At 38.9% G+C, this 144,179-nt stretch overlaps 1 protein-coding gene, 1 long non-coding RNA gene and 2 other non-coding genes across 10 annotated transcripts; 2 read left to right on the top strand and 2 right to left on the bottom strand.

The window, feature by feature from the left end:
• The first annotated feature begins 7,490 nt into the window (after positions 1-7,490).
• On the top strand, positions 7,491-9,081 carry LOC142518583 (uncharacterized). Its single transcript, XR_012813587.1, has 3 exons — positions 7,491-7,822; positions 8,158-8,234; positions 8,780-9,081. It is a non-coding gene; the product is annotated as an uncharacterized LOC142518583 (long non-coding RNA).
• Positions 9,082-48,516: 39,435 nt separating this feature from the next.
• Positions 48,517-48,622, bottom strand: LOC142519979 (small nucleolar RNA R71). The gene has a single exon (XR_012813862.1). It is a non-coding gene; the product is annotated as a small nucleolar RNA R71 (small nucleolar RNA).
• Positions 48,623-53,894: 5,272 nt separating this feature from the next.
• LOC142519958 (small nucleolar RNA R71) lies at positions 53,895-54,000 on the bottom strand. Its single transcript, XR_012813842.1, has one exon. It is a non-coding gene; the product is annotated as a small nucleolar RNA R71 (small nucleolar RNA).
• A 15,122-nt stretch (positions 54,001-69,122) lies between these two features.
• Positions 69,123-109,871, top strand: LOC142518896 (regulator of nonsense transcripts 1 homolog). Of its 7 annotated transcripts, none has more exons than XM_075621748.1 (30): positions 69,123-69,831; positions 71,961-72,212; positions 72,285-72,455; positions 72,573-72,623; positions 72,835-72,927; positions 73,002-73,097; positions 73,307-73,357; positions 73,440-73,558; positions 74,248-74,356; positions 74,843-74,965; positions 75,053-75,124; positions 75,249-75,320; positions 75,443-75,509; positions 76,538-76,680; positions 76,793-76,864; positions 76,940-77,068; positions 92,812-92,967; positions 93,260-93,373; positions 93,465-93,563; positions 93,639-93,716; positions 93,989-94,123; positions 94,332-94,406; positions 94,507-94,621; positions 94,821-95,191; positions 95,313-95,375; positions 95,455-95,520; positions 95,693-95,824; positions 108,478-108,555; positions 108,674-108,778; positions 109,166-109,871. In XM_075621748.1, the coding sequence occupies exons 1-30, from the start codon at positions 69,286-69,288 to the stop codon at positions 109,202-109,204; spliced, it is 3,792 nt and encodes a 1,263-aa protein (XP_075477863.1). In that variant the 5' UTR covers positions 69,123-69,285; the 3' UTR covers positions 109,205-109,871. The 7 variants fall into 7 exon arrangements, with proteins under 7 accessions (XP_075477863.1, XP_075477862.1, XP_075477866.1 ...); XM_075621747.1 differs by having other exon boundaries at positions 109,112-109,871; XM_075621751.1 differs by lacking the exon at positions 108,478-108,555 and having other exon boundaries at positions 69,124-69,831.
• The last annotated feature ends 34,308 nt before the right edge of the window (positions 109,872-144,179 follow it).

Genomic DNA, 144,179 nt, shown 5'->3' with positions numbered 1-144,179 from the left:
CCAACCAGTTTAACTCTACAATCATCCGTAAAACCAAGAAATTCAAATAACATTTCTATATCCTCCAGCCAACTCTCACAATCGACTGGCGCCTCAATACCCCTCAGAATTGGCGGTTGAAATGACTGAAATCTCATCAACTGTGTTTTCATCCGAGTTTCTGACACATCCATCGGATCAGTCGAAGTACTACCTCGTTCTGGAATTCTTCTAGGAGGAATATCTGATAATCACAAGCATTAGTATTAACAGGAGACAAATCCGTCTCAATCCCAATCCTGATCAGCTTACCCCTGATCAAGAATTGGTTCTGATCCCGTTTCCAATAATACATATTACCAAATCAACTCAGATATTCAGGTAACATGTAACTTTCTAAACAGTAAATCATACTTAACATGCTAGCATACACAACGTAAGTCAACAGGATAATATATCACATGCTAGCAATCAAAAGCAGGAAAAGAAAACTCAATCTACCCCGCTCATTCTCTTCTATCTCAATCTCAAGAACCTATTGTGAGAGCCCAGCCCAAATACATTCCCCAAGCCCGGCCCAGTTTGATTAAGTAAATAAATATTATATAAATTAAACATCATCATCCTAAATCTTTCCTCGTAAGCCGCGCGTCTCTTCCCGTAACTTTCTGTGAAAAGCTTCAACCCATTTTTGCCACCTTTGACTGTCGATTGTGGCCGCACCGGTCACCGAAAAATTTAAGTAAATATACGGTTGGAAAGCTCTCGACGTAAGCTTTCCGTTGATACCACTTTAGATAGGAAAAATCGAGATTCTCAAAAACCCGTCCGAAACCCGTCGCCCCTTTCTCCGCTGAATCGTCACCGTACGTCGCCGGAGTTCGGAAATTGATTGAGGGCTTTTGTTCTCTGGGTCATAAGCTTCGTTTTGGTATATATATTGAAGTATAATTTATGATTCCAGAAATTGTTTAAGGGTGCTCCATTTTTGGTTAAATTTGATATCAATATTGATATTGATTATATTTTTGGATGTAGGTACAAATTTGAGTTGATTCAAGGTATTGAACAAATTTCAGAATATTTAATAAGGGATTTTTGAATTAATGAGATGAATAAATCGAGTATCAACTAGTTCGATGCTTTGCAACGATAAAATAGAAATGATTGATTTTAGGCATTTTAGTCGAATATTGAGATTTTAGAAATTTAAAATGCCTAAATTGTTGAAATTGGATTTTTAGTGAATTTAAATGGTTCTGGAATTTTTATATGATGATAAGACCATTTAAATTAATATTCAGGTGATTTGTCTGCGTTGGCATTTACCGGACTTTCTTGAGGATTTAAGATATTTTGTGGGAAATTAAAGTCAGTTGAGGTACGCATGAACTGTTTTATTATGACGTCTATATGATGTGAAATGACGTTAAGTACTTTGTAATGAGTTGTGGCGTGCCTTATGTGGTTCTGTGAATACGTGATTGCATTCATGCATTTATTTGAGTTGATAATATTAGTGCATAGCATTTCGAGCCTTGACTCCTTTGATTGCTATTGATATTGATCTATCGAGTTGTTGCGTCATCGATGGAGTGGGTGGGTAGGATTAGCACTCCTGATGACTTGCATGAGGACTGAGCGGGTCGCTCCCGTACCCTCGATGCTACGTGCATGGATGAGCGGCGGCATGATATTACATTGCTGCAGTCCTGGCACGGGTGGCCACTGTTACTGTTGCTGATGCGTTTCATTTGGACTCCGCTTTGGTATCCATTATTTTGTTGTTACCGACACGCATTGCATTGGATTTCATTGCATTTTACTTGATTTTATTTCATGTCAGTTATATTTGTCGTAATATTACTGGTTCGTCGTACTGGGGCCCGACCCCTCGTTTCTTTTTATGTTGTGGTTGTTTTTGATGCCATAGCAGGTTATCCAGGAGGATTTGACGCGTCTGGTGGAGCGTCAGGTAGTGGTGCCCAATCGTCGAGTCATGGTTGAGAGTTCCCAGATATATATATACTATACTATGGAGTTATACATTTACCGGGGAGATGCCCCGTGTAGCTGTACTGTTATTTTTACGATGTTTTGTATTGATAGTTGTGTGATCGAGCCTTGCCGGCTCTATATGTGTTTAGTCCTGGCCAGTGCGGCTATAGGATTGTGAATTGATGTTATGACTTTATTTCGAGTATATAAATGTTGTTTGTGTGGTTGGGAAATTTTTGGGATGTCCTACTTACGGGAAGGTCATGTCGAAATTTCTATTGGCCCAAAAGGAAAATTTTTAATCTCTTTCGCTGTTTACATTAGTAAATCCTGGTTGTTTTGTCATTAAAGATTAATCAGGAGCACGGGCCCCCACAGTTGGTATCAGAGCGTAACTGGGATATGCTCGAATTAGAGTCTAGGGCACTTGAGTCTAGACACAAATAACATGATTGTGCATGTGTTTGACTATTTGCTCTTATTTGAATTATTTGGTGTGATTTGCTTGAATTTACATGCGTTAGAACGACTAGCTGATTAGGCATGGTATGTAATTTCGAAATTGCCTATAACTTTCTTTTACCTGTTATCTGCATGTGGATTTAATCCTCGTGTCTTGCAGAATGGCACCTGGAGGAAGAGGTAGAAAAGGAAAAGAAATAGCGTAAGAATCTGAGGCACAAAATGTTCGAGGACTTGCAGATATCATTAGAGGTAGACGTGGTCGACCTCGAGGACAAGTCGCTCAAAATGTTGAAGAACCTCCTCGACCTGAAAGACCTGGAGCTAGACAGGTAGCGATAGAGCAAGAAGTGGAACAGCTGACACAGAAAGTTGGAGGAATGCAGTTAATAATTTCTCAGTTTCAAGAATTACGTCCTCCAAAATTCTTTGGCAATGAGAGCGGAGAAAAAGCAGCAGGCTGGCTGAAAAGTATAAATCATCTATTTAATTTGGAGTATTCCCAAGATATTAAATTGAAGCTTGCTATCTACCAACTTAAAGAGCGAGCACAACTCTGGCGGGAAGCCACAGAGGAAGCAATGAAGGACTCTGGTGAAATTATTACTTGGGATGCTTTTCGTGCTCACTTTACCCAAGAATATGCACCACCATCATATTATGCTGCTAAAGAAGAAGAGTTCAATCAGTTGGTGCAGGGCAACACATCAGTGGTGGAATATGCTTCACAGTTTTCTGCTCTTGTGCCCTATGTTCCACATGTTGCTAGGAATGATCAGGCTAAACTATCACGTTTTTTGCACGGGTTGCAGCAGACTGTTCATACTTTGGTAATGACTGGATCGCCTAATACGTATATTCAAGCAGTGGAAAAGGCGAAGAAAATTGAAGCAAGTTTGCTCAGAGGAGACCCACAGCCAGGTCCATCATCTGTTTCTAAGGGATCTGGGAGTAGTATGTCAATGCCAGTGGATTTACCTCCATATCAGCCTGTACAGTAATACCAACAACCCAAACAGCAGAGGTACAAAGTAAAAGGAAAGCAATTCAAGAAGAAGTCTCAATCCAGCTCTTCCAGTTCAGGCAGCGCACGAGGGGGAGGTTCTGTTGGGTCGTCTAGCACTGTGCATTGTGATCGATGTGGTGGTCGACATTTTAGTTCCCAATGTGTAGGAGTTCAGGGGACTTGTCATAATTGTGGTCAGGTTGGACATTACGCCAGGGTATGTCCTAATGCAGGGAGACAGCAGTTCCAGCCACAGCAGCTTGGTCAAGTTCCCCATGGACCAGTCTTTAGACCATATGCTCCTACTCCATCATTTCAGCAGTCCAGTTACCCACCTCCCAGAGGTCCTATTCAGCAGCCATTTCCAGGGCCACAACAAGCCCAAGTCCATGCTTTGACTCAGGACCAGGCTCAGGATGCACCAGGAGGAGTGATTGCAGGTATTTGTTATGTTTTTGATTATCCTGCACGCATATTGATAGACACAGGAGAATCTCATTCATTTTTATCTGCTGCATTTGTTGATGAGCATGAGATTGCTACTATTCCTTTGTTGGATACTGTGTCAGTTGCTACTCCTTCCGGTGTATATTTGATGTCCCGTGAGATAGTTTTGAACTGTGTGATTAGATTTGAGGGTAATATTATGATAACAAATCTAATCAAATTAGCCATGACTGATTTTGACTGTATTCTGGGTATGGATGTGTTGACGAATTATCGAGCCACTGTGGATTGTTTCCATGGAGTTGTCAGATTTAGACCATATTATGGCAGCAAATGGAATTTTTATGGTTATGATTCACAGTCTCGAATTCCATTAGTATCTGCAATGGAAATGTTCATGTTGTTGTCAATCGGCAATGAAGAATTTTTGATCTATGCTCTTGATGCAACACGGGAAGAACGATTGAAAGTTTCAGACATTCCCGTTGTCAAGGATTTTCCAGATGTATTTCCTGATGAGATTCCAGGCTTTCCGCCTCAAAGGGAAATAGATCTTAGCATTGAATTAACGCCAGGGACAAATCCTATTTCTAGAGCACCATATCGTTTAGCTCCAACAGAGTTTAAAGAACTCAAGGAACAGTTACAGGATTTACTGGAGAAAGGCTATATCAGACCCAGTATGTCGCCCTGGGGAGCTTCAGTATTGTTTGTAAAGAAGAAAGACGGAACGATGAGAATGTGCGTCGATTATCGGCAGTTAAACCAGGCTACTGTGAAGAATAAGTATCCTTTGCCGCGTATTGACGACTTGTTTGATCAGTTGCAGGGTAGTTCTGTGTATTCCAAGATTGATCTTCGTTCCGGATACCATCAGCTTAGAGTCCGAGAGGAAGATGTTCCTAAGACAGCATTTCGGACACGTTATGGACACTATGAATTCCTAGTCGTGCCGTTTGGTTTGACTAATGCTCCAGCGGTTTTTATGGATTTAATGAATCGTGTGTTCCGGGAATTCATAGATAAATTTGTTATCGTCTTTATTGATGACATCTTGATTTATTCCAGATCAAAGAAACAACACGAAGAACATTTGAAATTAGTTCTCCAAACACTCAGAGAAGCGCAATTGTATGCCAAATTTTCTAAGTGTGAGTTTTGGTTGGACAGAGTTTTATTTTTAGGCCATGTTATATCTGCACAAGGAGTATCTGTTGATCCTAGTAAAGTTGAAGCTGTTATCAATTGGCCTAAACCAACCAATGTGTCTGAGATTCGAAGCTTTTTGGGATTAGCTGGGTACTATAGGCATTTCATTGAAGGATTTTCTAGAATAGCTAGGCCTATGACCCAGTTGACACATAAAGATCGACGTTTTGTATGGACTGCAGAATGTGAGTCTAGTTTTCGGACTTTGAAAGAAAAGTTGACCACATCTCCAGTGTTAGCTTTGCCTTCAGGCTCAGGTGGATTTGTTGTCTGTACAGATGCTTCCCTAAATGGACTGGGTTGTGTTTTGATGCAAAATGGACGAGTGATTGCCTATGCATCTCGTCAGTTGAAGCCACATGAGACTCGATATCCAGTTCATGATTTGGAGTTAGCTGCCATTGTGTTTGCATTGAAGATATGGCGTCATTATCTGTACGGAGAACAGTTTGTGATTTATTCTGATCACAAGAGTCTGAAGTATCTTTTCACACAGTCCGACTTAAATATGAGACAGCGTCGATGGTTGGAATTACTTAAGGACTTTGATTGTGAGATTCAGTACCAACCAGGGCGAATGAATCAAGTTGCAGATGCTTTGAGCAGAAAGGTTCAGCCTAAAATGTTGGCATCTTTGACTATTTCAAAGGTTCATGAGCATTTGGGAACTTCAGGATGGACTTATCAGTTTAAGGGCGACTACTTTATAGTTTCATCTATACAAGTTGAACCACATATTGTTTCTAAAATCAAAGCAGCACAGAGAACTGATCCACATGTTCATAGATTGAAAGAATTGACTCAGACAGGTCAATCAGACAAGTTCAATGTTGCTTCTGATGGATGTCTACGCTATAATGGTAGACTTGTGGTTCCAAATTTGATAGACTTAAAAGAAGCTATACTTCGAGAAGCTCATTGTAGTCGACACAGTGTTCATCCTGGAATCAGAAAGATGTATCATATCTTGAAATCCCATTACTGGTGGGAAGGTATGAAGAGAGAGATTTCTGACTTTGTGGCTAGATGTTTGACATGCCAACAGGTTAAAGCTGAGAGAATGAGACCTGGTGGTATGTTACATAGTCTTGAAGTGCCACAATGGAATTGGGAGCACATTGCTATGGATTTTGTGACACACCTACCTCGTTCTAATCGTGGTTGTGATGCGATTTGAGTGATTTTTGATAGATTGTCAAAATCAGCTTATTTTAATCCTTATGATCGTACTTGTACTTATAAGAAAATGGCAAAAATGTACATCGATCATGTGGTGAGATTGCATGGGGTGCCTGTAACCATAGTATCAGATCGTGATCCCAGGTTTTCTTCGAAGTTTTGGGGTAGTTTGCAATCAGCATTGGGTTCAAAGTTGGCGATGAGTACTGCATATCACCCACAGACAGATGGTCAGTCTGAGAGGACCATTCAGACAATCGAGGACATGTTGCGAGCAGTCGTGATGGATTTCAGGGGTGGTTGGCAGGAATCATTGTCACTTGTTGAGTTCTCTTACAATAACAGCTTCCAAGCAACCATCGGAATGGCACCATTTGAAGCCTTGTACGGTAGAAAATGTAGATCTCCGATATGCTGGGAAGATGTAGGAGAAAGACAGATGTCAATGCCAGAATTTATACAAGAAATGAAAGAGAAGGTTGAAATGATTAGAAAAAGAATGAAAGCAGCACAGGATCGTCAAGCCAGCTATGCTAATAAAAGGCGTAGGCCTTTAGAATTTCAGGTTGGCGATCAGGTTTTCTTGAAAGTATCACCGTTTCATGGTACTATGAGATTTGGGCGCAAAGGGAAGCTAGCTCCGCGTTATATTGGTCCATATGCGATTGTTGAGAGGATTGGCACTTTGGCTTATCGTTTGGACTTACCACAGAGTTTGTCTGTGATACATGATGTGTTTCATGTATCTATGTTAAGAAAGTACAAGCCGGATCCTTCTCATGTCTTGGGGACTGATGAGGTGGAGTTGGATAGTTCCCTTAGCTATGTTGAGCATCCAGTGCAAATTCTTGATCGTAAAGAAAAGCAACTTAGAATAAGACGATTCCACTGGTTATGGTGCAGTGGAGTAGACATGGGAGAGAAGAAGCTACATGGGAATTAGAGGCTAAGATGCGTCAGGAATGGCCTCATTTGTTTGAAGATGTAATAAATTATTCCATGTATTCTGATTTCCCTATGTACTATCAGTGGTAAATGTTTATAAACCAATTTTGTATAAATATTGTGTATGGTAGATTTCGAGGACGAAATCTTTCATTAATAGGGGAGAATGTGAGAGCCCAGCCCAAATACATTCCCCAAGCCCGGCCCAGTTTGATTAAGTAAATAAATATTATATAAATTAAACATCATCATCCTAAATCTTTCCTCGTAAGCCGCGCGTCTCTTCCCGTAACTTTCTGTGAAAAGCTTCAACCCATTTTTGCCACCTTTGACTGTCGATTGTGGCCGCACCGGTCACCGAAAAATTTAAGTAAATATACGATTGGAAAGCTCTCGACGTAAGCTTTCCGTTGATACCACTTTAGATAGGAAAAATCGAGATTCTCAAAAACCCATCCGAAACCCGTCGCCCCTTTCTCCGCTGAATCGTCACCGTACGTCGCCGGAGTTCGGAAATTGATTGAGGGCTTTTGTTCTCTGGGTCATAAGCTTCGTTTTGGTATATATATTGAAGTATAATTTATGATTCCAGAAATTGTTTAAGGGTGCTCCATTTTTGGTTAAATTTGATATCAATATTGATATTGATTATATTTTTGGATGTAGGTACAAATTTGAGTTGATTCAAGGTATTGAACAAATTTCAGAATATTTAATAAGGGATTTTTGAATTAATGAGATGAATAAATCGAGTATCAACTAGTTCGATGCTTTGCAACGATAAAATAGAAATGATTGATTTTAGGCATTTTAGTCGAATATTGAGATTTTAGAAATTTAAAATGCCTAAATTGTTGAAATTGGATTTTTAGTGAATTTAAATGGTTCTGGAATTTTTATATGATGATAAGACCATTTAAATTAATATTCAGGTGATTTGTCTGAGTTGGCATTTACCGGACTTTCTTGAGGATTTAAGATATTTTGTGGTAAATTAAAGTCAGTTGAGGTACGCATGAACTATTTTATTATGACGTCTATATGATGTGAAATGACGTTAAGTACTTTGTAATGAGTTGTGGCGTGCCTTATGTGCTTCTGTGAATACGTGATTGCATTCATGCATTTATTTGAGTTGATAATATTAGTGCATAGCATTTCGAGCCTTGACTCCTTTGATTGCTATTGATATTGATCTATCGAGTTGTTGCGTCATCGATGGAGTGGGTGGGTAGGATTAGCACTCCTGATGACTTGCATGAGGACTGAGCGGGTCGCTCCCGTACCCTCGATGCTACGTGCATGGATGAGCGGCGGCATGATATTACGTTGCTGCAGTCCTGGCACGGGTGGCCACTGTTACTGTTGCTGATGCGTTTCATTTGGACTCCGCTTTGTTATCCATTATTTTGTTGTTACCGACACGCATTGCATTGCATTTTACTTGATTTTATTTCATGTCAGTTATATTTGTCGTAATATTACTGGTTCGTCGTACTGGGGCCCGACCCCTCGTTTCTTTTTATGTTGTGGTTGTTTTTGATGCCATAGCAGGTTATCCAGGAGGATTTGACGCGTCTGGTGGAGCGTCAGGTAGTGGTGCCCAATCGTCGAGTCATGGTTGAGAGTTCCCAGATATATATATACTATATTATGGAGTTATACATTTACCGGGGAGATGCCCCGTGTAGCTGTACTGTTATTTTTACGATGTTTTGTATTGATAGTTGTGTGATCGAGCCTTGCCGGCTCTATATGTGTTTAGTCCTGGCCAGTGCGGCTATAGGGTTGTGAATTGATGTTATGACTTTATTTCGAGTATATAAATGTTGTTTGTGTGGTTGGGAAATTTTTGGGATGTCCTATTTACGGGAAGGTCATGTCGAAATTTCTATTGGCCCAAAAGGAAAATTTGTAATCGCTTTCGCTGTTTACATTAGTAAATCCTGGTTGTTTTGTCATTAAAGATTAATCAGGAGCCCGGGCCCCCACACCTACAGTTCTAGAACCTACTGTTCTGGAACCTAATGCTCTGATACCACCTGTTGTGGGGACCCGGACGCTAATTCATTCCTTAATCGTCTTTAGGAATAATTCAACCAATTATAATAAACAGGGTCTAAATTTTTTTTTTTAAAATAAAAAGCGAAAACGTAATGTAATTCAATTCAGATTACATACTAAACATAAACATACAAATCTTGTATTATCTACAAGAATTCAACTAGGTTCAACTATATATCAGTGCTGAATCCCTAGTTGCTTCGAAGCCCGGATCTCCACGCCATCTAGTCCAGCCTCGTTCTCTTCTTGACCCTGATCCTATCCCACCTGTTGCCATGCACACATACAAACAAGACAACAGCCGGATAACTCCGGTGAGAATTACATTCTCAGTATAAATCATGTATACATGCAATCATAAAAACAATGTAACAGCATATATCTAACATGTATTCAAATCAGAATATAAATCCATATCAAGAATAAATCATATTCTAAACATGTACCATCATCAGGAACCTAATTCATCATGTACCATATTCAGGAACATAATTAACGTAACTCAATATAAACTGTCAATTAGACTCATGACTCCACATTTAAGACTAGACTCAATCCTAGTCAGGGATCCCGGTTTCCAGATGTGGTATTCCTATATCGACCAACAGTAATAGAAAAGACTCCAGTTCTATCCACGTCGATATAACCAAAACACCCAGATGTAAAGATGTCGGTATTCCTATATCGACCAACAGTAATAGAAAAGACTCCAGTTCTATCCAAGTCGATATAACCAAACATCTAGTGTCCTGACCTAACCGTCATGGATTGTGGTCCTATCGCCAATACACTATCTTGTGACATCGTGCAATGTGCCCGTGGCGATCCCACCACTATCAGGCACTTCTGTCACAAGATTACTCGTCTAATACATGCTGTCTATAAATCAAGAGAACAAGTACGTCAATCAAATCAATACAATAAGGTAAAGTATGTGATTTAGGGAAACTCGAGTCAAACCTCACTCGAGTTGTGCAATCCCAACTCAACATTAATTTATACCTTTATCTTCTCGGTCCGACAAAGATGAAGTATCGAAGTCAACTCTGTCCATACCCAATCTGATAATTACAATCGAATAGATACAATATAAGTACATAACTCAGTTCAAAACCTATTTTGATCAATACTCAAATCAAAACATAATCGGATCAATGCCAATCGACATACGATACCACAATACCATTTCAACCAATACCGAATCTGATCAATATCAATTTACGGATGTTTCGACGGTATAACAATACAGTTTCGATAACCCCGTCAGTTCCAACACCACAGATATAATACCAGAACTCGTAATCAATATCGGTAGAAATCATAATTTCAATAACAATATAAATCTGATATCGAATCTCAAGTAATCAATTCCAAAAATCATAACAATTACATAACCAGTCTGTTCTTTAATCTGACTTCGATTATACGATGTCCACTGTATTAGAAACACCATATATGATTCATATTCAATTCTAACAACATCATAATTTCAAACCGTATCTAAACGTAACAAAACTTACGTCCAGTTGTAGCATGCGTTGATAAGAACACAGTACTAAAGTCGGATTACAATTCAGACGGGCGGTTCGCTCATAAATCAATTTCAAAAATCACGGACGAAGCCTTTTCCCCGAAGCTTCCTCGGATAATTGAATGTAACTTTCGTCCATTTACATATATATATATATACACACATGCATGAATCAAGAAACGTGGCGACTCCTCAATTTGCATGTCACGCGCATATGCGCGACTCCAAATGGCGCATATGCGCGAGACCTACTAGTCTCGATGCTCGGCTTCGCAACTACTGGCGCATATGCGCGCCTCAATCCGGCGCATATGCGCCAAAGCTTCTGTTTCAACACATTGGCTACTGGACTGCTCGCGCATATGCGCGCACATAAGTCGCGCATATGCGCGAGACCTACTGTCTAGGCATTTCAATACTCGCGCATATGCGCGCCTTCCGCCGCGCATGTGCGCCGAACTCTCTGGACGTTCCGCGCATGTGCGCGCATTCAAGCCGCGCATGTGCGCGCATGGTTCTGCCTTCCTCGCGCATGTGCGCCCATACACGTCGCGCATATGCGCCGAACTCTTCTTGCACAAAATGTCAAATCTTCTTTCGGCTCTCCCGGTCTGATCCGTTTCATCCATAATCATCTCAATTAATAATTAAATCATTTCAGATTAATCTCGGATTACGGTAATAAAATCTCGGGCCTTACAATTATTGCCTAAAAAGTTCATTAAGATGATCAAATTGTGCAAATATCAAAAGGATGACAAATTTACTTTTACTATGACCAGCATATAGTAAAAAAATCATAACTATTTTAATATTTAACCAAATGAGGTGAACCAAGTGGCCAAATTCATCTACAGACAATTCCCCACATGTTTTCCGTTTTGAGCAGAGTCAAATTCGGTGATTAAAGTCATGGAACAAAGCATTGAAAGAAGGGACATGGAATTGAACTTGGAGGAGACAAAGAATACTATTGCAACTACATGACAATAATAAAAATTTTGACCCTTTCTCTCATTTGGCCTATAAATAGAGGCCTTGTGCTAGCTTGAGAATCATTCTATCTCATTGTAAAATATAGTGTGAGTGTGTATCAAAGTTCTAAGTTCCAATATATTTTCTTTCATGTTCTCAACTATGAGTGATATTTTAGTGTTGATCAAAAGTAAGCTTATGGCAAGCTAAATCTATTATGTCAAGGTGAAGAGGATGCATTCTTGGTGAAGTAAGATTGTTTATATTTTGTATATTCTTTCTTTATTTCTTTTGATTTAGCTAACTTATTTTTATTGTAGGTATAAAAATGAATTATTTGTTGTTATCAATTTACATCAAATGCTTCATACCATTAAAGTAGTTATCTTGATTTGTTTTTTAATTTTGATACAATAAATATTTCATCACTTATTATTATTATATATATATATATATATATATTTATATAATAATATCATAATATTTCATTTAGAGGATAGCGTGGCTCTGCCGGTTGTTCTAAATGAAATAATATGATTTAATACTAACATCTAACAATCTAACATTTACTTTATCGCAACTAACTTTTATTTTTCGCATTTAACTTTTACTTTCTCGCAACTAACATTTACTTTTCCGCAACTAACATTTACTTTATCGCAACTAACTTTTACTTTACCGCAACTAACTTATTAAATCAATATATTTCATTTAGGCAATAGCGTGGCTCTGCCGGTTGTTCTAAATGAAATATAATGATTTAATTTAACATTTACTTTATGCAATTATTTATTTATATAGTTATAATTATAATCATAGGTACCATATATAAAATATCGGTTAATTCGGTATTTTCTATAGTGGGAACTATATTATATTATGTGTGTGTTTAATTTTCTTGGAATCATTATTTATGGTGGTTTCTTTTGTTTTACTTTTAGTTAAACAATATTACATAAATCAAGAATAAATCCTCAAGCCTTGACAAAATTTATAATTTGTAAACTTCATTCTTGCATTTGGTAATCTATAAATTAATAAATTTAAACTCAAAATAACCTCTCCGTGGATCGATCTCGTACTTACGAAATATATTACTTGCAGACAACCTACACTTGGGTGAATTATTATTTAAGTAGTAGCAGTGGGGACCAGTGAGCTGGCTTGCACTGAGCGGGAGGCTAAACCCGAGGACCGCCCATGTTTTTAAGATTTTTATGCACGTCTCAAATACTCTGATTTCACGTTTTGTTTTACGATGTTTAAACAAGTACTTTTTGTTAGCAAACTTTATTGGTGATCTCTTTTATTGAAAATACTTTTGGATGGACAGTTTATGTACGATCACAAATTGAGAGTTTTTTGGTATTTAAGAAAATTTTTATTTTTCGCAAATTTTAAAATAGTTTAAAGTTATGGTACGTTACACTTACCCTCAGCCAGACAATCAGGAGCCCGGAGTTGTGCCACCCGAGGACGACGAGGATGAGCAATGATCAGGAGAGTTTTCGTGTTTCCCTTTCTTTGTATGCGTTTTATTGTTTTCAGTTTGATTACATTCTGTTTAACATCCATGTTAGTTTCTTACGTTTGTTTGTGTACATGTTTTCGTGGTTTTGTGCAATGGGGACATTGCACGATTTTTATTTGGGGGTGGGTGTTTTATGTTTTGTTTGTTTGGTCTTGTCGTCTTTGCATCGTGTTATATGTATGTCATAGGAGAAGTGGTAGATAGTTGGTGCTAGATTGGTACATGATAGCCAATGATGATGTTGAATAGGTCACACATACGCATGTCCATTTTTGTCACGGCGCTAGTTTAAGAACACACGAGTGGTTGATGCATCATAATCTTGATTGGATAATGAAATTTTCGGCACGAATGTTGGAAACAGAAAAATGCATGACATAGTAAACTTGGAAATTGTTTTTGGGAAATTTGAGATGCACTAGGTGAATTGAACTTGAACACGTTCCTTGACACAAACACTACCCATCAGGACAAGGATGAGTTAGGCACAGTTCTGCTAAGACCAATGCATTGGACCGAGCATACCGATAATAATTGTGTTGCGATACTTGTACCTGTATATCTAGCCTTGTCCAACCTTATTCATGCACCCTTGAGATTGGACCAAAACCACACGACCATATCTCTTGTTCCAATCTGAGAGAGGACAAAAAATAAGAAAAGTATGCTGCACAAAAAAAAAAGAAGATATAAGGTGTGGGGAGTCAAATACAGGAATGAAATTCTATTCCTAGGCTAAAAGAATGGAGATATATGGAGTTGAAGGAAATCAGATGCAAAAATCTGAACGTGCACAAATGATACACCACTGTACCTCCCTCATTTCCCCTTTCAGCCTAGTCGAGATACCCAAATCCTGTGATGGTTTATGCCTGACTAGTTCTAACTATCTGTGCTGCGAATCGGTAACTAGTGAAGAGGGATGTGAGAGAGGGATTGTGTACACTGACGTGTTGATTGAAGTCTCTTACAGTGTTGAAAATTTTATTGTGAAAATGCGTGATGCTTGAGCCAACATAGAGCACACACACATTTTTAAATCCATGAAATATTGTAGTGCTGAAACTTCGTGGTGAAATGCGAAAATAGTGTCTTGCATTAGTGGATAAAATATGTGATGAAATTCATTGAGGCAGACCAGAACCACGAATGCACGAACATGCTACTTCTTGTGTTGTTGTGTCCTGCAACCTATTTTGCTCGAAGGCGAGAAAATGGTTAGTGTGGGGGGGTTGATAGAGGTCATATTTACGTATTTTAGTGCATCGTGTGAGTCTTAGTTTACATCGTTTTTGTTGCATGAAGTCTGCATTTTGTTCATTTCATCTTAAGTTATAGAATATGTCACCGCTCACTGAGTTGTAAGAATGTGTAGGCAAAACGACGGAAAAGGAGAAAATTCAATCGGAAGTGAATCTGAGGACAGACCACTTGGCGCTGGGGCGGTAATTCTTGTTTGCCCCAACGCATGCAGAAGCCAAGGAGTTGGGCAGAAAGCTTCGCGCTAGGGCGGTAATTCTTGACCGCTCCAGCGCGAGCACAACAAAAATAGGATGTCCGGACATAACATGTGGGGCCCTTAGCTCCTAATCGTTATTACAACAGAATCTGATTAGGGTTAATTAATTACAGCGAAAAACGAGTTTAAATTTTCTTTACAATGAGCCCGAAATATTTCTTCTATAATTTGAATACTAAAAATAATATTTTATCTCATATCATAAAACTCGCCCACACATAATCAAAACCAATCATATACAAACAACTCATACCCTCGGAACATGCCCCGGTATATAGATACATATATATATACTGGGAACAAAACATAAAACCTCAGCCCAAACTGTGACTCCCTCCAGAAGTACCCTTTCCGGCCTCGTGATAACAGGGAGTACCTGCCATTGTCCACACACAAAGACAACAACAGCCCCCCTTGGGGGTGAGCAAAGCTCCGTATGGAACAACCATCATATATACCACAAGTATTTAAACAATGATATATGGTATGCAATGCATGTATGTCGTGGAGGTATCAGGTCAAATGCCCATCCACTGACACATGTCAGAATCAAACGAATCGCTATCAAATCAATGCTCGAGCTGGCACACCGGCCTCAATAAGGGATACTCGTATGACAGCGTCGACAAAGCGCCATCAAATCCCAAATCTCAATCAATCATCGGGGCCACAAATGTCTATGCTTTAAGGGTCATGTAATACCCAACATAGTATTGTGTTCACAAACCCCAGAATCCAATCAAATCATATCAGGGTATCTAAGGATCATAGCTCAACGTGCATGTCATGTATCGATGTATGCATCAAACGATGTGTGTTAACAAAACATTTATTTTATACATCGATATTCAAATCACAATGTCATGTATGCCACATAACTCAACAAATAAGGCATGTAGACATGTATTCTCATTCCAATCAATCAAACCAATCCAACATATATCATATAATACCAATACCTGTCGTATGTTACCCAGTCGCAACATACCTCAATTCTTCGTTCCAGTTGATGTAGCTTGAAGATATCAGTATAATAATCTATCTACATCAATAACATATTCATTTCAATCAATAACATGATCCAAAATCAATAATATGAGTTTCAAATATCTTTTGAAACTTTGAAAATTCATATCAAATCCAATTCATAACATAATTCAATTCCGACTTCCAATATGAGTTTATTGTCGGTTATTCTACTACATATAAGAATCTCGACTTCAAATACATGCTATTCCAGCACTTTGATATTTAGAGCTGCTGAAACTAGAAGAAATTTACCTCAACGAGAAGCTCTCAATGCGAAGATTCCGAATCTATAATTTGTTTCGCGTTTAGACAGCGTTTCGAAGTCGATTCGGACGAAAGAAATCAATTTCCTACTGACCCCTCGAAGTTGCTGAATGAGAAATGAAGAAGAAATGAATCAAAAGACTCATTCTTATCTCCACCGCTCTCGCGCTCGGGCGGTAGAATTCTCGCGCCCGAGCGCGAGACATTCTGTCCCCGAGTGACTTACACCGAGCTCGAGCGGTAGAATTCTCGCGCCCGAGCGCGAGATGTTCTGCCCCCGAGTGCACTTGCACCGCGCTCGGGCGGTCAAAAACTACCGCTCGGGCGCGGAGTGTTCTGTCTGAGCACATTCTTATTCTACAATGGCGCTCGGGCGGTCATTTTCTACCGCTCGGGCGCCACACGTTCTGTACAGGATGTTAGTTTTGTATTGTATTGGCGTCCGGCTTCTCCACTCGAGTTATTACAACTACAATTCTGTTAATTAATCAATATTTAGTACGATATTTCATTATTAACACTTATTTTCTCATTTTCCATTGTCATGATATACCTCATATACATAATCACATGACAATTTCATAAATTATCGATAATCAACATAGGATTTACGATAATATGATACACGGTCCTTACATTTCTCCCCCACTTAAAAGATTTCGTCTTCGAAATCTCAAACATCTCTATATACATAACATTGGCAAACATATAATATGTCACCAGTTATAGTACATATCAAAACTAAAATCAGTAAATTGATCACTATACATTGAATACAATGGAACATGTGGAATAGAATCGAATAAGTGTAGATATGATTCTCGCATCTTACTCTCCAATTCCCACGTTGACTCTTCCACACCATGTCGTGTCCATTGCACTCGAACTAAAGGGATCGATTTGTTACGCAATATCTTCTCCTTTCGATCCATAATGCGAATAGGTTGTTCAACATAGGAAAGAGAAAGATCAAGTTCAACCTCATCAGGTGCAAGTACATGTGATGGATCTGGTTCATATTTCCTCAGTAGAGAAACATGAAATACATCGTGAATGGCAGATAGAGCTGGTGGCAATGCCAATCGATAAGTAAGATCACCAACACGATCAAAGATCTCATATGAACCAACATATCGAGGAGATAATTTCCCTCGCATGCCGAATCGAACAGTGCCTCTAAAGGGAGATATTTTCAAAAACACTTTGTCACCTTTCTGGAATTCCAAGGGTCGTCTTCGTTTGTTCGCATAACTCGTTTGACGATCCTGAGCAGCTTTCATTCGATGTCGAATCAACTGAACCTTATCATTCATTTCTTGTATCATTTCAGGTCCAGTCAATTGTCTCTCACCAATTTCATCCCAGAATAATGGTGATCTACATCGTCTCCCATATAGAGCTTCGAACGGTGCCATACCAATACTCGTTTGAAAACTATTATTATAAAAAAATTCAACCAATGGTAAGGCATCTTGCCATCCCATTCTGAAATCCATCACAATAGCACGTAACATATCTTCCAACGTTTGAATTGTACGCTCAGTCTGGCCATCGGTTTGAGGATGATAAGCAGTACTCATAGCCAAACGCGTACCCATCGCTTCTTGGAAACTACCCCAGAATTTAGAAGCAAATCTGGGATCATGATCAGATACAATCGAGACTGGCACACCGTGCAGTCTCAAAATACTCGCGATGTATAAACGGGTCATTCTCTTATAACGATAAGTCCGCTCATACGGAATGAAATGTGCAGATTCGAAAGTCGATCAATAATAACCCAAATAGCATCACAGCCCTTGGGCGAACGAGGTAAATGAGTCACAAAATTCATAGCAATATGTTCCCAATTCCATTTCGGGATTTCAAGACTATGGAGCAATCCTCCAGGTTTCATTCTCTCGGCTTTCACTTGCTAGCAGACAAGACATTTTGAAATAAACTCAGCAATGTCCTTCTTCATACGTTTCCACCAGAATTGAGGTCTCAATGTCAAATACATTTTTCGACCTCCAGGGTGAATAATGTATTTGCTACAATGTGCTTCTCGAAGAAGGGTAGATTTCAAATCAGAATCATTAAGGACTACCAGCCGACCATTAAGTCGTAAAGAACCATCAGAAGAAATCTGGAATCCAGACTGATGTCCTGCAGATACAAGTTCTTTCGACTTTTAGATCTGAGCATCGCTTCGTTGGGCCTTTCGTATTTTCGATATCAAGTTCGGCTCAATTTGCAATGCTGAGACAGTGACAGAATTCCAATTCGAGTGAAAAGTCCAGCCAGAAGTACATATATCCTGATGTACCTTGGCGACACAAACAGAAGCTAGAACAGAATCATAAACTTTCCGACTAAGGGCGTCCGTAGTAACATTCACCGATCCAGGGTGATATTGAATCTCACAATCAAAATCCTTCAGGAGATCCATCCACCTGCGTTGCCTCATATTCAAATAAGATTGAGAAAAGAGATATTTCAGACTCTTATAATCTGAATATATAACAAACTTTTCTCCGTACAAATAATGGCGCCAGATCTTCAAAGCAAACACAATGGCAGCCAATTCAAGGTCGTGAACAGGATAACGTGTTTCATGAGATTTCAATTGACGAGACGCATAAGCAACCACTTTGCCATGTTGCATCAGAACAAAGCCCAAACCTTTACCAGATGCATCTGTGCACACAACAAATCCTCCGGTACCTGAGGGAATAGTAAGCACAGGTGTTGTGGTCAATCTCGTCTTCAATTCAAGAAAACTAGCTTCACATTCATCTGACCAAATGAATCGCTGATTCTTCTGTGTCAGTTGAGTAATAGGTTTAGCTATCTTCGAAAACCCTTCAATAAAACGACAATAATTAAAATTGCCTCATTCATAAATGAACTGATAAATAAAGTTTGATGTTCAAAATGACAGCGAAAGAAATTAACATTTTCGAAATAACAGTAAAAGTTTATCCAACGATAATTAAAATGTTTGAGCAATCAAATAATAATAAATGCTGAACTGAGGTCCTCGGGTCCTACTACTGCCGACTCGAGCTGGCTCACTGGTCCCCGCCCTCGATCCCGACATCATCAGCACCTACAACAATCAAGTCTAGTGAGTCTAAAGACTCAACATGCATATATCATAAATAACAAGTAAATAAATAGTAAAATTGCATGCAAGTGAAAATATCATGTCATGAGGCATATCGTAAAAATGTCGTGTCATGATTAATTATAATACGTGCATAACTGAACTGGGAAATCATAAATGAAAATGGTTGCTCCTTGGAGCCCTGTCATGAAATAACTTGTAATAATTTTCTGGTGAGATCATGGTCTACGCAAGTGGTCCATGAACTGAACTGAACTGAGCTGACCGTTAAACTGGCGACCGGACTGGTAACTGGCGACCGGGTTTAATAATGTTTGTCTAATCAGGCTAATGCCACAATATACTGGGTGGTACAACTGAACTGACTGGTAACTGGCGACCGGGTGAAGTACTGATAGTAAAGTGACCACAAGCAATATCGCATAAATCTCAAAATGAATATTTTTGCACGTAATATAATTAATTAACATAATTAAGTATCCTGTAATAATTTTACTGATTCGATTTGATCGCTCCCAGGCTAGCTGCAACCTAAATATGCCATGAAAAATATGCAATAGCTTTTACTTGACCAACTATGCAATTAAATCCGAAAACTGAGACAATTGCGCCTAACGACTTCATATTTAATCATGACTCCGTGCCAACCCGAACCAACATCGAACCATCCAGTAGTCATGATTAAAATACGCCTAAAATGATGAAATAATGCTCCTAAAATAGTGAGGGCCGAAATCTAGGTGAATGGAGGCCAAAACATGAAACGCTCTTTCGAGAGTCAATTTGGCACATCGCACCGTAAATTCTCGTACGACATCAAAAATGATCCGAATCACAAACGGCCAAAAACATGACCTTCCTAACTCGATGAGGCACTATCCAGTCCACGGCCATAGGCTAAAAGCCAACCGAGAATTTGAACGAGCCACTGAACCAACGCATCACTTGCTGTCCACAAAATACAGCAGCATGCTTGCGTTTCTTTATGTCTTTTTCGAGACTACCTGCCATTAGGGCTTGAACCACCGACCAGAGGCTCTTACCAACATCCCAAGAAATGATTTGAACCATGGCTAAGGGCTCTAGACCAGCCACCATTCGCACCATTCCAGAAGTAACCCGAAAGTTCCAACCGAGAACACCCTTGCATGCGTGTGTGGTGTTGTGCTTCGTTTGCTGTCTCGTGTTGTTCCAGTGGCCATTTGATTGACCATGGCACAATCTAGACATCTAGGGATATGGTATGAACCGTAGCTAAGGGCCATAGTCCAACCAAGATTCACACCATTCCACAAAATCGAAACAACACATGCTGTCAAAATGAGAAGCCGAAGGGGTGATGGGGCTGTTCTTGCGTTTTTAAATAAAAACCGATTCACCATGGACCAAGCCTCCAAAAGGGCGACTTAGTCACGTCTTAGACATGCTACGGAGATGTTCTAACCATGGCTATATCCCTCATGGCAGCCAAGATCAGATCCATTCCCTTGTTGACAGCAAAACAGAAACTTTCGAAAACTCAAGTGGCCAAAATGGGGTGTTGCTGTCATTCCTTGATTTCAGCTAGCATGGGACTCGAACCAATGGACAAATATGTCCCTAACATGTCCTAGTACATGCCTAGGAGCAGCCTTGGGGAGCCTGGAATCGAACCAATACCTGGTTCGTTTTGAAAGAAAAACGAATGAATAAGACGACTCGGCGCGGAGGAGATGGAGCGCTTTTGCTACCTTGCTTCTACTCGATTTTTCCCTCTTGTTTCTAGCTATGAAACTCACAATTTCCTACTCTGAAATGGCTCTCAGATTTTGGTGGAGAGGGGGGAGAAATGGTGGTTAGGGGAGTGAGGGAAAGGTTGCAATATAAGGGGAAACATGCAAGACCAAGTCTCCTATTTGAAATTTGAATTTTGGTTTGATATCAAATATGATTTGTTGGGGTGTTTGTTGGGTGAATATGGCCGATTCCTACATGTATACAAGGCTAGGATGTTGGTTATTAATTAATTAATTAAGGTTGATAAGATTATCATGTTAAGGAGTGACAAAGAATGGGTCAAAGGGTGAGTTGGCATAGAAATGTTGCTTAATCATCTAAGGGCCAAAAATTAGCAATAAAATGAAGGGAAAAATGTTGTTTATTTAGTAAATTTTTAAACCTTTAAAGCCTTACCTATCCTTTAAATAATTTAGTGCATTAACCCCTTAATTATGGAACTTAAATGAACTTATTTCCTACTCACCTCAAGTTGTTTAAATAATTCCTTAAACCTCCTTTTAACTTAAATTAACTTACTTGCTAGCTAAAATAAATTCTGAAAATGTTTTTCGAATCTTAAATTTTATCTCAAAACTCCAACTCCAGTCCGGCCTCACAGAATTAACTGAAATGCTAAAAATTTAAACTGCTACGGAAAATAATTAAATTTAAATACTCATGCAATAAAATCATTTTAATTTAAATACTAGAATTATGCATGGCTTATACGTAGTCTAAGTTACGGGTTCTACAATCCTTCCCCCCTTAAAAGAAATTTCGTCCTCGAAATTAAAACTCACCGAATAACTCGGGGTACCGACTCCTCATCTCTGGCTCAGACTCCCACGTAGCTTCCTCCTCTGAATGGTTAAGCCATTGGACTTTAAATCGCTTAACCAGCTTGTTCCGAAGCTTCTTCTCCTGTCTGTCTAAGATCTGTACTGTTCTCTCTTCATAAGACAAGTTCGGAGTGAGCTGCAATGGCTCAAAATTCAGCACATGTGAAGGATTTGCCATATACTTCCTCAGCATAGAGACGTGGAACACATTGTGTACTCCGGCCAGATTCGGCGGAAGAGCAACACGATAAGCTAGCGTCCCAACTCTGTCGAGGATCTCAAATGGTCCAATGAATCTCGGACTGAGCTTTCCTTTCTTTCCAAATCTCATGACACCCTTCATAGGTGCCACCTTCACAAAGACATGGTCGCCGACAGCAAACTCTAAATCTCTCCTCCTCTGATCTGCATAACTCTTCTGTCGACTCTGAGCAGTCCTCATCCTATCACGGATCTTGACTACTACATCGGCAGTCTGCTGAATAATCTCTGGACCCAACTCTGCTCTCCTTCCTACTTCATCCCAATGAACAGGAGATATGCACTTGCGACCATACAAAGCTTCATACGGAGCCATTCCTATAGACGACTGAAAGCTGTTGTTATAGATGAACTCAACCAATGGCAAGTTCGACTCCCAACTCCCTGAGAAATCAATGATGCAAGCACGGAGAAGATCCTCCAAAATCTGAATGACTCGCTCTGACTGCCCATCTATCTGCGGATGGAAAGCTGTGCTAAACAGCAACTTCGTCCCCATAGTCGAATGCAAACTCTTCCAAAACGAGGAAGTAAATCTGGGATCTCTGTCAGATACGATAGAAACTTGAATACCATGAAGTCGGACTATCTCCCGAATGTACAACTCTGCATACTGAACCATGGTGAAAGTCGTCTTAATAGGCAAGAAGTGCGCTGATTTGGTAAGACGATCTACAATCACCCAAATAGCATTCGATCCTCTGACTGATTTCGGCAAACCGGTCACAAAGTCCATGGTAACATTCTCCCACTTCCACTCGGGAATAGGAAGAGGCTTGAGCAAACCTGCTGGTCTCTGATGCTCTGCCTTCATTAAGTGACAAGTCAGACACTCGGATACAAACCGTCTGATGTCTTTCTTCATACCAGGCCACCAATACAATAGCTGTAGGTCTTTGTACATCTTCGTACTCCCTAGATGAATAGAGTACGGCGACATATGGGCTTCTGATAAGATATCTGCTCGGATAGAATCACTGCTAGGGACCCATATCCTGTCTCGGTATCTCACAATACCATCGCTGACTGAATACAAGACACTGCCATTGGCCTCATCTCTCTGCTTCCACTTGGCCAACTGCTCATCTGCTGACTGACTACTGCGAATACGGTCCAGAAGGGAAGACTGAATGGTCAAGGTAGATAGACAGGAAACTCTACCTCGAGGATAAGTCTCAAGATCAAACCTCTGCATCTCAAACTGAAGAGGTTTCGAAACTGTCAAATGGGCCATCGCTGCAACTTTCCTGCTCAATGCATCCGCAACTATATTAGCTTTACCTGGGTGGTAGCTAATGTCACAATCATAGTCCTTCACAAGCTCCAACCAACGTCTCTGACGCATATTCAGCTCCTTCTACGTAAAGAAATACTTGAGGCTCTTGTGGTCGGTAAAGATCTGGCACTTCTCTCCATACAGATAGTGCCTCCAAATCTTCAAGGCAAAAACTACTGCGGCCAACTCTAGATCATGAATAGGGTAGTTCTTCTCATGGGTTTTCAACTGTCGAGAAGCATACGCTATCACCTTCCCATGCTACATCAATACTGCGCCCAAACCGAGCTTCGAAACATCGGTATATAGAACAAACTCACCGGGCCCTGACGGCATGGCCAAAACTGGTGCTGCGATAAGAGCTTGCTTCAAAGTATCGAAGCTCTTCTGACACTCCTCGCTCCAAACAAATTTCACATTTTTCTTTGTCAGTGCTGTGAGTGGAACTGCAATCGAGGAGAATCCCTTAATGAACTTCCGATAATATCCTGCTAAGCTAAGAAAACTGCGGATCTCTGATGCATTCTGCGGCACAACCCAATCTCTGACTGCTGCAACTTTCGCTGGGTTTACCTCAATGCCACTGCTGGAAACAATGTGGCCTAAGAACGCCACCTTCTCTAACCAGAATTCGCATTTACTGAACTTTGAAAATAATTTGTGCTTCTGCAATGTCTGCAACACTGTGGTCAGATGCCTGCTGTGATCCTCCCGATTCTTGGAGTAGACGAGAATGTCGTCTATGAACACTATCACAAACTGGTCGAGGTACGGCTGAAATACGCGATTCATGAGATCCATGAAGATCGCTGGCGCATTCGTCAAACCGAACGGCATCACAAGGAACTCGTAGTGACCATAACGAGTCCTGAAAGCTGTCTTCGAAACATCGGCGTCTCTCACCCTCAACTGGTGATAACCTGAACGCAGATAAATCTTAGAGAAAATCGAAGCTCCCTGCAACTGGTCAAACAGATCCTCAATCCTCGGAAGTGGGTATTTATTCTTCACTGTAACCCTGTTCAACTCCCGATAGTCGATACAAAGCCTCATCGTGCCATCTTTCGTCTTAACAAACAAGACTGGCGCGCCCCAAGGTGAGAAACTAGGGCGAATGAATTCCTTGTCAAGAAGTTCCTGAATCTGCTTCTTAAGCTCTGCCATCTCTGTCGGTGCAAGTCGGTACGGTGCTTTTGAGATCGGAGCCGTACCTGGCATAAGCTCGATAGAAAACTCCACCTCTCTCTCAGGTGGCATACCAGAGACGTCCTCAGGAAAAACGTCTAAGAAGTCTCTAACAATCGGAACATCTGAAGCTGACTGACTGGGTGCCTCGGGGATAGATATAAAAGTTGTTAAAAATGCCCGACACCCTCTATGCATGAGCTTCCTAGCCTGGACATAAGGAATAATGCGCGGTAAAGGAAAGTACATGTCCGGCTCTAATAAGAACTGCGTCATTCCAGGCGGTCGGACTAGAATAGATCTCTGCTGAAAGTCGATCAAAACTCTGTTCCGCAATATTCAGTCCATCCCCAGAATGATGTCAAACTCTGGCATCGGCAATAAGATAAGATCGGCATAAACAAGATTTCCATGCAGCTCAAGGTCTATGTCTCGGATCACATTGGTGGCTGTTATCTCCTCTCCAGAAGGCAATGATACTGAATAGGCTACATCTAACCCCATGGTCTTAACATTGAGAAAATTCGCAAAGACCTCTGAAATAAATGAGTGGGTAGCCCCTGAATCTATCAGGGCTTTGGTAGCTGAGCCAGCTATGAAAATTCTCCCTGAAAGTTCGGAACACTAAGCTGAACCCAAATAATCACAAGAGCTAAGCTTATAGACATGCAAAGGTCACAGTTCTCCTAACTAAATCCCGAAAATAATACTGAGTAGAGCATGCAATCCTATCGCCATTCTAAGTTCAAAATCTTAATCCCGATTCCCAAAACATTGGAATGCAAATGTAAACTTAAAGCTGTAAGGTACCTGTCATCAGCATAGTATCGGGATTCGTCTCCACAGCATGGAGAGCAAAAACTCTGCCTTGGGTAGGCAGATTCTTCCGGGGGCACTGCTGCAGCACGTGGTCTGTGCTGCCACACTTATAACATTTCCCTGAGCCATACATGCATGCTCCAGGATGACGGCGTGAGCACTTGGGACAGACTGGGTGCTCAAAGATCCTCGGGACGGCACGTCCCTGCTGATGCTGCTGCTGCTGAGGTCCTCCTCTGTTTCTGGGTGGGCCGTGATGCGGCCTCTTATGCTGATGCTGATGCTGCTGAGGAGGAGGAGGATGGTGTGGTACCTGAACTAGTCGCTTTCCCAAGCGATCCCTCCCTATATCAATCAGATCTTGCTCTGCAGCCAGAGCACTAGAAACAGGCAACCTCAAAGGTAGCAGGGCCAGCAACCCTAACATCGCGACATAAGATCGGCCGCAGACCATCCAGAAAGTGCCTCAGCTTGGCACTGGCATCGTTCGCAATCAAGGGCACAAAGTGACAGCCCCTCTCAAATTTACGGATGAACTCCGCAACAGTCAGCTCCATTTGCCTCAGGGTCATGAACTCCCTGGTCAAACACGAACGCACCTCATCCGTAAAGTACTTGGAGTAAAACACCTCCGTGAAGCGCACCCAAGACAGTGTAGCCAAGTTAAGGGCTACTGAAGCTCCTTCCCACCATAAGCGGGCATCTCCTCCGAATAGATAAGAGGCACAACGAACTCGTTCTGAATCCCCAAGCTCCATAAACTCGAAGATAACCTCGAGGGACTTGATCCAGCCCTCGGCAATCATGGGGTCCGACGTCCCTGAAAACTCCTTCGGACGCATCTTCATAAATCCCTCATATACAGCCTCGGGCCCTGTCGGCCTGGTCGCCACGGCATTGTTCCCCGCAAACTGTGCGAAAAACTGTGTCATCCCAGCTAGCATCAGGGCATTCATGTCAGGTCCTCCCGGCCCTCCTGGCGAGGCTCGTCAACTCTCGAACGCTCAAGGATGCGTCTAGGGGCCATACTGTTCCATACATAACCCATACGTAACTAACATGCATAATTCCATCATTTATTTAAATTTAAATACTGAGCAATAAAAATCTGGGCGTAACATATCTCATGAAATCATGCTGTTGAAAATAATTCATGCTTTAAATAAAATGCGTAAATGTAAAACTTACAGACCGAAGACGTGACTTCGTGAGCTTCTCGAGATCAGTAGTAATACAACCCTATACAGAACCATTGCTCTGATACCAGCTGTAGAGGCCTAAGAAATCCGTGTTTGAAAATTTGCGGAAAATTTAAAATTTTCTCTTTAAAAGAATTAAAATTGCCTCATTCATAAATGAACTGATAAATAAAGTTTGATATTCAAAATGGCAGCGAAAGAAATTAACATTTTCGAAATAACAGTAAAAGTTTATCCAACGATAATTAAAATGTTTGAGCAATCAAATAATAATAAATGCTGAACTGAGGTCCTCGGGTCCTACTACTGCTGACTCGAGCTGGCTCACTGGTCCCCGCCCTCGATCCCGACATCATCAGCACCTACAACAATCAAGTCTAGTGAGTCTAAAGACTCAACATGCATATATCGTAAATAACAAGTAAATAAATAGTAAAATTGCATGCAAGTGAAAATATCATGTCATGAGACATATCGTAAAAATGTCGTGTCATGATTAATTATAATACGTGCATCACTGAACTGAGAAATCATAAATGAAAATGGTTGCTCCTTGGAGCCCTGTCATGAAATAACTTGTAATAATTTTCTGGTGAGATTATGGTCTACGCAAGTGGTCCCTGAACTGACCGGTAACTGGCGATCGGACCGGTAACTGGCGACCGGGTTTAATAATGTTTGTCTAATCAGGCTAATGCCACAATATACTGGGTGGTACAACTGAACTGACCGGTAACTGGCGATCGGAACCGGTAACTGGCGATCGGATAAGTACTGATAGTAAAGTGGCCACAAGCAATATCGCATAAATCTCAAAATGAATATTTTTGCACGTAATATAATTAATTAACATAATTAAATATCCTGTAATAATTTTACTGATTGGATTGGATCGCTCCCAGGCTCGCTGTAACCTAAATATGCCATGAAAAATATGCAATAGCTTTTACTTGACCAACTATGCAATTAAATCCGAAAACTGAGACAATTGCGCCTAACGACTTCGTATATAATCATGACTCCGTGCCAACCCGAACCAACATCGAACCATCAAGTAGTCATGATTAAAATACGCTTAAAATGATGAAATAATGCTCCTAAAATAGTGAGGGCCGAAATCTATGTGAATGGAGGCCAAAACATGAAACGCTCTTTCGAGAGTCAATTTGGCACATCGCATCGTAAATTCTCATACGACCTCAAAAATGATCCGAATCACAAACAGCCAAAAACATGACCTTCCTAACTCAATGAGGCATTGTCCAGTCCAAGGCCATAGGCTAAAAGCCAACCGAGAACTTGAACGAGCCACTGAACCAACGCATCACTTGCTGTCCACAAAATACAGCAGCATGCTTGCATTTCCTTATGTCGTTTTCGAGACTACAGGCCATTGGGGCTTGAACCACCAATCAGAGGCTCTTACCAAAATCCCAAGGAAAGATTTGAACAATGGCTAAGGGCCCTATACCAGCAACCATTTGCACCATTCCAGAAGTAACCCGAAAGTTCCAACCGAGAACACCATTGCATGCGTGTGTGGTGTTGTGCTTCGTTTGCTGTCTCGTGTCGTTCCAGTGGCAATTTGATTGACCATGGCACAATCTAGACATCTATGGGTATGGTATGAACCGTGGCTAAGGGCCATAGGCCAACCAAGATTCACACCATTCCACAAAATCGAAACAACACATGCTGTCAAAATGAGAAGCCGAAGGGGTGATGGGGTTGTTCTTGCGTTTTTAATTAAGAACCGATTCACCATGGACCAAGCCTCCAAAAGGGAGACTTAGTCACGTCTTAGACATGCTACGAAGATGTTCTAACCATGGCTATAGCCCTCATGGCAGCCAAGATCAGATCCATTCCCTTGTTGACAGCAAAACAGAAACTTTCGAAAACTCAAGTGGCCAAAATGGGGTGTTGCTGTCATTCCTTGATTTCGGCTAGCATGGGACTCGAACCAATGGACAAATATGTCCCTAACATGTCCTAGTACATGCCTAGGAGCAGCCTTGGGGAGCCTGGAATCGAACCAATACCTGGTTCGTTTTTAAAGAAAAACGAATGAATAAGACGACTCGGCGCGGAGGAGATGGAGCGCTTTTGCTACCTTGCTTCTACTCGATTTTTCCCTCTTGTTTCTAGCTATGAAACTCACAATTTCCTACTCTGAAATGGCTCTCAGATTTTGGTGGAGAGGGGGGAGAAATGGTGGTTAGGGGAGTGAGGGAAAGGTTGCAATATAAGGGGAAACATGCAAGACCAAGTCTCCTATTTGAAATTTGAATTTTGGTTTGATATCAAATATGATTTTTTGGGGTGTTTTTTGGGTGAAGATGGCCGATTGCTACATGTATACAAGGCTAGGATGTTGGTTATTAATTAATTAATTAAGGTTGATAAGATTATCATGTTAAGGAGTGACAAGGAATTGGTCAAAGGGTGAGTTGGCATAGAAATGTTGCTTAATCATCTAAGGGCCGGAAATTAGCAATAAAATGAAGGGGAAAATGTTGTTTATTTAGTAAATTTTTAAACCTTTTAAGCCTTACCTATCCTTTAAATAATTTAGTGCATTAACCCCTTAATTATGGAACTTAAATGAACTTATTTCCTACTCACCTCAAGTTGCTTAAATAATTCCTTGAACCTCCTTTTAACTTAAATTAACTTACTTGCTAGCTAAAATAAATTCTGGAAATGTTTTCTGAATCTTAAATTTTATCTCAAAACTCCAACACCAGTCCGGCCTCACTGAATTAACTGAAATGCTAAAAATTTAAACTGCTACGGAAAATAATTAAATTTAAATACTCATGCAATAAAATCATTTTAATTTAAATACTAGAATTATGCATGGCTTATACGTAGTCTAAGTTACGGGTTCTACATGATGATACCCATAACGAAGATCAATCTTAGAGTAAACAGAAGTACCCTGAAGCTGATCAAATAAGTCATCAATACGGGGAAGTGGGTACTTGTTTTTCACAGTAGCCCAATTCAATTGCCTATAATCGATACACATTCGCATAGTATCATATTTCTTTCGAACAAATAAAACTGGAGCTCCCCAAGGTGATACACTCGGTCGAATATATCCCTTATCGAGAAGATCATGTAATTGTTCTTTCAATTCTTTCAATTCCAATGGTGCCATGCGATAGGGAGCTTTAGAAATTGGCGCAGTTCTCGGTACAAGATCAATACTAAAATCAACTTCTCGATGAGGAGGAAAATCAGGAATCTCATCGGGAAATATATCTAGAAACTCTTTTGCAACAGGAATCTCAGATAAAGAAGGCTCCTTCTTAGAGACATCAATAGCGTAGATAAGATAACCCTCATCTCCGCTAGTCAAAAGTCGAGACATTTCCAAAGAGGATACCAATGGAATTTTGGCTTGAGAACCCTTGCCATAAAAATTCCACTTGGGTCCATCAATCGGTCGAAATCGAACCACTCCATGAAAACAATCAACAGTAGCTCGATTTGTCGTCAAGATATCCATGCTAACAATACAATCAAAGTTGTGCATTGGAAGGACAATCAAATTCAAGAATATCACATTATCCTCATATATCAATACAAAATTATGCACAACTTACTCAGACAAAATAATATTTCCTGCTGGCGTGGCTATCGATAATGTATCATACAATGGGGTACACTCAATACCGTTAGATGCAACAAATGCATGAGATATGAATGAATGAGATGCTCCTGTATCAAATAAAATACGTGCAGGATAATCGCAAAGCATGCAAATACCTGCAATCACACCACCAGGAGCTTCCTTCGCCTGATCCTCCATCATAGCATACACTCTTACTTGAGGAGGAACTTGAGCAGTCTGACCACCTGGTCCTCGATATCGTGGGACACTCGACTGCTGAAAAGATGGAACAGGAACAGCAAGTCTCACCATGCTGGGGTCAGTTCTAAATCCTGGCTGGGGTTGAGAAGATGTCGTACCCCTGTTCGGACATACTCGAGAGAAATGGACTTCCTGCCCACACTGATAACAAGTGCCAAACATACCTCGACACTGCTCGATAGTATGTTTACCCCCGCAATGACTACAATAAGGAGCAATCATAGGACTCCCTCTCTGGGATCCACTCGAACTCGAAGAAGACGAAGAAACAGTACCAGTTTTCTTGAACTTTTTACCTCTCGGGCGCAATGTAGGCTGCTGAACTGACACTGGTGGTGGAGGAGTATACTGTGGACCTCCTCGCCTGAGTCCAGCCTCGGCTGCCTTGGCTCGTTCAACCGCCTCTGCGTAGTTGGTAGGCAATCTAGAAACAACAAAAGTATATAAAGCAGGATGCAATACATGAGGTGCATATTTCAGCAAAGTAGAAACTTCGAAGCATACTCTGCAACAGTCATCGTTCCCTGCTGCAGACTATTAAATTCATTTCTCCCGAGCAGTATAATAGGAAGGAGGGGAATACTGCTCCAAAAACTGGGCCTTGAAGACATCACATGTGACTTCAATCCCGGCTTCTTTCAATCCAATCTCAGCGGCTTCCCACCAAGATTTTGCTAGGTCTTTCAACTTATAGAGAGCAAGTTTCAGTCTCCGAGCCTTGGAATATTCAACAATATTAAACAAATGCTCGATATCCTTTAACCAAACCTCTGCTCTTTCTGCACTCTCAGTGCCAAAGAACCTCGGTGGTTTCAGATCCTGGAATCGAGCCATCACTATATCATGGACAATCCTTCAAATTGCCCAACTATCCTCTCAGTACTGCTACTCGCAGTTTCATTTGTGTGATCCATCTACAAATCAAGGGATGAATATCACAAATCAATATCAATTCCACATCATCATCTCATATCATCAATCTCATCAATAACTTACTCAAACTAAATCAAGTAGGAGCAAGTAATACAAATAAATCAAACACATATGCACAATTCATTTGTGCCTATTCACGTGTACACAAGACTCAATTGAGCATTCCCAGCTATGCTCTGATACCACTCTGTGTGGGGCCCTTAGCTCTTAATCGTTATTACAACACAATCTGATTAGGGTTAATTAATTACAGCGAAAAACGAGTTTAAATTTTCTTTACAATGAGCCCGAAATATTTCTTCTATAATTTGAATACTAAAAATAGTATTTTATCTCATATCATAAAACTCGCCCACACATAATCAAAACCAATCATATACAAATAACTCATATCCTCGGAACATGCCCCAGTATATAGATACATATATATACTGGGAACAAAACATAAAACCTCAGCCCAAACTGTGACTCCCTCTAGAAGTACCCTCTCCGGCCTCCTGATATCCTGGAGTACCTGCCATTGTCCACACACAAATACAACAACAGCCCCCTTGGGGGTGAACAAAGCTCCGTATGTTACAACCATCATATATACCATAAGTATATAAACAATAATATATGGTATGCAATGCATGTATGTCGTGGAGGTATCAGGTCAAATGCCCATCCACTGAGCACATGTCAGAATTAAACGAATCGCTATCAAATCAATGCTCGAGCTGGCACACCGGCCTCAATAAGGGATACTCGTATGATAGCGTCGACAAAGCGCCATCAAATTCCAAATCTCAATCAATCATCGGGGCCACTAATGTCTATGCTTTAAGGGTCATGTAATACCAAACATAGCATTGTGTTCACAAACCCCAGAATCAAATCAAATCATATCAGGGTATCTAAGGATCATAGCTCAACGTGCATGTCATGTATCGATGTATGCATCAAACGATGTGTGTTAACAAAATATTTATTTTATACATCGATATTAAAATCACAATGTCATGTATGCCACATAACTCAACAAATAAGGCATGTAGACATGTATTCTCATTCCAATCAATCAAACCAATCCAACATATATCATATAATACAGATACATGTCGTATGTTACCCGGTCGCAACATACCTCAATTCTTCGTTCCAGTTGATGGAGCTTGAAGATATCAGTATAATAATCTATCTACATCAATAACATATTCATTTCAATCAATAACATGATCCAAAATCAATAATATGAGTTTCAAATATATTTTGAAACTTTGAATATTCATATCAAATCCAATTCATAACATAATACAATTCCGACTTCGAATATGAGTTTATTGTCGGTTATTCTACTACATATAAGAATCTCGACTTCAAATACATGCTATTCCAGCACTTTGATATTTAGAGCTGCTGAAACTAGAAGAAATTTACCTCAACAGGAAGCTCTCAACGCGAAGATTCCGAATCAATAATATGTTTCGCGTTTAGACAGCGTTTCGAAATCGATTCGGACGAAAGAAATCAATTTCCCACTGACCCCTCGAAGTTGCTGAATGAGAAATGAAGAAGAAATGAATCAAAAGACTCATTCTTATCTCCACCGCTCTCGCGCTCGGGCGGTAGAATTCTCGCGCCCGAGCGCGAGACATTCTGTCCCCGAGTGACTTACACCGCACTCGGGCGGTAGAATTCTCGCGCCCGAGCGCGAGATGTTCTGCCCCTGAGTGCACTTGCACCGTGCTCAGGCGGTCAAAAACTACCGCTCGGGTGCGGAGAGTTCTGTCCGAGCACATTTTTATTCTACACTGGCGCTCGGGCGGTCATTTTCTACCGCTCGGGCGCCACACATTCAGTACAGAATGTTAGTTTTGTATTGTATTGGCGTCCGGCTTCCCCACTCGAGTTCTTACAACTACAATTCTGTTAATTAATCTATATCTAGTACGATATTTCATTATTAACACTTATATTCTCATTTTCCATTGTCATGATATACCTCATATACATAATCACACGACAATTTCATAAATTATCGATAATCAACATAGGATTTACGATAATACGATACACGGTTCTTACAGAACACCTCGCGCTAGGGCGGTATTTATTAATCGCCCCAGCGCGAGAGGCTGAAGAAGCACGGGCTCAACAAAAGACCTCGTGCTAGGGCGGTAAATCTTGACCGCCCCAGCGCGAGATACATGAGAAGAAATTATGTGGGGACCCGGACGCTAACTCCATCTTTTCAATCATCATTGGGATTAAATGGATCAATTAAATAACTAGGTCGAAATTTTTTTTAACTGTTGAACACTTGATACACAAATGTTCAAAATACGACAACAATTTATGTTCCATCTTATTCAATTTACAAGATCAAGTTCAATATCTACAACATGATCAAAGATACAAAACTTGTTCAAAATAAAGTCATAACAAACTAGTGTTTATCAACTACATTTCATGTGTTGAACAACGGCTCTACTTCTAAGCCCGGATCACCATTCTAATCTCGATCTATCTTGTTCTTCTCGACCCTGATCCTGTCCCACCTTTTGTCATGCACACATACAAACACAACAACAGCCGGATAACTCCAATGAGAAACATATTTCCAGTATAAACAATGTATACATGCATTTCATACAAGCATATACAAAAGCATATAACATTTGTAACACAATATTCATCGTAATCTGCGAAAACATAAATCGATACAAAGCTGTAAATCAAACTCTTTAACTCTTACTCTTTGAATCGACTCTTATCTAGGGATCTCGGTGTGAATAAGAACGTAACAAGTCTCCCATCTACTCCTCCCTTCTAGATGGTGATACGTTCTTATTCCCGGACTTCGGTACACTATATCGAATCTCTACAATAGGAGTCGATCTTCTCCTAAGCACATCGATATAAACCAAACGTCCAGTGACTTGGCACATCTGCCAAAGACTCATAATACATGATTTGCTATAACTCAATAGACTAAGCATATCAATCTCAAGAATTGCAAACACATCAAAGCAATAACAATATATTATGTGGTTTTGGGAAACTCAAGTTATCTCTTACTCGAGTTATCTCTCCCGGTTTAACATTGATTTATACCTTTATTTTCGTAGTTCTTGGTTGACGAAATCAAATATAAATCTGGCTTTGTTCGTTCTTCGAAGCCTTCAATACCAAATCTGGAATGACATTTTTGGGAAGTACAATATCAACATTCCACTCAAAACAATAAATAGTATGATCAGTACTCAATCTAGTCAAACTTCGACGGCATAACTGCGCAATCAATATATCCGGCAACTCAAACCTCAACAGATACAAATCACAACTCATAGTCAATAACAATTTCAACCCACCATTCAAAATATGTACAATCTCATTCAAATATAGGCTGGAAAATGATAACAATTGCATACACTGTCCATTCTTCAGTCTAATTTCGATTATAGGCTTACCATAATCTCAAGAACACATAATATCAATCAAATTATGATTTCTCTAACACCATATTTTTGAACCATGCAGGAAAGTAATAAAACTTACATCCTTTTGAAGCTCTTGACAAGAGAAGCACTGAACTAAACTCGGATTGAAAATCGGACTGCCGGATCTTGCACCATCAAATTCTAAAATGAAGAACTTGAGAATTTCTATGGAGGCTTCTCGGTTTCCTTGGCTGCAAGTGCTGAAGGAAATGAAGAATTTGTTTATCCCTTAACATGCATGGCAATACATATGGCTCATTTTTCATTCAGCACGTCTCGCGCATATGCGCGTCCAATGCTCGCGCATATGCGCGAGATCTACTGTCTCAGCGCTTGTAGACTCATCGGCTCGCGCATATGCGCGCCTCGTCTCGCGCATATGCGCGTGATTCTCTGTCTCGGCACTCGGACATTTCACATGCTCGCGCATATGCGCGCCTCGAATCGCGCATATGCACGAAGTCTTCTGCCTCGGCATTTGCTGCTCGCGCATATGCGCGCCTCATCTCCGCACATGTGCGCGAGGTCTGCTGGACTCCACACACACAATCATATGTTTTTCACAAGTCTTTCTAGGAGTTGTCCTTTCATAATAACATCGATTCATCAGTCATTAATCTCGGATTAAAAGGATATAATCTCGGGCATTACAATTCTCCCCCTCTAAGACATGATTTTGTCCTCGAAATCGCAGGCAATCAAATCACATAAGATAAGAATATATAACATAAGCTGAATAAGAAACTCACATTAGTGAAACAACTCTGGATATTTCTGTCTCATGTCTGATTCAGTCTCCCAGGTAGCTTCTTCAATGACATGACGACTCCACTGAACTTTCACTAGTGGAATAGTCTTCGTTCTGAGCTACTTTTCTTTACGATCTAGAATCTGAATTGGTTTCTCAAAATAAATCAGAGTTTCATCGAGTTCGGCCTCATCAGGCTGAAGAACATGAGAAGCATTGGGAAGATATTTTCGCAGCATAGACAAATGAAAGACGTCATGTATCCCAGATAGAGAAGGAGAAATAACGAGTCGATAGGCACAATCACCTATCTTCTCAAGAATCTCATAAGCACCAATATAATGTGGAGACAACTTCCCTCGTTTGCCAAATCTGACAATGCCTATGAAAGGAGAAATCTTCAAAAATACTCTGTCTCCTTGCTCAAACTCTAGAGGTCGACGTCGAATATTTGCATATTTGGCATGTCTATCCTGAGATGTCTTCATTCTCTGCCGGATCAGCTTTACTTTCTCAGTCATATCTCGAATCATATCAGGTTCAAGTTCAGGTACCTCGGATATCTCATCCCAATAGAGAGGGGATCTAAACTTCCTGCCGTACAACGTTTCAAACGGAGCCATCTCTATACTCGTCTGATAGCTGTTGTTGTATGAAAATTCACAAAGTGGTAAGGAATCTTGCCAACTAGTGCCAAAATCTAGCACTACAGCTCTAAGCATATCCTCCAATGTCTGGATAGTCCTTTCTGATTGTCCGTCTGTCTGAGGATGATATGCAGTACTCAAATGTAATTTCGTACCTAGAGCTTGTTGCAAACTGTGCCAAAAGTGTGAAGTAAATCGAGGATCAAGATCTAATACAATGGACTTTGGCACGCCATGCAATCTGACCACTTCTCTGACATAAATTTCCGCCATCTGGTCGTGTCTGTACGTCATTCTGTAAGGAATAAAACACGCTGAATTGGTCAATCTGTCAATAACAACCCAAATCGCATCACAACCTTGGGAGGATCGTGATAGTTTCGTAACAAAATCCATGGAAATGTGATCCCATTTCCATTCTGGAATAGATAAGCTATGCAACAGACCTCTTGGTTTCTTCCTTTCTGCTTTCACTTGTTGGCAATTCAAACATCTGGATACAAAATCTGCAATATCTGATTTCATCTGTTTCCACCAAAACTGTTTCTTCATATCATTGTACATTTTTTTGCCACTAGGATGAATACTAAAATGACTACAGTGAGCTTCTATCAAAATCTGTTGTCTCAAGTCTGAAACATCTGGCACAACAAGTCGATTATTCACATATAACACATTATCACGAATCTGATATTCTGATTGATGCCCTGATCTGACCATCATAATCGAATTCTGATATTCTGATCGATTTTCTGTGTTTCTTTGATTCTTAAAATCAGCTCTGGTTCAACTTGAATGGTACACAGTCTCAGAGGTTGATAATCTGTCTCAAATACTAGTCCAGAAAGACAACAATCTTCAATCAAATTCGAAGCACCAATCATCGATAGGGATAAAGAACATACCTTTCGAATCAGTGCATCAGCTGCTGCATTTGATTTCCCTGGATAGTATTTGATTTCACAATCAAAATCTTTCAATAAATCAAGCCATCTATGTTGCCTCATATTCAGTTCTGACTGTGAAAATTGATATTTCAAACTCTTATGATCAGAATAGATTTCAAACTTCTCACCATATAGATAGTGTCGCCAGATCTTCAATGCAAATACGAGGGCTGACAATTCAAGATCATGAATCCGGTAGCGAGTCTCATGTGGTTTTAATTGTCTGAAGGCATAAGCAATAACATATCCTCGCTGCATCAAAACAAAACCTAGTCCTCTGTGAGAAGCATCACAATAAACAACAAAATCACCAGTACCTGACGGAATAGTCAACATCGGAGCACTGGTTAGTCTTTTTTTCAACTCCAGAAAACTGGATTCACACGCCTCTGACCAAACAAAATGGGCATTTTTCTGGGTCAGCTAAGTAATCGGCTTAGCAATACTGGAGAAATATTTAATGAATCGACGATAGTAGCATGCCAAACCCATAAAACTGCGTATCTCTGGCACAGATGTCGGTCTAGGCCAACTGATCACAGCCTCAACTTTGCTAGGATTAACAGAAATACCATATCCAAATATAATGTGTCCCAGAAATACGACTTGTTTCAGCCAAAACTCACATTTCGATAGCTTTGCATATAGTTTCTCAGCTCTCAGAGTTCTCAATACAATTCTAAAATGCTCAGCATGATCAATCAGATTCTTTGAATAAATCAAAATATCATCAATAAATACAATCACAAAGTCATCAAGATATTTTTGAAATATACGGTTCATCAAACCCATAAATACAGTTGGAGCATTTGTTAAACCAAACGGCATGACTATAAATTCATAGTGGCCATACCTGGTTCTGAAAGCTGTTTTCAATATATCAGAATCTCTGACTCTCAACTGATGATATCCAGATCTCAGATCGATCTTGGGATAAACAGAAGAGCCCTGCAATTGATCAAATAGATCATTAATACGAGGCAAAGGATATTTATTCTTTATCGTAGCCTTGTTCAATTGCCGATAATCAATGCAGAGTCTCATTAAATCGTCTTTCTTTCTGACAAACAGTACTGGAGCGCCCCAAGGAGAAACACTCGGTCTAATGTAACCCTTGGCTAGTAAATCCTCTAGCTGATCTTTCAATTCTTTCAATTCAATTGATGCCATTCTGTATGGAGTTTTAGAAATAGGTACTGTACCAGGTATCAATTCAATGCTAAAGTCTATTTCTCGGACTGGAGGCAAACCCGGAATTTCATCTGGAAAGACGTCAACAAACTCACATACCACTGGCAAATCTGCCAATGAAGGGATCGATTTCAGTACATCTACTGAATACACAAGGAATTCCTCTGCTCTTTTCTGTAATAATCGAGTCATAGACAACACATATATCAAAGGAATTCGAGCTCTGGAACCCTTACCGTAAAATTTCCATTCATCAGCCATCTCAGGTCTGAATCTTACAATTTTCTGGAAACAATCTACGGTAGCTCTGTACTTGGTCAGCATATCAATACCAATAATGCAGTCAAAATCAGACAAACTGAGTGCAATACAATCTAATTCTATCTCATTACCATCATACTGCAGCATACAATGTCTAACAGACTTTACTGATATAAGACCTCTTCCCAAAGGTGAAGAGACAGATACTACAGCAGATAATGACTCGACAGGAAAATCATGTATCAATGCAAATCCCTCAGAGATAAAAGTATAAGATGCACCTGTATCTATCAACACATAAGTACAGTAACCACAAAGAGAACAGTTACCTGCAACCACATCATTAGGTGCTTCCTGGGCCTGTTCCTCAGTCAATGCAAACACTCTGGCCCGCTGTCTCGGAGTCTGGCTAACAGTCTGGCTTCCTCCTGGCCTCGGCTGTGACTGAGTAGTGGGTGGCTGGAAAGAGTGAACAGCAGATGATCATCTATCAGCCTGAGCCACTGATCCAGATGATTTTTCTACCTGGGATTGTTGAGAACCTCGCTGTGGACAGACTCTGGCAAAATGTCCCAGCTGTCGATAGATATTGCAACAATTAATCACTCCTTGGCATTGCTCTGTTAGGTGTCTTCCTCCACATGTTCTACAATAGACCCCTGTATAACTCTGGCCAGAACCGGTCTGTCATGGGCCACTGGAGCTAGATGAACTACTACCAGACTTCTTAAACTGTTTCCCTTGGGCTTTCAGATTATCTTTCTTCCCACTACTACTACCACCACTATTAAATCTGGGAGGTGGTTGGTGGAATTGGGCTGAAGTTTGTTGCTGTTTCTATGTTGGAGCGACATACGAAGTTCCTAGCTGCCGTAATAAGCCCGCTTCAGTTCCTTTTGCTCTGTTCAAGGCATGATCAAAATTATTTGGTCACCCTGTATTTATGATTGTAAAAATATCTGGATTCAATCCATTGATGAACTGATCAGCCATGGCTTCATCATTATCAACAATATGAGGAGCAAATAGTAGCAAGGTAGAGAATTTAGCCAAGTATTCTTCAATATTCATATGACCCTATTTCAAGTTGGCAAACTCTGCACCATTGTCCTTTCTGTACGATACTGGGAAGAATCGTTGATAAAATTTAGCTTTAAAGATCTTCCAAGTAATAATCGTACCTCGATGCTCCAAAGCTCTCTTGGTTGTGAGCCACCAGCTTTTTGCAACCTCGTGTAACTGATGCCCAATCAGTCTGACTCTATGCTTGCATAGTCAAGTGATTCAAATAACATCTCAATATCATCAAGCCAGCTCTCGCAATCGATAGAATTCTCAGTGTCTTTCAAAGTCGACGGTTTGAATGACTGAAATCTCTTCAATAATGTTTCCATGGGTGTCGCTATAACATCCATTGGATTATTTGAAGTACTATCCTGTTCTGGGACTCTTCGAGTAGTCATATCTGATTATCAAAATGATTAGTAATCAAATCTACCAAATCTGTCTCAGTCCTCTTCTGATCATCATATCTCTGATCAAGAATCGGTTCTGATTCATTCTTCAATAATACACGTTTCCAATCAAATCAGATAATCAGGTAAACATGTATTTTCTAAAACAGTAAAACATGCTAGCACCACAAAAAAACGAAATAAAAACTCAATGTACCCAGCTCACTCTCTTCTATCTCAGTCTAAGGAACGTATAGCTCTAATACCACCTGGTGCAGGGACCCGGACGCTAACTCCATCTTTTCAATCATCATTGGGATTAAATGGATCAATTAAATAAACTAGGTCGAAATTTTTTTTAACTGTTGAACACTAAATACACAAATGTTCAAAATACGAAAACAAGTTATGTTCCATCTTATTCAATTTACAAGATCAAGTTCAATATCTACAACATGATCAAAGATACACAACTTGTTCAAAATAAAGTCATAACAAACTGGTGTTTATCAACTACATTTCATGTGTTGAACAACGGCTCTACTTCTAAGCCCGGATCACCATTCTAATCTCGATCTATCGTGTTCTTCTCGACCCTGATCCTGTCCCACCTTTTGTCATGCACACATACAAACACAACAATAGCCGGATAACTCCGGTGAGAAACATATTTCCAGTATAAACAATGTATACATGCATTTCATACAAGCATATACAAAAGCATATAACATTTGTAACACAATATGCATCGTAATCTGCGAAAACATAAATCGATACAAAGCTGTAAATCAAACTCTTTAACTCTTACTCTTTGAATCGACTCTTATCTAGGGATCCCAGTGTGAATAAGAACGTAACAAGTCTCTCATCTACTCCTCCCTTCTAGATGGTGATATGTGCTTATTCCCGGACTTCGGTACACTATATTTGATCTCTACAATAGGAGTCGATCTTCTCCTAAGCACATCGATATAAACCAAACGTCCAGTGACTTGGCACATCTGCCAAAGACTCATAATACATGCTTTGCTATAACTCAATAGACTAAGCATATCAATCTCAAGAATTGCAAACACATCAAAGCAATAACAATATATTATGTGGTTTTGGGAAACTCAAGTTATCTCTTACTCGAGTTATCTCTCCCGGTTTAACATTGATTTATACCTTTATTTTCGTAGTTCTTGGTTGACGAAATCAAATATAAATCTGGCTTTGTTCGTTCTTCGAAGCCTTCAATACCAAATTTGGAATGACATTTTTGGGAAGTACAATATCAACATACAACTCAAAACAATAAATAGTATGATCAGTACTCAATCTAGTCAAAATTCGACGGTATAACTGCGCAATCAATATATCCGGCAACTCAAACCTCAACAGATACAAATCACTACTCATAGTCAATAACAATTTCAACCCACCATTCAAAATCTGTACAATCTCATTCAAATATAGGCTGAAAAATGATAACAATTGCATACAATGTCCATTCTTCGGTCTGATTTCGATTATAGGCTTACCATAATCTCAAGAACACATAATATCAATCAAATTATGATTTCTCTAACACCAGATTTTCGAACCATGCAGGAAAGTAATAAAACTTACATACTTTTGAAGCTCTTGACAAGAGAAGCACGAAACTAAACTCGGATTGAAAATTGGACGGTCGGATCTTACACCATCAAATTCTAAATGAAGAACTTGAGAATTTCTATGGAGGCTTCTCGGTTTCCTTGGCTGCAAGTTCTGAAGGAAATGAAGAATTTTTTTATCCCTTAACATGCATGGCAAGACATGTGGCTCATTTTTCATTCAGCACGTCTCGCGCATATGCGCGTCCAATGCTCGCGCATATGCGCGAGACCTACTGTCTCAGCGCTTGGAGACTCATCGGCTCGCGCATATGCGCGATACTCTCTGTCTTGGCACTCGGACATTTCACATGCTCGCGCATATGCGCGCCTCGTCTCGCGCATATGCGCGAGGTCTTCTGCCTCGGCATTTGCTGCTCGCGCATATGCGCGCCTCATCTCCGCGCATGTGCATGAGGTCTGCTGGACTCCACACACACAATCATATGTTTTTCCCAAGTCTTTCTAGGAGTTGTCCTTTCATAATCACATCGATTCATCAATCACTAATCTCGGATTAAAAGGATATAATATCGGGCATTACAAATTACAGAAGACCTCGCGCTAGGGCGGTAATTCTTCACCGCCCCAATGCGAGATACATGAGAAGAAATTACAAAAGACCTCGCGCTAGGGCAGTAATTCTTGACCGCCCCAGCGCTAGCAAACAAGGAAATTTTCCTTATTGGATTGTATTCAACTTGGATGTTGGGTGGCTGCAAAAGGAACCCTAGGGACAAAAATTCAGACTTTTTCAGCAACCACAAAGTGGGGAAGAGAGAAAAGGCTTGGAGAAAGCTTGTAGTTGAAGATTTCAAGATTTTCGAGCAACGTTCTTTGCGTTTTCGTCACGTCTAGTATCTCTAATTTAATTTCTCTTGTTTAAATATTGTTTTTCTTAGTTTGAACATGACTTCAGTAGCTAACTTTCATTATTTGTTGGGATTTAAGGGGATCTTACCCCGAAACCGGGTTTAGTTAATACATCTATCAACTTTTGATTTATTCTTGATTGTGTTATTATTTTTATTGCGTTGTTGAAGTGTAGCTAACTTTAATAACGATTTCATATGGTGAGTAAGTTCGAGAGAATAGCCCGTGATAGGAACGAGTAGCATAATCCATGGATTTACAATTTACATAGAAATATGAAGTCGGATACACGTCGATAGTCATAGTCCAGTAGGTCGAAAGCTAGGGGATTTCATAGAACGACATGCAATTCACCTTTGATAAATAATTAAAGAAATTTAATTACTTCACTGCGTTTAATTAGTTTGGCATAGCTCAAGAGGGCGTGTTCAATTGGATATGAAATCCTATCAAAAGCGTAGATTATTGTCGAACGAATTAAGTAGATTAGCGAGGGGTAGGTGAACCGCGATTCCCAACAAATTCAATTCTCATTGAATCTTTAATCAACCATTTTAGTTTGTTTATTTCATCATTTAATTTGTGAATATTTTTGTTGAGTTTTTATTTAATCATCATAGTAGTAAACATTCATCCAAATTATCGTTGCTAAAGGTTTAATAATTGAGAATAACAATTGCGAAATACAGTCTCTAGAAGAACGATACTCGTACTCTTGTATACTATATTATTACTTGACATCTTGTACTTGCGATTATTTCGAGCTTGAATATTATTAATTTTTATTAAGAGTTTTACAGTGCAAGTTTTGTTCGATCAGCACGCTTACCCGAGGACCTTATTTTCCGCACATCAAGTTTATGAATCAAGAGAGATCATGGATATTTTCATACTCTGCCATTTTTTTTTGTGGGTGGTTCGACAGGAGTTTTGGAATATTTTTAACTACATTATTTTTTTTCCAGTATTGGAATCCTCTTATTTTAAATCGTGTGTTTTACAGCAGTACTACATGTGTAAGGTCCTGGAAATTTAAGTTACGTAACCTAAATGCATGCAATCTAGGGTTTATTTGAAATACATTGAAGGATCGAGTGTGCTAGTGCCTTTGAAGACATTTCAAACACTATATTTTCCAATGAGCTGCAATAGCTCGTGTTTTAAGAATATTAAAATCCATGAATTAAATCGAGTTTGGTTTAAAACCAAGCGGAAGAGACTCGAATTAATCCTTCGTGAAAAAGACTGTTATATTAGAAAACATTTTAACTCATGTAAACTGAATAACTGAAAAAAGGTAGATTAGTTTTTGCATTCATCAATTCAGTTATGGTGACAACTGAACCGACGAATACTCTAACTGATCCAAACAGTTTGAAAACAGCAGTTAAACAGTTAAATACACAAGATATGTTTATGGATGTTCGGAGACTTCAACTACTCCTATGTCACCCCTTCTACCTCCACGGGTATGATCCACTAGAAGACTTTGATTTATACAAACACTTGTACAAACCCACTCAGCTAGAAGTTACACTACTTCCTAAACTGAACTCCTAGCTACGACTGAAGGCAGCACCTTCCAGCCAACACTTCTTTAACGTCTATGTGTCAAAGACTACATACATAAGTTTAACGTCTTTGTGCAAGACCGTATTTGAGTGGTAGTGAGAGTGTGCGTGTGTGTGTGTGAGAACTGAACAAAGGATGTTCTCACAAACTGAGGGAAAATAGCTTCTAAACTAAGCTGATATATCTTTGGTATCCCTCTGGGCTGATTGCTTCTTGAAAGCTGATGAGCAACTAAGCGTGGCCTTTATTTTATCACACTCTCTCTGTTGTCTGTGTCTCTATTGAGTCTTCAGTTATCCTCTTATTTATAGGAGGAAGGTTTGATCGTACAGAGAAATACATAAATATATCTGTTGCATTTGAATCGGCTCCTTGGACTTTGTGTCTCGACTTTTCGACTGCCCTTCTGGAGCGTTTTGTCTTTAATGCTCTGATGCAACGTCCATTATTGTCCTTTCACTGAACAATGGCTTTGTACCTTCACGCACAGCTGGAATCCACTTGAATAAGCTAGTCTTGATCTGCAACTGAATGATTCTGTCTGATGCTTCGAACTGATCAGCTTGACTGATCTTCAGTTGGGCTAGTGAAATCAGTTGACTCGTCAGTTGAACTGATTTCACTCCTTCAGTTGAAATGGTCAGCTGGGCTCTTCGTTAGTTGGAATATCATCGGCTGGCCAGGCTTCTGAGGTTCTCCTGCTGAATCACCTATCAGCTGGACAGTAAACTGAACTGCTTGTTGATTATCAAGTTTGATTTATTCAGTTTCAGCGATCAGTTGGTTCAATCAGTTGGCATCTCCATTAGCTTCAGTTGTGGCTTCGTAAACTAATTATTTCAATTTTAGCTGTCTGAACTAAGGTAGATTATAAGTAACAAAATAACAAGTTTTGTTAACATCAAAATCAAGATTGCGAACTTGAAAAGTTCCAACATACATGTTTAATTATTTTTATGCATTTAATACATAATGATTGCATGACAGGGATTTAGTTCATGATATTTTAAAAGTTCATGCATTAGGATTTCTATATGAATTTCGGTCTCGAACGAGGAAAGGAGACCGAAGATTTATCAGAAAAAATTATTTTATGAAGGGATTAATTTTTATTAATCAATATAGAGTATTTTTAAGTGTATTTTTCAAAAAATGGCTTTATTGGATATTTTTACCTGCAGGGTTTTATTTTTATCCGGTACGCAAATTTTATCGAATCGGGAGACTTTTCGAGGGTACGGGCGATATTTTCAAAAACTTACCAAAACGATATATTTTTTGGGAGTGTTTTTGGGCTTGATGGGCTTTTTAAGCTTAGTGGACTCAAGACCTTTTTTTAAACTTTTTAAAATATAGTTAGGGCCCATTAGCATTTTTGATTATTAATTAATTAACACACTAATCTAACCTAAACCTAACCCTACACGAGCAGCCATCCACCCCTCCTTTTAGCAGCCATTATTTCTCCATTTTCTTTCAAGCAAGATCGTTTTTCCGCTCTCCGGTGCCTCTCCGACGCGCATTTCTTCGAGTCTTCGAGCATCTACAAGTCAAGGCACACAATGTATCTTCTTTTCTCATCATTCACGCCACTTTTATGTTGTCATATGTGTGTTTGCACGAGCATTCATCAGAACTATCATGTACTAACATTTTGCGAATAGTTTGACATGAAAACTCGATCTTTCTGTGCATGATTCTCATGATTTTCATGTTGATCTTCAAGGCGGCTGTCGTTTTCTGGTGCTAAGGTCCGAAACATGTCATGGTATAGAGGAAATAAGGCTGGATTCGGTGTTGGTTGAAGCATGATGTAGATCGAGAGTGGTGTCCAATTTTTGGCTCGCTTTTGGGGAGATTACGTGCAAGGGTCAGACCAGCATTGCAAGTACTCATCCGTGCCATGGACTGGATCTTGGTGGGTCTGAGACAGGGCCTGGAGGGGCTCGACACCTGCTGGAACAAACCCCCAAGCGCGATCGATTGGTGAGTGAAGAATTGGTTGCGGTAGTGCTCCTTTGGTGTCTAGCGGTCATAGGCTTAGTGCAGCTTGCATGGGGCTATGGCCGTGAGTCTAGCGGGTCCAGTAGGGTTGTAGGGTCATCAAGGGGAGGTTGGTTTGTGGCCGGACCCCCTGGTTGAAGGCAAGGAGTGTAATTATGGAAAGTATGCGATTAGGGTTCGAAGGGGAGCTGCTGGAAAATTCCAGCAGCTCTTGCGGCTGTTTTTGTGGGTCTTTGATGGAAGGAATGAGTGGTTTAAGGACTGGTAGGCGGTGTTTTAAGTACGTGAGGTATTTTTTTACGTGTTTTACTGCATTAGTTTTGTGTGTGTTTGCATTGTGCGTGCGTACATTTCATTTACATTTTGTTCGTTTTAGAGTAAGCATATGCATGTGATCATGTCTCAATTGGGCATGGTGAATTTGTAGGAAAAATGACCGGAAAACTGAAATCGGAGCAGAATGTGCAAGAATGGGCAGAAAGACTGGCACCCGAGCGGTAGAATTTTACTATTCGGGCGCGAGAGATGATGTGAGTAGCTGAATTCCAGAGAACATGGCGCTCGGGCGGTAATACTTTACCGCCCGGGCGCGAGAAGTACCCTCCGAAGAGTAACATACAGAAGGTTCGGCGCTGGCGTGGTAAAATTCTACCGCCTGAGCGCGACTGTCGCATTTTTTCAAAGCAAAATTACAGAATGTGTGGCGCTCGAGTGGTAATATTCGACTGCCCGAGTGCCACCTATTTTTGGAAAGATTTCTTGGCCGATTCCTTACCTTATTTGCTGGAGGTGGGTGACATGGAAGGGGATTTTGGACGTTTTTTCGATTATTCAGACATAATTCATCAGCCACCACAAGCCATGGAGAGGAGTTTGCGCTTGGAGTTGGAGATTCGAAGATTTTCCGGGCGTCGTTCCTCACACTTTCGTCACGAATAGTATTTCTGATCTAGTTTTTATCATTTAAATATTGTTGTGTTTATTTCTACCATGAATTCTAGTAGCTAAACCAAAATACTTGTTGGGATTTAAGGGGAGCCTAAACCAAACTTTGATTTAATTAATTTATATTTCGATTGTTGCTTTGTTCTTGAATGTGCTACTGTTTTTCATTAAGTTGTTAGAGCGTAGCTAACTTTAACAACGTTTTTATATTGCGAGTGAGTTCGAGAGAATAGCTTGTGATAGGAACGAGTAGCATAGTTTGTGGATCTACAATTTACATAGCTATATGAAATTGGATACGCGCCGATAGTCATTGAATAGAAAATCCTGTCGGAAGCATACAATCACTATCGAACGAATTAATTAAGTAACGAGTGATAGGTGAACCGAAATTCCCAACAAATTCATTTCTCATTGAATTTTAAATCAACCATCCTAGATATCATATCTCATTATTTAATTCCCGAATCTATTTAATTGCATATTTATTTAATGTTAGTAGTAATAAAACAATCATTCAAATTTCGTTGCTAAAAATTTGATAACTAAAAATAAAAATTGTCAACTACAATCTTCAGTGGAACGATACTCGTACTCACGTACATTATACTATTACTTGACATCGTGCACTTGCGATTAATTTTTGAGCATACAAAACCATATTTTTATTAAGGATTCCACAGTGCAAGTTTTGCTCTATCAAGTTTTTGGCGTCGTTGCCGGGGACTGTTAATTCATAATTTTATTTCTAGTTATTTTCTTTAGCATTGTTTCATTTTTTTTAAATTAACACTCCATATTCTATTACAGAGATCTCTTCCAGTGCATGCCAAAGTCACTTGACGTGGAGTTTGAGCAGTTCGACCCTGAAATTGAAAGAACTTTCCGCAGGAGAAGACAGCAACAGAGACTGAAGGAAGTGATGGAGAGACACGAGCACGAGCATGAGGAGGAACATCATGAAGATAGACATGTTGAGATGCCACGCCGCATACCAATGCTAGAGTATGCCCAACCTTCTTTGGATGGTGCACGCCCCAGCATTGTGAGGCCTATTGTGCGAGCAAATCACTTCCAAATCAAGCCAGCTATAATTCAGATGATTCAGAATACAGTCCAGTTTGGAGGATCTGCAGTAGATGACCAAAACATGCACATCGCAGATTTTCTTGAAATTTGCGATACTTCTAAATTTAATGGAGTTTCTGATGATGCTATTAGATTTCGTTTATTTCCTTTCTCCTTACATGATAAAGCTAAAGCATGGTTAAATTGTTTGCTTGTAGGTTCGATCACCACATGGGAAGATATGGCTAAGGCGTTTCTCATCAAATACTTTCCTCCATCTAAGACCATGAAGCTACGGGCAGACATCACCACATTGGCTCAATTCGAGCAGGAGTCTTTATATGAGGCATGGGAGCGCTTCAAAGATCTATTACGAAGATGTCCTCATCATGAATTGCCACTTAGGTTAGTCGCTTAAATCTTTTATTATGGCTTGCTTACTCCTAATCGTACTATGATAGATGCTACTGCTTGTGGGAACCTGTTGCGAAAAACTGCTGAGGAAGGATATGAGTTGTTGGAAGAGATGGCTGCTAGCAGCTATCATACTCAATCTGAAAGAAACAACCAGTGGAGAAGTGCAGGAGTCCACTAGGTAACTGACCTGTCTGCTATCACAACACAGCTTGATGTTTTGAACCGGAAGTTGGACGGGTTGAATATGGGTGGCACGGCTGTGCGTCTTCAAGAGATATTTTGTGAAAAATGCAGAGGAGAACACTATGTTAAGGGCTGTCAAGATGGAAATCCCTTTTATGTGCAAGAAGGGGCACCAGTGAATCAAGTGGGAGTCCAAAATCGTCTAAGGAATTACCCTTATTCGAACACATACAATCCTGGATGGAGGCAACATCCCAACTCCTCATGGGGTGGTCAAAACAGTCAGAATCGACCACAAGGAGGACAACAATATGGAAAACAACCGATGTATTGATCTGACCCTCCTAGAGAAGAAAATTCCAATTTGGAGCAGATGATGTCTAAGTTCATCTCATCTACCGAAACTAGACTCCAAAACAAAGATGCATCAATAAAGGGGCTAGAGAATCAGATTGGATTGTTAGCAAAGATGATAGCAAGTAGAGAGCCGGGCACCTTGCCAAGTAACACAGAGACCAATCCAAAAGAGCAAGTGAAGGCCATTGAGTTGAAGAGTGGAAAGATCTTAGATGCTAGAGAGACAGAAAAAACTCAAGCACAGGATGAACAGACTGAGTGATCAAAAGGTAAGTCTTCCAACTCAACACCAGCACCCACTGGACAATCTAAAATTTTTATCCCTCCACCTTTACCTGCAGCATTAAAAAAGGCAAAATTAGATGCACAATTCGGTAAGTTTGTTGAGGTATGCTTTGACACAAATGCCTAGTTACGCCAAATTTCTGAAGGACATCTTAGCTAACAAAAGAAAATTGGAGGATCACATGACGTTAATCTGACTGAGAACTGCTCTGCATTGATACAAAACAAGATCCCATCGAAACTGAAGGACCCATGGAGTTTTTCTATTCCTTGCGTGATTGGTGACATTGTATTTCATAAAGCTTTGTGTGATCTTGGTGCGAGTATAAATCTTATGCCGTTATCTGTATTCAGGAAACTCGGATTAGGAGAACCTAAGCCAACAAGGATGTCCTTGCAACTAGCAGACAGATCTTTCAAATACCCGCGAGAAGTCATAGAGGACGTCTTGGTAAAGGTGGACAAATTCATATTTCCTGTAGATTTTGTGGTACTTGACATGGAGGAAGATGTGGAGATGCCCTTAATTCTGGGGAGACCATTCCTTGTGACTGGCAAGGCCCTGAATAATGTTCAAGAAGGGAAGTTGAGATTGCGAGTGGGCGAGGAAGAAATTACTTTTGATGTCTTTAATGCTCTCAAGCATACACTGCACACTAATAACTGTTTTAGAATTGATGCTGTGGATTCCTAGTGTGTAATTTTGTGCAGGCTGCCATGAAAGACCCAATGGAAGCCACTCTCACAACTGAATTGAAGGAGGAAGACTTGGACGAAGACAAAGCTTTAGTGGCATACTTTAATGTCAACCATCCATGGAGAAAGCCAATGAGAATGAGACTAGAGGATTTAGGAGAGCGAAGAGATTTGACTCCTCCAAAGTCAAGCATCGAGGAACCGCCGACGCTTGAGCTCAAGCCATTGCCTCCACACCTAAAGTACATATATCCAGGTGAGAATAACACATTACCTGTCATTATTTCTGCAGCTTTGACAGATGCTATGGAGGAAAAATTGTTGCACGTTCTCAAAGCGCACAAAAAGGCATTTGCCTGGAAGGTGGCGGACATCAAGGGAATAAGTCCATCAATCTGCATGCACAAAATCTTGATGGAAGAAAATATTCACCCCTTGTGCAACCTCAAAGATGACTCAATCCGAAGTTGCGTTATGTTTATTTCTTCCTGTTGTTTCAGTCTAGCTTTTATTTTGCACTTTTTCTGTGTCTGCATTCGTGTTTATGTGTTATTTGGTCTTTTGTGCAATGGGGACATTGCACACACTTAGTATGAGGGGGTCGTTTCGTTTGTGTCGTGCATGTGTGTCAGTTGATGGTGAAACAAGTAAATTGGTAGCCAATGATGATTTTGGTCTAAATGCACTGCATGTTGCTTAGTCTTATCACTTGTTATGAATCCCCCGGTGAATTGTAAGTTTTTGCACATATAATGGATTTTGGTAGTGGTGTGAATGACAGTTAAGTTCAAAATAATCTGTGAGGGAAACTGGAAAAACATGAGATGCAAGTAGAACTTGAATGAATTTCTGTTGAAATAAGTGACTGACCAGTTGTATCAAAAGTATACCTCAAATATCCTTCATCTCAATCGTGCATAGGACCTAAAAATTCATCTCTATGCCATATAAATAAACATACCCTTTATTCCAATCGTAGGGAGTACGCACGAGAAAACTATGCACTTAAAAAATGGGTGAGAAAAAAGGGGATATAAGGTGTGGGAGAGTCCTATCCCAAAGCTAAAAAGATGGAGATATAAGGCGTTGAGGAATGTCAGATAAAATTTCTGACAAGCGTATAGTGAAAATGATCTACGTACTCCCAATCTTTCCGAACCACTTGAGCACTTATGGCTATTGACTCCATAAATTTTGTTGTTCAACTATGAAACTCTTACCACTTTATGTGTTTACTGGTTGGTCCCGATAGAAACAAAACTCAGGAGAGAGAAAATTGCGTTGAATTGTTGATTCGGCGACCCACATGATTTGCAAAGAAAACTATCTGAAGCACAAGTTAGAAAAATCCACGACACACACACACGACCACACCTTTTGGCAAAATAAAAATGTGTTGGGGTGTTTTGAAAGGGGTGTTAATAAGTGTTGTGATGGACTAATTGGATGTAGTTCAAAAACCAGCTGAGGCATGAAATGTCAGTTTGCTGTTTCGCCATTAGTTTAATTGTTTTAATACTTTCACTTTGTGTTTGTTTCTTGTCTTGGATGTGGTATGTAACCTATTTTGCTTAAGGGCAAGCAAAATGTTAGTATGAGGGGGTTGATAGGTATGGTTTTTACGTGTTTTACTGCATTAGTTTTGTGTGTGTTTGCATTGTGCATGCGTACATTTCATTTACATTTTGTTCGTTTTAGAGTAAGCATATGCATGTGATCATGTCTCAATTGGGCGTGGTGAATTTGCAGGAAAAATGACCGGAAAACTGAAATTGGAGCAGAATGTGCAAGAATGGGCAGAAAGACTGGCGCCTGAGCGGTAGAATTTTACCGCTCGGGTGCAAGAGATGATGTGAGTAGCTGAATTCCAGAGAACATGGCCGCCCGGGCGCGAGAAGCACCCTCGGAAGAGTAACATACAAAAGGTTCGGCGCTCGGGCGGTGAAATTCTACCGCCCGAGCACGACTGCCGCATTCCCCAAAGCAAAATTACAGAATGTGTGGCGCTCGAGCGGTAATATTCGACCGCCCGAGCGCCACCTATTTTTGGAATGATTTCTTGGCCGATTCCTTACCTTATTTGCTGGAGGTGGGTGATATGGAAGGGGATTTTGGACGTTTTTGAGATTATTCAGACATAATTCATCAGCCACCACAAGCCTTGGAGAGGAGTTTGCGCTTGGAATTGGAGATTCGAAGATTTTCCGGGCGTCGTTCCTCGCACTTTCGTCACGAATAGTATTTCTGATCTAGTTTTTATCATTTAAACATTGTTGTGTTTATTTCTACCATGATTCTAGTAGCTAAACCAAAATATTTGTTGGGATTTAAGGGGATCCTACCCCAAACTTTGATTTAATTAATTTATATTTCGATTGTTGCCTTGTTCTTGAATGTGCTACTGTTTTTCATTGTATTGTTAGAGCGTAGCTAACTTTAACAACATTTTTATATTGCGAGTGAGTTCGAGAGAATAGCTTGTGATAGGAACAAGTAGCATAGTCCGTGGATCTACAATTTACATAGATATATGAAATTGGATACGCGCCGATAGTCATAGTCCGGTAGGGCGAAAACTAGGGGATTTCAGAGATCGACATGCGATTCACTCTTGATAAATAATTAAAGACATTTAATTATTTCACTGAGTAGAATTAGTTTGACATAGCTCGAGAGAGTTTGTTCAATTGAATAGGAAATCCTGTCGGAAGCATACAATCACTATCGAACGAATTAATTAAGTAACGAGGGGTAGGTGAACTGAAATTCCCAACAAATTCATTTCTCATTGAATTTTAAATCAACCATCCTAGATATCATATCTCATTATTTAATTCCTGAATCTTTTTAATTGCATATTTATTTAATATTAGTAGTAATAAAACAATCATTCAAATTTCGTTGCTAAAGATTTGATAACTAGAAATAAAAATTGTCAAATACAGTCTTCAGTGGAACGATACTCGTACTCACGTACATTATACTATTACTTGACATCGTACACTTGCGATTAATTTTTTAGCATACAAAACCATATTTTTTTAAGGATTCCACAGTGCAAATTTTGCTCGATCAAGTTTTTGGCACCGTTGCCGGAGACTGTTAATTCACAATTTTATTTTAGTTATTTTTTTTAGCATTGTTTCATTTTTTTTAAATTAACACTCCATATTCTATTACAGAGATCTCTTCCAGTGCATGCCAAAGTCACTTGACGTGGAGCTTGAGTAGTTCGACCCTGAAATTGAAAGAACTTTCCGCAGGAGAAGACAGCAGCAGAGACTGAAAGAACTGATGGAGAGACACGAGCACGAGCATGAGGAGAAACATCATGAAGATAAACATGTTGAGATGCCACGCCGCATACCAATGCTAGAGTATGCCCAGCCTTCTTTGGATGGTGCATGCCCCAGCATTCTGAGGCCTATTGTGCGAGCAAATCACTTCGAAATCAAGCCAGCTATAATTTAAATGATTTAGAATACAGTCCAGTTTAGAGGATCTTCTGTAGATGACCCAAACACGCACATCGCAGATTTTCTTGAAAGTTTCGATACTTTTAAATTTAATTGAGTTTCTGATGATGCTGTTAAATTGCATTTATTTCCTTTCTCCTTACGTGATAAAGCTAAAGCATGGTTAAATTGTTTGCCTGTAGGTTCGATCACCACATGGGAGGATATGGCGAAGGCGTTTCTCATCAAATACTTTCCTCCATCTAAGACCATGAAGCTACGGGCAGACATCACCACATTTGCTCAATTCGAGCAGGAGTCTTTATATGAGGCATGGGAGCGCTTCAAAGATCTATTACGAAGATGTCCTCATCACGAACTGCCACTTGGGTTAGTCTTTCAAACCTTTTATTATGGCTTGCTTACTCCTAATTGTACTATGATAAATGCTGCTGCTTGTGGGAACCTGTTGCGAAAAACTACTGAGGAAGGATATGAGTTATTGGAGAAGATGGCTGCTAGCAGCTATCATCCTCAATCTGAAAGGAACAACCAGCGGAGAAGTGCTAGAGTCCACCAGGAATTCCGGTCCAAGTTTTAAAACGATTCAATTAAGTTTTGGAACGGGCTCGATTTTACGTCTAAGAAATAATTTTAAATATTTTTTGGTATGTTTTGAGGAGTTTTGTAAACTTCGGGTCAAAATTTAGAGGTCCAGGGGTAAAATGGTCATTTTGGGTTTCGAGGGGCAAAATGGTACCCGGGGTGAGATTTAGTCTTGGAAGCGCCCTCAGCACAATATTATCATGTTTTTAACTATTTATGCATCATGTTTACGATTTTACGAAAATATGATAAATACGTTGGATGCTTGGTTTGAAGAAAAAATTATGTATATGCATGCTTTTATTTAAGTGATGAATATGATGACACATTTTTGAAGGATGGGAGTTGGTTGTGACTAACACGATGACATGATGACACGAAAGGTTGGGGCTCAGTGGACGAGTAATGCCGTTGCTGATGCCTCTGCCGCTGGGTACGTCGGTTACACGTAGATGGATCCATCGAATGACATGATAAGAAGAAAGGGTCCTGTATAAGGTTGTGCCACCGCCAGTTTCTGCAGCTCAATCTTCAAGCCTCAAATCTGTAAGCTTTTATGTTTTAAATGATTTGCTGCTATCACATGCATGTTGACATGGTATACGTTTTACGATGATTTTCAGTGCATGATTAATTGCTTTTATGCTTTAAGGACTTTTTATTTTGAAAAAAACTAGATTAAATTACATGATGGGTTACGTTTAAAATTTGGACTGTATTCAGATATCATGCTTCCCAGATGTGCTCCTAGTACAGATCGTCAGGATAACGTTCTTGGTGGCGGCAGTGGCCCTACTCCAACCCGAAGGAGTTCGGGGGTACCACTGACCCATTCTTGGCAGAGGGATGGGTTAGATCGCTGGAGCTACACTTTGACTACCTGCAGATGAGAGATTGTGACCGGGTCAAGTGCGCCATTTATATCCTGAGGGATGATGCGTCCCTATGGTGGGAGGGAGCCGCCAATGCAAACGACTTGACTAATCTCACTTGGGACATGTTCAAGGAAATGTTTTATGGCAAGTTCTTCCTAGCTGATGTCAGGGGCCGCCTGACAAGGGAGTTTATGAGTCTCCGCCAGGGGGACTCGTCTGTGGCAAAATTCATCCGGAAATTTGATAGGGGCTGCCATTTCATGCCCATTATCGCCAGGGATGCCGCCCAGAAGCTGAGTCATTTTATGGATGGACTGAGACCCATCCTTCGCCGGGATGTTATCCTGATGAGGCCGGCGGGTTATGATGAGGCCATCGCCTGCGCTTTTCAGGAGGAGCAGGCTCTGCGGGACATAGACTTCGAGATGCAGAGGAAGCGGCATCAGGCCCAGTCCAGTTCTCAGCCGCAGAAGAATCAGTATACGGGGCCACCGAGACAACAGGGTCAGCAGAAGCCCCAGGGACAGTATAGTGGGGCCAAGACAGGAGCGGCCACCTCAGGCACCAGGAGCTCCCAAGCCGGAGGGAGGACCGCCATGCAAGCATTGCAACAAATATCATTATAGCTAATGCATGTGGGGCACCTTCAAATGCTTCGTATGCAAACAAGAGGGGCACAAGGTGGCAGAACAAGGGTCCCACTACAGGCAGGGCATATGTGATGCATATCAAGGAGGCTGAGGCGGAGCCAGATTCTACTTTGATCAGCGGTAATCTTTACACTTAAGTTTTTATGTTTACCGCTTTGATTGCACTGGATGATTTGATTATTATGAGAATTAATTTATGGGATTGAAAACATAGAAGAATTAGGATGCATGCTCTAACTAGTTGGAATTAAGGATTAAATTGCATGAATTGAGATTATAGGGGCTAGCCGAAATTTTTTGAAGGACCGAAGTGTGATTTTCGAAACCTTTGGGGGAGCTAAAATGTAAATTTCAAGATTTTTGGGACATCCATCGGATTAGTAGAAGTACTACCCTGTTCTGGGATTCTTCAAGAAGGCATATCTGATGATCAAAATGGTTAGTAACCAAATATAACAAATTTGTTTCGGTCCTCCTCTGATCATCTTACTACTGATCAAGAATCGGTTCTGATTCATTCTCAAGTCATACATGTTTCCAATCAAATCAGATAATCAGGTAAACATGTATTTTCAAAACAATAAAACATGCTGTCATCACAAAAGCAAGGAAAGAAAACTCAATCTACCCCGCTCACTCTCTTCTAAGTCAGTCTAAGGAACCTACTGCTCTGATACCACCTGTTGTGGGGACCCGGACGCTAATTCATTCTTTTCAATCATCATTAGGATCAATTAATTAGATTGGATCATAATTTTTTTTTTTTAATTGTTGAACAACTTATAAACAAGTGTACAATTTTCTATAACAAAATAGGTCTCATCTTATTCAAATCACAAGATCAAGTTAAATATTTACAACATGATCCAAAGTACAAGTCTTGTAAAAAAGTAAATCATAACAAACTAATGTTCAACAACTACATGTCAAGTGATGAAAATCAACTCTACTTCTGAGTCCGAATCTCCAATCTAAACTCAATCTCTCATCCTCTTTTCGACCCTGATCCTGTCCCACCTGTTGTCATGCACACATACAAACACAACAACAGTCGGATAACTCCGGTGAGAAATATATTCCCAGTATAAACAACGTATACATGCATTTCATATAACATATATAAAAGCATAGAACAATTATCAATAACATGTATCATAATCTGAAAAACATGAATCGATATAAAACTGTAAATCAAACTTTTTGACTTTTAATCTCTGACCCGACTCTTATCTAGGGATCCCGGTCGAATAAGAACGCAACAGTCTCCCACCTACTCTTCCCAGCTAGATGATCGTACGTTCTTATTCCCAGACATTGGCCCTCTATATTGAATCTCTACAATAGGAGTCGATCTGCTCCTAAGAAACATCGATATAAACCGAATGTCCAGTGACTTGACACCTCTGCCAAAGACATGGCACATCTGCCAAAAACTATATCTCATGCTTTGCTATAAATCAATAGACTAGCATATCAATCTCAGGAATTGCAATCATCAAAGCAATTAAAATAAAGTATGTGATTTTGGGAAACTCAAGCTATCTCTGACTCGAGTCGTATCTTCCCGGTTTAACATTGATTTATACATTTCTTTTGTCGATCTGACGAAGTCGAAGTCTTGAATTCGAAGCTGTCAATACTCAATCTGGCAATGACATTCGAAATATACAGTATCAATATACAAATCAATCAATACTGGATATGATCATAACTCAATTTAATTTTGTTTTGACGGCATAACGGCACAATCTCGATATACCCAGCAATATAATATCAACAGATACAAATCTCAACTCATAATCAATCAATAAACACAATTCCAATACCAAATATGTATATTCTCAATCAAATTCAATCTGAAAATGATAACAATTTCATACGGTATCCGTTCTTCGATCCGATTTCGATTATATGATTATCACAAACTCCGGAACACATAATATAGGTCAAACTCTGATTCCTTTAATATCAAATTTTCGAATCATATCAAAAAGTAGTAAAACTTACGTCCTTTTGGAGTTCTTGTCGATAGAAGCACAATACTAAACTCGGATTGAAATTCTGACGGTCGGATCTCGAAAAATTACAATTCTAGAATTTGAAGAAAACTTGAAGCTTCTCTGGAGCTTTCCTCGTTTCTCTTCCTTCTGAAAGTCGAATTCTCAAGGAATGAAAATTATTTACATATCACTTGAATGGTAAGGACATGTGGCTCATTCCATGTACAGAACCTCTCGCGCATATGCGCGACCATCATCGGCGCATATGTGTGAGACTCTCTGTCTCGGCAAATACTGAATTCATCAGCTCGCGCATATGCACGCCCTATCCCCGCGCATATGCGTGAGACCTACTGTCTTGGCACTTCTTCTCTTCACATGCTCGCGCATATGCACGCCCTCTTCCCGCTCATATGCGCGAGGTCTTCTGCCTTGCTCGCGCATATGCGCCGCTCGTGTCGCGCATATGTGCGAGACCTTCTGTCCTCGCACAACTCAATATCACATGCATTACTGCTCGCGTATATGCGCCGCTCGTGTCGCGCATATGCGCGATACCTTCTGTCCTCGCACAACTCAATATCACCTGCTTTACCAAATCTGGTCTCGGAGTGGTCCTTCTATAATTACATCAATTCATAATCAACAATCTCAGATTAACAGAATAATATCTGGGGCATTACATGTATGTTATGTAAAAGTTTGAGCAAAAATGGTTGGATCGATTTTGAAACGTTTTTGGATCTCAAAACTCGACGTTTGCTGTCATTTTAAATACAGCTACTTTTTGGTCGACTCTTTGGAAAAACTTTCAACATATAAAACGTAGAACTTTTTGATACCTTCGATTTGAAAGTAAATTCGAATTATTTGGATAAGAAATGAGTGATTTATGACCGTTTTCGTGGGACTGCTCAAACTGTTTTTTCTAGAAAAAAATATGTTCTTGAAGTTTTATTGTTGCAGGATTCGTTGGGGATTTACAGGTGATCGCTGTTGCGTTTAGGTATATCGAGAATGATGATGGGATGATTGTTGGTGTTTCGTTTTGTGTCGTTAGGAACTTGGTTGAATTAAAAGTCGTAGGAATTGTTTTGGGGTCAAAGGTCGTGTTCACGGATTGGGTTGCATTGTTTGTGATGCGTAGTTGTTTTGGGGTTTTTGTTTGAGTTTGAATAAGTGTCATAGCATCCTAGGATGGGTCTCGAGGCATTGTTTCATTGTCCGTATGATCGAGTTAGGAGGAATAAGCCTTAAGTATAGTGTTTCTTCGTTGGTTCGCGATTCTAGCACCTACACGGACCTGTAGACGGACCCTGGCACGGGGTCCGTGCACTTTTTCCTCAAAAATTCGATTTTCCAGTACCTACAGGGACCCCGACAAGGACCCGTACACGGGGTCCATGTCCTTTATAAAAAAAAAATCCTTTCTTTTAGTGATTGTTTTGGGGTTTGATGTTATGATTTAGTACGATGATTAAATGAGGTCGAGTCCCGAGAGATTTAGAATGTCATAAGGAAATTTGTCATTTTTGGGTGTGAGCATGACTATATGTCTAAGCTATGCAAGATAAGTATCGAAACTCAAGTTAGTATGTGCAGCAGTGGCCCCAAGCGAGATCCAATGAATCCCTCAACGCCAAGTAAGTATGTTCGACGTGCAAATGAAAAAATGTTTTATTTTTGAGGTATGCTAAATGTCATGTGACCAATTTATGAATGGGTTTGGAAGTTGATGAACGTGGCCGAGGACCTCTCCACCCCGTTAAAGCATGAACGGGTTTAGATCAGGATTGAAAAGCGGTAAAGCATGACCAGGGACCAATCCACTCGTTAAAGCATGAATGAGGATCTCATGTATGTGGCAGTGGATCTTCTCTGTCAGTCCAGTAATGTTGTTTAGTCTGATCAGGCGTATTTATGTATGGGTCACTTGTTTTGAAATATGCCTCTACGCAAAATGATGAAGTTTATGTATGTTAATGTATGGACAAGTATGCAAGCATGTTTAAGAAAAGTTTCATGTTATGGCACGTCTATGTTATGTATGTAAGTTCAAGCTTTTATACGCATGTTAAAGTTCCAGTATGTTTGATCAATTTTAAAGTCGCATGTGATTTTATTACGTATTATTTGCTACTTCCAGTTTATACGTGTTGAGTCTTTAGACTCACTAGACTTGATCGATGCATGTGAGGATGCATTAGAGGAGACGAGAGGTGGGGACCAAGGAGCTGGTTTGGACTGAGTAGGAGGCTAGACCCGAGGACCGCCCAGTTTTTTTAAGAGTTTATGAAATGTTCAAAATATTCTGATTTATGTTACTGATTATGAGATTTTAAATAAGTACTTTTGGCAAACTTTATTTTGAGATCTTTGGTTGCAACTATGTTGAGGTGAACAGTTGTTTTCTCGAATTTTGAAGGTTCACGATTTATTTTAAAGAAAAATTTTAATTTTTTCGCAAATTTTAAGTAGTTAAAAGTACGGTGCGTTACAGAAATAGGAACCTGGGGTCCTCTTGGGGGGCTTCGCTACGGTATATGGCTGCTACCCCAGTTCTCGGCCAACCATGGTCCTGGCCCTATGCATGGCTTGGTTTAGAGGCTAGGAGGAGTCCATGGAAAGCTGGACTCGTGGCTCGGTGATGATAGGCGATGCGCAAGCCCTAGGAAAAACCTAGGGTGCGAGCACGGCTCGACGGGAAAAAAAGAAAGGGCGCACGCTATGGGACTGGTTTGGGTGGTTCAAGGTGGTCCTAGGCCGGGGGCAGGGGTCTGGTCTGGGCGGCTGGGTCCTGGTCGTTCGTGGCTAAGAGGGGCATGTGTGCGATGTGGATTCTAGGAACGCGGCAGGCTGCGGTGGTCGGGCTAGGCTGGTCATGGCGAGTCCAAGGAGGTCCAGGAGGGTAGGCTGGTTGTCTGGGCATGGTCTGGTCCAAGGTGGTTCGAGAGATTTGGTGCGACGGCTCGATTTAGGGTTTAGGGTTCGAAAATGGCTAGGGAAAGAGATGGGGCTTCAACAGTGGTTCACGGGGTTTGGTTCGTGGTTCACAGGGGTAGTTTAGGGATGAAAAGCTTATTTTTAAAGTTTGGGAACAAAATATTTAGTTTTGAATTAATTCGGGTTTAAAATGCTTCACGGTTTAGCTATTAAGTCATTAAATTGAAAGGCTCGGGTTTTACGTCTAAAAAAATTTAAAGTCAAATTTAAGCTTATATGATGGTTTGGGATAGGCTCGTACCAAGAAAATTAAGAAAAAGTAAAACACGAAAAGTTCAGGGTCTAGGGGTAAAATGGTCAATTTACGTCCCGGGTAGTTGAAAAGGTCTGGAAGTGTCCCGAAGAATTATAATACATGCTAAATGATATTTTAAAATATTTATGATGAAAACATGATATTTTTATGATATATGCGAAGGCTGCACGATTTTCCCGAAATGTTATTTTTATGATATTTGAAGGACACGGTAGTTTATAAAAAAATGAAAGGAAAAATATTTTGAAGGATGTTAATTGACTGTGACACGGAGGATATGTGGTGGATCCATTTTAAAAAGGAACAATGAATTTAAAATGGGAATATCGTGAGGAAAAATGCCCCGGCTGAGCCCAACGATCGTATTTTCATATTTGACAACGGCTCAGTGATGATAGTTGCTAACTCCCCGGCCTCAGGTACTTGGTGTATATAGACTGATCAATCGATCAGGGGATGAATGATAAAGGATAGTCACTTTCAAGGATCAAACTTCACCCAAAATGATAGACGATAATGAAAGGCTTTATGATTTAATGATTTAGTTACGCTTACAAGTTTTATGCCAGCTTATTTTAAATAAAAGTATGTTTTTTAAATGCATGTGCTTGTATATGTATTATTTGGTATGTCTGGTTAGAACGTGCTGAGTCATTAGACTCATTAGGTCTGAATAGATGCAGGTGAGGATTATTTTGAGGGAGGCGCTGACGCTTGAGTAGATCAAGTCCGACAGTACACTCGCGAGGGACTTTTATTTCCCGCACTACTAGATTTAATTTTAAAGTTTTTAAATAAAGTTTGAGGATTTATGCTATAAAGATTTTATGCATTGGTTTGAAGATTGGAGATTGAGTCTCTTTAAAATTGACGTACGATTTTATGGTTGACGATTTATGGATTTTTATGCATTTAAGATTTTTAAATATTAGCTTATTTATGTTGGATGGTTTTGAAGTTTAGAGAAAAAATGTTAAATAAAAAATTCCTTGTATTTATTTAAATTTTAAAGTAAAAGTAAATGTTGTTTCAGGAAGATTCAGATGAATGTTAACGGCCACACTATGGTCGTGGATGAAGAATTTTTCAGAACTCTATTTCAACTCCCAACTGAAGGCTTCTTTAGTTTCTCAGAGGTTTTTGCTGCTGATATCGAAGAAATGCAGACCCTTCTATCAGAAACTGGACAAATGATCAAAGTGTCTGATCCGAAGATGAACTAAAGCCAGAGTACCCGCAACTGGTAGATATTGTTGCAAAGGGTCTTCTTGCAAAAGTAGGCTCATTTGCTGCTCTCACTCTTGAAAAATTCCAGACTATGACTGCAATTGTCAAGAAAATCAAAACAAACTGGTCATCTATCATCTTCACAATTTTGAAGAATATGGTGCAAACTTCGAAGTAGTCAAAAGGCTTCGCACTTCAGCTGACCGAGCTAGTTGAGGATTCAGTGATACTTCTAGTATCTTCCTCTTCAGTTATCAAGTTAAAAATCTACAAAGCCGCCAAAGTTTAGCCGAAGAAATCAGGTGTTGACAAGCTAGATGCTGAGGCCAAGAAAACTGACAAGGTAAAACAAGCTGCTGCTCCCAAATCCAAAAGGAAACTGGTCCTGACTACCAGTGATTCGGAGAAGACCCCTTCTCATGAACTGCTGAAGAAGCCAAGGTATCAGAATATCAGGCCAGCTGCCACTCCTGGAGCTCTTCCTGAGCTTAGACTACTGCCATCAGGAGCTGAACAACTTCTTCCAGCCGTTCCAATTTAGTCGGTTCAGCCAGCTGCCACACTGAAACCAAATACTATAGCTGACCACCTCTCAACCATCATTTCCGAGTTTGGAGAGAAGCTGAAACTGACCGTGATTCCAGCTCCTCTCACAACAGTTGTCTGCCCCACAAATCTACCACCAGCACACCCAAAAGGTGTGATCATCAGAGAGGTGGTGGATACAACTGGTTCAACTCTGGATTTTCCTCATGCCCTAACTGATTCGAAGGGCAAGGGAAAGCTGATTGAAAAATCACGACCCAACAATGCCATTCAGACTCAATTTGACCTCATTATGGAAGCCATTAATGAGCACGCGGAGCTGAAGATAGAGCATTATGATGAATGGGTGAACTTCAGAACAGTCACACTGGCAAAGAAAATGAAAAAGAAGAAAGTTCTAATGAAACGTCCTGCTCTTTTTATTGCTTTAAAAATACTAGAAATTTTTTTTTATAAACACTCGATTTTCGGCCATGACATATAACACATGAAAATATTTTTATAAAATATTTTTCCCTTTTTAAAATAAAACATCACCCAACTAGTATTTAAAAATCAAGTGAAATAGTCATAAAACTGAAATCGTCAACTGATTTACCAACCTAAAAAGCAATAATTTGAAAAGAATATCCCATACTATACCTCTCAAAAATCTCTCAAAAGCATAAATAAATAATCTTAAAAATCTTTAACATAAATCATGAGTCATAAATCTTAATGCGGAGAAAGTAGAAGCGCTGGTCCTCGGGTTGTGTACACCCTCAGTCCAGTCAAATCACCCGTCAAGTACTCCCTCAAAATCACCTGCATCCATCACACCTAGTAAGTCTAAAGACTCAACACACCATCATCTTTATAGCAAGTAATACGTAATACAGTCAACATATAACGGTGAAAAATATTTGTACTTAAAATATCGTTTTCATGAAGATGCATAAACTTCAAACATGACCATTTTCATAAATATTTTCATGATGCATAAACTTAAGCATAAACATTTTCATGACATGCATTTCACAAACCTCAACCTTTTTCCTTTTTCCTCAACATGACATGACATAAAACATTTTTCATGATCATAAACATTTTTCCTTTTCCTTTTCTTTTTCATTTGTTGAATTCAGATCGTTAATTGTGACTTTCCTGATCATGATATGAAGGTTGATGGATCCATCTACATATAACCACAGTACTGGGTGGCGGGGGACACCAGCAACACTCTCACCGGTCAACTGGGCCCTGGCCTATCATTATTCGAATAGAAATACGATCGTCGGGGCTCCCTCTAGGGCCTTTTCCCATAAATGGGCTCCCTCTGGGGCCTTTTTCCCTCACGATATTCCCATTCTTCCGTTACCACAAAACCGTTACCACATATTCGTAATGATGGAAACACGATCGTCGGGCTCCCACTGGGACCATAACCCTCACGACGTCGCCAACATTAACGAATTAGTCACAATCACTTCACTTCCTTCAACATTTACATTCTCATCACTTTATAAAAATCATGCATAACATAACATTTTGTTTTTGAAACCAAGCATGCAACATATCTTTTAAATGTCTTCCTTAAATCATAAAAATCTCTTAGACATTTAAAAATCATAATTTTATCATGAACATTTCAAAAACATTTAAAAATAATCATAATATCATAAAAATAGCATTTAGGGCACTGTCATGACGTTTACTAATTTCTATGTGTAAAAAGACCGTTTTACTCCTAAACGTAAAATTCCTCGAATTTGACTTTTTCTTGAATTCATTGACTCTAACATGTCCCAAATAATTATTTAAGCCTGCATGAATTTTCCCATATTTTTATTTAGCATAAAACGAGGACTATTAAATTAATCTTTACATAAGACGTATTACTGCGTTTTAAATCCCGAATTAAACCAAACTTCAATATAAAATTCCCAAATTAAAAACTTAGACTTATAATAATTATTTAAGCTTAAATATAATTTTTCATAATTTTATGAAGTTTAAAACTAGACTTTTCAATTAACTTGTTAATTAGCAATTCGTGCAGCGATTCAATCCCGAATAAATCCAAAACTCATGATTTTGATCCCAAATTTTAAACATAACCTTTTTATGATTTATTCTACCCTTCCAAGTCTTGAGCCACCCCCGTGAACCCTTGGATTCGTTTTTAGTTCTTTAATTTCGAAATATGACACCTAAGCGAACCACCCGAGCCATCTCCCAAAATACTCGAGCCGCGCCCGAGCCACCTTGAACCAAAACCTAGCCAACCCATCTAGGGATCCTACTGTGAAAGCCCAGCCCCAAATCATGACCCTAACCCGTTCAAAAAGCCTACTGAACTCTGCCCCAAATCTGCCCGTGTATGTGTGTGTAACTCCTAAGCACATAAGGACTCCTAGCCAAACTAGGACACTTCCAGCCGAGCCACCACCTAGCCCACACCACCCTAACCTTTCCTGGACCGCGCCCAGTCCCTACCTAGACCAGCCCAACCATTTGAACTAGCGCACAAACCACCTGAAGAGAACAGCAGCCTGTGTGCTTCTTTTGTTCACTCACGGTTCCACCTTCTCCTTCGAGCCAGCTGCGACCCAACCGCACCAGCCCTTAGCCCGACCATAGACCACCTCCCTTAGACCCCGTATGACCCACTTGGCTCGCACCCAGGCCATCCGTGAGCCACCTTCATCAGCAAATTCAGAAACCTGCTCTCGCGCGAAGGAGTCCTTTCTACATGGGACTCCTCCCCAGCTGCGCTCCAGGGGTCCTAGCCATGCTAGGACCTTTCCTGACCCTGACCCACATCCAGCACGAGCCCCCCCTCGAGACCTAGTCGAACCCTTAAGCCCCATGCACAACCAACTGGATTCATGAAGATCACAAGCACCTCGGCCCTACCCAATTAACCACCCATGTTTCCTAGCTTGTTCTTTTAAATTTGCAATTTTTTGGTGGGTTTAGGACTCTTGAAATCATGCAAAAACATCCCTCAAACATATCATAATCATGGCAGCCCCTTTAGATAATATTAAACATGATTTTGGATGAAATTACAAGCTTTAAAATTAACATATGCCACAAAAACGAATTTGTATTATGATGCACTTGTTTTTCATGCAAAAACACAATTAAATAAAATACTATGGTGCGAAAGATGAGAAAGAAAGAAATATGGCGTGCCTTTGCGTTTTAAACGCACGATTATTCGTTGACGACGTCGAAGAACGGGGCAAGACCTTTGGCTTGAATCTTCCTTGGCAAATTCTCGATTTTTCCTCTTGAATTGTTGTGTGTCCCGTGTCAATGAGTTGGGGAGAATTTCAGAATTTGTGAAGTGTGTGGCCGTGTGGTTGGATGCAAAGTGTAGGGTTTAGGTGCTTTAATATATTAAATACACTAATTAAATAGTTAATTAGGCTTTAGGCCTATTAAGGGGTTTAATTAGGCCCATTAGTCTTAATTAAAATATTAAAAATAATTTTGGTAAAATAAATTTGTGAATTTAATAGCCGGGTTGTCAAGAAGTTCGTATTTTTGTTGAAAAACCAACACCGATAAAATTTACGTCCCGGCGTATAAAATCACCTCAAAACCCCTTATTTTCAAAAATACTAAAAAGTAACAACCATATTTTAAATAATTAAAAACAATTATTTAATAAAAACATTTTCTATTTTTCAGCCATCGGTCTCCGTTTCTCGATAGCAACTTGAATAACCTTTAAAAATACATTTTAATGCAACAATGTAGAATATATATTTTTAACATACAATTATGCATAACATAATTAATTCATGCAACTAAAACATTTAATTAAAATACAGGAGAATTTAATAATTTATATGCATGTGGTTCGCGTGGACCTTTAAATTTCGGGACGTTACATCTAAAGTCGTTCATCTCTCTTGAATCAGCTGTCAAAGCCACCACAGTCGCCCAAGCTATGGAAAGAAGGTCAAACTTTTTCAATCTTATGAGAATCAAGAGGCTGTTAGAGGTGACAGCAGAACTGAAGACGAATTATGATCCAGCTGGTCTACTGCATATGAAGATAAGCAGTTTTTCAACAACTGGACCAGATCTAGTCATAAAAATCGTAAACATCAAACCAAACCTAAAACTAGCATTTTTCAAAAGTATCATAAACATCATAAATCCTCTCAAAAACCACTCTTACTTCCAAAAGTCATGAAAATCTTTAAAGTACTGTAAAATCCTAATTGTGCGGAAAAACTATCAAAAGTCCTCGGGTTAGTGCACCATCCGCCCATCCAGTTCAGTCATCCAACCCTCCAGTCTCAACAGTAAAATCCTCACCTGTATCATTCACACCTTGTGAGTCTATTGAATCAGCAAGCCTTAAGAATAGCAACAAGTAATACGTATACATCCACATGCAATAGTGAAAATACTTTTAATAAAAATAGCTTTATCAAGACATGCATAAACTTAAACCTTTTCTTTCATCATATAATTTTCCTTTCATCATAAACTTTTCATTTCATCATAAACATATACATATACATTTTCTTTTGGGGTGAAATCCGTTCGTTAATTGTGACCATCCTTTCATCCTTCGGTCGAATTATCAATATCATCTGTAACCATGGTACAAAGCGGCGAGGCAACAGTAACCACTTTTTCGTTCTGCCACTTGGCCTATAGTTCACGGGGACACCAGAACCACTTTTCCATTACTGGGCCTTGGCCTATGGAAATCCGGTATTGGGTTCCCATGGGGCTTAGTCCCGTAAACGGGTTCCACTGGGCTTATTCCCTCACGAATCTCCATTTTCTTTCCGTCACAATTAAGTCACTTCATCCAAAACATTTCAGCATTTCCATCACTATAATAATACATGCATAGGCATGCAACACATATTTTAGCATTTATCATTTTCCATCATAAAATTCCATATCATTTCAAAATAAAACATTTTAACATTCATTACAGCATTAAGGACACTGCGGTGTAAAATGATTGTTTTGCACCTGAAATCCTAACTTCCCCATTTTACCCCTGGACCTCAAAACTTCGACCCGAATCCATCCAAACTTACCATAAAACCTTAAAACACTCACATGAACATTCCTTAGATGTAAACTTAAGCCATTGACTAAATTTCATAATTCGTTTTAAAGCTTGAATCGAAGTCTCGATTTTAACCCGAATCAACCTGAAAAATAACCAAACTTTCACCATAGCTTATTAACACCTAACCAACCCCTTTTCAACCCAAATCAATCCATTTAGAACCCTCGGAAATGCCTAGCAAGCTTCTCAATTTTTCTGCACATTCGAACCAAACCTTAGCTCAACCAATTCTCATGTTCTTCGATCCTAGCTCTTAACCAATGAGACCAGACCCTAACCAACCATCCTAGGACCTAGAGAGCCATACACGAGGACGTGCATCGTTCTCCTTGTTCACGCACGCCCTATCGTCGCGCGGCCCCAACCGTGCCACTACCTCCATAACCCTTGCACCAGCCACTCCTCACCCATCTAAGACCACCCTACAGCCCTCTTAGATCACTTGGATGCAGCCCAACCCTTGCACACGCATGCACCCTTCAAGAATCAAAGAAGCCGAAACCCTAGCCCAATGGAAAGCCCTAGGTTCAAGCAACCCCTTGCCCTTCTTTTCCAGCCCTTAACTGTGCATCTTAGGTTCCCTAAACCTCCTGTAAATTGATCTTCTAACTTCCCTAACCTGGAAGCCCCTTCCCTTTGACAAGAACTATCAAAAATCATGCAAGAAAATCAAGTTTACATTGTATAAACTAGGGATGACAACTTTCCCCACGGGTTTGGGGCCCCGCGGGGAAAACCCGAAATGGGGATGAGGATCTCCGATTTTTTCGGGTCTGGGTTCGGGTTCGGGTTCGGGGATTTTTTTAAATCCCCGATGTAATTCGGCCCGAAATCCCCTAACCCACCCCGAAAATAATATCAATAATAGTTTTATTAATATTAATAATATAAATATTATCTCTAATAATAATAGAAAATAATAAGTTTTGGTTTGAGAAAATCTCTGAATTCGTCATCGACTTGCCATATTAATATTTTTGAAATGGGGATGGGGGCGGGGATGGGAAGTTTATCCCCGAAGTTTCGGGTTTGGGGATTCCCTGAACCCGAAAAAACGGGGATTGGGACGGGGATGGGGTGGGGATGAAATTCGGGGATGGGGATGGGAATGGCAAACCCACCCCGGTCCCGGCCCATTGCCATCCCTACTTGGCCTAATTTCGACTTGACTTTTGAGTCAGCCTGAAGCTTGATTTGGCCCGTATAACTTTTAGGCAAGGGACCAGGCCCATTTACATCGACAGCTTTCAAGCACGACAATCTTTCCTCCAAGGACCCCTACTTTCCACAGTCGTCCTCTCTTAACCCTAACCCTAAATTTGCTATGTAAATTACGCTAATCTACCCACAAATTCGTAATCTTCACCTCTAATAATCGTACATATATTGTTTCCGGTTAGCGCAATCGGTCATGGATTCGCAGGCGAACAATCTTTACGAGACTGCGTCGCAGCCGGATGAGGGGAACGATGCGTATACATTCTTGGAATTCCACACGCAAGGCGAGGAAGAATTTGTTTACCCTGAATTTCAGGAGTTCTCGCAGCCTATTCGATCGTCTTCCTCTCTGTGGCCTGCACCTTCTGATTCTATTGCTGCTGCTGATACTGCTTTCTCCACTGAGTCATCTCCGAAGAGTAAACTCCGCGGTGGAATTAGCAACAGCAACAACAACAACAATAATAGCGCTGCCAGCGGTAGTGGGAGTAGTGGTAATAATGGTAGTAAGGAGGGAGTGGTGGAAGCATTGGCGGCAGGGATGAACGGTCTGAACTTTGAAGAGACGGGTGATGACGATGTTTTTTATCATGGGAAGGGGGACTTCGCTGAGCATGCTTGCAAGTACTGTGGGATCACCAACCCTGCTTGTGTTGCAAGGTGCAACGTCCCTTCTTGTAGGAAATGGTTCTGTAATTCACGAGGGAATACATCTGGTTCTCACATTGTAAATCATCTGGTGAGTTGAAAAAAATTCACGTTGATTACCTTTTGTGTCTCAGTGTTTTCTTATACAAGACCAGATAATATTTGGTCTCTGGTGTCATCTTTTATTGAGATATCATGTGATAAGCTGTCCGTGGATGAAATATTGCGGGATTGGTGCAGTTAGTGGTTTCGTAAATGAAGTTATTATGGTTTGAATGGCGATTACGAAAGAAATTATACTTTTGAATGAGTATTAGCATGAATTGATGGAATTGTATCAACTGAATTGCTGCATTCAGTTTTTTAAGTTTTCCATTTGCAGCTAAGACTGAATTGACTGTGCTGCCTTATCTTATTGTGGTATTATCTTGTAATTTGTGTGTTTGGGTGGTGATGATTGAGAAACATAAATCTATTGGGATTGATTCTTTGAAGGTGTTAGTTGCATATTCTTGTTTTGTTACTTGATGTTGGATGATACTCCGCGATACCTGCTTTATATTTGAAAGCCTTAAATTAGGTGATTCTATTTGCTTTAATTGACTGTAACCACACTGGCGTCCATATCTGAGTCCAGGTATAAAAAATAGGTTAATTGTCGCTTAATTTCCAGGAAATTTTAATGGTGCCCTGGCTAGTTGATGATACACGTGTAGAAACAAAAATAGAATCATAATCAATATTTATTTTGTTTATGCAGTGATATTTATTTTACTGGTTCTGTTATTTGTCGGCGTTTGCTGGAGAAACAATTTTTTTTATTTTTTTGCTAAACAATACATATGCTTCCCAGTTTGTTGGAGGGTTAAATATGATTTTTTAGCACAAATAGAAGCAATTAACCACTATCAACTTCGGAGGAGCATTTAGAAACAAAATGCTATCTTTGTAACGATTGCAAAATATCAGTAGTGCGAAGTATTTATTTTTTGCATGCATAGTTGTCAAAGGCAAGCGCCTCTCGCCTCGTCACCAGGTGAGGACTCTGCGCCTGGGACCACAGGCACAACGATTCATTAGGCTAGCTCAGGCACTTGCCTGGACTAGCCTTGGAAGTAAGCGCGCCTGAACGTTTTTTTTAATTCCTCGTTTAAACAAAAAGCTCAAACCCAAACCCTAGCAACCCAACGCCCCAATGCCAGAATCAAAAGAAGAGAGCTCTGAACAGGAGAATGATGTGTGGACATCTACATCTAAAACAACCAAAAAAATACCGATTTCGCATCTTTTGGATGAAGATGAAGAATAAATTGATGTTGATCAAGAAAATGATGAAGACCAATAAGAATACAAGTCCAAAAGTTCCGGGGAGTCTGATAATTCGATGTAAGAAGATGAATTTGATTTGGATTATTGAAGAATTTTAATAATGTTACTAATTACTATGAACTTATTAGTTATTTTTTTTTTGTGTGACATTGTGACCTATTATTTCATATTTAATATATTTATTCTAAGATAAATTTACATTTTTAAAAATTTAAAAATGTGCGCCTTGCTTTGGTAAGGCGCACCTCGCCTCGCGCCTCTGGCTTCATGGCCCTCGGCGCGCCTTGTGCCCTTGACAACTATGTTTGCATGTATAAATTATTTAGTGTAATGAAATAATCAATACATATATTTAAGCAATAAAACTTATATTCATAAGCTTTACTTGGAATAGTGTACAAAAGTAATAAAAAAAATAGAATCAATATTAGCCGTAAATATTATAAAAATCACGCGGAAATAAATATTTCTTGCACGCTTTAGCATGAAAAATAACTTTGATGATATAGATCATAAATTAATTAAAAATTTATATTTGTAATAAATGTTTAATTAACGGATGTACACTGAAAGGTGGAAAAATGGTGGAATCTTGGTAAGATGTGATTGGTAAAAAAGATGTACTGCTGACTATCAATTGACAAGAAACACCCAAACAACAGAAATTGGAAGAACTTGTTTCTGTTTTGGGGTGCTTTTGTTTATTATCTATATAGAAATATGTGCTACAAAATACGATTGTGTCTAATATTTATAGAGAATATGAAAATGAATACAATTTGTTTCTAATTGTTCTAATCAAACAATTTATGTAGCCAGGATTTTGAATTTTGTGTTTTGGTTGTCTGGAAATAATTGGTCCTTTGGCTTGTTTTCCTTCGGTTGTCTTAGGTGAGAGCAAAGCACAAGGAAGTGTGTCTTCATAAAGATAGTCCTTTGGGAGAAACAATTCTTGAGTGTTACAACTGTGGATGCCGGAATGTCTTCCTTCTTGGATTCATATCTGCAAAGACAGAGAGTGTGGTTGTTCTTCTTTGTAGAGAACCTTGCCTTAGTTCTAACGCTTTGAAGGACATGAATTGGGATCTCAGTCAGTGGTGCCCTCTTATTGATGACAGATGTTTCTTGCAATGGCTGTTGAAGGCAGGACACATATTTATTAGTTGTGCTACTGGTTATAACATAAAATAAACTGTCCAATTGTTTGTAAAACAGGTCCCATCTGAACAAGAGCAGTTGAGGGCACGACAAATAAGTGCCCAACAGATAAATAAAATTGAAGAGCTTTGGAAGACGAATCCTGATGCTACCTTGGATGATCTCGAGAAACCTGGTGTGGATGAGGAACCTCAGCCTGTAGTGCTCAAGTACGAGGATGCATACCAGGTGCTCTTAAGTAGATTGACTATTTAATCAGCTGATATGGATGTTACTTGCTGTTGATGAAATGCCATATAATTTTTTTGTCTCCACCTAACTTAAGTCTATAATTTTTTTGTCCAGTATCAAAATGTTTTTGCACCACTCATAAAGCTCGAAGCGGACTATGACAAGGTATTATTATGCATTTAATTGTTTCCCTTTTTTAGCTACCAACGAGCAATCTAACCAAGTATGCAATTGATTTTTTTTGTCACCTGGCAAATATGGTTTAATTTTTTTAACACCACTATTCCATGTTTTCTTTTAATAACTAAGGAAACATTTCGTGTTGTATGTTTTCATAAGTGGAACGAAAATGTTACTTACTGTTAGTTGATGGCAGATGATGAAAGAGTCTCAAAGCAAAGATAACATCACAGTTCGATGGGATATTGGCCTGAATAAGAAGCGTATTGCTTACTTTGTTTTTCCAAAGGTAACTTTTTTGTCAAAATATTTATTAACTATTTTATTATAATATTTATGTGAAGAACACATAATTTTCTGTAGGAAGACAATGAGTTACGGCTAGTACCTGGTGATGAATTAAGGCTGCGTTATCCAGGAGATACATCTCATCCCTCGTGGCAGTCTGTGGGTCATGTGGTACGCCATTTTTCTCTACCTTTCTTCTTTATAACCTTTTCTTCCCGGATCTGTTTAAATGATTCGCATAAGATGCTATGCTGATAATCTGCTTTTCTGTGTGGTTCTCGTTTTATTCTGTGAATCAGTGGTATGACTTGTTGATTGAAGCACCCATTGGCATTCACAGATGTGTTTTCTTCATTTTGTTGAAACTTTCATCTTTTTAGATAAAATTAACTTCACAAGAGGAGGTTGCTCTTGAGCTTCGTGTTAGTCAGGTATTTGTTGGATGTGATCATAATTTTTTTATTTTCACTATTCAATTCTTCTGCAAGAGTTTGATTTAATTTTCTCTAGCAGGGTGTTTCTGTTGATGTGAACCATGGTTTTAATGTCGACTTTATTTGGAAAAGCACTAGTTTTGATCGAATGCAAGGGGCCATGAAAACGTTTGCGCTGGATGAAATAAGTGTCAGTGGGTAAGTGAACACCATTCATCTGCTTGATAAGCTCCTTTGGGTGTATGCATGTATAAGATATTATTTAAAAGGTGGAGTTAAATTCTATTATTGTCTAATGCATAGACTGCCTAATAGGGCAAAGTTGAGACTTTATTTCGTTAATGTGCCGGGGTAAACTAAGAGGTGAATGGGTATCAGTCCCTTCTGGTAAGAGCCATCCTTTTTGATGTTGAAAATTGGACTAAAGTGCAGCAATAAATATCAAGTATCAGGAATTTATTGTATTCTTTAAACTATTAATTGTACCTATTAAGTGTCAAGTTAGCTGGACTATGTTTCTCTGTGTAGGAACTTGATTAACAAAGTGAGTCAAGAATGTATTTTTTCTATCTATTAAAGCTGCGACAATATGCTTCCGAGTGTGATCTGCTCTGAGTTTATGCAAAATAATCATATATATATTGTCATTTTCAAGTGGCCAACTTGACATTAGCTTTATTCGCTTTAATTTTTCCTACTTATTTCACTTTTCTATTGTTGATTTTTTTTCAAGAAGGTTGATTTTAGCCTGATCGGAGATAGGTTGTCCATGAACTTAACTTTGATGAGACTTTCTTGAGATAAATTGGTGTTTCAGTTCTACATAGTTGATCCACTTCTTTTTTGTAGTCTCTAATTAGTTATCTGAACTACTGCACACCATGCAGGTACATTTATCATCATTTACTGGGCCATGAAGTTGATATGCAGATAGTTCGAAATACGATGCCTCGTCGATTTGGTGCACCGGGTCTTCCAGAACTTAATGCATCTCAAGTATTGTCTCGTTGTTGCTCATCTATCTTTATCTTTATCTTTATCTTTTTATATATATGTGTATGTAATGTTTTGCCCTATTTGAATTTTTGTTTTGTTTTGGATTTTCTTTGTATTCTTGGTTTTGGGTTGCTTGATTGCTGATGCCTATTATATCAGAGAATGGAATGTGAAAGAACCACGTTAGACATGATGATAAAAAAAACAAAAAAAAGGAACATATAAACAAAACATTAAGAAACAAAAGAATGATGTACATCTTTAACTAGTAGAATTCAGTTTATGATAGAATCTGTTTATCATAGTGTGATAGGAGAAAGACCTTTAACCAGTAAGGCTTTGTTGAAGACTTATTCAAATCATATGGAGTTATGGACTTACTCGGTTTATGTGTTAATGGTTTTATTGTGTATCTTTTTTCCTTTCTTTTCTTTTCATTCTGTTGTCTTCTAATTTTACGTTGTCCTTACCTGTCAATTCACACAGGTTTTTGCTGTGAAGAGTGTTTTACAAAAACCTATAAGTCTCATACAAGGTCCTCCTGGAACTGGTAAAACTGTCACCTCTGCTGCAATTGTATATCATATGGCAAGACAAGGGCAGGGACAGGTAATGTAATAGAGTTTTTAGAAAACTCGAAGATTTTTTTAATCGGTTTTTTACCTTTCTAGACTCGTCTATAGTTTTCCATGGCAGGTTCTGGTATGTGCTCCAAGTAATGTGGCTGTCGATCAGCTAGCTGAAAAGATAAGTGCCACTGGTTTGAAGGTCTGGACCTCGATATTGCTGCCTTTTGGTCTAGAAATTATTTTATATAGTGCACATAAATCGAATTAACATACTTCGATGTTTGATTATGACATGTCCTTGTTCTTATATTTTTAATGACAAGGTTGTCAGAATTTGTGCAAAGTCGAGGGAAGCTGTTAGTTCCCCTGTTGAGCATTTAACCTTGCATTATCAGGTTCGTTAATCTAGGAACTGGATGTTGGCATTTGAGCTCTTTTTTCTAATTTGTTTCCACATTTATCCATAGTATGTTCATGACTTTCAGACATATAATATACATGTTATAATTTTTCGCAGGTTAGACATCTCGACACTTCTGAAAAGAGTGAACTTCACAAGTTACAGCAGCTGAAAGATGAACAAGGTGTGGTTTTTTTTTCTTCCTTTTGTTCCCCTCACATTCTTTATCTTCTCACCCACCTTTTTGGTTGACATGTGTTTAGCAGTTGGCTTTGCCAGCTCTCTACGTCTAGTCATTTATATATTTTTTTTGCAGAAAAAAAAAGTGACTAGTATTTTGTTTTAGTTTGTGTTTCTTAAGATTCTTTCAAGCGGTTTTGTGAGGTGTGTGTTCAATGTCAATATGTGAGTGAATTGGCTACTTCTGTTGAACGATGGTGACATTTGAAAAAACTTGTTATGGTTGTAATGCAAATTGGGCGTATATGCGTGTTCACTAAAAAATAAAGATTTATGATTTGATGTTATGTTAGCTGTGAAGGAAGACGTGTAGAATTCACTTCCTTTTCGAAATACAGTTGTCATGGATTTAAAAAGAAGAAACTTTTTTAGCGCAGTAATGGAATTTTATGATGTGGACATGTGGTGCATATGAGAGAAACAAGAAACTTAAGTGATTTTGAGTAAATTTCAGAAAAGGATAATTTAGTTTTATTTTTCTGCTCAAGTTTGTCTTCCACCTTCTGCTGTAAGAACATCAATGACACGAAAGGAAATCTTTGTTTAGCGCTTATTGAGGTACATCTGTTTTATGCAATGAAACCTGGAACCTTTGTGTAATCTCACATTTGGGCTTTAGCCAAGTGACAATATGCTATTTTATGAGTCTATTTGAGCCAAGAAAAATTGTCTCTTTAGCCAAGTGACAATATGCTATTTTATGAGTCTATTTGAGCCAAGAAAAATTGTGTGTTTTGGGTAAACTTAATATGAGGCCACATAAATTGTTTTCATTGGTGGACATCCTGCATGATTTTGAGTTCCTATCTCTGTCCTTGCTGCAAATATGAACAAGGATATTAATTTTTGGGTTCATGTTTGTGCTTCTTGTTTCTATTATTTGCCAGATTAATATCGTCTCAAAGCCCATATACGGTCACTATATAGAATGTTCAATGCTGAGGTTTTACTCATGTTTTGTATATGTTCCAGGGGAATTGTCCAGCAGCGATGAGAAAAAGTATAAAGCTCTCAAACGAGCTACTGAAAGGGAGATATCTCAGAGTGCTGATGTTATCTGTTGTACATGTGTTGGAGCTGGAGATCCTCGCTTGGCAAACTTCAGATTTCGCCAGGTAACTTGGGCAATGGAAACTGGGCTACTTTCTTTGCATATTGCCCAGGGAAAGCTTAATTTTATTATATTGGGCCTTGATCATGTGGTTTTAATGCTGACTGCATTTTTAGGTGCTTATCGACGAGTCTACCCAAGCAACAGAGCCCGAGTGTCTTATTCCTTTGGTTCTTGGAGTGAAACAGGTATTTGAAGTTAGCGACATAACCTTACTTGATAGTCGATTATATCAAATAACTTTTATAAGAAGTCTATTATAGGTTGTTCTTGTTGGAGACCATTGCCAACTTGGTCCGGTCATTATGTGTAAGAAAGCTGCTCGAGCGGGTCTTGCCCAGTCATTATTTGAACGGCTTGTGATGCTTGGGGTGAAACCTATTAGGTTGCAGGTGATTGTCATGCTGATATTTGTTTTTTCCTACTGTCCATTTCATGGAATCTTGTATGAACTCTGCCCTATTGTGTACTATTAATCTGGGAAAAAAGTTAATTAACACTCAAAAAAATGGAATGAACTAACCTTCCCAGCTTTCGTCTTCACAATGCTACCTCCACCAGTTCCCGACCCAACCCCGTACCTCCCAGCCTACGCCTCCGAACAACGTTGCTCGTCACCGACTTTTTTCCCATAGCCGCTCTTTGGCGTTTTGATGTCGTTCTTTAGCTAGCGTGTGGTCCTTTTTTAGTTGTATTTCTCCTGCAACCGCCGGAGAGTTTCTTCTTCTGATTCCTAGATACTTTCCGGCTTATCTTTTCTCTCTTCTTCATGTTTTGCGTTTTCTTTCTACCTTGCCTTTTCCATCCTTTGCCAGTTTCCTCAGTTTCTCTGTTATACCGGCCAGTGTCTTCTCAGACGTTCGGCGTCACTTCTTCCTTCTGTTTTGTTGTTTTTCCTTTGTCTTTTTTGCTTCTCAGAGTTCCCAGTTATCTCTTGGTCTAGCCCCAGCCCTCTTGTCTTTTCTATCCTTTAGTAATTCTGTTTTGGTATACACTCAGGTGGGCACTTTAAATAATTTTTCAACATGCGTCAATGGGGTTCTCGCAGCTCTGATCAAGGTGAGCAATCCGTCTTCGAGGGGGTTTTGTGATCTTTTTGCTGTTCGTCTGGATGGAGAGTTTAAGGTTGAACATAAATTGTTTTTAATTAGAATGGGTAGTGGGGTGACTTCAATTTATCTGACAGAAAACTAGGAATCGAGTTATTTGTTGGAAACAGATTTTGTAAGTATTCAATGGTTGTGTTCGAAGCTGTAGTATTAAATTAATAATTCTATATCATGTTCGGCTTTTAACTGATTCAGGGGCAACAATGCAGTGTTTTCTATTCAAAGGTTTGTTAATAATAGAGGAAGCTTTTTGGAAGTGGAAACGTTTGGCTAATCATTTGTCAAAATTCCTGCATGGGAAGAAAGAGATGTTGGTGCATCCATGTGTTGGTCAAGAGAGAATCATTTATATTAAAAAGATGTTCATGCAAGGAGTAAACCGGTGTCTACCACTTTTGAGGATAAGGTCAAACTTTTTTGAGTTTAAGGATAAGGATTGGGGTGAAAGTGTGAAACACTTATTTTTCACTAGGGAGGAGGTCAACATGGACAAGGATTGGTGTGAAACACTTATTTTTTTACTAGGGAGGTTGTCAACATCTATCATTAGTAAATTCGGGGTGTTCTTGGTAAGGTGGTTAAGCGGCACATTGAAATTAAGAGAGTTGGCGGATAGGAGATTTACTGCAAGCTTGTGGAAGTCTAGGTTTGTTGAATGGATATTATTATCTGCTATAGCTAGATCAAGGAATATCTTGGTAATATGGGACCCGTGATTGGTTTCGGTTGCGGATAATTTGAATAGGGAATTCTCATTCTCAATACAAATTGGAAAGAATAATGGTACCAGGTGGTGGTTCTCAACCGTGTACGGACCTTGTAAGCTGGGGGAGATAGAACTTTTGTGATGAATTGGCAGGGTTGAGAGTAATTTGTGGGGATAATTAGTGCTTAGGCGGGATTTTAATGTTGTCAGATCGTTATGTGAGAAAATGAATAGTATATCCTGAACTACGAGCATGAAGTATTTTGATTCATTGATCAAGGAATTGGAGTTGTATGATCCACATTTGTTGAATGCAAAGTTTACTTGGTCAAATTTGAGGGCGTATCCTATTTGTTGTAGGTTATATAGATTCTTGTTTTTAGGGGGTTGGGTGGGTATTTTCCGCTATACAGACAAATACTCTTATCCAGAGTCCCAGACTAACTTCAGACCATTTTCCAATAATCCTAGATACTTCAAAGGCAAAGTGGGGTCCGTAACCATCAATGTTGTAAATGGCGGGAGGCGGACTGACCGCCTACCGCCTCGGAGTCCTAGGCGGTTGAATTTTTAAGTAATTTTTTTTATAGATAATCATATATAATCATGCGCTTTTTATGGGTTAGTTTGTTCAGTGTGAGCCCTAGAGAGAGAATTTTTTAAAAAATGCTCTCCCCTCTTTTCCGCTCCAGCGGTTCTTTCCCGTTTCCCTCTATGCTTCTCGGTTGCTGAGGAAACGCGTCGCTGCCTTCTACAGTCACCGGCGCCGGCCTTCATCGCCGGCGGCGAAATCGGGTTTCACTTTCTTTTGATTTCTTCTTCCGTTTTTCTATCCCTTTTCTTTCGGTTCTCTTCGGAATAATCTCTCGTGCGGGAATCTTTCTCTTTCGAAGGATTTCTGTGCTTCCAGTATTCAGTTTCCTTCTTACACAAAAAACGGGTGGTTATTTTCACTTTCCAGTAGGCACCTTTGGTTTTCGTCGGCAAAAATATGAACAACAGGTTAAACGCAAGAGCGCCAGCTGTTTTAAGGAAAAACACAACGAACGGAGTCTTCATTGAACATAAGATTTTCAACCTGAGATCGGGTAATGGGGGCTTGTCTATTTGGTGGTCTGAAAAAACGAGGAACGCAACATATTTTCTGGATTTGGACTGAGAAGCAGCTAGCTGGCTATGTCTAAGGTTCAAGGATTTCATCTTAATCCTGTCTCGGGCAAGGATTTCCATCGGTTTAGGGGCAGGAATGCGGTGTTTACTATTCAAAGATTTTCAAACAAGCGTGGCAGATTCTTAGAGATTACTAAGTTCAGTTTCAGAGGTCGAAAACAGATCACGATCGTTCCTAGCGGCTATAAAGCAGGGGGCTGGAATAAAATCCTGAATACACTGATAAGGTTGCTATCGGGGTTGTCTGACAGGAATGTGCTTCAACCTACCTTAATATACGGTCCAGCTAACACAAGATGGAATACAGCAATCCCAGTTAACGGTAAAAAAGTGGAGGAGGGTAACCGAGGACTGCTGAAAGTGAAGGAAGACAATGACAGGCCGTTGATGGTTAGGAAGTGGAATGAAGCACTAATTGTTACCAGGGGAAGAGTGAACAGCTCGTGGGATTAGATAAAAAATGGACTAGCCAAATACACAAACAAAGTGGTTGAACTATTTCCATTCCAAGCTAACAAAGCGGTTTGGTGGCCCTCCGACCATTGCGAGTATGCATATTATCTTAAGCTGAAGAAAGGATTCTTTGACAATGGGGTGTCTTTGAACTTCGAGGCTTGGAAACCGGATATCAATACCGCGGATACGGTGGAAAAATGTTGCAATAGTTGGGTTAGGATCTTTGGACTACCGTGGAATCTATGTTCGAAAGAAACCTTCAAAACAATAGGGGATCAATGTGGGGGGTTGATCGACATACATGCGGACACACTACTACTCTCAGACTTAGGGGGGCAGCAAAGATTAAGGTGAAAGGCACGGAAAGAGGGTTTGTTTGCAATAAGATGAAAATTCAGCTGGAAGGGCAGGCCCTTGACATTCGGATTCAGGTAGATACCTTTGATCTAACAGCCTACGAGAAGTACGGTAGGCAAACATACGCTCAGGTGGTGATTAATGGTAAAAGGACCGTGGCGGGGTGGGGTAACTCAAATTTGACCCGAAAACAATTCGAAAATGAAGATCAAGGCAGCGGCCATAACGATGGGATGAATCATTCAGTGGTTAAGTTGCAGCCAGCTACAACCACAAATGAAGGGAGGTCAAGAGGTGGGTCTGGCAATAAAGGGTTAAGGTTGGAAGTTGGGCAGGGGAGTTGTCAGTTCGATACAAATCAGAAAGGGCCAGCTGATAAGAGTGCGTCGTCAACACCTATTCCGGGGGATAAGGCAATCAAAATTCTGAAGAAGATCAGGCCAAAGGAACTCTCGAGTTTTAGCAGCTCACCGGTCCAATCCATGAATAATGAAGGAGCCGAGGAGCAAATTAGGAGGGCCAATACCGTGAGTGTCAACGTACAGATGCCTTCTTATGGGAAAGTTTACACTCGAAGATTGAATGAAGGCACTTCGGCAGTTAAGCATGCCATTGTCAAATGCGCACACACAAGTTCAGATTTATTGAAGCTTGAGAAAAATAGCAGGCTGCGAGAGTTTGATATGGGAGACGAAGAAGATTGCTTGTTCAACGATTCACAAGATGACTTGTTCGAGGAAGAGTCCGAATTAGAAGACACGGACAGCTTTGTTTCTGAGAAATCTAATGCATCGGTTAAAACAGTAGGAGTGCTGGGGGATATCCACGAGCTATTTTCATCAGAATATGAGCCGCCTCCAATCCCCGACCCACTTCCACAGGAAGATGCGACACCTTCAGCGGGACAGGTATTTTCCGGATTCCAATCTTTGTTTCTTAACCATTCCTTCAAACTTCACGCCTTTTTTCCATCCTCTTTCTCTGTCCTCGGGTTGTCTAGTGGTTATTTAGGTGGTGGGGGTCTGAGGGTAGATGAAAAGTCGAGTACCGAGGACGATGTTCTTACAGGGGCTGCTAAGGCCGACAAAATGGATACTACATTCGAGGTTAAAGGAGGGCATCCAGAATCTAAGTGTTGGGGAGGATTTAAGAAATCTACTAGTCTTTTGAATAGAGAATTGCAAAGATTGAGTTTTGGGGTTAATTACGAGAGAGGTTCGACGTCGAAGGGTTCTTCAAAGTTAATATGAAGATTTGCTCTTGGAACATTAGGGGAGGGGGAGTAGCACGGAAGAGAGAATTGATTCGAAAAGTCATTCGGAAGGAAAAACCAGATATCGTTGTAATTCTAGAAACAAAGCAACAACTGATATATAGAAGATTTGTGGCAAGCATGTGGAAATCTAGATTCGTGGATTGGGTCTGTTTACCGTCAAATGGGAGATTTGGAGGTATTTTGGTGCTGTGGGATCCTAGAGTAGTGAGGGTCAACGACAATTTGATAGGGGAGTTCTCGGTGTCAATTGAGATAGAGGGGAGTGATCAGATAAGATGGTGGTTCTCAGCCATTTATGGACCGGTTCATTCAAGACAGAGATAATTATTTTGGGATGAGATAGCGGGGTTGCATTCTATTTGCGGAGATAAGTGGTGTTTGGGAGGTGATTTCAACGTCGTAAGGAACACGGGAGAAAAGCTGAACAGTCTTACAAGTACTACGAGTATGTCCTGTTTTGATAAGCTGATAGGGGAATTGCGTTTACACGATCCACCTTTGCTGAACGCGAGGTTCACATGGTCGAATTTCAGGGCTCAACCTATATGCTGCCGACTTGATATATATCTACTTTCGAGGGGTTGGATGGAGATTTTTCCAAACTACAGACAAACGGTCTTACCAAGAACCACTTCAGATTTGAAAACACTTGGCTGTCCCATCATAAGCTCAAAGAATTGGTCAGGTCTTGTTGGAATACTGGGGTTTCACGGGGTTGGGAAGGATATAAGTTCATGACGAAACTCAAGGGGTTGAAGGCCGAGGTTTCTAAATGGAATAAGGAGGTCTTCGGAGATGTGGGAGTTAGACACAGGGAGGTGGTTAATCGAATTTATTAGTTGGATGGTTTGGAGGCCGAGGGGTCGTGGTCAGAAAGTCTTCACGAGGAAAGAAATGAAATGAGGACGGAACTTGAACTGTTGTCGTTTAGAAAATTTCAAATGGATAGTCAAAAAGCAAAAGTGAAATGGCTAAGGGAAGGTGACCAAAATTCAAGATTCTTCCATGCTCTACTCAACAATCGTAGAAACAGATCAATAATAGAAAAGGTGGAGTTGGAAGATGGGTTTGTGATTACGGATGAGAAACAGATCGAGGAAAACATTGTTAGCTTTTTCAAAAATCTTTATCGAGAATCTGACGGGGGTGGTGGGGGTTTCGATGAATTGGAATGGTGTCCTTTAGACGCGAATGAAGCAGAGGAGTAGGAGATTGCTTTTTCTGAAAATGAGATTAAGAGGGCTGTTTTTGATTGTGATGGGAACAAAGCACCAGGGCCGGATGGTTTTACAATGGCCTTCTTTCAGATGAATTGGGATACGGTAAAGGCAGATTTAGTTAAGGTGTTTGCTGAATTTTTTAATGGTGGCATTGTTAATGCCATTACTAATGAAACCTATATCTGCCTTATCCCAAAGAAACAAGATGCAACCAAAGTTAAAGATTTTCGCCCAATCAGTCTGACAACGAGTCTTTATAAGATTTTGGCAAAGGTTTTAGCAAACAGATTGAAGAATGTTTTGGGAAAGACTATTTCAGAGAGTCAATGCGCTTTTATTAAGGGAAGATAAATTTTGGATTGTTGTCTGATAGCGAATGAGATGGTTGAGGAACATCGCAGGAAAAAAAAGGAGGGTTGGGTTTTTAAAGTTGATTTGGAAAAAGCCTACGACAACGTAGATTGGAGATTTCTTGATTATGTGATGCAAATGAAAGGCTTTGGGACAAGATGGAGGTCGTGGATTAAAGGTTGTGTCTCGAATGTTTCTTTTTCGATTTTCATCAACGGTAGACCGCGGGGAAAATTCTAGGGGAAGAGAGGCATTCGACAAGGGGATCCGCTATCCCCTTTTCTCTTTAATCTTGTGATTGATTGTTTGGGTCGGTTGGTTGATAGGGCAAAAACAGTGAACGAGGTCAGAGGATGGGTGGTGGGGAAGGAAAAAATCGAAATATCTCATATACAATTCGCAGACGACACGTTGTTTTTTGTCCAGTCGGATAGGCATCTTATGGCACTATTGGAGATTCTTAACAACTTCTCTCTTAAATCAGGACTGAAAATCAATTTGGAAAAAAGTGTTGTCTTGGGATTAAATGTTTTGGAAGGGGAAATCGTTGATATGGCTCGAGTAATTGGGTGCAAAAGAGATGATTGGCCGATCAAGTACCTTGGAGCACCTTTGAGAGGTGACTCCAAGTCTGCTGAATTTTGGGAGCCCGTATTATCGAAAATGGCTAAGAAACTAGCAAGTTGGAAGAAGTCCTTTCTTTCGAGAGGTGGTCGTCTCACTTTGATTAAGGCAGTCTTAGGCGCGATGCCAACTTACTATATGTCACTTTTCAAAGTGCCAAGTGGGGTGGCCAAAAAGATGGAAAAATTTATGAGGGATTTCCTTTGGGACGGAGCGGATGGGGAGACACATTGCCATGTAGTTGGGTGGAAACAAGTTTGTAAGCCAAAGGACAGGGGAGGGACTGGGGTTGGGGAATATATGCTTGACGAACAAAGCACTTCTCGGAAAGTGGTGGTGGAGATGTTCGGTGGAAAAAGATTCTTTGTGGAAGACAGTTATCAGGAGTATCTATGGTCTACAGGATAACGGTTGGGATGTGGGTTTGGCGAGGAACTCGACCTTCAAAAGCCCCTGGAAGTTTATCTCTCGATCGTACTCGGCTTTTCAGTTTTTGATTAGGGCGGTTTTAAAGGGGGGGGAACTTGATACGCTTCTGGGAAGATATCTGGGGGGAGGTGTTTTGTCTTTCAAATGTCGTTTTCTATCTCTGTTTCGAATCTCTTCAACCGTTAACAAACCAATCACTAGATTTTTAGAGGTAAATGATATGGGAGTTAACAATAATATCTTTCAGTGGGATGTGCGTTTCAGGAGAGCCTTAAATGAGGTAGAAGTAGAGGAACTAGGGGACCTTCTAGGGTTTTTAGACACGGTTAGGTTGGAGAGGGGTACGACTGATTTTAGAGTGTGGTTCCTTCGGGGTTTTTTTCTATTCGGTCTTTCTATGCATCTTTTTTTCCCGTTACAGCTATCCCTTCATTCCTATACCACGATACTATCTGGAAAATACGGATCCCGTACAAGGTCCAAGTCTTCTCGTGGATAGTGGCGTTGGGAAAACTACCAACTAGCGACATTTTGCAGAGAAGGTGGCCCAATTGCGCTTTGAGACCACAATGGTGTAACCTATGCCGTAGTAATGAAGAAAACCAAGACCATCTTCTATTGCACTGTTCTTTTTCACGAGCTATTTGGACAAGAGTTTTGCAAGAGCTTCGGTTCGATTGGGCTTTTCCAAGAAAGGCTCGGGAGTTATTTATCATGGACACGACTATGGCAGATGGCAGAAGGAATAACACATTCTGGGTCTTGACGGTGCACTGCATTTTTTGGTCTCTGTGGTTGGAAAGAAATGGTAGATTGTTTCAGGATTCGGCAGAGTCTCTCGACGAAGTATGGGCAAAGATCAGATTCAGGGTCGCGACATGGACAACGATGTTACCGGAATTTAAGCATTTAATTATTGCGGATGTGATTAGGGATTGGAATTATGTTTGTTGTTGACTTAAGATCTCTATTTCTATTTCTTTCTTTGTACTCGAGTTCTTAGGATTACTATCCTTTGTAATCCACTATAATATTCTAATGAAAAGTAGTTTCGTATAAAAAAAAATATATAATCATGCAATATTATCACAAATAGTCATCATTTTTGTGTAAGATGTGTAATTAAATAACATCTAAACATAAAAAAGCTTCATACAATAAAATAGCATCTAGATAATGTGCAAATAAATATTTAAACTCCTCATCGAATGCTTTAGGACATGCTTCTACTTGTTGTACAACACCCGCAATATGATGTTTCATCCTATAAACTCCTCCTTTAATAATCCTCTTACACAACTTGCATGTGATCAAATCCCTCATCGGATGCTTTAGGACATGCTTCAACTTGTTCCACAACACCGCAATATGATGTTTCATCATATAAACTCCTTTCTTAATAAGCCTCTTACACAACTTGCATGTGATCAAATCCCTTTTCTCTTTATTATAAAACACCCCATATTTCCAAACAATATCATTAAACTTTAGCTTAAATTTCAACTCCGGTTGTTTATCCTTTTCCGCCATTAATTTTCAACAATAAATCAATAATAATAAGGAAAAAAAACAAATTTGATTTTTGAAATTACAAAATCTGAAATATTATTAAAAAATTATCTTAAATAATAAATATACAATTCATAAACTAAAGTTTATTGCTACTGGCGGTGGCGGTGGACAGTTTGTGTGGTGGGTTTAGTGGTTGATAGTGAGAAGGAGTGAGAACTAAAAGTTAAAAAAGAGAAAGTGGAGTGTGATTTACATAACTAGGATTTTGAGTTTTAAAATTAGTTGAGTTTGACTAGGTTTTTAAAATTTGTGTTGATTACAACTTAAAGATGTTGAATGGCTTACCTGAACCGCCTCCACCCACCTCGACCGCTTGCCCACCGCCCTCAACCGCCTGCCCGCAGCCGTATGGCTTGGACCGCCTAAAACAACTGCCTCTGTGGTTAGATGAGTTAGCAATCGAGAGAGAAGCAAAATGTGCACTAGAAATGCTAGTGTGTGTGTCGAAGGAACCAAAAAAGATAATAAAAAAGCTAAAATGAAATGGTTGAGAGAAGGGGATCATAACACAATTTTTTCATTCCCTATTAAAACATTGTTGGAGCAGGGCATCTATTGACAAATTGGGGTGGGTGGATGGGTCGGTAACGTTTGATGGTGAGCAGAATTTTTCAGAAATTTTTTTGAAACTTGTGAAAGGGGTTGGGTCATAGGAGTGGAACGGTGCTCTATCGATGGTGAGTCTGGAGTAGAGTTGGAGAGACCGTTCTCAGATGATGAGATTGAGTAGTGTTTGAGAGTGATGGAGAAAAGGTTCCGGGCCCAGATAATTTTACATTGACATTTTATCAAGAGTGTTGGGATATCGTAAAAGTAGATTTGATCATAGTTGTCAAGGGCGCAAGGTGCACTGAGGCGCACAAGGGCTTTGGAGCCTGAGGCGCGAGGCGCAAGGCGAGGCGCGCGCCTTACCGAAGCAAGGCGCGCGTTTTTAATTTTTTTAAAAAATATATTTATCTTAGAATAATATATTAAAATATGAAATAATTAAGTCACAATGTCACACAAAACAACAAATAATTAATAAGTTCATACTAATAAGTAACACGATTAAAATTCTTCAATCATCCAAATCAAGTTAATCTTCTTCCATCGAATCATCAGAGTCCCTAGAACTTTCGGACTTGTATTATTCTTGATCTTCACTACTTTCTTGATCAACATCAATTTCTTCTTCCTCTTCATCCAAAAGATGTGAAATTGGTCTTTTTCTGGTTGTTTTGGATGTAGATGCCCTTACCTCGTTTGAAGAAGATGAAGCACGAGAACTAAAACCATAAATCGGTTCCCCAACCCCAGACGCTAGGCCTACATCACCCCATGTCAAATCATCATCCCCAAAGACTAGATTATTTTCTTCATTGTCCAATCCTCCCATCAACCATTCATTGCTATCATCGATATAGGATCAATTTTGTCGCGCAAATCATATCGACGTTTCAATGCCCTGTTATATTTAATGAAGACTAGATCATTCAAACGCTTATGCGCCAACCTGTTTCTTCTTTTCGAATGAAGCTGCAAAAATTTTAAAATACATTCATCCTTCATGAATTGTTCAAAATAATAACTACAATTAATATGTCAAGACTCAAGAGTATCTATTCAATGTTAAAATTTAAATACTTACATGCTGAAACATACTCCAGTTCCGCTCACAACCAGAAGCACTGCACGTAAGGCTGAGAATTCTCACAGCAAAATCTTGCAATTGTGGGGTCGTAGAACCATAAGCCAACCACCATTCAGCTGTCAAATGAGATAAACAAAATTTCAAAATTCAAATACTTCAAGTTTTCAACATTATGTTATGATCTTGAAATAAAAAACAAGAATTAATTTCCTGGTGATAATTTATTTCTATGTCTAATAGCCATAGAACCGCCAAAAAGCCCTTCAGCATTTTTATATTTTGAGAGTTGATAAGTGATTTTATCTTGAACGTCAACATCTTCACACATCTTTTCAACACACTCGTACAACCCCTTCATAACTTCAGCATCTTTTTCTATCTCAGGATTCATATAAAAGAATTCCGGGTTCAAAAAGTAACCAGCTGCATGCAAAGGCTTATGAAGCTGATCCGTCCACCTTTTATCAATGATTTCAAAAATCTTTTGGTACTTCTCTTCATTGTTGTTGAAAGCCAAAGCAATAGCCTCCTTAGCTCGATCCATAGCCTCGTATATATACCCCATGGCAGGTTTTTTTTCACCATCAACTAATCGAAGCACTTTAATAATTGGGCCACCAACTTTAATGGCATAAACAACATGATTCCAAAACGAAGGCATCGATATAATCTCTGTTGCACGTTTACCTTCTACCTCCTTCGCAAATCGACTCGTGTTCCACTTTTCTGAAGTGAACATCTTTCTTAAATATTCACCTTCTGTTTTTGAAACCTTTTTAATGTCAAAAAAGCGGTGGCAAAACGAGTTTTCCCAGCCCTAACCATTTCTTTTTGACCTGTGAATTCTCTCATCATGTTCAAGACTTGTGGCCTATTATATATATAGCCATTCACCATCATCCCCCTTTCATAAACCTTCTTCAGTATAGGAATTTTGAACAAATCTTCAAGCATTAAATCCAAACAATGAGCAGCACATGGAGTCCAGAATATGTGTGGAAATCTTATCGTCAAATGCTTCCCTGCATATTAAAGATTAATGTTATTGCTTATAAGTAAAAAATTTAATACTTATTAGAAAATAATATCTTGAATTCACATTTCATACCTGCTGAAATATTTGTAGATGCATTATCTGTAACCAGTGGAACAACATTCGTTGGACCAATTTGCTCCACATACTTTTCAAGTAGGTCAAACAACTTGAGGCCAGTATGAGAAAAGCCGGAGGCATCCACAGATTCCAAAAATACTGTCCCTCTTGAACCGTTCACCAAAAAATTAATCAAAGTTCTATTTTTTCCATCAGTCCATCCGTCAGCCATTAATGAGCATCCATATTTTTTATAGTCTGCCTCGTACTCTTTCAAAAGAATTTTCGTACTTTGTATTTCTTTATTTAAATAAGTTACCCTAACTTCATGGTAATTTGGGGGCTTCCAATCATGAGTACAATAAGATGCAACTCTACAAAATTCCTTAAAGCTATCATACTTTACAGCATTGAACGGAATACCTGCATCGTATATCCATTTGACAAAATACTGTACCACAGAGTCTCTCACTTTTTTCTGACTTTCATCATATTTCTTTGAATCTTTTGCTCCTTTTGGCTTTCCTTGACTCATAACTTGATCCATATTGTTGACAAAGAAATAATCAAGAGTACCAACAGTCTTTGTCTTTTGACTTGAGAAAACAGGGGGGATGGCGGCGGAACTCGCTGTTGAAATAAATATTGGTTGTTTCCCTTTTCGAGGGATTGGAACCACATCATCATCTTCCAAAATCTCCAATTGCTCATCAAATTCATCAAAACTAGGATTCATGTCCATTTGCTGCTTGATTTCTTTTTTTTTGATATGTAAACTTGAATTTCAGTTCTAACATGCTCAGGGCATTTTGGACATGCTTTGGCATTTCGGTGGCCTCCAGCAAGATGTTGCTTGAGACGACAAATTCCTCACTTAAGAATTTTTTCACAAAAAACACATTGCACGGAATTAGTGTCTTTTGGATTGATTAATTTCCCATAATTCCAACCAGGATCTTTACGATTTTCCAAATTTCCAGAGGCAGACATTATCCTGGAGAAAATATTGCAACATATTATATCAATAATTCGGTATATATACAATAACATAATTTAATAAACCATGCAGAGCCAAATATTTGACATTTACTCACTTAACATTCATCGAAATTTAGTTGCCTTTTCAAGGCTTCACATAAAATAACAAAAGAAATCATTGAAATAAAACTATTAAAAGATATTAAAGCTAGTGGCAATGTGGCATCCCTGGTTTGTCTGGATATGTTATTGTTGTGTTATGTGTCCCATTGTCCCTCCCCATTGAAATAAAACTATTAAAAGATAATTGGTATGATATGAATGATTACGTGTCCCACTGGCCCTTCCCTTTAGCTATGGTTTCATGGATTTAAAATCCCACTGTCCCTTCCCTTTAGCTACGGTCCAATTATATATTTTTTTGTTTGATGGATTTTATATATTTAAACATGAAATTTACGTAAATTATTTTAGTAAATAAAAATAAAAAGATGTGCTTGCATGATATAAAATTTGGGAGAGTAGCTTAAAAAAGTAAAAATGAATAAATAAGATATTGACAAGACGACAACATCAAGAAACGATACCTGATCTTCTTCAATAAATGGTTATTGGACCTTCTCTTATTCACGCTCACGTTGTTGGCTTCTATTGAAGTCTGCAGCTCTTCACAGTGCACACTTTCTGCTAATAATCTGCTCTTGTCGCCTCTTATTTAATTGTGGACTGGGCTGCTAGGGTTTGGGCTTGAGGTTGAATTGGGCCTTCTACATTTTAAGTCACAATTTAAAAAAAAAAACAGAGAAGTTGCATTTTGAAAATGCAACTTCTCTGTTACGGAATTTTTTTAGAAAAAGCAATCTCAGGCGCGCCCGAGATCCCTTCGGCTCGCCTTTGTGAATCGTTGCGCCTGGGCTCGCCTTTGTGAATCGTTGCGCCTGGGACAGCCCCAGGCGCAACACCCTTTTCGAGGAATAAGGGCCTTCTGGGGAAATGGTGGTGGAGGTGTTCTGTTGAGGATGACTCGTTATGGAAGAATGTTATTGTAAGAAAATACAGTTTACAAGATAATGGGTGGGACGCAAGTCTAGTAAAATATGGTACATTTAGAAGCCCGTGGAAGTTTATCTCGAGAATATTCCCGATTTTTCACAAGTTAATGAGAGTAGTGGTTAGAGGGGGCAACAAGATCAGGTTTTGGGAGGATGTATGGTGGGTGGATTCTTTTTTTAAGGATCTTTATCCTATTTTATTTCTGTTATCATTGCTTGATAATAAATTCGTTTGCCATTTTATCCCGTTGGAGAGTTTTTCTTCTTTTCCTCATGTATCCTGGGTGTTGCATCTACGGAGAGACCTAAGGGATGAGGAAGTGAATTAATTGAGCTCTTTGCTAAATGTCTTTAGAGAGAGTCAGATTGGTTGAGAATTGACTATATTAGGGTTTGGGGTGAGAATCCTTCATGATTATTCTCTTTCTATGAGTCTTTCTTCCGGATAAGTGGCGTTCCTTTATTTTCTATGTTTCATACCCGTTTTGATCTCACCAAAGGTTCAAATCTTGGTGCTGGGTAAGCTACCAACTTGTGAAATGATGCAAAAGCGCTCGCCTTTGTGTGCTCTATGTCCGAGTTGGTGTATTCTCGGTCGGAAAGCGATGGAGAATCTTGATCATTTGCTTGTTCATCGTTCTTTCAAAAGTTGTCTTTGGTTCAGAGCTTTGGAGGAGATGAGTTTGGTTTGAGTCGTTTCAAAATCTTCGCATCTTCACCCGACTATTTGCTACAGATCTGGGACGCGATCTTGGCGGGAAGGTAAATTTTTTTGGATAGTGATAGTTTATTGTAATTGGGATAAGTATGGTTCAAGTGTAACAGAAGAACTTTTGACTGTTTTGAAGAGTCGATTGGTGAACGTTGGGACAAGATTAAGATTCAGACATTTAGTTGGATTGGGAAACATTTAGAGTTTAAGAATTTTTCGATCTCAGATTTATTGAGGCACTGGAGTTATATATTTTGATTTGAGTAGGACTTTTGTCTTTTATTTTTGTTTTTGTGCGGATCAGTTGTTTGCCATATGTAATTATTTGCTTTTATTAATTAATATATTATAATTTCTTTTATAAAAAATAAAAAAAATGGAATGAACTTGTCTTTGGCATTGTTTTGTATTTTCTCTTTTCCACATTTTGTCACGTCCCCTTCCCTTCCTGCTCAGCTAGCAGGGTTAGTAAAATGATGATGGTGACCTCTGAATACTCAAGTTTTGGATTCCTCTATTATAGAAGTTATTGCCTTTGCTAGTTTTATTTAAAATCGAAGCAGAAACAACTTCTCTAACATATGGGTAGTATGTACTTGTATATTTCTGTCCCAAAATGTGTCTCCACTTTTATATATAAAGTGTTCACCTTCTATGTTCATGTTGCTGTGCTTATTTCCCCCCTCCTTTTCCAACCTAGTCATAAGAGCTAATGACAAACGGAGGCACTTGTTGGACTAGGAACATGTAATTATAAACACCCATAGTTGTCGAAAGCGAATGAAGCGCGTGCAGGAGCGGTGCGCAGCCTGCGCTTAAGCGCACGGCATCCGTGAAGCGTGCATCAGAGAAAAACAGCCTTCTAAAAATATTCTGATAGGGGGGAGCTGTTTATTTGAAAAAGGAGTAGAGGAAACCCTAACATCATGTTGCCTCTTCCCCGCGTTGCCTCTGCCCCACGTCTCCCTTGTCCCTTACCCGCACATTTTAATATTTGATATTTGGAAGATGGTGATGATTTCAATATTTGGTATCCCATGTTTCATATTTAAAGAAAAACAATTTTTTTAATCCTATTAGAATATTTATTTATCGTGCTTGATTTCCATTAAGCTTGTGTTTCGTTTTGTGCTTAAAGCCCTTGAAAACTTGAGCACTTTAAACAAAGGCTAAGTAGTGCTTCTTAGTTTCAGTTAATGGTGATCAACCATCAACTTGTTGGATTAGCATACTCATTATGGACTTCTTAGTTATGATTAACTATAATAATCTGTTTAAATATCCAGTAATCTTTTATTTGATTTATGTTGTATCAGCTTAATAATGCAACACCATGTTATTTTTGTCTTTATCTTGGATGATTGGAACCTTAAAACCCGTCGTTTTTGATCTTCCAGGTTCAGTATAGGATGCATCCCGCCCTTTCAGAGTTTCCTTCTAACAGCTTTTATGAAGGTACTCTTCAAAATGGGGTGACAATTAACGAGAGGCAATCACCAGGCATAGACTTCCCTTGGCCTGTGCCAAATCGTCCCATGTTTTTCTATGTCCAGGTATATTCAATTGTTTACTTTCATATGGATTAGAGTTGCTTCAAACATTGTTTTGCATTCTTTTATGAACATGTTACTGTTGGTTGTGGAAGAATTTCTTGGTTTATGACATTTAATGCAGAAAGAGAGGTTTTTTAGTCATTTTTCCTTGATTAATTGGTGCAGCGTTTCTTTACTTCATTTCAGTAAGAAGTCTTTACATTTTTTATCTTCCCATTTGCATGATCTTCTTTCGTTTTTTTTCATGTACTCTCCCAGAGTTTTATTCAAACCTTTTTGGTTGCTTCTCTAGATGGGACAAGAGGAGATAAGTTCAAGTGGAACATCCTACCTGAATAGGACTGAGGCTGCAAATGTTGAGAAAATCGTTACTTCATTTTTGAAAAGTGGTGTAGTTCCTAGTCAGGTTCAGTATAGACTTCTCCATTATTCAGGTTTCTTGTGTATTTCTATGTCGATGTTGAGTGGTGTTTATATTGTCTCTTGGTGTCCTACAGATTGGTGTTATAACCCCATATGAAGGCCAGCGGGCATACATTTTGAATTATATGTCTCGCAATGGTGCTTTACGACAGCAACTATACAAAGAAATCGAGGTAAATATAATATTAGGTTTATTCGTTTGGAAAATTTTGCCTGAGTTAAAAGGTGACTTGATTAGTCCTATTCAGGTGGCTAGTGTAGATTCATTTCAGGGAAGGGAAAAAGACTACATAATTTTGTCTTGCGTAAGGAGTAATGAACACCAGGTAGGAGCTTCTCATGTAGAATAATCACTTCACTGTATATGTCCTATATTTTCAACTGTGGGATCTTGTGCTTGATTTCCGATATGGGTACAAATTCTGGTTGACTATAAAATGTTATGCATCATGATTTGCTCGAGATGCCTACTCACAGGACTAGGTTACATACTAGTAGCTGTGCATTGGAGTGAGGATATTGCAACGTCTAGCAATCCCTGACTTTCTTGTGCTTGATACATTTTTTTGATGGATATCCTTGTTTCATCCATGTTCAGGGAATTGGTTTCCTCAATGATCCACGCCGGCTTAATGTTGCCCTCACACGTGCTCGTTATGGGATTGTTATCCTAGGAAATCCAAAAGTATTGAGCAAGCAGTCCCTCTGGAACGGCTTATTAACACACTACAAAGTATTTTTTCGCTTTCATTTTGTTCTTAATGTTCTTATGATAAAAAAATGTTCCTACATTTGTTTATAGCTGCCATAACCAGACTGTGGCTCCTTCAGCATGGCCACATTTTGGTTAGTTTGGTGTTTTTCTCTCAAAGTTTGAGCTTGGAGTTGTCTCCTGGAATATATTTTACTTTTCTCTCAGTCTGAAAGTTAGGGTTTATCAGGAACATGAATGCTTGGTTGAAGGATCACTGAATAATTTAAAGCAGAGCATGGTTCAATTTCAGAAGCCCAAAAAGGTAGGCAGGGATATTATAACTATGGCCAAATATGAAATTTAATGCTCGCCATTTGTGTTTTTGGATTCCTTCACATGGTTGATGTTGACATGTTGTACAGATATACAATGATCACAGACTTTTCTATGGCGGTGGACCAGGCGGCGTCCCCAATGATACTTTTCGATCTGTTGCCTCTAGCCCCGGTGCTGATAGGAGGGATGCTCGCTCTAGGGGTATGTTGTTTCTGTTGGTAAAGTGAATTGAGTATCTGAATTGGTTTTTTTGAATGCTTTTCTCTAGAACTCCCAATAAAAGTTTGAGCTTTCAAACAGCATGCTTCAACTGTTATAATTGATGACAGCATATAAATGAAAAGTGCAGGTCAGGTATCTTCCTAAAATTGGAGCTCATAAAAGTTTTTTCTACATGCAGGTCCTTACATGCCGCCCGCACCGCCTAATGGTGCTCACAAACCTGGTGTTCACCTTGCTGGTTATGCAATGCCACGAGTTCCTCTCTCTCCATACCACAGTGGGCCTCCTTCCCAGCCTTATGCCATTCCTACCCGTGGTGCTGTACATGGACCTGTTGGAACTGTTCCTCAAATGCCACAACCTGTAAGTCGTGGATTTGGTGGGCGTGGGAGCATCAGTGCTCCTATTGGTAGCCATCTTCCACATCAGCCGGTTGCGCAACCCCCCATTGGAAGTATTGCATCTAACTACAATTTCCCATCTATGGAGAATGCCAGCAGCCAGCCAAATGCTGGTGGATTATTATTTCAACCAGAATATGTTACTAATGTTAGTGTTGTTTCCAACTTTATTCATCTCTCTCCTGTGGAAAAAAATGTGTCCGCTATTATTTCCTGTTTTCTACTGTTTGGGATGAAACTCAAGAGAATTTTCTTCTTGCACACTATAGGTGACAGGTCAAGTACCAAGCCAAACATTTAGCGACCGATTCTCAATGGGTGGCATGTCTCAGGTAGTTTTTTAAATGGGACTTTGTTGATTGTGTGATTTTATTATGATTTCTTTTTATTTATTGTTGGAGTATGATGCAGGATTTCTTGGGTGATGATTTTAAAAGCCAGGGATCTCATGTTCCATATACTGAATTCTCCACTCAGGTATACATTTCTTTGTATGTGTGGTTTTCATCAACACTCATTTATGTATATTTGCTTAAATTACTTGCCTATAGAACTTTTTTGGTGATTTTGATCTCTTGATTATTTTTTATTGATTATTTTTTATTGTTATGCTGATTACCATTTTGCATTGATCTATTTTGCTGTGTAGGAAACTCAGGGTGGATATGGTGTTGACTATATTACACAGGGTGCTCAAGGTGGATTTCCTGGGAGTTTCTTAAACCAGAATTCTCATGCTGGATATGGTCGTTTTGCAACAGGAAATGACTTCATGTCTCAGGTTAGAGTTAAAATTATGTAGATCTTCTCTGGTTTAAGTTGCCTTGAGTTTTCTCAATATGTTAGTCCTTAACTCGACGTTCCAAGTTATTCTCCTAAACTAATCCATTATAAATGTAAAATTGGATTAATTTCATTTTACCTTTTAAACTATTGCTAATACTGATTCTCTTATTTATTTTATTAATTTACATCCTTCAGCTATACATATTACCCGCTTGACCCCTTTTAATTATCGAGTGCGTCATTTTGTAATCTCGATGAAGCGTCCTTACTCTAACCACTGTTAAACAGACTAATAAGCATGCATAATTAAACTTGATAATAATAATTAAACAACGGAAATCAAATAACTTAATCATCTTACAACCCAAGCGAACAAGAACAATAATCACAGTTTTAAACATTAATACAACCATATCGAAATCTTAACTCTGTACAAGAACAGGAGAAACCAAATAAAACCTCCACTGGATCACTACCGAAAACTCAACTGCTCTAGCCACTGCCTTGGTCGTCCCAACCGTACAACCTAAGACATGTCCCGTGGAATGGGGTGTCCAAGATGAAAACAAGGAGTGAGCGACAATCGCCCAATATAAAAATGTACGAGTATACAAACCGATATGATGCATGCGAAATGCAGTATGCTCGGATATCAAGGATCAAGTCTAGAATCTCATCCTCAGTCTAGAGTGTGTAGTTTCTGATATGTCATAGGTATGTTTTGACTCCCACACTCATCATCAAGAGTCAAGACGTGGACCTACAATGTCCAGAGTCATCAGATCCCGCGTGTCTCGTCGGACACTGTATCTTTCAATACCCAACCGTCCACAATACAAATCAGGGTCGAACGTCCTAAACAAACGAGGTATATCTCAAAAGATATCATGCCCAACGTGATATGTCGTGCATAATATGTCAAAACAGTAAAACATGTATAATGCAAAAGATAAATATGCAGCATATAAGTGTGTGTACTATGCTTGAATATCTCAGGCAATACACACGTACATCACTAAAACAATCTGATAGAAAGTCTACTCGTCTGAACCTTGACAATACGAACATACTGAAATCACAATCATGCTAGATTCAGAATTACTAAACATGCTTTAAAGTTATCTTCATGATCCTTGAATCACTGTTTAAGGTTTCAGGATTATACCTGCGTCCGTTGGCAGCTTGCTGATGACGTCTCAATCAGCGTATCGCGGTTAACTGATCCTTCCTCGAGTCGACACTAGCTCCGAATCTTTCGACACTAAACTGCCCTAGAATTTGGCTAAAAACCTAAGATACACGACTATAATTCGAGGGAGAAGCTGAGGGAAATAATCAGCTTTCATTTATAGGCTGCATCCGGACTAGTTCAGCAGATCCTAACTAAATCTTATCTGCCATGTATCATGATCGCATTCGTCTAGTTGGATTTGTCGGGATAAGGTAATCTGTAGTAGATTGGACGGTCGATTTTAAATTCGGTGGATCCCAACATGGCGATCCTCAATTGTTCACTTCCTTAATAATGCTTAATTGACAACTTTTTAACTAATATTAATTAGTAATTCATTTAATTAAGGATTCGGGTCTTGAAGTACAAATACAATTGAATAAAATACAAATCATGATCACAAAGATATAACTCAAAACTGCTTTCTTATTCCCACATCGCCTATGCGGTACCTCTGCGTTGCCATTGCACTATAATAAGTGTGATGGTCTTGTTTCTGAGCTTCTTCTCTTTCCTACCCAGAATCAAGAGTGGTTGCTCGACACAAGTTTAAGTTTTCTTCAAGTTAAATATTTGTTGGGTCATGAACATACGATTTAAGGCTACATACCTTCGTAGCAACGATACATGAAAGACATTGTGAATGCTAGACAGATGCAACGGTAAAGTCAATCGATACGTCAAATTTACAACACATTCCAAGATCTTGAAAGGTCCGATGAAGCTTTGGGATAACTTTCCCTTAGGTCTAAATCTCATCACCCTGCGGAGTGGTGAAACTTTAAGGAATACATTTTCCTCTGGTTGAAACTGTTAGGGTCTACGCTTGGTATTCGCGTAACTCTCTTGACGATCTTGTGTAGTTTTAATTTTCTTTTTGATCAGTGCCACTTGGTCAATCGCTTGTTGCACTAATTTTGGTCCTTACACTCGTCATTCTCCTGCTTCGTCCCAAAACAATGGAGTACGACAACGTTTACCATACAATGATTCGAATGGAGCCATAACGATGCTGCTATGGTAGCTATTGTTATACGCAAACTCCACAAGTAGCAGATGATCATTCCATGCTTGTCCAAAATCCATATCACAAGCACATAGCGTGCTTTCGATTGTCTGAATAGTTTTCTTAGACTTACCATCAGTCTCAGGATGATAGGTATTCATCAGACTCAATGTCGTTCCCAACCCTTTCTGAAAACTTCCTTAGGGGACCTTGAGTTAAAACGTGGTTATCTGTCACTGACTGTCCTTGTTGGCACACCTTACTATTAAGAATTTCTTGGATGTATAGCCTCGTGCTTGTCAATTTTCAGCTTTCACTTGCTGACAAAAAAAATACTTGGCTACAAAATGAGAAACACTTCTCTTCATACCTTTTCACCAAAACTTAGTTTTCAAATCCTTATACATTTAATGCTGCCAAGGTGGATATTCAATTTACTTCTACGGGCTTGAGATAAAATCCCATTTTCAAATCATAATCCTCTGGAACTACGATTTTCCCTGAAAGATACAAGGTACTATCTGTTTGAAACGCGAAGCTAAATGTGTTATCTCCATTAGCTAACCTTGCTAACTTTGTCACCTACGGGTTTGAAAACTGAGCTTCTCTGATTTTGGCATAAAACTTTGGTTTCGTTACTCTAATGCTTTCTATTCCTTTCTTATGACGGAAATGAAATCCCAGAGAACAACCATCTTGGATTACACTTTAGATGAAATTTGTCTGAAGTGCAGATAAACTCACCTTGTGATTAAGAGCGTCAGCTGTGAGATTTTCTAATCCGGGATGGTACTTGATTTTGCAATCATAATTTTTTAACAAATATATCCATCTTTTTTGGCGCATAGTTTAGTATGATAGAGTGAAGATATTAGAAACTTTTGTGATAAATAAAAATCTCAAATCTCTATCCGTACAGATAATGTCGCCAAATTTTCAAAGTAAACACAATCGCTGCCAATTCCAGCTAATGAATTGGATAATTCTCTTCGTGCTTCTTCAACTGTCTAAATGCATATGAAATCACATGACTATTCTGGGTTAAAACACATCCAAGTCCTTGAAGTGATGCATCGGTGTACACAATTTACCCTCCTGGTCTAGATGATAAAGCTAAAACTGTCGCAGCTGTCAAACGTTGGCGTAGTTAATAAAAACTATTTTCAAAATCCCGTGTCCACTCGAACTATACATTCTTACACGTCAACTGTGTCAATGACTTGACAATCTGAGAAAATCATGAGATGAATTTTCGGTAATAACCTCTACCAAACCTAAAAACTTCTAATCTCTTGAGCTGATTTCGTTTTTGCCCAACTCAACACTGCTTCGATCTTACTGGGATCTAGAGATGAATCTTCGATAATAACCTCTGCCAAACCTAGAAAACGTCTAATCTCTTGAGTTGATTCCGTTTGTGCCCAACTCAACACTGTTTCGATCTTGCTAGGATCCACTGATATCCCATATTTGGATTTGACATGTCGCAAGAAGAAAACTCCGTCGAGCCAAAACTTGCACTTGCTCCACTTGGCATACAATTTATGATTCTTCAATCTTTGCAACACAATACTTAAATGTTGTGCATGCTCTTTAAGGCTATACTAGTATGTCGTCAATAAAGACAATGACGAACTTGTCAAGATACTCCCTGAATATTCGGTTCATCAAATTCATACACTGCTAGAACGTCATCATTAAAAACCTTGTTCGAAATGCAGTTTTATGGATGTCACATTGATGAACTCGAAGCTGATGATATCCAAACCGTAAATCGATCTTAGAGTACACTGAACAACACGAACAACTTTACTGCTCCCCATCCTTTGATATGTCTACAGCATAAATGAGATCCCTCCCGTCCTTTCGCTAAAGTTTGATATGCCTTTACAATAGACACTACTGGCATTGGAGATCGAGATCCCTCATCGTAGAAGAATCAATTCTCGTCTCCTTCTGGACGAAACTGAACGAGACGTCGATAACAATCTACAGTCACTCTATACTTGGTCAATAGATTGATTCACATATTACGATCAACATCTTCCATGGCCAATATGATCAAATTGGCAAACAAGTATTTTTCTTCAAATTCTAACAAACAGTTTATTACTAGTTGCTTAGCTAAAACCTCTTGTCCCATAGATGTCGACACCAACATTAAAACATCTAATGACACGTAGACTAGTTTATACTTCTTAACAAACCTTGATGCTATGAATGAATGCGATGCCCAAATCTCAATTAATACATATGCAAGAATACCACATAAAAGAAAATTACCTGCAATGACTCTCGTTTTCCTACTCAGCTTGCTCTTGGTTTAGGGCAAATACTTGCTCCTGGACTCGTGGGCGTTGCTGAGATCCTTGCAATGTCTACCCATGTCGGGAGCCTCGAGCAAGAAAACCTTTTTGCTGCACAGTGGTGTAACGCCTTTACCCGAGCCACTACTAAATACACTAATAAGCATGCATGATTAAAACTTAATAACAATTATACAGCGAAAACCAAATAACTTAATCATCTTATAACCCAAACGAAAATAAAACAATAATCTCAGTTTTGGACGTTAATATAACCATATTGAAATCATAATCCTGCACGAGAAATACGATAAACCATATAAAACCTCAACTGGATCACTACAGAGGCCTTCCGAACCGTCGCTTGAGTGTGTAGTCAATGATCTGCTTTAGGCATGTTTTGGCTCCCACACTCATCATCAAGCGGTGGACCTACAATGTCCAGGTTTGTTAGAGCCCGCGGGTCCCTTTGGACACTATAGCTCTCGATACCCAACCATCTACAATACAGAACAAGACTGAGCTGCCCCAACAAACGAGGTAAATCTTAAAAAATATCATGTCCAACGTGATATGTCATGCATATAATATGTCACAGCAGTAAAACATGTTTACTGCAACAGATAAATATGCAGTATATAACTGTGTATACTACGCTTGAATATATAAGTCAGTACATCACGTATCTTACTAATGCAATCTGACAGAAAGTCTACTTGTGTGAACATAGACAATACCAACATACTGAAATCACTATCAAACAAGATTCAGAATCAGTAAACATGCTTCAAAGTTCTTACTAATGATTCTTAAATCACTATTTTAATGCTTGAGGATTATAGTTTGGTAAGTCCGTTGATGACGTCTTGATCTGCGTGTCCTGGTTTACCGAGCCTTCCTCGAGTCGATACTAGCTCCGAAGCTTGTCGACACTAAACTGCCCTAGAAACTGGCTAAAAACCTAAGATATTTGGTTAGAACTCGAGAGCGAGAAACTGAGGGAAAGCAGTTAAACAAACAAATGAAAACAACTTCCATTTATAAGCTGCATCCGGACTAGTTCAGAAGATCCCAACTCAATCTTTTCTGTTGGGTGTTACAATTTCACTTGTCTAGTTGAATTTCTTGGGAAAATGTAATATGAAGTAGATTGGGTGGTTCATTTTGAATTCAGTTGATTTCAGCATATTGATCCTCAATTAATCAATTCTTTAATAATACTTAATTAACAACTCTTTAATCATGTCTTAATTAGTATTTAATTCAAATAAGGATTTATGTCATTACATTCTCCACTCCTTATAAAGATTTTTTCTTCGAAATCAGAACTAAAGTACAAATACAACTGAATAATATACAACTTATGATTACAACGATACAACTTAAAACAAATGTGTATACTTTGAGCGCATACGACTCTCTAACTCCCAAATTGCCTCTGCTTTGCCTCGTTGATGCCATTCCACTAGAACAAGTGGAATGGTTTTTGTTTCAGAGCTTCTTCTCTTTCCTACCTAGAATTATGAGCGACTGGTCTTGAACATTTGTCGGGTCAAGAATGTGAGATTCATCTGCTACATACCTTCGTAGCAACGATACATGAAAGACATTCTGAATGCTGGACTGATATGGCGATAAAGTCAATCGATACTCAAAATTTTCAACACGTTCTAAGATCTCGAAAAGTCCGATGAATTTTGGGGCTAATTTTTTTCTTTAGCCCAAATCTCATCACCCAGCGGAATGGTGAAACTTTAAGGAATACTTTTTCTCATGGCTGAAATTGTAGGGATCTACGCTTGGTATTTGCGTAACTTGCTTGAAGATCTTCCGCAATTTTAATTTTCTTCTTGATCAGTTCAACTATTTCAATCGCTTGTTGAACTAACTCAGGTTCTTGCACTTGTCTTTCTCCTACTTCCTCCCAAAACAATGTAGTACTACAACGTTTACCATACAATGCTTCGAACGGAGCCCTACCGATGCTGCTATGATATTTATTGTTATACGCAAATGGCTGATCATCATGCCATACTTGTCCAAAATCCATAGCACAAGCACCTAATATGTCATTGAGTGTCTGAATAGTCGTCTCAGGCTGACCATCAGTCTCTGGATGATAGGCAGTATTCACACTCAATGTCGTTCCCAATTGTTGAAGGATTTTCCAGAAACGTAATACAAATCTTGGATCCCTATCAGACATAATACTTGTTTGGACTCCATTTAACCGCACAATATGGTCCATGTATAGGGTAACCAATTGGGACGGGGAGAAAGTGAGCAGATTTTGTGAATCTATCTACGATTACCCATATTCCATCATGTTTTGGTTTAGACTTTGGTAAACCCACTACAAAATTCATGGAAATATATTCTTATTTCTATTTTGGGATTTCCAAGGGTTGAAGAGGTCCTCCAGATCATTGATACTCAACTTTGACTTGTTGACAGACTTGGCATCGAGAGATGAATTATGCTACGTTTCTTATCATTCCGTTCCACCAGAAATTTTCCTTTAAATCTCTCTGTACATCTTTGTACTGCAAGGGTGGACCGAAAATTTTGACTTGTGTGCTTTCAGAGATTATTATTTATCGAAGGTTCTCGATATCTTGTACACACAATCGTCTTTTCATCCACAGAACTCTCTTGTCGTCTATCTGAAGATCTTGTGACTTCCTTTATTTGACTTGCTCTTTAAGTTTTGTTAATGAGGGATCTTGATGCTGACTTAACTTGATTGTTTTTTGAAGGCATGATTGTGCATAAAGTGAAACTGGGATCACTTACCCATGTATTTCCGACTTAAAGTATCATCTACCTTACTTGCCTTGTCAGGGTGATAGCTTATTGTTAAGTCATAATCTTTTAACAATTTAATCCATATTCTCTGTTTCATATTCGGTTCTTTCTGTGTGAACAAATACTCGAAGCTTTGATCTGTGAAGTAGGGCCAGTACTGGTGTAGACACAAGTTTCTCTTTTAGAGTTTGGAAGCTCTTTTCACTCCTTTAGCGTTTGCAGAATTCTCACTGATTTCAGGAGCATACGGCAAGAGATCCGTAAAACGCTTCTTGTATTCTTTAATGCTCGAATCTCCTTGCTTAATGACCAACAGTTCCATATCCTTCGCCTGACGAATAGCTGGCAGGAAGTGACGATTGATGAAGGCTTGGCGGAAATGTTCCCAACGAATCTATCTATGCTGCCGAACTAGAATAATAGAAACATATTTCCACCATTTCCGAGATTTTCTTTGGATCATGAAATAGGCTATCTCCATCTTCTCATCCTCGGCATAGTGCAGCACTCGAAAACATTGCTCCATGATATCGACCCAAGCATCATCAAAATCAGCATTCTCGTGTCCTGTAAACGGTGGAGGTTCAATCTTCATGAAATTCTTAATGTTGATGCAGTACCCATGTCTCTTTTCATCATGGTTTCAGTGACGCATTCCTTAATGATCTCTACGACGATGTTTCCAGCACGCCTCATCGTTGCCCAAACTGTCGTGTCCCACACTTTCACGACTGCTTCCATTTTCCGACATCTGAAAGGAAACCAAAATCAACCTCGAAATCCTCGAAACAGAATTACTAATTTCCCAAAAATCTTTTCATGCTCTGATATTCCTAAATGTAGCGCTTTTACCCAAGCTGCTACTAACATACTAATATTACTAATAAGCATGCATGATTAAAACTTAATCAACAATTAAACGGCGGAAACAAAATTAATTAATCATCTTACAACCCAAACGAAAACTAAATAATATTCTCAGTCTTAAACGTTGATACAACCATATCGAAATCATAATCTTACTCGAGAAATGCTAGAAACCAAATAAAATCTCCACTGGATGACCACCGAAACCCAACTTTTCTAGCGATTTCCTTGGCCGTCTGAACTTAAGACTATCCCCGTGGAATAAGGTGTTTGAGATGAAAACAAAGACGTAAGCGACAATCGCCCGATACGAGAATGTACGAGTATACAAACTGATATGATGCATATGAAATGCAATATGCAATATGCTCGGATACCAAAGATCGAGTCAAGAATCTCATGCTACGTCTAGAGACACCTGAGTGTGTAGTCTACGGTTTGCCCTAGGCATATTTTGGCTCCCTTATTCATCATCAAGACGTAGGCCTACAATGTCCATAGGAGCATTATACGCCGCGGGTCCCGTCAGACATTGTAGATCTTGATATCCAACCGTCCACAGTACATAACAGTGTTGAGCTGCCCCAACAAATGAGGTATATCTCAAAAGATATCAGGCCAAACGTAATATGTCATGCATAATATTTCAAAGCAGTAAAACATGTATCATGCAACAAATAAATATGCATCATATAAATGTGTATAGTACGCTTGGATATCTCAGTCCCTACATTACATACATCACTAAAACAATCTGACAGAAATTCTATTGTTCTGAACTTAGACAATACCAACATAATGAAATAACTATCAAGATCTAGAATTTTGAAACATGTTTCAAAGTTCTTTTTAATGATCCTTAAATCACTATTTTAAGGCTTTAGGAGTATACCTGTGTTCGTCGTCAGGAAGCCCGCTGATGATGTCTCGATCTGCATGTCCCGGTTTACCAACCCCTCCTCAAGTCGACAATTGAAACAAACACCTGTCACCCTTCGACATTTCTCTGTTTGGTGATTGGTTGCTTCTTCCTGCCAAAACTGTGCACTCCTCCGGAACCAGAAGAATAAGAAGTTACAAACTTCTTGCAAGACTGGCCGTTCGGTGCCAACGAACTAGAATTCTCGCTAGCTTGCATAGCCTTCCTCCTAGCAATACTGATCTCGACTTGACGGCAATGATTCACTGATCCTTTGTATGAAGTCGGATCATCGCAGACAGAAACTCGAACAAAAATCTCCTGGTTCAAACTTTTCAACAAAAAGCAAATATTTCGTCGCATAATTTTCATTGATGTGAGGAGCATACGACAACAGATTCGTATAAGGCTTATAGTAATCCTTAATGCTCGAATCTCGTTGCTTAATGGTCAACAGTTTCATCTCCTTCGCCCGACAAAGAGCTGGCGGGAACTGATGATTGATGAAGGCGACGGGAATGTTCCCAACGAATCCGCCCATGCTGCTGAACTAGATAGCAGAAGCCGATTTCCACCATTTCCGAGCTTTTCCTTGGATGATGAAATTTGCTACCTCCATCTTGTCATCTTCGTTATAGTGCAGCACTCGGAAACGCTGCTTCATAATATCGACCAAAGTTTCAGCAAAATCAGCATTCTATTTCCTGTCAACGGTTAAGGTCCAATCTCATGAAATCCAAAATGTTGACGCGATTCCTGCTTTTCCTTTCATCATGATCTCGGTGTCGCCTTCCGTCAATCTCTACGATGATGTTCTCGGCCTGCATTGTCGTCGCCATAACGGCCATGTCCCACATATCCGTGACTGCTCCCTTATCCCGACGTCTGAAAAGAAATCAAAATTAACCTCTAAATCCTCGATACAGATTACTAATGTCCCAAAAAAATTTGCATGCTCTGATACAATTAAATGCAACGTCCTTACTCAAGCTATATTAAACAAACTAATAAACATGCATAATTAAACTTGATAATAACAATTAATGAACCTAATAACTTAATCATCTTACAGTACAAACGAAAACAAAACAATAATCTTAGTATTTAACGTTGATATAACCATATTGAATTCATAATCCTACAGGAGAATACGAGAAACCAAAAAAAAACCTCGACTTGATCACCATCGAAAACCCAACTGCTCTAGCCACTGCCCTGGCTGTACGAACCGTCTAACCTAAGACCTGTCCCGTGGAATGGGTGTCCGAGATGAAAACAAGTGCGTGGGTGACAATCGGCTAATACGAGAATGTACGAATACATAAACTTATATGATGCATGCAAAATGCAATATGCTCAGGTACGAAGGATCAAATCTAGAATCTCATGCTCAGTATTGAGGCGTATGAGGGTGTAGTCTCTGATCTACCATATACATGTTTTGGCTCCCACGCTCATAGTCAAGACATGACCTACTACGTCCCGTGTCATTACCTTGTGGTCCACAATGCATAACAGGGCTGAGCAGTCCAAAGAAACGAGATATATCTCAAAAGATATCAGGTCCAACGTGATATGTCATGCATAGTTGGTCAAAACAGTAAAACATGTATCATAGAACAGCTAAATATGCAACATATAAGTGTGTATACTACGCTTGGTTATCTTAGTCTGTACATTACGTACCTCACTAAAACAATCCGACTGAAAGTTTACTCGTCTGAACTTAGACAATACCAACATACTGAAATCACTATTGTGCCATATCCAGAATTACTAAACATGATTCAAAGTTCTTCCTATTGATCCTTAAATCACTATTAAAGGCTTCAGGATTATACCTGCATCCGTTTTCAGCCCGCTGATAACGTCTCGATCTGCGTGTCCTTGTTCACCGATCTCTCATTGAGTCGACACTAGCTCCGGTGCTTCCCGACAGAACTTCCCTAGAAACTTGATAAAAACCTATGTTATATGGCTAGAACTCGAGATAGAAGCAGAGAAAAACGGTGCAATAAACAAATGAAATCAACTTCCATTTATAAGTTGTATCCGGACTAGTTTAGAAGATCTGAACTCAATCTCATCAGTCACGTGTCATAATCTCATTCAATTAGTTGGATTTCTCGGGATAAGGTCTTAGCTAGATTGGGTGGTTTATTCTATTTCGGTGGATTCCAATATGTTGATACTCAATTAATCACTTTCTATACTTAATTAACTTTTTAATCATGTCTTAATTAGTATATTTAAATAAAGATTTGGATAATTACACTCTACCTATTAAGAACTAGCCTCGTGAAATTTTTTAAAATATAGTAAAGTTATGATTTTATGTAATGATTTTTGCTATTGCACGAGCAAAAGCATTTCCTTAAATAAAAATTTGTTATGAAATTACATATAAACTAATTTAAATAAATAATAAAATTACTTTCCTGTTAAAAATCATAAATTTATTTATTGATCATAAAATTGATTATAATGTTGTAATTGTAATTGTAATATATTAAGCAATACTTTGATTACTTCGATTTGAAAAATACGAGTGGCCAACTAATAGTGTTCAAAGTGGCCGACTAATAGTGTTCAAAGTGGCAAGGTGATAATTAAATTTCAAGGAGATTAAGTGGATAGCATATATAATTGAAGTGGGTTAAGTGAGGCATTTAATAGTGAGAAGGTTAAGTGAGCATTAGTCATAGGTGAAGGGGGGCAATGAAATTTACCCTTTAAAATATGAAAGGTCTCTGAGGGCGAGCTTAATTAACTCGGGACTAAAACACATTTAAATTACTACGCATTAAGTGGTCAAAATCATTTTTATTGTCCTTTATTTTTCAGTGATGAAAAAAATGCAATCTTTTGTCAGCAGAAGTGAATTTGGGAAGGAGTAAGCTAGGGCCTTCCACATTGAAATCACTAATCTGTTATAAAAAAACAGTAGCTATTTATGGATATTGATTTGCTATTAGTAACTAATGCTACAATCATTATGTCAGTTTCAAACACCATGGACTATTTGTATCATTAAACACTTGAATAGATATGATATTTTTAACATCTGATTGTATGTCGGAGAAGTCGAAGTGCCTGATGTTAAAGTTACGGGATAGAAAATAATGTTTTATAATAATAGTCGTCTAATTTTTTTAGCCAAATTCTTTATACTTAATATTCATTTGTTTTGTGTTCTATTTGCACCAAAATGATGTTAAGCAGAAGCAGATATGACATGTTTATCTTTTTTTTCAGTTCATTTAGATTGTAACAAAGTTAACAGCTACATCTTTTCGTTGAAGGGTAAAAATAATTTCACATTGGAAGTGATATAACATAAAAGGAATTGCATTGAAGGTACATAAGAAATTGTTTGTCCCACATGTGCAACCTTTTAGATTTCTCTGATATCTTCAACATTCTCTTCAATTGATCATTTTATATGAGTTGATGAAAATAACACCTGCCTTTCCATGAGAACAAAATTGCTATTTAATTGTGTTAAATTTTATAGAATGAAGCTACTATGTCTTTGGGTGGTATCAGTACTCGAGGACGTTTTAGTGATGGTTCCCAAAGCATAAAGGCTGGGGTAAATTTAGATTCTGTCAACGGATGTTGCTTTCCTACTCTATGCTTATTAGAACAGTGGGTATGCAATTTTTCCCCTTTTTTCTTGTCCTTTGAAGTCCATCTCCATAATTCTCCAGGAATACATGGCCCATGGTTCGCTGGGGCTATTTGCACAGGCTGCGTTTCCCGAACAATCTCAAAATGATTTTTCTCAAAACCGTGGGGGTCCACTTCAGACTGAGGTATTTGTTTATTGATCATTAAATTTATTTATGGAAGTGAAATAATTTAACAGACTGAGGGTTTATATACATGTCCACTAAAACAGTTCTGATCACAGTGCAGCAGTAAATATTCTTTAAAAAAATATTCTGCACTGATGATTTTAGTAAGTGGGTTTCAGGAGTTGAATGGATCTATTTGATTCATTTTGGTGATGGAAATGGTACTTTTCAAATTTTTACATTAGTCAAACGACTGCTCCCCGCCGTGTCCACCATGAGTGGCCATCCCTCTTTTTCATACATTGTACTGTCATATTTGGTCAGTGAGCTTCCCTAGTTGTTTCTTTACAGAGTTTGCTGAATCCCCTCTACTCACAACCATTTACTCACTACAATGCTCAACAGCCAAACATGCAAAGTTCTCAGCAACAGCATTCATCCTAGCCAGGTCAAGCCTCCCAAAATAAAAAAAATCCACTAAAATAAGTCAGGGGTTCGATGTATGAGAGTGACATGTTATGTTCAGAAATCTGATTTGTGCCACCAGGTGTGTTCTCTCTCTAAAGTCGCTGTTTGAAGTTTGATAAATATATGAAGTTGGTTGATGACACAATCCACGAAGATGACTCAAAACTACTGGATTACGCAAGTTTGAAGAGGATGGTCGTTTTAGGCATGCACCACCTTCTGAGGTGGAGGATCCAATAATCACGAAATCTAAGAGAAAATCCAAGAGAGCGATACACACGTGACACGCTGTGAATTGTAAAAAAGAAACAAGTTTATTGAAGTTGAGGAAAGTGGCAATATTATAGATTACTGCATAGTTTTGTACAGCATGCGAGGACAGGTTCTTACCTATATCTGGCCCTTGCATGTGATCATGCTCGTTGGAAATGGATGATGGCAATAATACAAAGTGTCAACGAGTGCAATTGCTGCTGTCACTTTGCATCATCGGATTGATGTGTGATATACCAATAATATTTTAAACTGGTTTGCTTTCCGGTCTATTTTTTGGTTTTCATTGGGCAAATATGTAGTGAATTGTAATCGGGTCCGAGGTGCCGAATTACTTTGTATTTGGAACAAAAGCTTCTTTGTTATGGTATCTTTGGATGGGAATGTGTTGAGATCGTTTTGGTCCTTTCGGTATGACTAAATGCAGAATCCACAAAATTACTCGTTTTACGAACAATGAAGCCACGATATTCGAATTTCATTTTGCTCATATATAGCAAGTACAAGGAACAAAAATTAAAATTTTTATTCACAAATTGGAGGATGTACAACGGCTATTGTTCAATAATTTATTGATTGCGTTTCTTTTCATTTATGGAAATTGAACACTTGATTTTGGTTATGAAATCAATCGCAGGATGAATGTTTAACGTTTTATCATAAGTTCTAATTTTTGGTAAATGCTAACGATGAAAAACAAACAAATTATAATTTTTTGTAAATAATATTTTTCATACATTATAGTTTTTGAAATGTTTACGATGTAATTCAAATATTTTCGTTTTAGCATAGGTTAGTTTTTCTTAAATAACAATGATAAAATTCAAATATTTTAAAAAAATAAATGTTAAAAATATGTGATAATGAGTTGTAGGACTTACAAAAATAATTCTGTTTTTTTGCGAGTATTATGTTAATAGTCGTAAATTAAAGTTTGGCATAACGTTTCATTGGTTCGTCAGAATAATTATTGTTCTACAACATAATATAAATTTATTTTCCGTAGTAATTTTATTGCCTTGAGAAAAAAAAATAGCGATCTATTTTAAATATTGGGGAACAGTATTTCTCTCATGTAGATTCCAATCGCCTCTATAGTCTTATCAACCTTCTGCAGATATTTTAGAACATTGTTTCATGACATTTAGTTTTGTCAAAAGGGTTTTCCATGTTTTTTCTCTTCATGGAGGAGGGGTGGATACCAGCTAGTACTCGGTTGCTAATTAAACGGCAAAGGCTCGATCGGATGACGATTATTGGAGACCAATAATTATTTTTTTTGGGAGGAGCAATCAAAACATAATACCTGATCTTTGGTATGATTTAAAATAACGGTTGCTAATAGCTCGATTTTAATATTTAAAACATATGTTAATTTTTTTTAAAAAAACTTTTGAAGTATATTTCAAATGCATAATATATCTTCAAAAAGTTTTATCCACTACTTACAATTTTTTTATTTATTGAGATGTATATTCTTTCGTCAAATTTTATACGTAAATTATTTTTTTTTTTGGGAAAATTTTTAATCAAAGGCTATGAACGTCATATATCTAAGTTTTAATTACTAATAAATATCAAGTAAAACAAATGTGATGCAATTTTTCGAAAACAATATTTATTTTAATATTATTTTACGGTGTTATCAACTATAAAATTTACTTTATCTGTATACACATGCAAACTGCATATATAAAGTCTTTGAATATACTATAAGTATCATGAAATACACGAATCTAGTAGATCATAAAATTTATTAGGAAGTGTACTGTCTATTCTAAATTCGCTCCGAGTCGATTCAGCGGCCTAAAACAAGGATAAAAGTCGCTCAAGCTTGAGAATAGTATATGTGAAATCTTAATTTTGGAGTTTGACAAATTGAGCGTGAAAAGATTAAAGAATTGATCAAGACAACTGAAGGTAACCGAACTGAAGATATGTAACTGACAGTTGCCCGAACTGAAGATTAATGCGCAAATATTCAAAGGCAACTGAACTGATCAAAGCTAACTGAAGATGTGCAGTCAACTGGACGATCAGTTAAGACTGACCAGTTAACGATCCTATCGACTATAAAGAGTCAACTGATAAATCAGCTTGACATGTCATCAGTTAAAGAGCTTAGCAAACAACCGACAATTTGTACAAAACAGACTGTAAATTGCGGTGGGAGCACCGAATTTTAGAAAAGACACAGTGTACGATTTTCAGAAGAATGTTGACGTGTCTACTCATGACAAAGAAACGGATATAAAGATTTAAATGCATTTAATGTTACCGTTGGAAGCAAAGCCTATAAATAGCCGAGAAGATCAGCTGAAGAAATGTTACAAAAGTTACACGAAAGTTACACGAAGTTACCAAGTTAGCAAGAAATCTGCACATATTCATTCTGAGTTAACTTTCGAGTTAAAGCTTTCAAAGCTCAGTTTTACAAAAGCTCACGCTTATCATACACATTCATAGTTTTCAGGCTATATTTTGATGTGGTACTTCATAACTGACGGACCAATGAAAGTATTGAAGAAAAAAGCAGCATTTGCAATAACTGATGGAGCACCCCATCGGATTGAAAATCCAAGAGAAGAATGGACAACAGATGATAAAATAAAAATCAATTTGGATAATGTGGCAAATATACTCTGTACAAGACGTTCGATAAAATCACATTTTGTTGGAAACTAAATTCCGGCGTTTGACAAAATATGAATCAACTGAAAATACGAACCAACTGATCGAGTTAACTGAACTCAGCAACTGGACTGATCAGTTGGAAACTGATCAGTTGATATATTCAGTCGTATGCTAAGCACCCTTCAACTGAACATATCTCGGGAAAGAACAATCAACCGTCAAGAGACATAGAAGATTGCAACGCCGCACTTCAATCAATACAACTTAGAAAAACGCATTTCGGCGAAAACAATTAAGACGCCGCATCACAATAAATGAAGCAAACAATGTCCAAGGAATAATCAAGTAGAAATCAACGGATACAAAGATTCAAATTCATCTCAAGTTACCGTTGGAGAAAAGAAGCTTATAAATATGACAGACGAACAGCTGAAGAGAAAAGAGAGAGTCAACACTATTCAAAACGCTTGCTGTCACTCTGTCAAAATCTCAGCTCAATCTTACTTGATATATTCGTAGCAGTTAAGGCTACAATTTGAGCTCATTAGCAAGTTGTAATAATCGTTGAAATTCGATAGTGCTAAGATCAGTTACGCACTGAGAACATTCTATAATACTAAGAGTTTCAGTTTTTGGCAGTGTTAAGTCCAAACTAGAGTGGGTCTGTACAATTCTTGTATTTGATCAAAGTCTTTTAGTGGATATCCTATCCTTGAGATAGAAGGGGTGACGTAGGAGTAATCAAATTCTCCGAACATCTAGAAACAACCCTTGCCTATTTTATTTCAGTTTCGTATTCTATCTTTCAGTCAGTTATTTTCCGCAACTACTTTAGTTTAACTGATTGTCATCGAACAACAAGATTTCGAGAATCAGTTTGTCACCAAACTGAACTCAAAATTCGAAAAGATAAGTTTTAATTGTGAGTGTTTATTCAAACCCCCCTTCTAAACACTCTTGATACGTTAATCGATCCTATCAAGTGGTATCAGAGCGGTTGAATCTTGTTCTTGAATACTTTTGATCTAAAAACTTGCCAGCATGACTTCATTCAACAAAATTCCCATGTTCTCCAGAGAAGAATTTGATGATTGGAAAATCAGAATGCAGGCTCATTTGGCTGCACAAGATGATGACATGTGGTATGTCATAACTGATGGACCCATGAAGATTCTAAAAGCAAATACAGCAGTTGCCATAACAGAAGAGGCACCATAAAGAATAGAAAAGCCCAGAGATGAATGGACAACTGAAAACAAAAGAAAAGCAAATCTTGACAATGTGGCTAAAGAAATTCTGTACAAAACGCTAGACAAAGTAACTTTCAGCAAAATAAAGATGTGTAAAACAACCAAAGAAATTTGGGAAAAGTTGATCCAGCTGTGTGAAGGAAATGATCAAACCAAAGAAAATAAACTTTCTGTTGCTGTTCAAAAGTTTGATAACATCAAAATGAAAGCAGGAGAATCAATGCACGAGTATGATGAAAGAGTGAGCAGTATCATCAATGAGTTAAATGCACTTGGAAAAGTGTATACCAATAAAGAAATTGCACTAAAAGTAATGAGAGGTCTTTCCAAGGAATGGGATGTCAAGACCATGGCAATGAGGGAGTCCGAAGATCTGAATCAGATTGAACTTCATGATTTGTTTGCTGATTTAAAGGCTTATGAGTTTGAGCTGCAGAACAGAGAAGGAGAACCATCTACCTCTGCAGCCTCAACTGCTCTAGCTGCTGTCAGAACTGAACAAATCAGTTCAGTCGAAAAATCTGCTGATCAGTTGAGTAATGATGCTATGTCATTATTCATCAAAAAATTCGGAAGGTTCATGAGAAAGAATCAAGGGAACTTCCAGAAGCCATACCAAAGGAACAATTCTAAAGATGAACCAAATGCCTGCTATAACTGTGGCAAATCAGGTCGCTTCATTGCTGATTGTCCTAAACCCAAGAAGGACAGTCAAGGCTCAACTGACAGAAGAAAGAAATCATATGAACGCAAAAGAAGACCCAAGGAAGATAAGAAGGTCTTCAGAAAGAAACATGAGGTACTCTTAGCTGAAGAAACAAATCTAAATGGGCAGAAACTGATAGTGAAGAGTCGGGACCAGAAAGCTCATGCAGTTCTAGTGATGATGAAGAAGTAAAGTGCTTGATGGCTAATGATGCAGCAGAAGAATCATCTAGCCAACAGGTATTTGATTTCAGCTCAACTGATTTCACACGAGAAGAACTCATTCTAACACTACATGACATGGTAAATGAGTATCAAAAGCTTGCATCATCATTTGAAGAAATCAAAGCAAAGCAAACTGATCCCACAGACAATAAAACCAAAACTGATGAATCAGTCGATGGGTTGAGTCTAAAAAGGGAAATTGCTGAGTTAAAAGCAGAAAGAAACAAAAATCAGTCATTAATACAGAAGTTGATGCTTGAAAACTCAAAACAAACTGAGCTTATTCAGTCTTGGAACAAATCATCTACTGCACTAAATGAGATGCGGATTTCACAAAAATCAGTTTATGATAAAACTGGTTTAGGGTACAACACTCAGGAGAAATGTATCCAAATGATACTCAACCAAAGCTAACAATAGACAAAGGGAAATACATTCACTTTGTCAAATCAGCAGTGGTACAAGAACAAATTGAGCCCAGTAAACTGATTGAGCAACCTACTGAGAATATGAACAAGGCTAGAAGATATGGGATTGGTTATAGTAAAAAATTCTCAACTGATTCACAAAGTCAGTCATCAAAGAGATTTTACAAAAACTATTCGAATGGCTATTCCAATTACTATAACTGCAAGCCAGTTCAGAAGAGATATAGACTGAACAATCAGTTGAATAAAGCTAAAACACATATTGTATCATCCGTACACTACACAAGCACACAAAAGCCGAGAAAAACCATTTGGAATACAGCTAGTGGAAAGTCTGTTAGACTAATCCAAATATGGGTTCCTAAAGGACTAATCAGTTCACGACCCAAATAGATATGGGTACCAAATTATATTATGTGTGTGACTGCAGGTAACAGGTACAAAAAAGAACTCAATATGGTATTTGGACAGTGGATGTTCGCGACATATGACAGGAGATGCAAGTGTGCTATCTCAACTGATCAAATACAGTGGTCCAAATATCAGTTTTGGGGACAATTCCAAAGGTAGAATTGTGGGTAAGGGTAAGCTTATCCATGGTAACTTTACTTTTAAAGATGTTCTATTAGTAGAAAACCTGAAGTATAACTTGATCAGCATCAGTCAGTTATGCGACAGTGGATTCTCAGTACATTTTGACAAAAACTCATGTTCAGTCAAAACTTCAACTGATGAATCAGTCGATGGGTTGAGTCTAAAAAGGGAAATTGCTGAGTTAAAAGCAGAAAGAAACAAAAATCAGTCATTAATACAGAAGTTGATGCTTGAAAACTCAAAACAGACTGAGCTTATTCATTCTTGGAACAAATCATCTACTGCACTAAATGAAATGCAGATTTCACAAAAATCAGTTTCTGATAAAACTGGTTTAGGGTTCAACACTCAACGAGAAATGTATCCAAATGATACTCAACCAAAGCTAACAATAGACAAAGGAAAATACATTCACTTTGTCAAATCAGCAGTGGTACAAGAACAAATTGAGCCTAGTAAACTGATTGAGCAACCTACTGAGAATATGAACAAGGCTAGAAGATATGGGATTGGTTATAGTCAAAAATTCTCAACTGATTCACAAAGTCAGTCATCAAAGAGATTTTACAAAAACTATTCGAATGGCTATTCCAATTACTATAACTGCAAGCTAGTTCAGAAGAGATATAGACTGAACAATCAGTTGAATAAAGCTAAAACACATATTGTATCATTCGTACACTACACAAGCACACAAAAGCCGAGAAAAACCATTTGGAATACAGCTACCGGAAAGTCTGTAAGACTAATCCAAGTATGAGTTCCTAAATGACTAATCAGTTCAGGACCCAAATAGATATGGTAACCAAATTATATTATGTGTGTGACTGCAGGTAACAGGTACAAACAAGAACTCAATATGGTATTTGGACAGTGGATGTTCGCGACATATGATAGGAGATGCAAGTGTGCTATCTCAACTGATCAAATAGACTGTACAAATATCAGTTTTGGGGACAATTCCAAAGGTGGAACTGTGGATAAGGGTAAACTTATCCATGGTAAATTTACTTTTAAAGATGTTCTATTAGTAGAAAACCTGAAGTATAACTTGATTAGCATCAGTCAGTTATGCGACAGTGGAATCTCAGTACATTTTGACAAAAACTCATGTTCAGTCAAAACTTCAACTGATGAAATCATACTAACTGGCAAACGTTATGGAAACATATATAAAATCAGTTGGAATGATCAAACTTATGCACCAGTTTGTTTTATTGCTTCCAAATCATCTAAAAACTGGTTGTGGCATAAGAGACTAAACCATTTAAACTTTAAAACCATTGCCTATCTGAGTAAACATGAACTTGTAACTGGTTTGCCCAAAATAGACTTTCAAAAGAAAAACTTTGCTCAGCATGTCAGTATGGTAAACAAGTACGATCTTCTTTTAAAAACAAGGGTTGTAAATCTTCATCCCGATGCTTAGAACTGTTGCACATGGATCTCTTTGGTCCTATACCAGTCATGAGCTTAGGGGTAATGAAATACACCTTGGTAGTCGTAGATGATTTTTCAAGATTTACTTGAGTTATTTTTCTCAAATCTAAAGACCATACTGCTTCACAACTGATAAAGCTCTTCAAAAGACTTTTAAATGAAAAATCAGTTGGAATTGATCGAATCAGATTAGATCGAGGGACTGAATTCATCAATCAAACTCTTTCAAATTTTCTAGAGAATGCTGGAATTAAGCATGAGCTCTCAGCAGCCAGAACTCCTCAGCAAAATGGTGTAGCTGAGAGAAGAAATCGGACCCTTAAAGAAGCTGCTAGAACAATGCTTGCTGATTCTGGTATTTCTCAAAGGTTTTGGGCAGAGGCAGTAAACACTGCATGTTATACTCAGAACAAATCAATGATTAATAAGAATCATATGAAAACACCATATGAGATCTGGCCTGGAAGAAAAAGTATAATTATTTATTTCAAAATATTCGGCTGCAGATGTTTTATTCTTGATAATGGTAAAAATTATTTAAAAGCGTTTGATGCTAAATCTGCAGAGGGAATATTTCTTGGATACTCATCAGTTAGTATAGCTTATAGAGTCTTCAACAAGAAAACCCTAAATGTTGAAGAATCAGCTCATGTTGATTCGATGAAACTGAACTAACTAATAAGCCAACTGATCAAGTTGAGCTAGTTGATCGATTTACAGATATCAGTTTGGAGGATGATGATGAAAAAGACAATCATATTAATCAAAACAATCTCCAAACACCCGAACCAGAAATGTCAGATCAATCAGCTGAACCAGAAGCCATTCCTAATGATCAGTTGATAGAGCATAATGATAACATTCAAATACCAGTTGACGAAGCACCAACTGAGACTGAAAACTGTATTCAGTTACCAACTGAAGAAATTGCTGATACAACAAATACTGAGTACAGATGGAGAAAATCACATCCACCTGAGCTGGTAATAGGAAATCCATCTGATCCAGTAAGAACTCGCAATCAAATGCTAAATTTATTTATCCATTCAGCTTTTGTATTACAACTAGAACTAAAAAAAACTGATGAGGCTCTGGCTGATCCTAACTGGTTAAATGCAATGCAAGAAGAGCTAAATCAGTTCACTCATAACAATGTCTGGAACATAGTTCCAAGACCAGTTTCAAAAACTGTTATAGGTACACAAATGGGTTTTCAGGAACAAACTGAACGAAGATGGTTCAGTTGGACGCAACAAAGCAAGATTAGTAGCACAAGGATACAGACAAGAAGAAAGAATTGACTATGATGAGACATATGCTCCAGTTGCAAGACTGGAAGCAATCAGAATGTTTCTTGCTTATGCATCATACAAGAACTTCAAAGTCTATGAAATGGATGTCAAAAGTGCATTCCTAAATGGCCAGCTACAAGAGGAAGTATATGTTGAACAACCCCCAGGTTTTGTAAATCACAACTTTCCTGATCATGTATATCATTTGAACAAAGCTTTATATGGTCTTAAACAAGCTCCCAGAGCTTGGTACGAAACTCTTTAAAAATTCCTAACTGATCATGATTTTTCTGTTGGATTAGTTGATAAGACCTTGTTCAAATTTACTAAGAATGATCACATTTTATTAGTTCAAATTTATGTTGATGATATCATATTCGGATCAACTAATCCCAAATTATGCGAGAAATTTGCTAAGCTAATGCAGGATAAGTTTGAAATGAGCATGATGGGTGAACTGACATTCTTTCTTGGACTACAAGTGAAGCAACTGGAAACTGGTACATTCATCAGTCAGACTAAATATACAAAGGAGCTGCTGAAGAAATTTGGCATGAAATCATGTTCAGCTGCGAATACTCCCATGAGCTCATCAGTAAAATTGGACACTGATCAAGGGGGAATATCAGTTGAGGCGACATTATATCGAGGTTTAATAGGGTCATTGTTATACCTAACTGCCAGTCGCCCTGATATTGTATTTGCTGTGTGTATGTGTGCTAGATTTCAAGCAAATCCTAAGCAATCACATTTCTCAGCTGCTAAAAGAATTTTGAAATACCTTAAGGGTACACAAAATGTTGGGTTATGGTACTCTAAAGACTCTACTTTCAATTTAGTTGGATATTCAGATGCAGATTATGCAGGATATAAGCTTGATCGTAAAAGTACAAGTGGATCTTGTCAGTTTCTAGGAGACAGGCTGATCTCTTGGTTCAGCAAGAAGCAGACATCTATAGCTACCTCAACAACTGAAGCAGAATACCTTGCTGCTGGTAGTTGCTGTGCACAACTGATCTGGATCCAGCAACAATTGAGAGATTATGGAGTAATTACAAATAATTCGCCCATATTTTGTGACAATACGAGTACAATTGCCATCACCTATAATCCAGTTCTTCACTCAAGGACAAAGCATATAGATGTCAGACACCACTTCATTAGAGATCATGCTTTGAGGAAGGACATCAGACTGGAGTATATATCAACTGAGCAACAAGCAGCTGACATCTTCACCAAACCATTACCCGAGACTAAGTTTTCTTACTTTCACAATATTCTTGGTTTAATTGATCCGTCTTAAAATTATTACTAATGTTGCTTTACTAATAGAATTATCTGCAGAAAATAAGAACACAACAAATTGAAAATAATACTTTATTAAGAATACCGTCGATCCCAGTTTACAGAAGATATCATAGAACCAACTGAATCCTGCCATTCTCTAATCCAATCATTCAACTCATAAATTTGGATTCTAGAAAATGACCTAGTTGTCGAAATCTTTTCAACCACATGCCATTCCTTCCATAACATTGCTTCTAACAGACATTTGTCATCAATCAGATTTGTAACATGCCTAACTTCAAAACGATCAATGTATTTTCTTGCTGTTGCTGCTTGAGCACGAGTAGGAACAGCACCACTACTACTTACCCTCTGCAAATCATGAATCTTGAACCATGTTGACATCACTTTCATCAAGACATATTCTTCCATTGTCTTCTTCAATTCTTCTAAATAAGGACTTAATTGCTCATTAACTTGAATATGCGAACTACTGCATGCATCAGAGTTACTTGAATCCGACATATTGAACAGTTATTGTCTCACATTCTATCATCTTATTTATAGACAGATGAAATTTAAATGTTGAAGAAACTGAAGAGACTCAAATCAACCGAAGCGTCTTTCTCATTTACCGAAGCTTCTTAACTATCAGTTGTTCATTATCAATTGATATCAGTTTGACATTTATTACTTAACGCTTAACCAATCATCAGTTCATCTGTTTATGATCGTAATTCATATATAATAACTAATGAAACTTATTATTTGCAGGAAAAAGAAAAAACAAAGTTAAGCCAAAATAAATGTTTCATTCAACCATAAATATTTGCTTGGATTACATCTTCATATTTTTCTTCCACATCAATTATCCACATTTTCAACCAAACGGATAGAGGTGAGGTAGATGTCTTGAGAAAGCTGTGGGAAGAAGCTATGCGAGTAAGGATCTCCAGCTCCTTTCGAAGCATCAGTTGATAGATATGACCATCCTTGAAGATGTCCACCCACACAGCTATATTCAAGTGCTCCCGCACTTCTCTCAACTCTGCCATCAGTTCGGGAGTGGTAGCCTCTCCAGAATTATACAGGAACGCAAGCTCCTGTAACTTTTCCCAGTAGGGAAGACTCTTGTAGAAGACGAAGTCTTCTACAACAGCCTTCCTAGCTTCCAGAGAAAATGGCGAAGCACTGGAGCTACTCACATCTGCCATTCTTTCGTCTTGAATATTTTCACTAATATGACTGAAACTAACCGTGTTACTTCTATTTATAGCATAATATCAAAGAAGCTGAAGGGTCATCAACGTTTCAGCAAACGAAAATTTTTCTGACCTTTAAATTTTTTCGCTTTAATTATTTATGCACTAATTAAGGGGGAATAATGGTTTTAAAAGGTTAACTGAGAAGACAAATGTTAGTAAACTCTCAACCGAAAGGACACAGTCTTACAACTGATCGTTCAGTTGGGTATTTCACTAATCTTCTCATATAAGTTAACTAATTAAAACATATTATATTCCAAATCAAGTGACGTGACTGTCTATTATCTAATGATGAATCTCATTTTGAAAACGTGGAAGCATTTGAACCGTTTAAATTGTACACACGCTTATAGCACACGAACACACGTTTTTATTCAAAATTTTGATGGACTGACACGTGTCCAGAATCTAAACAGTCACATACATATAAATAATTTCCCGCTTCAATTCAGCTTTCTTTCTTACGCGTACATCATCTCTCAGAGCAAACTCATACACTCAGAGCTTGTATTTCGTAAAATTTCAGGTTTCCTTACTCTCAGCAATGGCGAATCAAATCCCAGCTCACATGTTGAACGCTATGGCCATTGATTTTGACTCTGTTTTATCAATTCACGAAGCTGAAATTAAGAACGTCTTTCTGAAGATTGAATCTGCTCGTCTCAGAATGTTTTTGGGACAATACTCGCAGGAGATTTACCCAAAAGAACTCCAAGACCTCTACTCAAATGGATATATCAACTCTGATGGAAACATCATTGCCACTATTAATGGTCAGTCGGTGACCATTTCTGAAGATTCTTTCGGAGAAATCTTTTCATTACCCTCTGATGGATTAGTACACCTTGCTGATGTTAAAGCATCAGATATTGAAGAAATGCAAACTGCACTCTCTGCTGATGGACGGAAAATCAAAGTTTCCGATCCTAAGAAGGAACTGAAGCATGAGGTTCAGTTGCTGGCTGATATCGTAGCCAAAGGGCTATTGGCCAAGGCAGGATCGTATGCTGCCCTGACTTTGGAAAAGTTTCAAGCTATTACGATCATTATGGCTGGAAGAAAATTCAACTGGAAGCAACTTATTTTTAGTATCTTGAAGAACATGTTTTCCTCCACCAAGCAATCCAAAGGATTTGCAGTGCCGCTAAGCTATTTGATGAAAGTCCAAGGGTTGGTGGCTGATGATTCGGGCGATTATCTAAATTCAAAATTTTTAATGGGAAGAATATTCTGCCACCCAAGACTAAACTAGATATCTCTCCTGATCAGTTCGTGAAGATCAAGAAGGAGATTGGGACACAACAGGCTGCTCCCAAATCAGTTAAACAGGAGAAGACATTGGCTCAACTGAAGACAGTTAAAAGAAAACTGATTATTAGTGAATCCGATTCTGAGAAGACGCCATCTCCAAAAATTTCCAAGAAACCAAGAACACAAAGGACAAAATTACCAACCACAATAGAATCAATTCCTACTGAAAGACTGATATCTTCAGATGCCCAACAGCCTATCAAAGCAGTTCCTCTGAAGATTATTCCACCAGAAATCTCAGCTGGTGCAACAAAGGAAACAGTTAGAATCAAAGCTCCTCTAATCCACATCAATCGTCCTACCGTTCTAGCACCTGCCAGACCCAAAGGTATAAAGATTATAGAACTGGTGGATACTACTCGTACTGGATTGGAAATTCCACACATCCTCAGTACTGAAAAAGGCAAAGGCAAATTGATTGAAGAGCCCAGGCCATCCAATTCAATTCAAACTCATATTGACCTTGTTTGGGAACAGGTTAATAATTTTGCAGCATCAAAACTTAAAATCTATGATGACTGGACCGTCTACAGAACTCAAATTTTTGCTAAGCCGCTGAAAAAGAAATCCCAGCTGAACAAATATATCAAACTGGAAGCAATTGTCCTCAAGATGGTCAAAGCTGCTACAATTGTTCAGGCTTTGGAGAGAATTACATATTTTTTTGATCAAATTCGAGCTTGAGAAATTAAAGGCAAACTACATTCCCACCAATCCAACTGCCTATAATGATCGAGCTGTGATCACTCAGCTAGATACAGATCTTACTAGCTTGCAAGCTCAGATAAAAATGTGGGAAATGGATCAGGAGTTAGTTCTTTCTGAGGAAGCCTCTGAAGAAGAAGAAGAAGACCCCTCCTCTCAGCAGAAAGAGCCATCCTCAGAACAAACTATTGTTACAACTGAAGAACCAGTTCAGGATGTGCCACAATCATCTGCTGTGTAACATCAGCTGTACTCTGAAGCCGAGTTGAATTTTGCCAACATTGATAAAGTAATTCAAGCAGTAGTGACAGAATCTATGAATAATGAAACCATTTCTGAAGAAGTTGATCACTCAACTGATCAAATCACTCAAGAGGTTTCTATCTCAACAGAAGCACCAGTTCAACCTGCTGTTTCTGAACTAAAGGGGCAAACAGTGGTGCCTACTCAATCACCAAATCAACAGATTGTTGAAAAGATGGAGGCAGTTCATGACCCTTTCACTGAAAATCTTATTCAGCAGGAAAGCCCAATTGTTGATCAACATCAATCTTCATCTTCTCCAATCCAAGTAGCAGTAATTGAAACAGATGTTCCAGCACAGACTGTCTCTGAAACGATATTATCTGATAGAACCATGGTGGTCTTTGATCAAGTCTCACATGAACCAAGAACATCTAATCAGTCACCTCCTATTCAATCCACAGAAATGGATCTTGTTCTTGAAGAAATCCAGAATATGCAGCACAATATGCAGCTGATGATTACTGAAATCAAGAAAATTCAATCCACACAATTCTCTCATATTTTAAAATTGGATTCTTCGATTGAATATGACTCCGCAAAACTGAAATCCATTCAAGCAAACATGGAGCCTCTTACCCGAACTGTACTTGAGATGAAAAATAACAGAGGTCTAGCTCAAAGTCTCTATACAACTCAGGATATAATCAGTCAACGAGTTGAGCGATTGGAAACTTCTGTTTCTAATAAAATGAAATTGCTGCAGACTTGTTTACAAACTGCTGTCTGAAGTATCTCCGCAGATGTCAAAATTATTTCCATTGACGTTCGAAAATTATCTGAGAAGATGGATTTGTTTGACAAAAAAGGGGAAGAAATCAAAGATCAAAGAGCATCTTGAAAAACAGCAGAAAACAGCAGAAGCAGTTAATCAGATTATTAGATTCAGCTGTTATTAAATCAAGATCTCTTTCAGTTCAAGAAATTCAATCTCTTATTTTATCTACAATGAGCTCAGATGTTCAGTTATTATTTACTTAGTTTTGTCAAACACCATAAAGGGGAAAATTGTTGGAAACTAAATTCTGGCGTTTGACAAAATATGAATCAACTGAAAATACGAACCAACTGATCGAGTAAACTGAACTCAACAACTGGACTTAATAACTGAAATCAACTGACTGATCAGTTGGAAACTGATCAATTGACTGATCAGTTGATATATTCAGCCGTATGCTAAGCACCCTTCAACTGAACATATCTCGGGAAAGAACAATCAACCGTCAAGAGACATAGAAGATTGCAACGCCGCACTCCAATCAATACAGCTTAGAAAAACGCATTTCGACGAAAGCAATTAAGACGCCGCATCACAATAAATGAAGCAAACAATGTCCAAGGAATAATTAAGTAGAAATCAACGGATACAAAGATTCAAATTCATCTCAAGTTACCGTTGGAGAAAAGAAGCTTATAAATATGACAGAAGAACAGCTGAAGAAAAGAGAGAGTCAACACTATTCAAAAAGCTTGCTGTCACTCTGTCAAAATCTCAGCTCAATCTTACTTGATATATTCGTAGCAGTTAAGGCTACAATTTGAGCTCATTAGAAAGTTGTAATAATCGTTGAAATTCGATAGTGCTAAGATCAGTTACGCACTGAGAACATTCTGTAATACTAAGAGTTTCAGTTTTTGGCAGTGTTAAGTCCAAACTGAAGTGGGTCAGTACAATTCTTGTATTTGATCAAAGTCTTTTAGTGGATATCCTATCCTTGAGATAGAAGGGATGACGTAGGAGTAATTAAATTCTCTGAACATACAGAAACAACCATTGCCTATTTTATTTCAGTTTCGTATTCTATCTTTCAGTCAGTTATTTTCCGCAACTACTTTAGTTTAACTGATTGTCATTGACCAACAAGATTCCGAGAATCAGTTTGTCACAAAACTGAACTCAAAATTCGAAAAGATCAGTTTTAATTGTGAGTGTTTATTCAACCTCCCCTTCTAAACACTCTTGATACGTTAATCGATCCTATCACATTTAGTAAAATAAAGATGTGCAGAACAACAAAAGAGATTTGGGAGAAACTGATCCAGATATGCGAAGGTAATGAGCAGACAAAAGAAAATAAACTCTCAGTCGCATTTCAGAAGTTTGACAATATTAAAATGAAGACTGGAGAGTCCATGAACGAATATGATGAAAGAGTCAACGACATTATAAATGAACTGAATGCACATGAAAAAGTGTATTCAAACAAAGAAGTTGCGCTGAAGGTGGTTCGAGGTCTTCCCAAGGAGTGGGATGTCAAGACCATGGCTATGAGAGAGTCAAAGGACCTGTAAGGTTAAATTACATGGTTTATTTGCTGATCTCAAAGCTTATGAGTTCGAGCTGCAGACAAGAGAAGGAGAACCATCTACACCAGTAGTTACAACTGCTTTTAGTGCAATCAAATTGGAACCAACTGTGTAACGTACCGTATTTTAAACTAATTGAAATTTGCGAAAAAAATAATAAAAATTTTCTTAAATAAATAATAAACCTTCAAATTGCTTAAAAATAATTTGTTCGTCTAAAAATATTTGAAATAAAAACAATTACAAACAAAGTTTGCAAAAAGGTAATCGTGTTAGAGTAGGTGCACGTCGAGCCAAGTGTTGGCCGAGTGTTCACGATGAAACTCTATGTATAAGCGATCATTATTTTAATAATATTTGAATTTATTATATTGGCGCATCTTTATCTGTATACCCATGCTAGTTGCATAGATAAAGTCCTTGAATATACAAATAGTAGAAAGAATATGAGATGCTCATATGATGAGTATCATGAAACTCATATTCGGAATACTGTATATTCTAAACGGTTCCTAGTCGATTCAGCTGCCAATAAGAAGGATATAGGCCGCTCGAGTTAGAGACTAGTATCTGCGATGTGAGTACCATGTTTCATTGGTAGGGGATATTGTGATGTCCGAGCATGCAGATAGGTGCTCCTGGTAGAGTGCACTGAACAACCCTCCATAAAGGACTTTCCAAGTGGTTCTCACTTATCGAGTGGAAACGTCCTAGTTTATGGTTGTACACCATTAGTCCTTATGACCCGGGACAACATTGAGACTCTATGTGCTAGAATTACACTTTGACTTGTTTACCGACTCTCAAGGGGTCATCAGGTGGCAAGGTTGGGTGTTCTGTCGAAACACATAGGAGTCGATGCATTGTAGTCGGGGATTCACCGCTTACCTTCGGGTATGGATATCCTATGTGTTATCATGTGTATGTAGGTTGAAATCTCTGATCAGAGTATGGTGGTAATTATGAAAGGGGTTTCATAGATTACACCATCGATGCAACTACGACATGACACATAGTATCGATTCATTGACAACTCTCGATATACCAATGGTTGTCGAATCGGTCGGGATATATGAGTTGAAGGGACCGTACTGTACGCTAACCATAATTGAATGGTTCTTGCAGGCACTATCATTTGATACCTAGGGAATCATGTAAGCGATGCTGCTAGGCGTTTAACATGATTGGTTGGGTATTATCAGACTTGAGTTCTGACGTTCTTGTTATCAAGGAGTTGATAAGTAAGAATGGAGCAATTGGGGTATGCTCATATAAAGACATGTTTAGTCCGAATCACATGGAGATGTGAACCCACGGCTAGTTGTATCAATGAACCATTGAGGGCCACACAAGTACTTGTTTTCTAAATCACGATGAGAAGTAAAATAGTTCAATGTGTTGAACGGCTTATAAATGAGTTTATAAGCGTAAAGAAAAATAGAAGTATGACTTCTATGAGAGAAATATAAATTTTAATATATGGAAGTGTTCCTAAATTAAAATTTGGCCAAGTGAATAATGTATTTGAAAATTGTGATTTTCATAAACATTATTATGTACTAAATTAAATTAATTCAAGTGTTGAATTAATTAAACACTAGTGGGCCTAGTAGAGTCCAAATAATTAAATTAATTCAAGTGTTGGATTAATTAAATATCATTGGGCCTTGTAGAGCCCAATTGGGAATAATTATTTAACTAGTGGGCTTGAGTAAAATCAAGTAAAGTCTAATTGAGCATAAATGGGTTTGAGACAATTTAAATAAAAGTCCATGGGCCCTTGTAAATTGTTATAAGCCCACATGCAAATAATGAATGGGAGGTGAAAAGTTGGAGAATACTTTTGATTAAAATAATGCATGGCATGCTAGCTTTTTGGATCAACTTTTTGCACTACCAAGACAACTCTTCCCTCTCTTATTCTAAGCTAGCTTGGCCGAAAAAAGAGAGCATTTTCCTCTCAAAATTTTTCTTTCACTTTTGTGTTCTTCAATTTGTTGAAAACACTATATTCTCTTTGAAAAATCTTCTTGTTTTTCTAGTGCAAAACAAGAAGGGATTTACCTAACAAGTGGTGGGCCTAATTTTGAAGGAGGAGGAAGCTTGTAGACTTGTCATCCATTGAAGAGCTTTGTTGTTTAACAACGAAGTTGGTGCCATTCATCAACCTCAAGAGGTTGATAGGTAAAACTATTTCTAACACCCTATGTATGACTTGTATGGTGTTTTGTTGTATTTGTTACACAAATGTTGTGGTGGCCGAATTTCTTGCATGAAAATAAAATTTTTGACTTCCGTTGCTCTTCCGGTCACCGTAACCGATCACCTTTCAAGTGGTATCCGAGCTATGGTTACGATTTTGTGTAGCAAATACAAGATATTATATTGAGAATGATTTCTAACCGCATGAGATGAAAGTTTGCAACAAATATCAAAGCCTTTGTGGGGATTTTTTCGGGCAGCTCGGGCTGCCCGAGGGGCTGCCCGTTTCGGGCAGCAAGGGCAGCCCGAGGGGCTGCCCGAACAGCCCACACTTTTAATAAACAAAAATTTTTTTTTTTGGTTGCCGGAATCTGGCGACGGAGCTCCGGCGACGGCGACGACGACTAGGGTTTCCAAAAGTGTTTTGGATTATCAAAGTGTCATAGGCCTTGAGTTGTTGGGCCATTGGATGGCTAACATATTTGTTTATTTTAAATGGGCTAAAATGTTTTTGGTGAAAAATAAGTTTTTGGGCCCTTAAGTTTAAAATTACAAGAGTTGCAAATTTTTCTCATAAAATAAATAATTGAAGTTGGACTTTAATTATTTATAGTAAATTGTGATTTATAAGAAATTCGGTTATAAATAAATTAATTGGAAAGTAGACAAAGATGTTTGTATACTTTGTTAATTTAGTTTATAATCGTGGCGGTTAGTGATTGGTTCAAGATATATAATATTGGATCAATTAATTATTGTGATAATTAATTGATGGTGTATGATATGTGATATTATGAATGAAGGATGATCAAAAGCCCAAGCCCAATTTGCTAGGTGTATGCTAGGATATTTTGTGTTGAATGATTGTAATAATTATCAATTTATAAAGTGGGCTTGGTTTATGGCCCGTTCCCACCCCATGAGATGTATCCCTATTTGCCATGGATATTTATTTGTAAATATTATTATAGTGGATGATCAAGATTGGATGATGGTGGCCATGATGATTATGAAGATCGAAGACATGTAAATATTGGAAGCTAATGTAATAGTTGCATTGCATCCCGTGCATTTACCCTAGGATTGGACCTAGGCCCGTGTTTAGCTCACACGGGGCATTAGTTTTGGGGCGATTGATCATCCTTGTTTGTTTACTGTTTATAATATATGCATGATATGTTATAAATAATGAGTATGTGCGTTATTATTATGATAATAACAAAGTTGCATGAATTCGGCAAACATACGATCAAACATGGCGAGCTTTTAAAATAAAATTAATGATGAGACCTTTCAAAATTAAAAACCCTCATTTTGAATAAGATTCAAAATTAATATCAAGTCCGAAAAGGAGAATTATAAATTTGTTTATAATTTCCTTGTCTTCCATCGACAATGGGTGCATGATGAACGCTACTCGTACTCGGGGCTCGGCTCATATTATTGGGGAGCTTTGGGTGCCGGAAAGCTGTGACATCCATTGACATGGTGATGTGAACTACGTGGAACTCCCATGATTTCAGCTCATATTATTGAGGGAACTCATGGCGACCGTCCATTAAGGTTCAATATCGATGGGTTAGGCTTGACACGTAAAGATGAACGACGTCATATTATTGGGTCCTAATCAAACGTGAGACAAAAGTTTACGTAGAGGGTTGCATGGCGATGCAATTGGAAACTACCTTTTAGGAATTATGATTGGCTGATATTATTCGGGATCATAATTCGCTAATTGGACATTACGTACCTACTGAGGAAAGGAGTTTCCCGTTTTCACTAGAGGGTAGTGAAAATGTCAAAAAAAGTGGGAGCGAAAATTTATATAGTTAAAGTCCAAACTTTATATCTTATTAAATATTTTAAAACAGTCATTAACATTTATCTGTTTTACTTTTCAGTACAAAACTTGACAATGTCTTCAATTCGCAATCCGCTTTCTGCCATTCTCGAAAAACACGTTCTAACCGGACCTAACTATATCACTTGGCTAAGAAATCTAAAAATCGTCTTGAACTCGGAGAAAATTGCATATACACTGACTGAGTCGCCCCCTGCTGAGGCTCCGACTAGCTGCACTCCTGAGGAATTGCAGACCTACAAGGATTGGTGTGACCATGACTTGAAGGCTAGGTGTTATATGCAGGCTTCTATGAACGATGAGCTGCAGAGGCGTTTTGAGGATGCAAAGAATGCTGCTGACATTCATTTGCACCTCAAGGAGCTCTTTGGTGAGCAGACTCGGCCTCTAAGGCATGCCACAGTCAAGGAGCTCATCACTTTACGCATGCGAGATGGGGCTTCGGTCCATGAGCATGGCCTAAAGTTGATTGGGCTCGTGGACAAGCTCGTTAGCATGGATCTGATCTTGCCTTCGGAGTTGACCACAGATGTGCTGCTGCTGTCGTTGCCTAGCTCGTTTGATCCTTTTATCGTGAAATTTAATATGAACAAGCTTGAGCCAAGCCTTGAAGAGTTGGTGAACATGCTTGTGACTTTTGAGTCCACTATCAAAAAGGAGAAGCTGGCTCTTTATGTGGGTTCTTCATCTGGAACAAAGAACGATCCACATGGGAAGGGAAAGAAGCGTTCTTTCCAACGTCCCAAGAAGAGCGTGCCCTTGAAGAGGCAAACTCCGGGTCCCGTTGTGGCAGCCGCGCCAGCCAAGGCTGAGAAGACAGTTGACATCTGTCACCACTGCAAGAAGCCTGGACATTGGAGGCGTAACTGCAGGGAATATCTTGCCCAGAAGGGTTCTGGCAAAGGTATGTTCTACATTGAAGTAAATATCTCCATTAACTCTACTTCTTGGGTATTGGATACCGGCTGTGGCTCACATCTCTGTAATGATTTGCAGGTGATGGGAAGAAGTAGGAAGCTCAGGGAAGGTGAGACCTTCTTGAGGATGGGCAATGGAGCAAGGGTTGCTGCCAAGGCTGTGGGAGATGTTTATTTACATTTGAACAATGATTTTAATTTTGTTTTGAGAGATGTTTTGTTCGTACCAGACTTGATTAAAAACATTATTTCCATTCCTATGCTTGATATTGATGGATTTTCTTGTTTATTTAGCAAAGGTGTTTGCAATATTTACAAGAATGAATGTTTAGTTGGTACCGGAGAACTTGAAAACAATCTCTACACCTTAAAATTGAAAGATATTCCACTTAACAATGTCCAAGCAATAACAACAACAAATAAGCGCAAACAAGATACTCTTAATTCGGCACAATTATGGCATGCTCGATTAGGACATATTTCCTTAAGAAGGATGAACAAGCTAGTGGGAGTTGGCATGTTTGATATGTCCGATATTAATGCTCTCACGACTTGTGAATCCTGTCTAAAAGGAAAGATGACCAAAATTCCCTTTAAGGGCCATGCGGAGCGAGCCAAAGGGTTATTGGATTTGATCCATACCAATGTGTGCGGTCCGCTTAGCATCACCACTAAGCATGGACATGCCTACTTCATCACCTTTACCGATGACTTTTCGAGGTATGGGTATGTGTATATGATGAAATACAAGTCTGAAGCCTTTGAAATGTTCAAAGAATTCAGAAGTGAAGTAGAGAAGCAATTGGGACGAAGCATCAAGACACTTCGATCGGATCGAGGTGGTGAGTACTTGAGTGCCGAGTTCCAAGAGTATCTTAGGGAGAATGAGATTCTCTCGCAGTGGACTCCGCCCGCTACACCGCAGTTGAATGGTGTTTCGGAGCGTCGTAACCGGACTTTGATGGACATGGTTCGGTCTATGATGGGGTTCACGGAGTTGCCGCCATCCTTTTGGGGATTATGCGCTTGAAACAGCAGTAGTGTTGTTGAACAATGTCCATACTAAGGCAGTTGACAAGACTCCATATGAGATATGGATGGGTAAGCCTCCCAAGTATTCTTATCTTAGAATATGGGGGTGTCCTGCTTATGTGAAGCAGGCAGTGAGAGATAAATTGGATAGTCGATCCATTTTATGCTACTTTGTGGGATATCCAAGGAATTCCGTTGGATATTATTTCTATCATCCCCAAGAAACAAAGGTGTTTGTTTCTAGGAATGCAACCTTTTTGGAAAAGGAATTTCTATTGGATAGAAAAGGCGAGATGATAGAACTCGAAGAGGTTCGAGAGACACCCACAGTTGTAGAACCCACACCCAATGAGCTAAGTGAGGAGATACAAGCTCCTAGAAGATCCGAGAGAGTCTCGAGACCACCTATGAGGTATGGTCTGCTTCTTGAAGAGGGCCATGATGAGCCTAACCTTGGATGTGATCCAAGGACCTTCAAGGAAGCATTATCTGATGCCGATTCATCCAAATGGCTTGAAGCAATGGAATCTGAGATGAGTTCCATGCATTCGAACACAGTGTGGAATCTTGTGGATCCACCTGAGGGAACTGTTCCCATAGGGTGTAAATGGATTTACAAGAGGAAACTTGGGGCGGATGGGAAGGTATTGACCTTCAAGGCGCGATTGGTATCAAAAGGGTATACTCAAAGGCAAGGTGTTGACTATGAGGAAAACTTTTCTCCAGTTGCAATTTTCAATTCCATTAGGATTTTGCTAGCCATAGCTGCATGGTATGACTATGAGATATGACAGATAGATGTTAAGACAGCCTTTCTTAATGGGGATATTAAGGAAGAGATTTACATGTCTCAACCCGAAGGGTTTAGATCTATCGGAAGTGAGCATATGGTATGCAAACTTCAAAGATCTATTTATGGTCTAAAGCAGGCATCTAGGAGTTGGAACCTCATATTCGATAGTACAATCAAAGAGTTTGGTTTTGCTAAGAATCCTGAGGAACCCTGTGTGTATAAGAAGGTCAGTGGGAGTGCTGTGACATTCCTGGTGTTGTATGTTGATGACATTCTACTCATTGGGAATGATGTAGGAATGTTGCAATCAACGAAGATATGGTTAGCGAGTAAGTTCTCGATGCAGGACTTGGGTGAAGCATCTTTTGTATTGGGAATACAGATCTATAGAGATAGATCAAGAAGATTGCTTGGTCTCACCTAGTCCACATACATTGATACCATCGTGAAGCGGTTCTCGATGGATGAGTCCAAGAGAGGACATCTACCAATGTGTCATGGCGTGTCTCTATCCAAGTCTATGTCTCCCAAGACTGATTCAGAGATAGCGGCGATGACACGAATTCCGTATGCTTCAGGTATTGGTAGTATCATGTATGGGATGATATCTACACGTCCTGACGTGGCATTTGCACTAAGTGTAGTGAGTAGATATCAATCCAACCCTAGTCTTCCACACTGGAAAGCTGTGAAAGACATCCTCAAGTATTTGAGAAGGACCAATAAATTGTTCTTGGTCTATGGGGGTGGAGAACTGAAATTGGAAGGCTATACCGACTCTAGCTTCCAAAGCAATATTGATGACTCGAAGTCAACCTCTGGATTCATATTCATGCTCAATGGTGGTGCTGTCTCTTGGAAGAGTTCCAAGCAAGACAGTACTGTGGATTCCACCAGTGAGGCAGAATACATTGCTGCATCGGCTGCAGCAAAGGAGGCTGTTTGGATTAGGAATTTCGTCCAAGAGTTGGGCGTCACTCCTAATGGAATTGCTCCTATCCCGGTGATGTGTGACAACACGGGAGCCATAGCTCAGGCGAAGGAGCCAAGGTCTCATCAGAAGTCCAAACATGTATTGAGAAAGTACCACATCCTCCGAGAGATTGTGGAACGAGGAGAAATGTCGATCGACAAAGTCGGCTCCGCAGATAATGTTGCTGATCCACTAACTAAGCCTTTACCAGGACCATCATTCAAGAAGCATCGCGAATCAATGGGTTTGAAGTATATGGGTAGTTGGCTCTAGTGCAAGTGGGAGATTGTTAGAGTAGGTGCACGTCGAGCCAAGTGTTGGCTGAGTGTTCACGATGAAACTCTATGTATAAGCGATCTTTATTTTAATAATATTTGAATTTATTATATTGGCGCATCTTTATCTGTATACCCATGCTAGTTGCATAGATAAAGTCCTTGAATATACAAATAGTAGAAAGAATATGAGATGCTCATATGATGAGTATCATGAAACTCATATTTGGAATACTGTATATTCTAAACGGTTCCTAGTCGATTCAGCCGCCAATAAGAAGGATATAGGCCGCTCGAGTTAGAGACTAATATCTGCGATGTGAGAACCATGTTTCATTGGTAGGGGACATTGTGATGTCCGAGCATGCAGATAGGTGCTCCTGGTAGAGTGCACTGAACAACCCTCCATAAAGGACTTTCCAAGTGGTTCTCACTTATCGAGTGGAAACGTCCTAGTTTATGGTTGTACACCATTAGTCCTTATGACCCGGGACAACATTGAGACTCTATGTGCTAGAATTACACTTTGACTTGTTTACCGACTCTCAAGGGGTCATCAGGTGGCAAGGTTGGGTGTTCTGTCGAAACACATAGGAGTCGATGCATTGTAGTCGGGGATTCACCGCTTACCTTCGGGTATGGATATCCTATGTGTTATCATGTGTATGTAGGTTGAAATCTCTGATCAGAGTATGGTGGTAATTATGAAAGGGGTTTCATAGATTACACCATCGATGCAACTACGACATGACACATAGTATCGATTCATTGACAACTCTCGATATACCAATGGTTGTCGAATCGGTCGGGATATATGAGTTGAAGGGACCGTACTGTACGCTAACCATAATTGAATGGTTCTTGCAGGCACTATCATTTGATACCTAGGGAATCATGTAAGCGATGATGCTAGGCGTTTAACATGATTGGTTGGGTATTATCAGACTTGAGTTCTGACGTTCTTGTTATCAAGGAGTTGATAAGTAAGAATGGAGCAATTGGGGTATGCTCATATAAGGACATGTTTAGTCCGAATCACATGGAGATGTGAACCCATAGCTATTTGTATCAATGAACCATTGAGGGCCACACAAGTACTTGCTTTCTAAATCCCGATGAGAAGTAAAATAGTTCAATGTGTTGAACGGCTTATAAATGAGTTTATAAGCGTAAAGAAAAATAGAAGTATGACTTCTATGAGAGAAATATAAATTTTAATTTATGGAAGTGTTCCTAAATTAAAATTTGGCCAAGTGAATAATGTATTTGAAAATTGTGATTTTCATAAACATTATTATGGACTAAATTAAATTAATTCAAGTGTTGAATTAATTAAACACTAGTGGGCCTAGTAGAGTCCAAATAATTAAATTAATTCAAGTGTTGGATTAATTAAATATCATTGGGCCTTGTAGAGCCCAATTGGGAATAATTATTTAACTAGTAGGCTTGAGTAAAATCAAGTAAAGTCTAATTGGGCTCAAATGGGTTTGAGACAATTTAAATAAAAGTCCATGGGCCCTTGTAAATTATTATAAGCCCACATGCAAATCATGCATGGGAGGTGAAGAGTTGGGGAATACTTTTGATTAAAATAATGCATGGCATGCTAGCTTTTTGGATCAACTTTTTGCACTACCAAGACAACTCTTCCCTCCCTTATTCTAAGCTAGCTTGGCCGAAAAAAGAGAGCATTTTTCTCTCAAAATTTTTCTTTCCCTTTTGTGTTCTTCAATTTGTTGAAAACACTATCTTCTCTTTGAAAAATCTTCTTGTTTTTCTAGTGCAAAACAAGAAGGGATTTACCTAACAAGTGGTGGGCCTAATTTTGAAGGAGGAGGAAGCTTGTAGACTTGTCATCCATTGAAGAGCTTTGTTGTTTAACAACGAAGTTGGTGCCATTCATCAACCTCAAGAGGTTGATAGGTAAAACTATTTCTAACACCCTATGTATGACTTGTATGGTGTTTTGTTGTATTTGTTGCACAAATGTTGTGGTGGCCGAATTTCTTGCATGAAAATAAAATTTTTGACTTCTGTTGCGCTTCCGGTCACCGTAACCGATCACCTTTCAAATCGTTTAAACATCGTAATCAATCTCGAAAAAATCATAGTATTTGAAAAATGCATAAAGGTCTTAAAAACGTAGGCGGTCCTTGGGTTTAGCCTCCGCGCAGTCCGAGCCGGCTCATTGGTCCTCACCCCTCGTCTCTTCATACTCGTCCTCACCCGCATCGATCAAGTCTAGTGAGTCTAAAGACTCAACATGTATAAATTTGAGATAACAAGTAGTACATAATAAAACCACATGCATTTTAAAGTGGAGCATACATATTTGAACTAGAACGTACTTACATAAACATAGATGTGCCATCATATCGTAAAATTTTTCATAAACATACTTGCATCATACATATTTGGACATACATAACGTCATCATTTTGCGTAGAGATATGTTTCAAAGCAAGTGACCCATACATAAATGCGCCTGATCAGACTAAACCACAGTACTAGGCTGGCAGGGATGTCCACTACCACATACATGAGATCCCCGGTCATGCTTTACTGGGTGGATTAATCCTTGGTCATGCTTTACCGCTTTCCAATCCTAATCTAAACCCGGTTATGCTTTACCAGGGTAGAGAGGTCATCGGCCACGTTCATCGGCTTCAAAACCCGTTCATAATTAGTCACAAGACATTTAGCATAACTCAAAAACATTAAATATTTTCTTTTGCACGTCGCACATACTTACATAGCTTAGAGGGATTCGTTCGATCTCGCTCGGGCTATTGCTGCACATGCTAACATGTTTTCATGCACCTTAAATTCCATAACTTAATCATGCCTATCGTACTTATTACCCATTGATTTAAATAGCTTATGAATTTCTAGAACACTCGAGACTTTCTAGAACACTCGGGACTTGACCATGGTAAACATCATACTAAACCCCGACTCAAACCCCGAAACAATCTTGACATGAAGTATGAAATTTCCCAAACAATGGAAGACTCGGACCTCGCTTAAACCATAGTTCGACATTCCCCAATCAAACTTCGTAACATCTAAACTAACTTTCACTATACTTAGACAACGACGTAATAGTACCCAAAGGAAGCAAAAGACGACTGACCCCAACACATGACACAACTTCTACCCCAAAAAGCCATCTTCTACCCATTCCCTTTCCTATGCCTTCTAATGCCACCAAACTCATACCAACTCGTAACGAAACACCGAAAGACGACTGACCCCAACACATGACACAACTTATGCAGCAATGATCACTCGATGATTACCAACGAAGCCTGCAACGAACAAATCTCAAAAACACAACAAGAACACGTTTTAAAACGCCACAGTTTGAAAAGTCCCAAGATATTGATCATAACTCACTCATTTCTTATCCAAAATTTACGAATTTACTGTCAAATCGAAGGTATTGAAAAGTACTACGTTTTATATGTTGAAATCTTTCCCAGAAAATCAACTGAAAATGTACAGTACACAAAATGACAGCAACATCCGGTTTTGAGATCTAAAAACATTCAAGAAACGTTTTAAAAACATAATCGCTCAAACTTTACACCACATACAAGAATTTGTACACATAATAAACATCACAACATATATTATGATAAGATCGATGCAAAAATGAAAGAATATACATGCCTTTAATCTTTAAAACTCACGATACGATGATACCGAAGTGAAGAGAATGCGAGGGCCGATCCGGGACGAATTGTGGCGCGATTTGCTCGAAAAACAAACGAAAATCTTTAGGAATTTAGCAAGGGAAAAGTGGCTGCTGCTAAAAACACGAAAACTTTGGGTTTAGCCTCCGCGCAGTCCGAGCCGGCTCATTGGTCCTCACCCCTCGTCTCTTCATACTCGTCCTCACCCGCATCGATCAAGTCTAGTGAGTCTAAAGACTCAACATGTATAAATTGGAGACAACAAGTAGTACATAATAAAACCACATGCATTTTAAAGTGGAGCATACATATTTGAACTAGAACGTACTTACATAAACATAGATGTGCCATCATATCGTAAAATTTTTCATAAACATACTTGCATCATACATATTTGGACATACATAACGTCATCATTTTGCGTAGAGATATGTTTCAAAGCAAGTGACCCATACATAAATGCGCCTGATCAGACTAAACCGCAGTACTAGGCTGGCAGGGATGTCCACTACCACATACATGAGATCCCCGGTCATGCTTTACTGGGTGGATTAATCCTTGGTCATGCTTTACCGCTTTCCAATCCTAATCTAAACCCGGTTATGCTTTACCAGTGTAGAGAGGTCACCGGCCACGTTCATCGGCTTCCAAACCCGTTCATAATTAGTCACAAGACATTTAGCATACCTCAAAAACATTAAATATTTTCTTTTGCACGTCGCACATACTTACATAGCTTTGAGGGATACGTTCGATCTCGCTCGGGCTATTGCTGCACATGCTAACATGTTTTCATGCACCTTAAATTCCATAACTTAATCATGCCTATCGTACTTATTACCCATTGATTTAAATAGCTTATGACTTTCTATAACACTCGAGACTTTCTAGAACACTCGGGACTTGACCATGGTAAACATCATACTAAACCCCGACTCAAACCCCGAAACAATCTTGACATGAAGTAAGAAATTTCCCAAACAATGGAAGACTCGGACCTCGCTTAAACCATAGTTCGACATTCCCCAATCAAACTTCGTAACATCTAAACTAACTTTCACTATACTTAGACAACGACGTAATAGTACCCAAAGGAAGCAAAAGACGACTGACCCCAACACATGACACAACTTCTACCCCAAAAAGCCATCTTCTACCCATTCCCTTTCCTATGCCTTCTAATGCCACCAAACTCATACCAACTCGTAACGAAACACCGAAAGACGACTGACCCCAACACATGACACAACTTATGCAGCAATGATCACTCGATGATTACCAACGAAGCCTGCAACGAACAAATCTCAAAAACACAACAAGAACACGTTTTAAAACGCCACAGTTTGAAAAGTCCCAAGATATTGATCATAACTCACTCATTTCTTATCCAAAATTTACGAATTTACTGTCAAATCGAAGGTATTGAAAAGTACTACGTTTTATATGTTGAAATCTTTCCCAGAAAATCAACTGAAAATGTACAGTACACAAAATGACAGCAACATCCGGTTTTGAGATCTAAAAACATTCAAGAAACGTTTTAAAAACATAATCGCTCAAACTTTACACCACATACAAGAATTTGTACACATAATAAACATCACAACATATATTATGATAAGATCGATGCAAAAATGAAAGAATATACATGCCTTTAATCTTTAAAACTCACGATACGATGATACCGAAGTGAAGAGAATGCGAGGGCCGATCCGGGACGAATTGTGGCGCGATTTGCTCGAAAAACAAACGAAAATCTTTAGGAATTTAGCAAGGGAAAAGTGGCTGCTGCTAAAAACACGAAAACTTTGGGTTTAGCCTCCGCGCAGTCCGAGCCGGCTCATTGGTCCTCACCCCTCGTCTCTTCATACTCGTCCTCACCCGCATCGATCAAGTCTAGTGAGTCTAAAGACTCAACATGTATAAATTGGAGACAACAAGTAGTACATAATAAAACCACATGCATTTTAAAGTGGAGCATACATATTTGAACTAGAACGTACTTACATAAACATAGATGTGCCATCATATCGTAAAATTTTTCATAAACATACTTGCATCATACATATTTGGACATACATAACGTCATCATTTTGCGTAGAGATATGTTTCAAAGCAAGTGACCCATACATAAATGCGCCTGATCAGACTAAACCGCAGTACTAGGCTGGCAGGGATGTCCACTACCACATACATGAGATCCCCGGTCATGCTTTACTGGGTGGATTAATCCTTGGTCATGCTTTACCGCTTTCCAATCCTAATCTAAACCCGGTTATGCTTTACCAGTGTAGAGAGGTCACCGGCCACGTTCATCGGCTTCCAAACCCGTTCATAATTAGTCACAAGACATTTAGCATACCTCAAAAACATTAAATATTTTCTTTTGCACGTCGCACATACTTACATAGCTTTGAGGGATACGTTCGATCTCGCTCGGGCTATTGCTGCACATGCTAACATGTTTTCATGCACCTTAAATTCCATAACTTAATCATGCCTATCGTACTTATTACCCATTGATTTAAATAGCTTATGACTTTCTATAACACTCGAGACTTTCTAGAACACTCGGGACTTGACCATGGTAAACATCATACTAAACCCCGACTCAAACCCCGAAACAATCTTGACATGAAGTAAGAAATTTCCCAAACAATGGAAGACTCGGACCTCGCTTAAACCATAGTTCGACATTCCCCAATCAAACTTCGTAACATCTAAACTAACTTTCACTATACTTAGACAACGACGTAATAGTACCCAAAGGAAGCAAAAGATGACTGACCCCAACACATGACACAACTTCTACCCCAAAAAGCCATCTTCTACCCATTCCCTTTCCTATGCCTTCTAATGCCACCAAACTCATACCAACTCGTAACGAAAAACCGAAAGACGACTGACCCCAACACATGACACAACTTATGCAGCAATGATCACTCGATGATTCCCAACGAAGCCTGCAACGAACAAATCTCAAAAACACAACAAGAACACGTTTTAAAACGCCACAGTTTGAAAAGTCCCAAGATATTGATCATAACTCACTCATTTCTTATCCAAAATTTACGAATTTACTGTCAAATCGAAGGTATTGAAAAGTACTACGTTTTATATGTTGAAAACTTTCCCAGAAAATCAACTGAAAATGTACAGTACACAAAATGACAGCAACATCCGGTTTTGAGATCTAAAAACATTCAAGAAACGTTTTAAAAACATAATCGCTCAAACTTTACACCACATACAAGAATTTGTACACATAATAAACATCACAACATATATTATGATAAGATCGATGCAAAAATGAAAGAATATACATGCCTTTAATCTTTAAAACTCACGATACGATGATACTGAAGTGAAGAGAATGCGAGGGCCGATCCGGGACGAATTGTGGCGCGATTTGCTCGAAAAACAAACGAAAATCTTTAGGAATTTAGCAAGGGAAAAGTGGCTGCTGCTAAAAACACTAAGAACCCTAGTTTTCTCAAACAAAAATCTGAAATGTGAGTGTGTGTGTGTATGTGTGAAACGTGTGTGTGTATATATGTCTGTGTGCGTGTGTGTTAGATAATTAGGAGGAATAAAATTTCTTAATTAATAATTAAAATGTTAATCCACACTAACTTTACAAAAATCCCCTAATTAAAAATAAAAGACACGATTGATAAACTTTAAAAGTTTTAAAATCTTAAAATCACCCAATAAATAAATTAGGCTTTAAAAATATCAAAAACTTAATAAATAATTTAAAATGGTATTTTCTTGACTTGAAATAAAATACCACATTTTATAAATCGCCCAATTCGTCGCGGGTCTCTTTTTCTCGATCCCGCATCGAATAATCGCCTGAAACATGAAACTCAAGAAAATATTTTAACGTGCAACACAAAACATAAATAATTTAAAATAATGCAAATTCATCAATCATGCATCGCTACAATCATTTTAAACTTAAATAAATAATTTAATAATTTAAATAAATGCATGAGTTTTACGTGTACTGATCTTGGGCTCTACAATTCCTCCCCCACTTAAATAAATTTCGTCATCGAAATTAAATCTTACCAAACAGTTCCAGGTAGCGATTCCTCATATCTGCCTCGGCCTCCCAAGTGGCGTCCTCAACTGATTGATTCAGCAACTGGACTTTGACCAACTTGGTCACTTTGTTCTGAAGTCTCCGTTCCTGTCTGTCTAGGATTTGGACAGGTCTTTCCTCATACAACAGATCCGGAGTAAGCTGCAATGGCTCATAGCTCAAAACATACGAAGGATTTGCTCTATACTTCCTCAGCATCGAGACGTGAAATGCATTGTGTACTCCGGCGAGATTCGACGGTAGGGCTACACGATAAGCAAGTGTCCCAACTCTATCAAGAATTTTGAACGGTCCAATAAATCTCGGACTAAGCTTGCCTCTCTTCCCAAACCTCATAACACCCTTCATAATAGGTGCTATCTTAACGAAAATGTGATCACCTACGGCAAATTCAAGATCTTTCCTCCTCTTGTCAGCATAACTCTTTTGAAGACTCTGAGCGGTCTTCTTCCCGTCTCGAATCTTGACCACCACATCTGCAGTCTGCTGAACAATCTCTAGGCCAAGATCTGATCTCTCACCGACTTCATCCCAATGAATCTACGATCTGCACTTCCTTCCATACAACGCTTCGTAGGGAGCCATACCTGAAACGACCTCGACTTTTTTTTCCTAATCATAAATCATAAACTAGAAAATTCTAAAATAAATAACTTAGCATTTCTAACATTCATAATAAATTAACAACTAAAATCTCAAATGCATAAAATAAATCCTAAATCATTTACTAACCAAAACTTCCTATATTAACCTTCAAAAAAATCAACTAACAATAAAAATAAAGCATAAAAATATCTCTAAAAGAATCAGTAACATAAATCTTTAAAATCATTAATCTATCTAGCTAGTGCGAAAACATAAAGGCCTTCGGGTGTGTACTGCTGCACTCGATCCACTTAATCGTCAGCGTCTCTCCTAAATCATCAAATCCTGCATCATACAAACCTAGTGAGTCTAAAGACTCAGCACATTCTAAACATGGATAGCAAATAATATATATACAATACATACATTAAAAAGCATACTTTTATTTAAAATAAACTCGTAGTCTTTTACCAACTCCAACCACTGTCTTTGTCTCATATTCAGCTCTTTCTGCGTGAAGAAGTACTTGTGACTCTTGTGATCAGTGAATATCTGGCATTTCTTGCCATACAAATAATGTCTCCATATATTCAACGCAAAGACAACGGCAGCTAAATCAAGGTCATGAGTCGGGTAGTTCTTCTCATGCACCTTCAACTGTTTGGAGGCATAAGCTATAACCCGACCATGCTGCATCAAAACTGCGCCTATACCGAGCTTAGAAGCATTAGTGTACAACACGAAATTGCCTTGCACTGCTGGCATGGCTAACACTGACGCTGATATAAGAGCTTGCTTCAAAGTATCAAAGCTCTTCTGTTACTAACACTCCAAACAAATTTAGCATTCTTCTTAGTAAATGAAGTGTGTGAAAGGTGATTTACGGCTGCTGATGGTGATGAAATTGTGGTGATAAAAGACCTAGGAGTCTTATTTATAATTTAATTAACATATTAATGGGCTTTAGTTTTGGGCTTGCAAGCTTAAGGATAATTGGGCCTACTTAATTTAATTAAATTGTGCCCAATAACTCTTATTTAATTAAAACATAAAATTTTATCAAATTAGTTTACCAAAAATAATATTTTTGATCATTTAAAACTCTTGGTTTGCCCAAAACCGACTTCTCAGGAAAAATCGAGCTCGACATGTAAAATAATTCGAACTCCAACATTTTTAGGAAATTTAAATCATTTTTAAATCATATTAGGAATCCATGCCAATATTTAAATAAAAATATATATTCTTGTGTTGGTCGTCCCCGGTCTCCATTCCTCTGCCTATTATCGAATATTCGGGTCAAATCCTTAATTTCATGTAATCATGTCATATAATCATTTAATCATGCAATCATACATTTAATCATATAATAAATATCATGCTAGCATTTAAAATCAATTAATTAAAACAATTAAGCAATTAAAACAATTTTGCATGCATGTGGTTTACGTAGATTGGTTTGTCGAACTTTACAATATCTATAGATGATTGAAAGCTGTTGTTGTAGGTAAAATCCACTAGAGGTAGCTTTGATTCCAAATTCCCATGGAAATCGATCACACAGGCTCTAAACAAATCATCCAAAATCTGAATCACTTGCTCAGATTGGCCATCTGTCTGAGGGTGAAAGGCCGTACTGAATAGTAGCTTCGTCCCCATGGCTGCATGTAAACTCTTCCAAAAACACGATGTGAACCTCGGGTCCCAGTCGGACACAATAGAAATGGGGATTCCGTGCAAACGGACTATCTTCCTGATATAGAGCTCTGCATACTGAGTCATTGAGAAAGTCATCTTCACCGATAAGAAATGTTCTGACTTAGTAAGTCGATCCACTATAACCCAAATGGCATTGGATCCTCTGATTGACCTCGGCAAACCAACAACGAAATCCATGGTGATATTCTCCCATTTCCACTCAGAGATAGGGAGAGGCTTAAGCATTCCTGCTGGCCTCTGATGCTCTGCCTTCACTTGCTGACAAGTGAGATATTCAGATACAAATCGGCGGATGTCCCGCTTCACACCTGGTCACCAATACAAAATCTGCAAATCCTTGTACATCTTGATACCTCCTGGATGGATGGAATACGGAGAAGTATGTGCCTCTGACAAAATATCCTCTCTGATCGAATCAACACTAGGCACCCCATCCTTCCTATGTATCTCACAATACCATCAGACACTGTGTAGAGTACACTGCCCTTGGCTTCATCCTTCAGTCTCCATTTCTGTAACTGCTCATCCGAAGGCTGACCTCTACGGATTCGGACTAGCAGGGAAGACTGGACTGTCTGATTAGACAGTTTAGGAGCTCTGCTGTTAGGATAAAATTCCAGACCAGAACTATGAATTTATGACTGAAGAGATCTATGTACTGACAGCTGTGCTACGACTGCTACTTTTCCGCTCAAAGCATCTGCCACAACATTAGCTTTCCCTGGATGGTAGCTAATTTCACAACCGTAGTTGATAGGATCGATTAACG

Source organism: Primulina tabacum, chromosome 11 (assembly GCF_025594145.1).
Source record: "Primulina tabacum isolate GXHZ01 chromosome 11, ASM2559414v2, whole genome shotgun sequence".
Taxonomy (NCBI): Eukaryota; Viridiplantae; Streptophyta; class Magnoliopsida; order Lamiales; family Gesneriaceae; genus Primulina; species Primulina tabacum.
Note: the sequence above shows the minus strand (reverse complement) of the source record. Positions and strands in the feature narration are given on the sequence as shown.

Excerpts from the sequence above, each read along its gene's own strand:
- LOC142518896 (XM_075621747.1), top strand. The coding sequence starts at position 69,286 with ATGGATTCGCAGGCGAACAATCTTTACGAGACTGCGTCGCAGCCGGAT. Across the intron at positions 95,521-95,692 it reads ATACTGAATTCTCCACTCAG|GAAACTCAGGGTGGATATGG; the intron begins GTATACATTTCT and ends TTTGCTGTGTAG. Across the intron at positions 108,556-108,673 it reads CCCAAAGCATAAAGGCTGGG|GAATACATGGCCCATGGTTC; the intron begins GTAAATTTAGAT and ends ATAATTCTCCAG.